The 144,179-nt window shown below is 34.9% G+C and overlaps 5 protein-coding genes and 1 long non-coding RNA gene across 9 annotated transcripts; 4 read left to right on the top strand and 2 right to left on the bottom strand.

The window, feature by feature from the left end:
- The first annotated feature begins 23,187 nt into the window (after positions 1-23,187).
- ctnnbl1 (catenin, beta like 1) lies at positions 23,188-68,670 on the top strand. Its single transcript, XM_052594468.1, has 16 exons — positions 23,188-23,356; positions 24,741-24,911; positions 27,169-27,275; positions 27,353-27,497; positions 28,688-28,780; positions 29,835-29,928; positions 32,399-32,490; positions 33,902-33,974; positions 34,631-34,689; positions 35,544-35,692; positions 42,533-42,714; positions 50,464-50,561; positions 52,980-53,060; positions 61,254-61,391; positions 61,470-61,542; positions 68,303-68,670. The coding sequence occupies exons 1-16, from the start codon at positions 23,327-23,329 to the stop codon at positions 68,389-68,391; spliced, it is 1,674 nt and encodes a 557-aa protein (XP_052450428.1). The 5' UTR covers positions 23,188-23,326; the 3' UTR covers positions 68,392-68,670.
- Positions 68,671-73,001: 4,331 nt separating this feature from the next.
- Positions 73,002-117,811, top strand: LOC128011078 (V-set and transmembrane domain-containing protein 2-like protein). Its single transcript, XM_052593153.1, has 4 exons — positions 73,002-73,346; positions 108,476-108,645; positions 112,738-112,782; positions 115,897-117,811. Exons 1-4 carry the CDS (start codon positions 73,229-73,231, stop codon positions 116,206-116,208), a joined length of 645 nt encoding a protein of 214 aa, XP_052449113.1. The 5' UTR covers positions 73,002-73,228; the 3' UTR covers positions 116,209-117,811.
- LOC128011079 (uncharacterized) lies at positions 79,316-83,532 on the bottom strand. Of its 2 annotated transcripts, none has more exons than XR_008182463.1 (3): positions 83,357-83,532; positions 80,726-80,921; positions 79,316-80,595 (listed from the first exon to the last, which is right to left on the bottom strand). It is a non-coding gene; the product is annotated as an uncharacterized LOC128011079 (long non-coding RNA). The 2 variants fall into 2 exon arrangements; XR_008182462.1 differs by having other exon boundaries at positions 80,738-80,921.
- Positions 117,812-119,264: 1,453 nt separating the features above from the next.
- On the bottom strand, positions 119,265-130,877 carry LOC128011923 (TELO2-interacting protein 1 homolog). Of its 2 annotated transcripts, none has more exons than XM_052594721.1 (8): positions 130,622-130,877; positions 127,550-129,866; positions 126,827-126,985; positions 124,268-124,410; positions 124,022-124,162; positions 122,629-122,833; positions 120,544-120,631; positions 119,265-120,475 (listed from the first exon to the last, which is right to left on the bottom strand). In XM_052594721.1, the coding sequence occupies exons 2-8, from the start codon at positions 129,840-129,842 to the stop codon at positions 120,286-120,288; spliced, it is 3,219 nt and encodes a 1,072-aa protein (XP_052450681.1). In that variant the 5' UTR covers positions 129,843-129,866; positions 130,622-130,877; the 3' UTR covers positions 119,265-120,285. The 2 variants fall into 2 exon arrangements, with proteins under 2 accessions (XP_052450681.1, XP_052450680.1); XM_052594720.1 differs by having other exon boundaries at positions 130,618-130,843.
- A 2-nt stretch (positions 130,878-130,879) lies between these two features.
- On the top strand, positions 130,880-136,570 carry LOC128011926 (regulation of nuclear pre-mRNA domain-containing protein 1B-like). Of its 2 annotated transcripts, none has more exons than XM_052594727.1 (8): positions 130,880-131,128; positions 131,887-132,065; positions 132,972-133,101; positions 133,189-133,328; positions 133,660-133,781; positions 134,283-134,409; positions 134,482-134,657; positions 135,496-136,570. In XM_052594727.1, exons 2-8 carry the CDS (start codon positions 131,915-131,917, stop codon positions 135,643-135,645), a joined length of 996 nt encoding a protein of 331 aa, XP_052450687.1. In that variant the 5' UTR covers positions 130,880-131,128; positions 131,887-131,914; the 3' UTR covers positions 135,646-136,570. The 2 variants fall into 2 exon arrangements, with proteins under 2 accessions (XP_052450687.1, XP_052450688.1); XM_052594728.1 differs by having other exon boundaries at positions 130,923-131,128; positions 133,663-133,781.
- A 1,255-nt stretch (positions 136,571-137,825) lies between these two features.
- On the top strand, positions 137,826-143,251 carry LOC128011930 (uncharacterized). Its single transcript, XM_052594732.1, has 5 exons — positions 137,826-138,180; positions 138,305-138,628; positions 140,480-140,622; positions 140,975-141,047; positions 141,886-143,251. Exons 1-5 carry the CDS (start codon positions 138,132-138,134, stop codon positions 142,062-142,064), a joined length of 768 nt encoding a protein of 255 aa, XP_052450692.1. The 5' UTR covers positions 137,826-138,131; the 3' UTR covers positions 142,065-143,251.
- Positions 143,252-144,179: the final 928 nt, after the last annotated feature.

Here is a 144,179-nt window from a genome sequence, read left to right as displayed (position 1 = left end):
TGAATTAGTGTCATAATTGAAACTTTTATGACAATTTTTGGCTCAAGTTAGTTTTGATTTTATCTAATAATGTCAACTCAACATGTTCTTGACTTAATTATAATTACGAAGAAGTGTGCTATAATTTTGACTTTTTACCTCAATTATGATTTAGCATGTCATAATTTTGATTTAGTTATAATTTGTACATTTAAAACATCAAGTTAATATATTTATATACATATATATATTTCTTTACTTTGTCATAATTTTGATATTACTTTTTATGTCATAATTTTTACTTTTAAACTCATAATTATGCATTTTAATGTACATTTGCTTTGCCATAATCTCAATTTAAACTTTTTAACTCATAATTGTCTTAAGGTTATGAATTAGAGTGCTATAATTCAGTTTATCTTACAATTATGATTTAATATGTTGTAATACATTTTTTATAATCACATCATTTTGACTTTTCATGGCTTTTTTACTTACAACATAATTTGGTGTTTTATCTTTTTAAAAACCTTGTCATAATTGTTGCTTTTTTTTCATAATTACGACTAAATATGACTCACAATTTCCTTTATGACATAATTAACACCTTTTCCATTTATCTAATTCTGATTTGTGTAACTTTGTATTCTTAAAATGATAAAGTATGCCATATTTAGATTTAATGTCTTAATGTTTTTGCCGTTTTATTTCATAACTATCATTAACCAAAACATAATTGTTTTCTTATATGGCAGAAATGGCCTTATAGACATCAGCTAGAAGTGATTTTAGAGGTGAAGCCTCTAAAAAAGAGGTTATTTTGATGAAAGATTACAAACGTGTTGTCTTGTTATATTACTATGCATTGATAATTCCTTCACAATGCAGGAAAAGCATGTGAATTCAGGTTGACTTCTAGTATTAACTGCAGTAGGTTGCAAAAATACCCAAGGACCTGAGTGAGTTGGGTCGGTTCCTCTTTGAGAATGAACAGTGACTCGTGTCTTTTCTTGTGAGGAAAACTACATGTAATGTGATGAGCTGCGACCTCGGATGAGGAACACATTTCTATTAGAGCCAGAACTCTCTGCCTTTAATTTCACGCTGAGTGCGTCTCCGTCAGAGAAAAATAAGGCTTAATTTTCTGCCAAGTTTTCTAAACCGGTGGAAATGGAAAAGAGAGAGAGAATAAATATCAAAGTTGATGTTGAAATGCTCATTTGTTGCTTGGGTTGTTCTCAGGAAAGCCTGCTGTTTGTGGTCCGTTCCTCCAATTATATCTTGCAGCTCAAATAATTAACAGGATACGCAGTGATTTATGAATTGTGAGGTGAAATTATATTTGCTAGTTAAGGCTGTTATTAAACATTTTTGCTCTGATCTTTAACCCAAAAAGATTTGTATTTTTAACAATGCTGTTTTTGTCATCGTTATAAAAACACATTTTCTGTAAAACATGACAGTATCTGAACAACAGAGAAAAGTTCAGTCTGACTGAATCTAACTATACAGCCTGCAGTCATATTTACAGCAATCATTGTCTTTGATTTATTCTTGCTTCATTTCCATATTTCAATGAAAAGAATCAATCGCCTTTCTCATGAGAGTATCATAGTTGAACTTAGTTTGTCATCATTTAAACTTATCTAATTTAGACTTTTTGTTATGATCACGACTTTGTCAATTTTTTTTTAAATTATAATTTTATTTTATAAAAATTAACTATATTTTTTAATATAGACTTTTTCTTAAAAAGTAGATTTTTTTGTCAATTTTTCCAAATGTAATAATTGTTAGTTTTTTTTTATTCTCATTTTGTGACCCTTTTCTCATCATTTTTTACATTTTATTTAATAACTAAGACTTAACATGCCATAATTTTAGACTTTCTATCCAACAATTTTATCTTTTTGGTCATAATCATGACTTCACATGTTGTCATTTTATTTAGTATTTAATTATTAGGACTATTTAGTCTCATAATTTTGTCTTTTTATCATTATTATTATAGTACATTATATATTACATAACATATGTTTTGTCATAAGTGTGACTTTACAATCAGAATTTTCACTTCCTATGTAATAGTTTTACATTTTTAACACTTTTCTCATAGTTTTTACATTTTCTATTGCAACTTTTACATATTTTAGAATTTAGACTTTTCATCTAAAATTTTTTTTGTTTTTGCCATAATTATGATTTTAATCATATTTTAAATTGGGCTTTTATAATAAGTATATAATAACTTGGACTTTTTGATCTCAATCTATCATTTTAAATCTAAATTTTATATTTTTTCTCATAATTTCATAATTAGAATTAATGTCAGTGTTGACTTCCAATGTAATAATTTCAGTATTTTGTCAGAATTCCATCTCAATAATACATTTTTTTTTTCACATAATTTGACATTTTATTTTATGAAATAAATCAACAAGTAATTTACATTTACATTTATTCATTTAGCAGAAGCTTTTATCCAAAGCGACTTACAGATGAAGACAATAGAAGCAATCAAAATCAACTTTTACAGTTATCAGCATTTATTTTGTCAGGTCACTCCGACACCATCTTTCTGTTGATGTGCTTGAATTACTGTCTTTTTCTCTATGCATGTAGGTTTCTGAAGGTTTGATTCATCACTCACGGATGGAGAGAGACGGCGGCTGAAGTCTGATTGATGGAGGAGATGAATAGACGAGCTGGCAGCGAAGCTCAGTATCGTTCTTTCTAATGTGTTTGTCCTGAACGTGAGCATGACTTTGCTGCATTACCCTGCAAAAATCAAAGGGTGAAATAAAAGACAAACACATGAAGTCCTCTTATAGATGTTAGTGAAGGTTTCTTTGTGTAATTCAGTTTTTCATGCCCATCTCTCTGACAATTAAATATTGTTTATGATTCTGTAATGTGGGCGGCCATATGTTAATAAGCTCATGAATATGTAATTGTACAATCATCAGCTATTTTGCAGTTGACTTTTCAGTAGAAGACTACTGAACTCTTATTTCAAAACATCAAGCAAAATCCTGTTTTCTATTATATAAAATACCCCTGAAAATAATCAAATGACCACAGCAGACCAACACACAGCTGATCTCAAAAAATATTCATGCACTGATGCACAGAAACTATAAATGTCTGTATGTTGTGTGGTAATCTGCTGTGTTGTGTCTTAGTCAACCAAAATCCTAGTAATCTGCAAAAACTTGCTCATTGCAATTCCCAAAAGTATGTTTTTGAATTCTGCAGCACATTGAGATAAGTGTGGATGATGATTGAGTCAACATCCTGAAGAATAGTGTAAGTAGCACTAAACAACCACCTAAAAACAGCGGCGCAACTGGTGTTTACTTAGCAAAGGCAACATATGAATATATGAGGACAGGAGCGCCGAGGTTTATGGGGTTCGAAGACATCTCTAGCATTAATTCGTCGAAGAAGTCACACTGCCAGAATTTCGGCGGAGGATAAATTTGATCGCAACTGACATTAATCGGCTGTTGGTGAACATGTCAAACCAGATTTCAGATCAAAAATCATGGCCAAAGTCACACAGTAGCTGTTTCCATCCATTTATTTTTATACACTTTTTGGAGTATCCCATAAACAAAAAGGCTGGATGGAAATGCCAAGATGCACATCAATTCTAAAAATGCGCATTAAAAAAAACTTATGTGCACATCTGAGTTGCATAAACTTTTTTTTAATGAAAAAATCTGCATGAACTACAATGGAAACACATTTATCAAAAAAGTCATGTGACTGCACTTTGGGACAGAATAACTCGACTAACCAGCGGACTTATCTCATTCACAACATCTAAATGTTCTTTTGGTCGCTCAACCAAAAGTAGGCCTATTTCTATATAATTACTGTCTTACATGACTGTGTTCCCAAACACAAAAATCCACCTCTGAAAGCGATGACAGTGTTTATTGTGTTTCGTTTGCTCGCCATGTGATGCAACACATCAAAGTGTATTTTGCAACAAATTAACAACAAAAAAACTAATTTAAACTTTTGTACACTGGAAAAAGCCTTGATTATTATATGTCTACTTAACATTTATTTGTAATTTTTTTTTACCCAAAATATGGTGGATTGGCCATTATTGAGCGCTATAAACACTGCTTGTTTCATTCATACTGGTGGCCAGAGGGCGACCTCGTGCAAAAAAATCAACGTATGCATCAAAGAAGTAACACTGATGTTACGCCACCTTTAGTTGACCCCATTGGAACTCAACTGAGACAATTGAAGCCCATTTTTAGCACTTCCGTTTCTGACGTGCAGACTCAAACGAAGCTTGATGACGTCAGCAACCTGTCTGACAGATGTAAATCTTCTAGTAGCTGTGCGTGCAAACTGCCATCGTTAATCTTGCAGAGACGGCGAGCTTGAGCAGGGAGTTCTTTGGCGTGAGTGAGCAGGAGTAAGTATTCTGATTAATTATTTTGTATAGTATTTTTAAATGTAACGCCAGTACGCCATATTAAGTTAATTTCCTGCGAGCTTCTCCTCCTGTCTGTACGGTAATGCGACAGAGAGCCGAGTGGTTATGATGCAATCGTTAGCCTATTTTTTTTTACAAAAACTGTTTCTACGGGGCCGTAATGTAACATAGAAGGTAATGGAGCCCTTTATACATTGTCTTGTATCTTTAGAAATAAATAATGGACAAACGGAGTCTTTAAACGCCTCAGATGTAAAGTTATTCACTGTAAAAGTGACGCCAAAATGAATGGGAGTCAATGGGAATGCTAACGCAAGTGAAGTTCTGCTAAAAGATGGCAGCCCCCACCCGACTTCAACTTCCGGTCGAGTTCCTTGCCGCCTGTTTGAACGTCACTGAAGTAAATGCTTGTAAAAGGTGCTATAGAAATGTTTTATCTTTTCTTGCGCTGGCCATTCAAGATGTTAACTATCAAACCCATCCTTGTGCATATTTCCCCCGAGGACTGGATTTGAACAGTGGACTTTAAAAGATGCTTACTTTCACATCCACATAGCCACGAATCACAGGCCGTTCTTGAGTGGCATTTTATCAGGAAGTGACAACTTTGTTCATTGCAATGGAAACGGTGTTTATTCCCAAATGTTTTATGCAGTATTCCAGTTTTGCGCATAAGTTAAATGTGCAACTTTCTGAATGGAAACATAGCTAGCGTGAGCTAAGCTTTACGTAGGTGAATTACCAGTGCACTTCTAGGGGCGTGGCCAATATGACCATCAAGTGACGGGACTTCAGTCTTAAAAGTAAGTTCTTGAGTTGTTTGTGTCTCATTCTGGCCTCTAAAATGACCCGCGTGTCTAAACACTGGCTCCGTTCTTCTAGCCTCATTTTTAAAACAAGCGTGTTGTAGTATTTATCGGCCTGTCAGTCCGGGTTCAGGTGGGGAAGGGTGTTATCGCATCGCTGCAGCCGCGCCTCCGGCTGTCCGACCCGCTTTAGTTGTGGGTGTTTAAAATTAGATTTAACATCTATCATTTCTGTTGGCTGAATGGCTCGGTGTCAGGGTTTGGCAGAGGCCATCCGTCACCGACCGTGTGTCTGCCCTGTCCCTCCAGACCATCCGTCACAGAGCCACGGCTGGAGAAGAGAAACATCAATGTGGGTCGAAGACAAACACACACACACACACACACACACACACACACACACACACACACACACACACGTACATTCACAAGAGTGCACAGAAAGGGAGTTTGTTTCCTTTAAACAGTTCCTCATATTACATCCCAAAATGAAAAGGGGGAAACTAAAATTAATTTTGCGCAAGTAATATTAAAATAAGATTTTTTAAATATATATTGGTTATTTCTATATTATGTATGTATTTATTTATGTACTTATTTTTTTCTTTCTCTCTTTTTTTTTTAGTCTCAGTGATAAAAATTATTTTAACAGTATTTTTTTTAAAAAGAAAAAGGAATAATTTTTATTTAACTGAAATAATTATAATTTAAACAATTATACTTAAAAGTATATATATATATATATATATATATATATATATATATATATATATATATATATATATATATATATTATATTATATTATATTTAATTTTATTCTAATAAATAACAGTTTATGATTTAAATGATCAAACGATGAATTTTTATAATAATTTTTTTTACTAATCTAAGTAAAATAAACTATAAACATACTGAAAATAATTTTAACTCAAAATAAGTGTTTGCTTTTAAAATGGAGTATCATTTATAATTATAATGTCTTTTTTTCTTTTTTGCTAAAGTATAACTAAAACGTATGTAATTGTAAAAAAATATTGAAATGATTGTAATTCTATATTATACTATTTACTTTAACATTTGTTATTGTTATCTAATTTTAACATGATTAAAATAATAATAATTCTACATAATTCATGATTTTATAATTGATAATTCAATGTATTTGTAATTTGTTTTTAATTAAGTTTTTGCTAATGTAAGTGTAGTTAAATATAGATCAAATAAATGTTATTTAAATAATTATAATTGAAATTTAGAATGATAATTAATTATAATATAATAATAATATTTTAACTAATATATGCATAGTTCAATATAATTTAAATTAACATTAAAATTATTGTATTAATTATCAATACCCTGACATGTGAATATTTTAATATATTATACTTATATATATATATATATATGAATTTTCTGCATTACAGTGATTTACATTAATTTAATGACCATTACAACAAAAATGTTTTAATTCTAAGTTAAATAAATTGCATTTTTTGTTGCATTTGAGAGTGAATATGACTCCAAAGATTGGAGATTTTCGTGAGATTCGACCTTGTACAGGAACACGAATCTTGAAAAGACAGGTATTCAAAGAAACCTCAGTGTGACCACAAACACACAGTAAACACAGCGGAGAGAAAGCAGGAACATTGCAGATGGTGTTTGCACCAGTGGTGTGTTCGTAATGCTGTCGGTCTGTGTGTGTTTGTCTCTCAGACGGATGAAGTGTGTCTCTGACCTCCTGACCGCACACATATAAAGATCTCAGAGCGTCACGACTCTCGCTTTAAAGCTTTATGGGAGAAATCAGTCATGCTGAAACCCTCCAGACCTCTGAGGAGCAACACAAGAGGATTCAACTCTTTAAGTGCACTGTGCCAAATAAAAAACCAGATTAGTTGATCAGTTCTGCATGACAAAGATATATTATATTATATTATATTATATTATATTATATTATAAATAATGTTTCTAAAAAATAAATTGATAGTTTTTAAAAATACAATTTAATTATAATTAAATGTAAAAGACTATTAACAAATAAATAAAAGAAAATAATATAATTTTATACTACTACTATTATTAATAATTGTTAATATATTTGATAAAATTATTAATTTAATATTAATTTAAAATGTATATATTTCAAGTGGACTTGGGCATATATTTAAAATTTTGCTATTTTATCATTTTAGTCATTAAAATTTAGAATGAATGCATTTAATTATTTTTTATTTTGTTTTAAATTTTAAATGTAAATTAATTTAAATTTATGCATTTAGCAGACGCTTTTATCCAAAGCGACTTACAATGCATTCAGGCTAACAATTTTTACTTATCATGCTTTTTGTTTTGCTCATAAAAAAAAATATAATTTAATATAATTAAAAAAAAATCATTATTGCAATTACAATGCATTTTTTTATCACCTAACACCATGACATATAAATATTTCAATATCTTACTTTTATAATAATATATAATTTTTTTTTTTACTTTTGAAGTCAAATGTGTTTGGCATTCACAGCACATTTAATATTCAATTATTGGCCAGGAGCATGCATTAATGTCAGTTGGGCCAATTGTGATTGCATGTTGACTCAATCATGTGTTTGCATGCATTTGTCATGATGAATAAAGCTCCAGCGCAGTGCTGTGGTTGTTCGGCACACAGCAGCAGTTGATGAAGATGATGATGATGATGAAGAGGAGGAGCTGGGGCTCCAGCATTGATTATCCTGCAGCTCTTGCTGGGTTTGTTGATTGCATCAGTGTGAGGTCGGGAAAATCCTGCCGCATCTCGGTGTGTTTGGAGGGCAAAACATGCGTCCTGAAACTCTGAGTCCAATCAGAGCGTGTTAAAAACACCTCCAACACCTCGTCCTGAAATAGCACCTCAGCCAAGTCTCTTCTGCCCGATGAACACTAGAGAAGCCAGATCTCAGAGCGAGAAGACTGACTGATTGTGATGAGTCCTGTGATACTGTTTCTGTGTAGATCAACAACAGCATGTGTGTGTGTGTGTGTGTGTGTGTGTGTGTGTGTGTGACTCATTCTTCTCTCTGGATTCAGTCACTGTTCATCTCAGGTCTGACTGACTTCCTCCTGGTAAAAGCCAACTGCAGTGCATTGGATGTGATGCATTGTGGAAGAAACTGAATATTTAGCAAAAAATAGCTTTTATTGTGTTTGGGTAGTAATTCAGTCAGCCATTGTAGAGGAAAAAAACCCCAACTAAACAGTAAAATTAATGTTGTATTAATGAAAAAAATTAAAATTATTACAATTCTAAATTTTATTACTATTTCATTCATTATAATTTAAGTTTCAATTACAGTTTTGCTGATATAAGTATAATTAATTGGATATATATTTTTTGAATTATTGTGAGTTCATTTTTATTGCCTAATTTAAGTCTAATTTAAATTTTAATGATTAAGTTATTTAATATTTGGCTTACTTAAGTATAGTTGAAATCAGTCAGGGATTATTAAAAACAAAAATATATGTAATTATTATTATTATAATCAAATGTCTAATAATGTTTTTGTTGATTTAAGTATAAATTAAATTATTATGATTAAAGTTATTTCATTTTTTTTGCTATTGTAAGTATAGTTTAATAATTTATTTCAGGTAGCCATCATTAAAATAATTATAACTGAAAATATTATAATTAAATGTTTAATTCATTTTTGATTAAGTCGTGTGTGATTATTAAAAATATAATTTATTGCATTAATTTAAATATTATAAATGATTATAATTAAACTTTTAATTCTTTTTTTATAATATGCTGTCGGCCAACATTTAAAAAAAATATAATTTCTTATATTAATTTGAATATTTAATACTGACATTATTATAATTAAGTTTAAGTCATTTTTGCTCATTTAAATATAATTGAAATATTTTTTTATGAATCTATTTTCTATTTAAATTTTTTTTGCTTACAGTAAGTATAATTTAATACAATTTAAATTATAATTATTTACTTTTTAATCACCAAATATCATGCATGATTATTTCAATTTCATATGTATGATAATATATAACTTTCTTGCATTACAGTAATGAGAATTAATAAAAAGGTGTTTCTATATTTTCCGACTGTCATCACGTCTCATGTGTCTGCCGTGTTCCTGTGATAGGTGTTTTCTCGCTGTTATTCGTGTCATCAGATGCTTGTGTTTCTGCTGGTGTCGGTGGAATCACCTTTGATTTCCAGATGACATTTCTGCTTCCTATTTTTAGGCAGGCGCTTGATTTGTGCTCAGAAGGCATCACCTGTGATATTACTGTCATCTCACCTCTGATCTCAGTCTTTCTCTGTAGTTCAATATTTTCTACACAAGATATTCACCGTCTCCCTTTGCATATTTAGTTTCTATATTTCGACCGTGCATCTGCTAACTTCTGAGCTCTCACGTTCACTTTCTTGTGTCTTCTTTTCTTAAACCTCATCATTACAGCGACTGCAGATCATTACGTGCTGAAGTCTGTTTTCGGGAACATTTTAACATCCGAAGTGAGAGGCGTAGGTGTGTGGACGGGCAAAAATAGGAACGAGGTGTCCGTCAACCGATTGCATCACAGCACGCCACTGGCACTCTTGTTCATTAAAATGTTTTTTTTTTTTAGGATTTGTTTATATAAATCTCTAAACTTAAACCAATAGATCACCCAAAAATAACAGTTTACTAACAGTTTATTCACCTTCAGGCCATCCGAGATTAGGATGTGTTTGATTCTTCATCAGATTTGGAGACATGTAGCATTGCATCACTTGCTCACTAATGGAAGTGAATGGGTGCCGTCAGAATGAGAGTCCAAACAGCTGCTAAAAACATCACAGTCATCCACAAGTAATCCAGTCCGTCAGTTAACGTCTAGAGAAGACAAACGCAGAATTTTTGTAAGACACAAATCCATCATCAAGATCATGGATTTGTCATCATCTATTTTAGCAAGGAGTGACGATTTGAAGTTAAAAGTGTCTTAATGATCGACTTGCTTCTTACAAACACACAGCTTTTGGCTTCACAAGATGTTAACTGATGGACTGGAGTGATGTGGATTAGTTGTGGATTATTGTGATGTTTTTAATCAGCTCTCATTCTGACGGCACCCATTCACTTCCATTGGTGAGCAAGTGATATAAAGCTGCATTTCTCCAAATCTGATGAAGAAACAAACTGGGTTTCAAAGTGTACATATCTGATGGCCTGAAGTTTTTTTGTTTTGTTTGTCACTTTTGGGTGTACTGTTCCTTTAAATATGAACAATAGTGATGGTTTTGCATCAGAAACGTTAGAAATGTCAGTGAATCTACGTTTTACCCAGTGTGCATTGCTCAAAGTCATGCATAACAACCCATGTCTTTAGTCTCCAGTAATGTCTGAATAATAAATAAATATTTCTGAATAAATGCATAAACAATACATAAATTCACTCCGTCAGTCAGTGTTTTAAGGTCGATCAAACACCGCACACAACACCAAGCAGGCATTTGAGCCCGAGGTTCACTCAGGAGCTGTTTATCCAGAGATCCTCCAGAGAAAAGGAGAGCAGCGGAGTCCTGTGGGTTTGGTGGATGCTGTACAAATTCAGAGCGGTCGATGGCTTATAAATGGATGATCAATGTGTGCAGACTCTCTGAAACGATCTGAGCTGATTCTCCTGAGACGGAGAGAGAGCTGAGATGCATGAGTGTAACGTGGCAGTGCTCTGAAAGCATTACCACCATCAGCAGAGGATAATGTAGAAAGACGAGGCCTGTCTGGAGCAATCTCAAAGCTCTCAGCTCTTTTACACCGAAAGAGACGCTAATAGAGCCGCTCGATGAGAACGAGAGAGATGGAGACTCGAGGGCCACGCTTAAAACACACAGAGAGGGAGAGAAAGAGATGGGATGAAGTGACAAGAAAATGAAGGTTAAATAAGAGAGAGAGAGAGAGAGAGAGAGAGAGAGAGAGAGAGATCAATGGCTGAAAGAAAACGTGAAATAGGATCATATTGAATTTGCAGTGTTTTATATAAAATTATTAAGCAATAAACACCAAAATGGGGTCATTTGATCTCAATTACGCTATTATTATAAACAATAATAGCACACTCACACACATTATGTTACATTCAGTGACTTTCAGTTCCCATATTTGGTCATCTTCCTTTTCTTGTTTGGTTAATTGGTTAATCCCCACCTGTCTCCAGTTCCCTCATTACCTCCTGTGTGTTTAAATACCCTGTCTTTTGAGTTCCTCTGTGATTCCTGTCTGTGATTATTGTTGTATCTTAAATATTGTTAAATATTGTTGTATTAAAGTACCTTTTGTATATAGTCTTCCTCGTGCGCCTTCCTTACACACCAGCATAACTGTAACACATTACTGGTAAATGATATTACAAATATATATTTATATTATTGTAAATTAAAAATTATAAAAATATATTAAATTAGTATTAGAAATCTATATTATTGTCAATTAAATTACAAATATTATTGATTAGTATATTGCTTTCATATTTTGTGTGTGAATATATATATATATATATATATATATATATATATATATATATATATATATATATATATACTGTATATATAACAGTTTTTATATATTTTACATAACTATAAAAAATATATGTGTAGGTGTGTTTAAAGCAATAGTTAATATTTTTAAATGTTTAAAAAACTGATTGCATTTTATTTATTTAAAATGATTCAAAATGATATATTAATTTATTCATCTGCTATATTTTGGTTTATATACTTTATAATATTTAATATTAGATTTATTAAAAAACATATTTCATGTAATAATAATAATAATATATATTATATATATTCAGTATTTATAATATACAAGAACTGGACATTTATTTATATTATTGAAAATTGTATAAAAAAAGAACAATGAATATATATATATAATGTAATTTTTTTACAGATTTTATATATTAGAATAGTAAATTTTATTTTAATATATTGAATATAATTAATAATAGTACAAATTAATAATGTATGTGTATCTAATAAAATGTTCACTTTTTTATATTTTATATATTAAAAAATGTAGAACAATGGAACGATATATTAATGAAGCCTGCGGTCAATGCATCTCAATCCAGCAGAAATACACAGCAATTAAAGAATCAATGCCAAACGCTCTTGAGGTTTGGGAAGAGGTGAAACAAATTCATCAAATAATGTTTGGTAAGTGGTTTCGTTCTGCGGTTGGTCATTTATCATCGTTACTGGGCGAATCAGGAGGGAAGGGAATCGAGGTAATTGGGGTGCGACGCTGACAAGACAAGCCTTTAGAAACACCTCAAACCACAGACTGTGTTATTCCCTCCTGAATGTGAATCCAGAATAAACTCAACCTGCTTCACAAGTAAATGTTAGGGTTGTGCAGGGAAGAACTTCGAAAAGTAAACCTGCTTCTGTGTGTGTAAAATCATAAACGACACCAGATTCATATCTCAGATGTCTCCATCAGCTCAAGGAATAAAGAGCGGATCAGGAACTGTTCACAGAGCAGTGAGTGTATCCCTTCATTAACACTGCATCCCTATTTACACACATACACTCTTCTGAGTACTGAGACAGCACAGAAGAAAATGCAAGCTCGAGCCACATGTTTTCTTCAACAGCATGCAAACAGTAACACAATATTACACATTTTGTGAAAAAAAACATTTATTTATATATTTATATAGTTGTAGAATTATTTGATATGGCGTGTTTGTACAGGTTGGACTTTTAAACTTTAGATATGTGCATAAATTCTTATTTTGTGAGAAAATAAAAACTATGTGATGGGAAGTTTTTATATATATATACATATATATATATATATATATATATTTTTGAAAACAGCGTCATCAGGAAATATTATACCTTTTTTGTAATTCAAAATAGTTTTTTTTATTAAGATGCAGGGCTGTGTAACATAATTATTTTCATTTGCCTTTGATTTGATAATTGCCCGTGTTGTTTTAGTATCACTGAGATACTATAATTGTTTTATTATTATTTTTAACCAGTGTTTGTTTTTAGATTTTCCAAGTTTTCGTGATTTTGTGTTTTGCCATTTGTAATATATTTTGAATATATATTTCTTGTTTATTTCTATATATTTCTGAGTTATTTTAGCACAAGTTAACCTAAAGTCAAATAATACATTTTGCCTTCACATTAAAAGTTTCGTAGGCTGTTTTTTCAGTTATTCTTTTTTCTTGTTGGTTTGTTTCAACTAAAACATTTTTTATGATTTTAGTTTCAGCTTTATTTAACTAATATAACCCTTATAATCACACCAAGCTACATTACAATTGCTGTTTTATTTGGATTAATTGTGCAGCCCTATTTATTTTTTATTCATTCATTTTTATTCAATTCATTCGATTTTGTTGTTTATAAGCAAACCTCCGTTCTCTTTCTAAACAGCTTTTTTATTAATCAAGGATGTGCATATGCATTGCACAGTTCATGGACTGAATGCAAATAAATTGTGAAATTATGTAAAAAAAACAATATTGCATTATGTTTAACAAAAATGAACAAGCAGCAAAAATCATTTTTTGAATGTAGACAAGCTCAAAACGGACACAGCAGCATTAAATGCCATAAAACTCTTGATTAAAGTGATTTACGAGTGATTACGGAGGCTTCCTGATGGTGTTAGACTGATAATCTGAGTTCAGTCTCTAGTGAAAGAAAGAGCAGAACAACAAACCCTTGTTTCCCGCCAGAATCCACTCAGTGACCATGGCAACCTCATTCCCGCCAAACAGCTGACCTGATGTAGAGGTCAAATGGTTCGCCGCGTTACATCAGCGAGGAATTTTCAATCTTCTCCACGACTGACGGATTCCAACATTCCGAAACGGAACAAGGAACTCGTTTTGAAACCTATTCTGGAGATTTGTTTTCCACGGTAATGGAAAAAAAGCTCAGCTAATGGAATAGCTTAATATGTATTGATTTTATAATGTTGTGGAAGGGTTGTTTGCTAATAAGAACAGAATTGGTTTCTCTCTCGCCAGCAGGCAATCAGAAATAGCCACGTGGAGCTGTGGAGAAATGTAGCTTTCTAACGCACACACACAATTCATCTCGGAGCAAATGGAAAAGCACTGAGAGAGAAAATCATTTCATCACGTCGTCCTCAGTGGTTCCTCAGACAAGCAATTCTGCAAATTCATCAGGGGTGAAATATTATCAGAGATTAACAACAGAGGATGAGATGATTCACTGTAACCCAACAACACACTTCAACAACAGATGGACCTGGAACAGAGACAAGGAGATATATACATATATATATATATATATATATATATATGTGTGTGTGTGTGTGTGTGTGTGTGTGTGTGTGTGTTTAAGATTGTGAAACAGATGCCTTATCAATTTTTAAAGTTGTATGTAACTTAAGTAGCGAAATTTCCTTTGTGATATTCACAATTCAGTCAATTATAAGAAAGGGGCGGGGTTTAGGAGTACTACATGGTGCAGGGATTTATGGGAAGTTGAGACAACAATGATTGTGCTAAAAACTTTGCACTTTTGAAATGTTTTGCATACAGACAATATCGTTGTCAGAACGATCTGCATTCACATCCATCTCAAAATGACTCAAAATGTTTGTGTGTCTGGGCAAGACGTTAGTTGTCACTTTGAAACCCATTTTCCAAAAATTTGTATTTTCAACGCATTAATAGTTTTCTGCTTTTAGTTGAAAAATGTGCTCCCTAAATGACTAGAGAAGTTCTGCGTGTGTCACCGTGAAAGAAGTTTCACTAGAAGAATGACTTATGATATTTTACTCAAATTACAAGGTCAAAATTAACATATATATATATATATTCACAATAATAGCATAAACATATAACAAAGAAAAAATGCATAAAAAACATTTTAATATATGAAACAAGAAATTTTTCTAAGTAAAAAATACTTTGTTTCTTCTGTAGAACAGATTAGGAGAAATTTTGCTATTATATAACTTTCTCACCAATGGATGTGAATGGGTGCTGTCAGAATGAGAGTCCAAACAGCTGATAAAAACATCACAATAATCCACACATTACTAGGATTACATTGTTTTTAACCTCAAACTTAAAATATTGTTTTCTCCTGTGGAAAACCATGTCTGAATCTGCACAGATCGAACATTTAGAAGCAAAAACCAAACCAAAACCTTTAAAATCCATCTAAATGATGGCATGCTTCTTACAAACAGAGCTTTTCTCTTCTCCAGATGTGAACTGATGGACTGGAGTGATGTGTGGATTATTGTGATGTTTTAATCAGCTGTTTGGACTCTCATTCTGACGGCACCCATTCACTTCCATTGGTGAGCAAGTGATGCAATGCAGCATTTCTCCAAATCTGATGAAGAAACAAACTCATCCTAATCTTGGATGGCCTGAGGATGAGTAAATCTTTAGCAATTTTTTCATTTTAGGTTGAACTGTTCCTTTAAGTGTAAAGCATCCTTTATTTATGCTCTTTTGCATCTTCATTCCATGTTCAGTTTTGCCACATCTATGTAACTTGTGTTTGTGTGTACGCCACACCTGCTGTAATTAAGAGCAACACGTGTCCGCCGATGAACACCTATGATTTAATGTGTCAGCTCAAACGGGACTCACGCGGCCTTAACGACTTTAAACCAGACTTCACACACTGCTCTCATTTACATATTAATGAGATTTTCATGCTACGTTTCACTTTACGCAGTGTCACTAACCACAGAGAGACAGAGGAAGAGAACAGAAGAAAAGGCCATCGCATAATAACAAGCTGTAAAACAGTGAAGGTGGCTGTGAAAACAAAATCATAAGTGCACGCTGAATTACGAGCCCCCCCCCCCCCCCCGAAGCGCCTGTTGAGCTGTGAATGTACTGCAGATGTAGACCAGCTATAAAACAATAACAGAAGAACAGTGTGCACGCTCACAGATTAAAGACTAGCACGTGGTTTAAATATGAATGAGGGGCTGTTGGCGTGCTTCTGATAACAGTAATCCACAAAACACACTGTTTCCTGCTGTGTGAGAAAGAAACTAAAGCAAGGGAGAAGAAAAAGAAGGGAACAAATAACTCTACAAGTATGTTTTACTTGCATACGTGTATTTTTTTAAGGATATGCTTTTCTTAATTGTACAGTAAACATTTAGATTCTCTCTTTGTCAAAGATAATTTATTCAAATTAGATGAATGAGCCATTTGTGCTATTATTGGCTTCACTTTAATTGAGTACTAAAGTATGTCAAATTTTCCAGTTAAATGGCAGTTAAACAGTTTTTAGTATATTTTTGTAGTATTTATATAATATGCATAACAGTTTGAATTATCTAGAATATTTTATATAACAGTATACTTTAGTTTAAATTGTATTATATGCTCAAAAAATATTTCTGTATAGTTTAAATTATTCATTTTGTATAGTTTTAGTATTAAAATCTGAACATCTCTACAATCTGGTCATTTCTTTCTGTTCGTTTTTTTAATATTAAAAAAATAATATTTTTTATAAAAATATAAATAATTGACTCAATTTTTTAAATACTTTTTTAATGAATTATAGGTGTTCAGAACCTCTCTTTGTCATAGATAACTTATTAAAATTAATATAATATATCAAATTAATAGATAATCTCAGCTCTAAAATCTGACTGAATAGACGGGGCTCATTTGTGGATTTTAAATTAATAATATTTTAATAACATATTTGTTAATAATTGGATTTATTATTTGATTAATATTTAATATCATTCCATTAATAATATTGATTTAACTTTAATTTAATTCTTAATTATATAGTAAGTTGCTTGGTTATTCTATAGAGTTATTAGTGAAAACTTTGAGTGTTTGATGCATGCAGGTCACTGCAGATGTTAATCAGACTCTCTCTCTCTCTCTCTCTCTCTCTCTCTCTCTTCCAATCTCTTCTACCTATTTATCAATACTTAACGGAGGAGAGACGCCGTCATTTCACAGGTCGATTCACTCTAATTATGCCGGGGTTGATTTAATCTGCCTTTAAAAAGCCAGACGGACACTTTAGAAAAATTTCATTAACCTCCCAATTTTCAATCTCTTCTCTTTATTAGACGGGGCATCCTGCTACAGCTGGCACGCTGATGAACAGAAGTGATTTAGATCAGACAGACAGGAGGAAAACAAGAGAGAGAGACCAGGGTATCAGCGCCGGTCAATGCAGATGGCATTTTAAGGCCAAAGCTTTTCCAAAGGTTGAGAAGAATAATGAAGATCCCTTAAAAAATGAAATAAGCAGCATGTTTTCCTCAGAGAATGCCGTGCAACAATGCATTGTTTTTTTAAAAGGATATTGATCTTAATGCACCTATTAAATCTTGTGATTTTTGCTGTTAGGCTCCAAGGGTCATGCAGGTAATCTGATTATTTGTGTAGTGATTTGCTAGTGTTTCTTCTTGATTTGCACATCAGTCTTATTGTCTACTGAAGTCATGTGACAGGTCAGGAGAGCCACAACGCTAACGCTCAAGTTCAGAAAAGTGAGTGATTTTGCATTTGTCTGTGTCAAACCTGATAAGCGGGGCCTGACTCTTCCTCATCGCACCGCTTTTAATTTAAATTCCAGTGGAAGTCATATCAGACGTTCATTTACCTGATTACCTGTGTGACCCTTGGAGCCTGACATCAAAAATTACAAGTCTGTTCACTTTTATAGCTAAGCAATAATGATAACGATTCTTGGTTTATGTTCTTATGTATGAATTTGTATTATACAATTATGTATTTATTTATGCATCATGCAATGTTTAAGAGCTCAGTAGCATGAACTGTTATCTACTCTACAAATGCAATATAGAAATAAGCAAATAAAAATATGAGTAAATGCATATATTAGAGAGGTGCTGGCGTGAGGCTGATGAAGGGTTGTTAACTAAAACTAAACTATAAAAAACATTTTTCATTACTTTAAATAAAATAAATGTTAACTGAAATAAAATAATCAATTAAAAGCCCTGATTTTCATTAAGCTGGCTGCCAAGGCCAAATTTTCATTTAGAACTTGAAGTACTAAAATAAGTCAAAAGTAAGTATTAAAAACACAAACACTGTAACTTAACAAATTTAGTATAACTATAAATATGTATAACTAAATTGTAAAGCGAAGCCTGAAAATATGAAAATAAAATCTAATTCTATTATATAAAATGTTCTTGATAACTTCTTGTGACGTGATATCTATATCTGACCATTTTTATTTTAGTATTATTTATGTACTATTTTAGTATTTATTAATATTTAGAATATTTTCAGCTTTTTTATTACTATTACTTAATAATATATACATTTTTGTACAAGTTATTTTAATTTAAGATTAAGTCATTTTAATCCTTCAAAATAAACCTATTTTATTTTGTTGTTTATTATTGTTAGTTGCCAAGGTAATCTTTGGTGGATTTGAATCTTTGGTGTGTTTTCCTGTTGTGTGGAGGCTGATTGGCTCCGCCCCCTGAGCAGATGTTAACACCACACCCCCTCTGACCTCTCACAGCTGTTTCAATTAGACACCGTCACCTTGTACTCGCGCGCACACACACACACACACACACACACTCACACACTCAGTGATGTAATTCAGAGGTGCTCAGCCATACACTCTTCTAATGACTTGAGATGTCAATTAAAAGAGATATACACACACACACACACACATACAAGTGATGAATTAAAGAAATTTAACAACAAAATACTGCTCTATCACACAAAGCTATAAATAATTTCCAAAAGCAAAGTTTCTTAAAGTGTATGTGAGTTCACATGTGTGTGTTAAGTATTTCTTTTAAAATATATATAAAAACTATGTATATATGCATATATACACAAATACAGTATATTAGTATGTTACATATTTTGCATACAATTTTATGCAACTATGTGTGTGTGTGTGTGTGTGTGTATATACATATTTATATGCAAACTATTATATTTAATAGTTAAAAAAATTACATAATCTATTACTTAAAATACACAAAAAATACAAGACTTAAATATTTATATAAAATATTTTATATAATTTTTTTAAAGAAATATTTTAAACCACACAAACTTTATATTTAAGTTAATATTATTTAAGTTAATATTATTAACTACATATCAAAAAGAAAGGTTGCAAAAAATTTACATGGATCTTATACATATAAAATATATATATAAAAAAAATTTTTATTAATAATGAATGAATGTATAAAGATATACATTTAAAAATAAATGATTGATTGACTCCAGCCTCTCTCTATTGGTCTGAGATGTATTCTGTATTACAGTATTACAGTGTCAAGTCATTTACACTGAGAGCTTCTGCTTGTTTTCTCTTATCTCCGCCGCTTCACCAGAAACATCTGCACACAGTTAAATGTGTACTCATTTCTCGCTGAACTAAAGCGAGAGCACAAAAACTGCCCTTGTAGGCCGAGAGATCAGCATATGGTGATTTGCAAGCTGCTGAACAATGTTATTTCTGCAAAGAATATAATCAAGGACGCAGCTTTCAAGACTCTTTAAGGTTATTTTTCAGGGGTCAAACCTACCACAGGTTCACACAATCACATTTGACAAGGATGATATAGTACCCATTCGTTTAGAATAGACTAAAACAGGAAGTGACATGCAAATATCGCTCTCTGCCTCCCTCGCTTCTCCTTCATCATTCCTCCTCTACAGCTCTCTTTGGTAGATTTATGCTGGAAGTGTGAACCCTGGTGCTGTTTGAGAGCCGTGTGTGATGTAAAGGTCTCTGGCATTATTTTTCACTGCACATGTATTCATTATGCATGATATAATTCACAGATCTTAAATATAGATGGTTTTTATACCCTAAAACAAAGGCATAGTGGATTTCAGTCACATTATTTCATGCAATGTCAGGTTTTTAGGAAGCAATACGTTCTTAGAATATAAAATTTTATTTTCAATTTAAGAATTAAAATAATTATTGAAGAATGTTTTACTATTTCAGTCAAAATTTGCTGTTACTTGCCTTTTTTTGTAATTAATTGTGTAATCCAGTAGCAATTTCTGAGTGAAAACGTATCAAAATCCTACATCAGTGTTTTTATTCCAGTGTTATTGAGATTTATGAAGATTTTCCACCTTCTTTCTAAACTACTCATTAAATAGGCCGCTGTACCTTTAAGACTTGAGCTCTTGGGAATAGATATGTTAATGAGCTCGCGGTTGTGATGTCATCATCACAATGATTTCTGAATGAGTCGTGTTTTTGTTCTTTAAAAGTTTGGCATTGGCATCATTTCCAAAGCTGTTAATATGCATGTCATCAATTACTGTGGAAACAATAACACACAAATCTGCATATTAGACTATTAACTTCACCACGCACCACAGAAAATGAGCGTCATGTGGTTGCAGAGGAAAATTAAATGCGCATGTACAGCTCATATTTGCATAATCATGTGCGCACACATACATATTCATGTCACACATTTAACTTGAAACTTGTCAAGAAAGTTGACAGCTCATATTTCACCCAAAATCAAATAAAAGAAATAAGAAATTATATTTTGCTCACAAAAGAGGAAGCCTGTTTTCAGGACTATAAAGATTTGTTTTCTTCTGTAGGATACTTTCTTAACAAATCTATATATCATATGCATCTTATAGCAATCAATCAAGCGATCAAACAATCAATCAATCAATCAATCAATAATTTGTGTAATATACAGCGTAAAATATATATATACACCGGGTAATTTTAGTTAAGTTAAATTAGTATCATTGTGATAGTAGGCTTTGTTAATTTTTAGATAAATATATTTTCTGGTTTAATTTTAATGTTTAAGTTTTAGTATTTTTGTTATGTTTTTTGTCATTTTTTAAATAAATTATTTCTTTATTATAATTTTGAAAAATATCTCTAAAGTTTTCATTAATTTATTATATTAATATATTATATAAATAAATTAATATAATAATAATAATAAATGTATTAGGGTTCATTTAAAAGGGATATTTTAGTTATTAGCTTATTTTGGGATCTCTGATAGACAACTATAGTTTTTATTAATGTTTTTCAATAGTTTTTATTTTTATCTTTTCTTTTTTATATTTTAATTTTATTTATTTTATTTATTTTTAACCATAGGTATAAATATATTATTGTTTGTATTTAATACATATATAAATATATTAATATTACATTATTTGAAATTCTAAATTATGTGTGTGTGTGTGTGTGTGTGTGTATATATATATATATATATATATATATATATAGTTTCGTTTGTTGTATCTTGTACACATTTACCCATCAACTGTACTTTATGTTCTAGTGTACAATTATGATGCATCAGAATCACAGAAGAATATGATAGACACTGGTAGCAGATTGAAATACGTCTGTGATGCAGCACAAAAGTGTGGAAATGTGTTGAAAGGCAGCTCTGCTCCGTCAGGATTCATGACAGGATCAATATTCCACGCGGGTTGGTTGGTGAGCGAGCGGAAAATCACCTGTTCATGCTGGATTTATGAGTGTTGTCTCGATCGCGCCTCTGTCTTGTCAAGTCTCACAGCAGCCGGTCATCTGTGACACACCAAACAGGCCGGACAGCGAGAGAGATGAGAGACAGATACATAAATGAGGCCTTCCTATCACTGCAGCAGCTCTGCATTATTAAACATCCACTAAATATTAATCTGCCTTTACACCACAGGCCAGAAACATGCAGACTGAACCTGAACACACAAAGACAACACGGCTTTTTGCAACATATGTTTTAAACAATTTGCAACACATTTTTCTTACATAATCAGCATACTTGTGTTGCATTATGATTTGCATAAAATTGGATTAAAGATCATTTTCAGTGGAGTTAGTTATTAAGTTATTTTTACTATTATCACAAAACTATTATTGGTTATATAATATATATCAGGTGATATAATGAAGTAGTTTTTGTTTATATTTTCTGTTTTCATTTTATTTGTAGTTGAAGATTTAGTTATTTTCTATGACTATATAGATTTCATTAATATAAATATATATATACTTATGTATATAATATAGGGTTAAATATTAGTTTATTTTAGTATAACTGAGATATTATTAAAGTTTTATATATATATATATATATATATATATATATATATATATATTATATATGTGTATATATATATAAATATATATATATATATATATATATATATATATATATATATATATATATATATATATATATATATATATATATATATATATATATTTTATTTTATTTTTTTATTTTTTTCAGGTAAAATTTATTTTATTTCAACTAACTAACTAGCTAAATAGTAAACTATAAATTAACTGAATAACACTGAATATGCAAAATAAGGAGGTGATGTGAAGATGTTTAAAACGTTTATTGATGCATAATGCACACTGTTCGATACTGAATGCAGTGAGCTAGTGCTCTTATCTCGTGTGAATAAAGCTGAAGGGAAATGTGTCTGTGTTGTGTGTAATCTCTGACTGTGAATAATTAAAGCTGTCTGCTCACCTGCTTATCTGCTTCAGAAACAGATAAAAACCTGCAGCAAAGTTCGAGTAAGCCAAACAGCACAGAAATACTGCTGTAGATTTGTGCAAGAGTGATAGTGGGTTAAAAAACATAAAGATATCCAAAAGACCTTTTGACACAGTCAACATGAAGATCAAAACTGACTCTTTTTTTTTTTTTTTTTTTTTAGTTTACCTTATTATTAAAACGTGTTTGCGGTCTCATTGTAAACAAGTTATAGTGTTTATAAGTTTAGTGAAACGCAACACTTTCATGATAAAGTCAGTTCTGTCCGTGTTGTCTCTGTAGTTTACAGTTTGGTGTGCACTGTGTAGTGTTCTAGTAGAGTTCTAGGTTTTACTGCGTCTGCGCGGCTGCAGGTGTCGCTGTTGAATGACGTCACTCGTGCGACGCGCGAAGAACAGAACCCAACAAGTTTTATTCGTAAGCGTGTCGTGTACACAGACTTTTACACAAACATCAGTTTTATTAAGGCTTAGACCGCACAGAAATCGTCATGGATGTCGGGGAGCTGCTGAATTATCAGGTACTGACGCGTTTGACGTCTCTCCGTGACTTTGTGTGGATGAAATCGTCATTGGTTGATGTATTCTGCTGCTTGTATTAACGTGTAACGTTATTAACAAACTTGATTCATTAATACAAAAATAAACCAATTTTTCAATCGTTACAAGTGATTAAGTGGTGTTTAAGGTTGTTGTAAGTAGGTAAAAGCCCTGATGAATCTTTTACTGAATTAGCAAAGACGCACGAGGGTTTGTTTCTATGCTAATGCTATGTTAGTGTTTGTTTTTATTATTTTTATTTTTTTAAGATAGGCTTATTTTTGGTAAATTTGCAACTGAACAACATTTCCTCGATTAAGATTTTTCTTGAAACCTATCATCAAAGGTGTTTATTAGGATAAAAGAATACTTTAGTTTAACGTATTTATTACATTTACATTAATTTAGCAAATTTATTTATCCTAAAACATAAAATATAACATCAGATTTTTATGACTTTTAACTAAAGTTTTTTTTTTTACTCAAAATACAGTGTGTAAATCGTTTAATTACAAAAATTGTTATTAATAATTTTTTTTTGTCTGGTGTCGATAATGTAAATCACAACAATAATAATAGTTGTTGTTTTTGTTGTTGTTGTTATTATTATTATTTTATGGCTGAAAACCAGTTTGACTAATTAAATTATTAATGTTTCTTGAAACAACATGCCTAAATTATGTGTTAAATTATGTTTATTGGGATGTTATCTCAAAACTTTTGTTTACATTTTTCTTTCTTTATTACTTAATAAATAAATTGGTTATATGTTATAACCAATAAGATTTAGACAAAACAGTAACAATTTAAAATATTGTATCAGTCTGATTAGGCCAATAAAAAGTGTATTTCTTTAGATTACAAAGATATATTGTTATTTGTGTTTTATTTGAACATTATTTAGTTTTACCTGATTTAATACATTTTTATAATAAGAGTTTAGAAACATACTGTAAAAAATATATTTATTATATATTTATATTAGTAAGCTTATTGGTAATCTGCATTTATTTGTTTTTTTATTTGTACATTATCTAGTTTTAATACAAGATTTAATACATTTTTAGTCTGAGTTTGTAATATGTAATGTAAAAAAACTATATATTTATATTAGTAAGCTTATAGGTAATCTGCATTTAAAATATTGGTTGTTTTTTTCTGCATAGCAGAATTTATTCATCAGTGAAGCTCAACAAGTATGACAGTGTATTTTTGTTCAGAAATGATTAAAAAGGTCTTGTAGTCACAGTGGCAGAAACGTCTTTGATGCAGACGTGTGCGATCGCTCTTGTGTGAATCTGAGAACAGTCTCATGGTTAAACAGAGTGTGTGGATCCGTCATGTGAAGTAATCTTCTCTGTTCAGCCCGACCGAGGTGCCAAGAGACCCAGAGCTGAAGACAGCCGCGAGGAGTCCCGGAGCAAGCAGAGGCCGGCGGGACGAGATGTAGGACGAGGGCCGGACAGCGAGGAGCAGACCGGAGACGGAGAGAAGATCCTGGAGAGACTGATGGATCAGGACGGAGAGGATCCAGAGGTGAGATCATTCTCAACACAGATGTGCTCTGGTGGGGAAGAACATGTTACAGGCAGACTGTTTTATGCCAGTGCAATTTTATTTGATAAACAGTTTATTTAATAATATGTAGTAATAGATAGGGCTGGGCGATATATCGAATATTAGCGATAGTATCGGTATAATTTTGACGACGATGTAAAATTTGAATATATCGGGAATATTGAATATTTCAATTTCAAGCATACTTTCCCAAAAGAACGCGCCGAATGTCCAACAAAGGAACCTGTAACTGCTGACTGCTCTGCGCCCCTCTACTACGAGAGCTTAATGATAGCGGTTGCCAGATAACAAGAGTTTAAATCTCCGAATCAGAGCTCCACTGTTACAAGGATACATTTTCTGCCCGGTGTTTGCTTATTTTAAGCAATCTGGCAAGCATGCGCATGTGCCCACTCCTCATAGCGGAAGAGCCGCCGCCGATAATCTGAAAACACTAACAAGCTGGAATTGAGCGATCTAATGAAAGCATCGTTCAGCCGGTCTGTGTTCTGTCGTGAGATCTCAACTGTATTGTTTGCGTTTGTGATCGCAAAATAAATGCACTTACTCAACCACTGATGTTTGAATAGAGAAACATAGGCTATGGCCATTAGGAATTACTATTGGGGAATTTCACTGATATGTTTACCAGTTTCCATAATATAGACAGAGAGAATGCAAAAGTATTTGGTATTCATTTATATATATTTATATATAAGAAATAGCTATGTGCTTCAGCAACTAGCTCCCCATCTAAGAGGGTTTTTAATGTCAGTAGGAACATAGTTTCATGCCACAGAGCTTCTCTTAAAACCGCAGACAGTTGACAGACTTGTGTTCTTAGCTTAAAAACCTGTTAAAAAATTAAAATAAAATACTTATCCCAGTTGCATAGTTTAAATTGTGAATTGCATGCACTAAAAAGTTGACAGAATGCACTTTCTGTACTTAATTTGCACTGCTTCAGTTACATATAGGCTTACATGTATTCATTTAATAAAAAGCAGTAAGTGATCTCTTGGTGTAGATTTTTTTTAACTGCTTAAATTAGCAGTTTAATCTAAATAGTTTTTTTTTTTTTAATGGGCAAAAGAAAATCATGTTTTTTTATTATTTAAATGCAAATGCAAACATAACGAGATATATATCGAATATCGTAAAAATTTTGACAATATCGAGATATAATTTTTTTGACAATTTTATGTTTGTGCCACTCACTGTTTAATAAATACAATTATGTTAACTTTGACTTAGTTGTGATATCCTCTTTTTTTGCATGAAAGTTTAAAATTTGCATATATTAATGCAGTATGAACAAGAATGTTTTAATGAAGACCTATAAAATCATCATACTGGTGTGATTGTATGCATCAAAGTTTTAATTCAAGGCTAAGGCAAAATATCGAGATATATATCGCGTATCGTGACATGGTCTAAAAATATCGCGGTATTTACAAAAGGCCATATCGCCCAGCCCTAGTAATAGATGTATTTGATGGTTTTCACAAAAACACAGTGTTTCAGAAATATTACAGTAATAATGTCTACTGTTCTAGATTCCTCATTTAACAATGCAATTAAATATAACGTTTTGTGATCGACAGTTATATAATTTCAGGGTATTTTATTTTATTATAAAAATGTTTTTTTACACAAGATTAAAAGTTTTAGAATTTTTTTCCATGTTAAAGTTTTTTTTATGGTATTTTATTTTTATTGTTTATTTACTTTGTGCCATGTAAATAGCTGAAGATTCTGACATGGCATTATAATAAATAAAAATATACTACTACTTTTAACACAAGACAGTTTTTATTCATATTTTATGAGCTACAAACAATTTTATTCCAGATTTATTCTGGTGTCACTACTAAAATATGAATTATTTAAATATGTATTGTTACCATTAATCTGTTATTAAACCAATAACGTTTTTTATTTATTTATGTATTTTTTAATGAATGTGGTTTTATCACCAGTATTAAAAATCTACACTGTTTTGCATTTTTATTTGTTTATTTTTTAATGACGTTCACACTAGATCCCAATCGAGAATTTTTCAGGCTTCAAATAAAATTTGCCATCTACACATTTTAGTGTAAAAGCTGCATAACTGTTGATAGTGATGCACCATTAGCTTTGTAAAATAGTATTTTGAACTATTTTGAAAAAAGCAGGTCTGATGTCATATTCAGAATCATGACCTTTGACCTCCTGGCCTGCTGTGTGTTGACAGGCCGAGCTCGTGGATGAGAGCACCGTGAAGAAGATGATCCTGACCTTTGAGAAGAGATCCTACAAAAACCAGGAGCTGAGGATCAAGTTTCCCGACAACCCTGAGAAGTGAGTTATGAAGAAATCTCATGCGAACAGATGCAAGCAGTGAGATCAGATGTGACCTCACTTCCTGTTGTCGGCAGGTTCATGGAGGCGGAGCTTGACCTGAATGACATCATCCAGGAGATGCACGTCATCGCCACGATTCCAGAGCTGTATCATCTGCTGGTGGAGCTGAACGCTGTTCACTCGCTGCTCGGCCTCCTCAGCCACGACAACACTGATATCCTCAGCATCACAGAGATCACAGAGATATAACAACATACACAGACGGTTAGAGAGACATTCACGACTGAAATCAATCAGACGCGAGGGTTTCAAATCACTCCAAACGACTCCAGAATTCATGATACTAACTCAGCTTATAACACTGACAAAAAGATTCAGAAACAATCATTTGAGGTGATCATGATCACATAAGGCAAACATAAAAAAAAGGAATATATATATATATTTTTCACATGCATTTAAAACATTTTAGAAACTTTATTAACGGTTACAATAATTAAAATAATAATATGATATAATAATAATAATAATAAAAAATTTAATTGACCAAAGTCACCATTTATTTTAAAGAGTAATTAAATATAGCTTTTTTTAACCACTGTTAAAAATAATTAACAAAATAATAATTAGCTATTTATTAGATATGTATATATTTAGAGGCCTAGACACATTATATTTAAGTAATCAATGCAACTTTACTCTGAAATTTAAAGAGGACTTTATTTACATATTTAGGAGTATTAATAAGTTAGAATTTATGTTTATTTTTAATATGTAACATTTTATAGATAATTACATACATGCATAAATATTTATTTATTCATGCATTAATTTCAATAGAATGAAAAAACTGTATAATATACATAAATCTATATATTTAAATGTTATTTTTATAAAAAATGTTATTAGCCACAAAAAGGAAAATATACACTACCTTTCAAAAGTTTGGGCTCGGTTCAATTCAAAACTGTTTATTTGATTGTACATGTAAAATATTTAATGATTGAAATGTTCACCAAATAGTGAAAAAAAGTAAAAACATTGATATTTTGAAATATTATTGCAATTCAAAATAAGTGTTTTCTGTGTGAATACTCTTTGAAACATGATTTTTTTTTGCAGTGATCAAATCAAGAAACATTTCTGATTATTAATAATGTTGAAATCGGTTGTGCTGCTTCATGATGAATTGAAAGTCCAAAAACACAGAATTGATCTGAAACAAATCTAAAAAAAGTCTTAAAAAAACAAACAAACCTACAGATCCCAAACTTTTGATTAGGAGTGTTATTCTATTTCTTACAGCACATAAACATTCAGTATCTGCTGTTGTGTCTGTTCTACATGAGCTGATGTGTTGTGTTGAGCCGTTGGTCAGTGTTGTAAGTCCTTAGCGTGGATCACATATCAGCATCGCGGTGGTGGACCTCCTGCAGGAGCTGACCGACATCGACACGCTTCACGAGAGCGAGGAGGGCGCAGAGGTGCTCATCGACGCTCTGGTAAGGGAAGATACCTGTTCTGATCAGTGGTGTTACAGGAGATCACGGCCTGCTTCAGCAGCGTTAGATGGGAGCATTAGGAGGAAATGACTCGTATTTGGCCTGACGTTTGCAAGAGAAGCAGAGACAGACGATGTTAATATCCAGATGGTTTCGGAGGTTGTGTGATCACGGTTTGTGTCAGATGGAGCAGAGGAAACAGGAAGAGACTGATTGAACCGCATGGGTCTGATTGCTGCTGTTCAGTGTTTGTGTTGTGCAGCAAAGCAAACACCTTCACACATCTAAATAATGCTTAATATGACATCTCAACACACGCGCTGTAAAATAGAGCTTTGTGTATATAATTTTTTTTTTAATTGATACAATGCATTCTGTTTATTTTATTATGCTGATATGAATTTAATATATTATATAAATATTTTATTTAATTATTTTCATTTATTGATTACTACAAGCTACATCTAACCTGGATTTTTCAGGTTCACCATAAAAAAAAAAATATATATATATATATTTTTTGAGATGCATCATCGCAAGTAAACCAGGTCTTTATGAGCACATCTGTATTTTTTTTCCAGAGAAAACATTTCAAATAAATGTTGTTCTTTTGAACTTTTTATTAATCTAAGAATCCTGAAAAATAAAATTTATCACAGTTTCTTGAGCAGTAAATCATCATATTATTCTGATTTCTGAAGATCATGTGACACTGAAGACTGGAGTAATGATGCTGATGCTGAAAATTCAGCTTCATATCAAATAAATAAATTACATTTTACACTGTATTCACATTGAAAAGAGTTATTTTAAATTATAAAATTATATATATTTTTTATAATATATTATTTTTGATCAAGTAAATGCAGCCTAGGTGAGCATCAACCTCAGGATGTGTAAATAGTTTTATTTTACATTTATTTTCTTTGTATATACTTTTTGAATGTTTAAATTTAGTTTCAAATTTGTTACTATTTTTTATTTTTTTTAGCATTAGCCTAAATAAATGTGTACATGTTTGTGTGTTTGTTGAATGGGTGTTATTTCTGTGTAGTTGGAGGGGCAGGTCGTAGCTCTCATGGTGCAGAACATGGAGCGTTTGGACGAGACGGTGAAGGAGGAAGCTGATGGAGTTTACAACACTTTAGGTAAGACACACGCTAACCAGCTAACAACACACATGCGCTAGTCTGATTTTATCAGTTCACCGGGAAAACACGTCATGGTGGGAAGTTTCCACACTAAACGCTGGATTGCCAGGTTTGCCATTGAGCTTCAAAAAAAAAAAAATATATATATATATATATATATAATTTAAGTTATGAAAAAAGCATTACTGCGACTTAAAATATTATTTTAAGAAAATAAATTAGCTGATAAAATAAATACCTTGATTGCATTTTGGATAAACGTCTGCCAAATGCCTAAATATAAATGATGCTAATGATGCTATAAATATCAAGGAATGCTGAGAATAAATGTATCATGGTTTCCACAAAAATATTGTGCAGTACAACGGTTTTCAACATTGATAATAATCAGAAATGCTGGATTTGTCTTTACCCTCAGGTCATAAAAGATGGATATGATGTTGTTTCTTCATCAGATTTGGAGAAATGTAGCATTGCATGACTTGCTCACCTATGGATGTGAATGGGTGCCGTCAGAATGAGAGTCCAAACAGCTGCTAAAATCATCACAGTAATCCACATCACTCCAGTCCAGCAGTTAATCTCTTGAGAAGACAAAAGTTGTGTGTTCGTAAGAAGCAAAACAAAACTTATTGTCATGTTTTTGTGACGGCACCCATTCACTTCAGAGGATTGCTACTTTTCCTCATGTCTCTTTGTTAATGTTTCCTGAGCAGAAAATCTGAATATTATTCTGATTTCTGAAGATCATGTGACACATGTGAAAACACAGCTGCGCATCACAGGAATAAATTACATTTGACAGTATATCCACATTGACAACAGTTAATTGAAATTGTAATAATATTTCACAATAGTACTGTATTTTTGGATCAAATAACCACAGCATTAGAAAGCCTAAGAGCCTTTTTCCCAAAACATTAAAATGTCAATTGTCCCAAAGAGCAAATGTGTTTGTAAGAGGGAGGAAATGCCTGAAGCTCTGTTAAAGCGGTTGGAAACAGTGCGTCTGGTTTGCTTCTGGAGAGATAAAGGGTCTGACTGAACACATTTCCTCCATGTCTTCCTCTGCTGTTCCAGTTCTTGTGTAATCTCTCTCTCTTCCTCATGAGATTTCTCTCTCTCTTCCTCCCACTCATCGCTGTGAGATTTTTCTCCCATCATGCCTCTGATTGAGTTATCGGGTGTCTTCAGAGTCTTTTATAATACAGATGAGTCTTGAACTCCCTTGTGATGTGTCATATAGAGCTGTTCGCTCTGCTCGCTCTTTCCCTCTTTTTGTGTGTCCCCACTCGTCTATGAGGGTTTTTTTGGCTGTTCTGGGCAGTAGTTCAGATTTTTACTCACACTGGTGACATTCCCTGAGGCTAAAGTAAGATTATACTTTTGCTTTTTTAATGGTGTTATACGCAAAACATTTTTTTATTAAAGCAATAGTTCACCCAAATTATTGGTCTTTTTCATTCAAATGCAGGTGCTAGACGGCAAAAAAATTGCATAAAAGCAGTCCGTTTTATGATCGCTTCTAGCGAGAATCTCAAAAATATATATAAACAAATTCAGTATGAATTACTCGGGTGTGTAATAAAACATAGTATTATTATTATTAATTTTATACATGCACCATCAAAAAAGTTGTATTGTAGGCCTACAGACTGTTCAGAGTTCATTAATGCATTCATTTAATTCACTTCCATTAAAGCATTTATTTATGCATCTAAAGAATTATCCATTTTTTTATGTTTAAGTTTCAATTTATGTATTTATGCATTTGAGGATTTATGCAATTAAACATTTATTAAAGGACTTATTTAAGTATTTATGCATGCATTTAAGCATTTGAGTATTATATGGTTTTAATTTATGTATTTATTTTTGCATTGTAGGATTTATGAATTTATTCATTTATTGCGTTTCTACAGAATGTTTAAGCATTTATTTAAGCATTAGTTTATACATTTATATTTGCACTTATGTGCATAAATGTAAAAAATAAATGCTTATGGTGCATAAGTCTTTAAAACATAAAGACTAATTTCTGTTCATTTTGTTTATAAATGTATTTTTTTCATATAACAGAATACATCTAATTATAATTAGTAGACGTTAATTATTACACATTTATGTAATGAAATTCACCTGAGTTGATTCATAGCGTGTTTTTAATTTCTAAATGCTAGTCCAAACCTGACGGTCAGTGGCTCTTTACTGCTTGTGGAAACTGATTTGACCGTTTCATGGGGTCGTCTTTATTTCTAAGCCCTGGTTGCTGTCTGGAGCGAGTGTCAAATAAACGCTGTGTCCTCTGCGTCCATGCATTCTTGTGTCGAGTGAACGTCTTCTGCTCTCACTGCAGTGCTCCATCAGTTTTCTTGTAACTAGGTGAAGCAGACGCTGCAGAAACTAGGTCATAACAGAGAAGCATGGTCTTACACTAACAGCAGATCTCTCTGTCTTTCTGTGGCAGCTGTGATCGAGAACATGGCCGAGTTTCGTCCCGGTCTGTGTACAGAGGCGGCCCAGCAGGGATTGATGCAGTGGCTGCTGAAGAGGATCAAGGTAACATCACTCCATTCACTGATGGGTCTTCATGAATGTAGTCTGCTCATAGATGAAATCTGATAATGGAGTTTGGCTTGATAAACCAACATACTGTTATTGTACAAAACAACCAACATGTGACCAAACTCTGGGAAAGAGTTTAAACTACATGCACTAAACTTGGCAGAGACCTACAGCCAGTCTGAGTGTGGTTTATTTATTTATGCTTTTTATTTGTCATGCATTTCATTTGTACATTCATTTTTGCAAACGTATTTATTTATGCTTTTTATTTTTCATGAATTTTATTTATTTATGCATTTAATTTGTGCATTCATTTTTGCAAACGTATGCATTTATTTAATTTTATTTAGGCATTTATTTATGCTTTTTTGCATTTATTTATTAAGGCATTTATTGAAGCGTTTAAGAATTTATTAACAGGTTTTGTAAATAATATATAAATATCTACAAGTAAATATTGTTAATTTATTTAAATTTATTTATTATTATTATTTGCTCATTTCGCTTAATTGGCTTTGCTTTATTAATTATGGTAACTATGCATGATTTTGTTTTGTGAGCTGCTTTACTATTTGCATTTATGCATTTTATTTAATTATTAATGCATTTATGTATTCTTGCATTGATTTATTTATGCATTTATTTATGTACTTAACATTCATTCAGCATTCAGCATTATTTATACATTTTTTTTTACAGCTTTTGTAAACAATTTAAACCATTATTAATTATTATTGTTTCCAGGTTTTGCTTTGATTATAGTAACTACACATGATTACGTGGTCAGCGAGCTGCTTTACTTTTTGCATTTATGCATTTATTTATTTATTTAATCATGCATTCATGCATTGTTGAGGGATGTTGTAACTGTAATATCTGTGTGCAGAATTGCAATAATAATAATCCATTGGTTGAGTCGGACATAGTTGAGATGGAGCACTCAAACACAGCAGTGATTCAGTATTTTAAAAGTGCATTAATGATTCACTTATTTGACTCTATATTTAACTGTGAGTAGCTTACTTGGAGATGATAGACATCAGAAAAATGACACACTTCACCTTTAAGTTTAAAGTCAAGCACAAGATGTATATTTTTCCTCACAGTGAACAGTGTCAGCTGGTCTGAAGTTGGCTGTGCGTTCTGACGGGTTTAACTCGATCATTTTTTTTTTTTGAGCTGGATTTGAGATTTTCCTAAGAGCTGTAGGCCTGCAGTCTTTTCTCCTCCTCAGATTTACCGCTGGCTGCTGGAATAAGAGCGTCATGCTGTTCGAGTCTTAATGCTCCCTGAAGACTCCAGCACACCAGCAATTACACTGACAATAGAGAAGACGGCACACAGATCCAATGGGACGCTGCTGCCAAAGCCATTGAAACTGTGTGTTTGTTGTGTTCCCAAACAGGCCAAGATGCCTTTCGATGCCAATAAGCTGTACTGCAGTGAAATACTGGCTATCCTGCTGCAAAACAATGACAGTGAGTACAAATAACAGATCTCCTGTGAATTACATTAATGCTACTGAACGATTACAAGCTCAGTGAGAAACTAATTTTTTTTTTTTCGCCCAGAAATGAACATTTGCTGAATTTGTACTCATCCTCAGGCCATACAAGATGTGTATATAATCATGTTTCTTCATCAGATCTGGAGAAATGCAACATTGCATCACTGTCTCAGAAATGGATGCTCTGCAGTGAATGGGTGCCGTCAGAATAAGAGTCCAAACAGCTGATAAAAACATCACAATAATCCACACATGACTCCAGTCCATCAGTTAATGGCTTGAGAGGAGAAAACCAAACTTTTTTTGTGACGGCACCCATTCACTGCAGAGGATGCATCAGTGGAATGCTACCTGGCCCTATGAAATGTTTTAGATTTATCAAATTCATTATCATCAAAAATGGTAGTAATCAAATGAATGTATAAAACCTTTATAATATAAACCTTTATGAGTCGTGTGCATAAAAATCAAACTCGTGCTGTGATGCATGACTTCAGTAATGAAGCTCAATAAGGCTGCTGATTTATTTGTGGTGTTTTTGCTCTTCTGATTTATCACATGCACGTCTCTCTTGACTTTATTAGCACACTGCACTAACGTTCATCATCTTTGCTCTCTTTCTCTCAGAAACGAGGGAGCTGTTGGGAGAAATGGACGGGATTGATGTCCTCCTGCAGCAGCTCTCAGTAAGAGCGTCTCTGTCTGAAACCTTTAGAGATCATCATGAGCCAGAACATACGGCCGCTTCATGATGTTTTCCCTGTGATGATGTTTGCGTGATGCACAACATGACCAGACAATGTTTCATTCATTAGTAGAGAATCATTTAAATACAAATCTGTGGAATGAATTAAAGAGTGTTTTGTTTTGGCCTGAACAAATAAGATTTATTTTTATTTAACACTTAACGCTTAATTTTCATCACAATAAAGCAAAGTGTGCTCTAAACTCTTTATTACTTTATATAACTCTTTTATCTATTTAATTTCCCTTTTTTATTTATTTATCTTTCTTTCTAAAATATCGCAATGGTTCAGTAAAAATTTGTCAGGCAACAAATGTTTTCATTAATATTTTGAATTTGAATATTTTTATATTTTCAGTTTTCATTAGAATTTCAGTTTAACAGTTTTTATATATTTTTAAATAATTTGTTTTATTAAAATTTTTCTAAACTTTGTATTTTTTTATTAACATTATTATAAGGTTATAGCTTTAATTCAATTTTAATGGCAAGTAAAATCTTCATAAATTTAATTATTTATTTATTAATTATTTTTTATACATTAAATTTTTTTACGAGAATATTGTTCATTTTTTTATGACAATTAGGTACATTTTTTTTTATATATTTATAAAAGGTTTAATTATTTCATTTTTTTCCTTATTAAATAATGTATACATTTTTATTTAATATTATTTTTTTTTATTATAATTTTTTTAAAGAGTTTATTGGTAATGCTTGGTATGATGACAAGCACAATGTGCTCATAAGTCTTTATTCATTTATTTCCATTGACGTTTTCTGTTCTCGTCGCAGGTGTTTAAGCGTCACAATCCAGCCACGCCGGAGGAACAGGAAATGATGGAGAATCTGTTTGATGCGCTCTGTTCCTGCCTCATGCTTCCAGCCAATCGGGATCGTTTCCTCCGGGGGGAGGGGCTTCAGCTCATGAACCTCATGCTCAGGTGCGTCTCTGATTGACAGCTACAGTTTGTCCCAAAGTTACTGATTTTCTATCTTTGTGCCTGTTCTCTCTTTCTTCAGCACTCTATTTCTCTCTGCGTCTCCTCACATGTGTAATATTTCCCCGAGGCGTAGATAAACTGTTGTTAGTGACTGGTGGATGAAGGAAGTGCCAGTGTGACGGACAGCTACATTTCCCTCGAGCCGCTTGTGTCTGTACAGACCTCTCTCGAGGAGAGGTTCAGACTCCAGCATAATGTTTAGATCAGTTTCTTGATTTATATACACCTGGAGAATATTCATACAGTATCCTGCTCGACTTTAAGAGCAACCAAATGAAACTGATGTTGCTTTCTCGTTTCTTGAAGTCCAAGGCGTTCGCTCTCAAGTCTAATTTTAGTCAAGGCAGGTTTATTTCTAACACATTTCATAGTTCATTTAGTACATGCTAATTAATTTTTTTTTTTTTCATTTCAGAAACATAATATGGTTTAAAAAAAAAAACTTAATACTTGTTGCAAGTATAGTTTACTTGTTAGGGTTAGACTATTTGTTAAATAATAAATAAAGTATGCATGCATATTATGTAAACAAAATCTTATTTTGAATGCAATTAATGTTTGACAGCACTATATATATATATATATATATATATATATATATATATATATATATATATATATATACACATACACACACAGTACATTTTTCAAGTATCTGTACTTTACTTGAGTAATTTTATTTTGAGTAACTTTTACTTTTACTTCACTACATTCCGAAGCATAAGATCGTACTTTTAACTTCACTACATTTCATAAAACATATCGTTGCTCCCTATAATATATCACGTGCTCCGACACGCAGCAGCGGTGTCTGATTCATCATGAAAGAACTGAGTCTTTTCAAAATAAACCTTTAAATCGGATCGCGAATCGCACCAAATGATTCGTTTAGGAATTAGAATGATCCAATTGCAGCTGTTCTGGAGTCGACCACTCACTGATTTAAATGAACCGTTTAGTGCGAGTCTCCAGAAGTAAGAACCGGCAGATCTTGTGAGCGCGCGTGCGTCTGATGTTGCTAAAAGTAAGTTATTAATGTCGAAATATTGGATTAATTATTGTAACTGAAAATCATATTTAGGTCAAAATTTTCAGTTTTTTGGGAACTAAATCCGTTGTAAAGAGTGATCTATTTAAGCCCACTGAAATGCTCTAGTGCAGACACATCAATTTTAGGTAAAAAAAAAACAAAAACAAACAAAAAAAAACCTTTAAATAACACAGATTAAATACAATAACTCATGCACGTTCAAATTCCCCGCTGCCATAATGTTAACAGTTTTATTAAAATGCCCTATGTGACGTTTGTTTTTATATTGTGTATTAACAGTAACGTTACTAGGGGTGTAACGATACGCGTATTCGTATTGAACCGTTCGGTACGACGCTTTCGGTTCGGTACGCGGTACGCATTATGTATACCGAACGGTTCGTTGGAGTAATTAATTATATTTGAAAAAAAAAAAAAAAAAGAGAGAGAAAGAAATATAATGATATGCGTTCAACAAGGTAGCCCAATAACCCAAACAACGTAACAGGCAACGCCCCTGACACTCCCGAAGAAGAAAAAAACACCATCTTATATGTTTATGTTAGGCTACTCAGCAGGCGCTCGCTCACTCAGTACGCGCTGAAGGCTCGTTGCAAAATAGCCAATGCGTTTAACAGACTAGAAATGAGAAGATCCTCCAATAACCAACAGGTCTGGTGTTTGGGTGCACTTTGGATTCCCTTTAAGCTATAATGGTGATGGCAAGAGAGTGGTGGATAAAAAAACAACGGTATGTCGCATCTGCAACATGACAGGGTACACCAGCGGGAATACAAAAAAAAAAAAAAAAAAAAAAAAAAAAACCAGCGGGAATATCTGGGATATATGCGTCAGTACTATCTGGGAAAAGACGAAAAAAAGGAGAAACATGCACGCAGCAAACTATCCCTGCAGCATTTAGACACTATAGCTTACAGGGAATCCAACCCAAACACCAGACCTGTTGGTTATTTTAGGATCTTATATTTCTGGTCTGTTAAAGGCATTCGACATTTTGCAACGAGCCTTCAGCGCGTGCTGAGTGAGCGAGCGCCTTAGGGGCCGTTCACATATCGCTCCTAAAAACGCGTGGAAAACGCTAAGCGCGTCTTTCTCCTCCTTTCCAAAGCGCTCGGGCAGAAGCGCTCATGAGGCGTCTGTCTTTGCTAAGCAACAATGACGTGCTCTCTCCATGAGACGCGGAAATTTCAGCGAAGGATAAATGGATTTGCAGCTCTAAAATCGCTTGCAGTAGCTCTGCTACTGAATTTATTTCAAAATTGCAATCCATATACAACTATGATCAGCTGTTCCTTCATCTTGGCTGAGCTCTCAACGTTGTTACGGGAAAGGATGAAGCTGATTGGTTGGTTCTTGTCACATGACCCGCGGTGCGCTTGCGGCATTCTGAAAAGTTGAGATGTTTTTACATTTTGCTGTATCTAAAACGTATCGAACCGAACCGAACCGTGACATCAGTGTATCGTATCGAACCGAACCGTGAATTTTGTGAACCGTTACACCCCTAAACGTTACATATGTATATTGTTTGGATTAACTAGAAGAGTAGACAGACATGAATGTTCATTCATAACCGTACTGAAAATAAGTCAATATTGTTAGCTGATGCTAACTGTCTAGCTAACAAGCTTGTTGGTGCTAAGTTGAGGTAACTTTTATAAATAATGTCCAAATATTTTTATTCAACCACCTATATATAGAGAGAGAGAGAGAGAGAGAGAGAGAGAGAGAGAGAGAGAGAGAGAGAGAGAGAGAGAGAGAGAGATTACATCTGGGTAGAAAAGAAAGGATGTGATGTTCAGAACATGGTAACTACAGTAATTATTAAAGTGGGAAGAGATGCACCCCGTTTGGCCAGGGGTGTTTTTAAACCATAGACAAGGTTTGAGAAGGAAAATCATTATATAGTGGTCATTATGAAAATATAATTATATTTTCCTTAATGTTCTTCCTAACTTCAGGCCTTATTATCATGTCATATATAAAGTTACAGTACAGACCAAAAGTTTGGACACACCTTCTCATTCAAAGAGTTTTCTTTATTTTCATGACTAAGAAAATTGTAGATTCACACTGAAGGCATCAAAACTATGAATTAACACATGTGGAATTATATACATAACAAAAAAGTGTGAAACAACTGAAACTATGTCATATTGCAGGTTCTTCAAAGTAGCCACCTTTTGCTTTGATTACTGCTTTGCACACTCTTGGCATTCTCTTGATGAGCTTCAAGAGGTAGTCACCTGAAATGGTCTTCCAACAGTCTTGAAGGAGTTCCCTGAGAGATGCTTAGCACTTGTTGACCCTTTTGCCTTCTGTCTGCGGTCCAGCTCACCCCTAAACCATCTGGATTGGGTTCAGGTCCGGTGACTGTGGAGGCCAGGTCATCTGGCGCAGCACCCCATCACTCTCCTTCTTGCTCAAATAGTCCTTGATGCCTTCAGTTTGACTCTACAATTTTCATAGTCATGAAAATAAAGAAAACTCTTTCAATGAGGAGGTGTGTCCAAACTTTTGGTCTGTACTGTAACTTTGATGTTCTGTAAAACAAACTTTAAATTACTTTGTTCTTACTGGTAAAAATCAGATGGTCATCTCTGTTTCTCTCAGGTACATCACAGTGTAAGCTTCACAGTGAACATCACTCTCATCAGCGTAGTCCATATCAACAACAAAAATATATCTTGACTCCATATAGTGGTTATTATGGAAAAAATCCCAGGTATTTTGAGCAGTAGGATTATAAAAAATATGTGCTAATATAAAATTAAATTAAGTAGCCTATATAAAATTGCAAACATTTATCTTTCAGTACTTTTTTACTTAAGTACATAAAAAATTGAGTACTTTTGTACTTTCACTTGAGTAAGATTGAAAAAGGAGTACTTTTACTTTTACTGGAGTAATATTATACTATACGTATCTGTACTTTTACTCAAGTACTTGATTTGTGTACTTCGTCCACCACTGTAAAAAGTAGTAAACGTCATCTGACGAGGTAGTAAATTTTAGAAGCCCCATCTAACTGGGTCTATATCATGGGTGTCCAAACCGCAGCCCGCAGTCCAGTTTTTATTGGCCTGCAGCCAGGGTCCGAAATTAACAAGCGCCAAGTGCGGTTAGATTTTCCGTTTGGCGACAGTGAAGCGCCAGTTTCGGCGTCTGGTCTATTTTTTGCGCTAGGCGCGAGCGATCCGCGTCAATCCCGGAAGGAACACCAAGAAACACGAGACAATCCGGTCAATTGTCAAAAATATAAGCAATTTTCAAATTAAAATACCGACAAATGTGATCACAGGTTTGAACAGGCAGGCGGCGGACCGCGCGTGATTTTCCGTTCCGCGTCGCTTCGGCGTCTGGTTTGAAACAGGCTTAATCTCAAAAGGCTATCCGCCACACTGGCGGGTGAATGTTCATCATACCAAAATAGTAATAAAAAGATATTACAATTTCCTTTTGTAATGTTATGATGCCTGGAAATTAGTTAAAATCTCCTGCGAATCTAGAGCGCGAGCAAAAGCGCGCATGCAAACTGTAGCAAACGCACGGCAGAGCGGGAGAGACCTTGCGTGTGTGTGTGTGTCTCTCTCTCTCATGCAGTGGTGACGCATAAACGGCACCTAAACATTGTAAAAAAATATGACATTTTAATTGTTTATTAATAAACAAGTGTTTCTGTGTCAGCTGCAAAGATGAGGTTGACACTGACTCGCATTCTGGATTACCAGACATTACAACAACAGCGATGAAAAAAACCTCCACAAATCATTCACTCTTGTTCAATACTTATACTAACACTGTATCAGTGCATTCTCTTAAAGTGACAGTCTTTATATTAATCGAACAGCAACAACCGAGAAATCACTCACTGCTCTTGATTAAAAAGCTTTTTTTACTTGAAGAATAATCTTTAATTTATAGTCCTAAATCCAATGCTGTTTTACATTTGATTACTTTAAATTCTGTACCTAAAAACTAATGCAAGACCTACCTAAAAAAACCTGAAAGTCAGTTTATTTTATTTGTATCTTTACTCTATTGTATTTATTTGTGCTGTTGCTTGTATTTAGAATATTCTTAATAATATGATAATATATATTTTTTGAAAGTATAGTTTTTCCATAAACATAGCATATACAACTATACCGAAACCGTGACTCTTAAAACCGTGAAACAATCCGAACTGTGAAAAAGTTGAACTGTTCCACCCTAATATTTACATAATAATAGAAAAATATGTGCTTTTATGATTTATAAGGTCATCGGTAGTAGGACTGTGATCATTGGGACATACAATTGATGGCTGCATAATTAATATAGATTATTGAAAGTGCTTATTTGATATTGCAGAGAAACTCAGTGTGCAGAGTGAGAGAGAGGGCGATTCAGGGAAAGATGATAGAGACAGTGAATGCCTTGATACTTGATTTGATTATTTTGCCTGTCCACAGTCTAAGGATTTTGATTTATTTTTTAAGTATAACCCAATTCAAACAACTGAAAGAGCCAAAGAGTTTATCAGTCTGGTGGACACATGAATTGGGCGGTGACTGCAGCAACAGAGGAGGCCTGGGGTGGAGTCAGATTCCCTGATTTACTGTCCCAGTCCACCACTGCCTAGCCTACTTTTATTTAGTTTTGATTGGTTCTGTTTAAAAGTAGAAATTTCAACCTTTCTGTAGATAATAGATATAGGATATTTCTAATCTGTTTAGGTCTGTGAGGCGAGTAGCCTGGGCTACCCATACGCTGAGTTTCGGTTCATGTCTGAATGTGTTGTGATTATGCAAAATAATGAAACATGGATTAAAATTAAGATAAAATTAATACAAAACGAAATTCGTGTCAAAGAAAGGCTTTGTGTTTTCTGTTTGATTCTCTCTCTCTCTGTGTTGGACAGTGCTTGGCTTGTGTCCAGTTTTGAAGTTATTTGTTTATTAATGAAATACTGTTATTATAGTGTACAATTGCACTTATTATTACACATTGTGTAGCTGTTCATTCTAAAGGTCCAGTCTGTCTTCTAATTTTTATGTAATTGTTACTCTTTGACATATTGAGTAAATCCTATGGACCAAGGCCTGTTGTGATATCTTGATTAATCAAAGTCCTATGGTAGAGTTCCCTCTTACTCGAATGTAGCTCACTCACTCACCCTAACACACACTCACATACACCTACAGAACTTCTCCTGACTTTCTCTTTCTCGCTCTCTCTGGTTTTCTATCTCTCCCTCCCAGTGTTGAAATTAAGTTATAATTGCCTCATTGAATTGTGATTAAATATGTTATTAATTCATTTTGGAAGGGTATTTCATGTCTTTACTTATCACTTTACTTAACACTTAACACTGCTACAGTTGAAGTTTGAAGCCGTGTTGATAGTAAAAATATTGTGATGGTAGTAAAATAGGTGGTAAAAAGGTAGTAAATTCAATTTAAGAATCTCTGTATAAACCCTGATTATATAAATATATAAATTTAAAATGTTGTATATAATTGTTATATTTATTAAAGTAATTTATTGATTTATTTTCTTTGTAAAGCATAATATTGTTAAAATATTATATAATTTAAGTTTTTTTTTTCTAATTTCTGTGCCGAATAAGTACTGCTCTTATTTCTTAAAATTGCAAACCATGTCCCTTCAGTGGCTCTTAAGTAGTTGGTCCCTGCTTTGTTTGTAGTTGAGTCTGAGTGTTGTGCTAATGATGCATGTGTGTTCAGGGAGAAGAAGATGTCTCGAGTCAGCGCTCTGAAGGTCCTGGACTACGGGGTGATCGGTCCAGAGGGGTCCGATAACTGTCACAAGTTTGTGGACATCCTGGGCCTGCGCACCATATTCCCTCTGTTCATGAAGACGCCCAAGAAGATGAAGAAAGTGGGAGTATCGGACAAGGAGCATGAAGGTTTGTAGAAACCAGAGTCCTGAGATGCCTCTTTCTCAGTTCAGTATTATTTCCCACCAGCTTTATTCTCTTAAAATGGATTTAGTGTGGCGGAGCTGCTCAATTAGCTGCGAGCGCGCACACACACACACACACACACACACACACACACACACAGACAGGGGCGTTTGTAATATGACGGCGAGTTCACAGTAATATCTTTTTCTGGGCTATTATTTACAGTTCAGCCGGCGGTTTATTCCTCGGGGAGTAGAGCTCTGCGGCTGCTGCTCTTATTGTTTTGCTTCTGCGATACAAATAAGCTCCTCACACAGTTTTTAATGCTTATTAGAGACCAAGAGAGAGAGAGAGAGATGGGGGATGCTGTTATTTCAGACACTTACACACTGGAGGAAGATGTGTTTGATGGATCTGCATGTGTAAGATGTGTTTGGATGGTGTGGAAAGAGACATGTCTGAAATCAAGCTTAAAGTGGATCTTATTCAGGGTTTAGTTGGAAAGCAAACAGGAAAGTATTTATGCAGTATTATAAAACTGCATCTTAATTTCCACATCCAGCAGATGACTTTATTCAAAGCGACGTTTTCGAAAAGGAGGATTGAAGACTAATAAGTAAAATTACTGAAACACTTATATTATACATAGTAGACCATAAGTATCATTTTTCTTTAATACTAATAATTTAATAATATTTACTTATTAATTTACTTCTATTACTTTTAGTTTATTTGCAAATGTAATGCAATGCTTCATTGTCACACAAAAACAGTTAAAGGTCCTAACGGGTTTCGTTTACATGCTTACATGCATGTGTGGCTTCAAAACAAAAAAAGTTCTATTTTGGGACTATGCTTTTTCATATTTTTTTATTAACCTATATATTTTTTCATTTCCATTTTAATTTTAGTTTAAATTTTAGTAATTTGGTGTTTTTATTTTTTCCTATTTTTTATTATATATATATATATATATATATATATATATATATATATATATATATATATATATATATATATATATATATATATATATATATATATATATATATATATATATATAATTGTTTTATTTATTTTTTTACCTGTCCTTTTTTTCTGTATATTTAAACAAAATTATTTCATTAAAAAAAAAAAATTATTTTGGTACATCAAATTAAAGTAAATGTAAAGTAAGTGAATTAAAAATGTTGCACTGACAGCTAGCTGAAAAAAGTAAGTATTTTTTTAAGTTTTTTTTTTTTTTGTGGATCATTTCCAGTAGTTATTTTAATACCATTGACATGTAGTTTTATTAATAACTGAAGTTTTTATTTTTGTATTTTCGTTTTAGTTTTTGTTATTAGTTATTTGTTGTGTTTGCAATTTTATATTAGTTTTTTTCTCTCCAAAATGTCTATACGGCTTTTATAAATTTTGGTTTTTATCTGTAGCAACAGCCAAAAATACATTGTATAGGTCAAAATTATCGTTTATTATTTTACTTTTATACGTTTTTATAAGTAAAGATCATGTCCGTGAAGATATTTTGTAAATTTCCAACCATAATTATATCTAAATTTCATTTTTGATTAGTAAAATGCATTGCTAAAAACTTCATTTGGACAACTTTAAAGATGATTTTCTCAGTATTTAGAGTTTTTTTGCATCCTCAGATAGTTGATTTTCCTATAGCTAAATTTGCACACATTTTCTTTTTTTTTTCTTTTAATTGCACATTGTTTTTGAGGAACATGAACCCTGTTTTTAGGACCAGTTAACCATTATTGCATATCAATATTTTTTACTTTAATGTAAACAAAAAAAAATATATATTTTTACATGATATATTCCCCAAACTGCAGTAGCCTATTAATCATGCTAGTATTTGTGTAGATGTTTATTTGTTTATTTATTTAGTACATTGCACTTTGCTTATTTTTAGGATCTGTTATAGTATTTAGGATCCTGAATACATTTATAAAATAGAAATAAATATTTGCATGTGCTGTGACTTAGCTAATTCGTCCTCAACAGTAACTGTTTCTCCTTCATAATAAAACACTTGACACATTTGTAATGGTTTGTTGTGTTGGAGCACACATGGTATTATGCCGTTGTCAGTGTGTTGGGTGTAGATTACTCCGGCATCAATCAGCTGTTAGCTTCTTATTTCTTGACGACAAAAGTTGTTTATGAAGACGCAGCGCTTAATTAATTAGCAGCTTTGACGACTGAGAGTTTGAGTAATTAAACGGCTAAGCTTTTACGGCCGATCGAAAAAGTTCAGACTGATCCCCATAAAACACCCTCTGAAATGTGCTCGGCTCGCATTAGCATTCGTAATTAGCTGATTAGAAAACACTCTTTGTGTTTGCAAACAGACCGGAAGGATTTAGAGAGGAGGAATAATGTCTTCTGCCACTCTGCAGTGTGTGCAAGGCTTTTATTGACGGATGATAGTTTAAAAGAAGTGGGAAGAGCAACAAAAAAGTAAACTTCTGCAGCGTTAATCACCAAACAAATGAACGGCGTCCTGCTTTGTGTAGAAAAGAGAAACAACCGTCGACGGGTAAACAATCCTGACAGACACGAAGAGAAAGAGACGCTTTCACACAACGTTCACAGAACGTTTTTGCTAATGATGTGTTAAGAGTGAAGTAAGTTGAACTCGCCATCAGCCAATTTAAGCTTCCTCCGTTATAAACGTCTTGAATGCAGCTTGGCCGTTTTCTCCAGAGATAGAGAGAGGTGTGTGTGTGTGTGTGTGTGTGTCTGGTTGAGACTCAGGGAAATGCTCTGAAATACCTGGAGGGTTTGGGTTCGTTTTAGCCGCAGGGAAGAGGGTCACATCAGCCTCGGGCCGGTGAAGATGAACATCCTCAGGATACAGCAGAATTAAGATGAGACTAAAAGAGGGACAACTAATTCTGACTAGTGTAATTTTAGTATCTTGTTAATTTTTTTTTATTAACCTATATATGTTTTCATTTCCATTTTAATTTTAGTTTAAATTTGAGTAATTTGGTGTTTTTTTATTTTTTATATATATATATATAAATATATATATATATATATATATATATATATATATAATTATTATTAATTTTATTTTTTTTATTTTTTTTTTACCTGTCATTTTTTCTGTATATTTAAAAAAATGTATTTCATTTTTTTTTTTTTTTTTTTTTTGGAACATCACATTAAAGTAAATTAAAATTAAAATGTTGCATTGACAGCTAGCTGAAAGAAAAGTAAGTTTATTTTTTTAATATTTTAAATCATTTTTAAGTTTTTTTTTTTTGTGGATAATTTCCAGTAGTTATTTTAATATCATTGACATGTAGTTTTGTTAATAGCTGAAGTTTTTAATTTTGTATTTTCATTTTCATTTGTTTTTGTTATTAGTTATTGGTTGTGTTTGCAATTTTATATTAGTTTTTTTTTTTCTCTCTAAAATATCTATATGGCTTTTATAAATTATTTCAGTTTAATCTTCATAATTAGCGCAAATCAAGTTAAACAAAAAAAATTAATAAAAATGAAAATTGAAATTTCATAGAAATGTTGTTCATTTAAAAAAATGCAACTAATTGAAATAATTTGTTTTCAGTTAACATAAAAAAAAGTTTTATTAGTATTTTGAATGAGTTTTTATATTTTAATTTTAGTTAAACAGTTCACAGATGTGTCAATTTTATACGATTATTTCTTTCTTTCTTTGGTTATTTTAGCCCATAGTTAAGCTAAATGAAATTCCTGGCTCTTTCTCGGGGTTTGTGAGCTCTGTTAGACTAAATGAATAATCTTTGGAGAGTTGTAAGACAACGTTTGAGACAAACCCATTAGCTTCGATGTCTCAGCGCGACTCAGAATCGGCCGAACGTGAACCGAACTGATGACGAAGAGGTTGAAGCAGCACTTCATTTATTTCTAATGAATGTCTTTTAACTGCGTTTTAATCTCTACCGGACACGTAATAATCGCGGGAAGTGCTCGAGTCGCTGTGCTATATTAGATCAAGAGCGTGGTGTAATTGCGCTGATCTCCAGAGCTCTGCTAATTCTCCCGTCTCAGATCATTGTTAGGACGTCCTCAGCGCTTTCACTAATGCATTCATTATTGAGAATTAGCAGTTCTTTTGCTGCAGATTCGTACCATGATAATGTGATAATCCGCTTTGTTTCCTGGGATTTTCTTCAACTGTAATAAAAAACCTTTGTCTTGTCTCTCTATGCAGAAGAACACATGCTTATGTAAATCAGTTGCTGAAAAGGCTTTTGGATCAAGTTTTTCTTTATCTGGTATTTCGTAAATAATGCAAATGTAAATACCTGAGGAATATTTTCTGCTGGGCCTTTGAGATAATTTACATTTTTTTAATTCCCAGGCTGTATTTTAATGGCATTGTATGCCCAAAAATGCTTATTGTCATTTATTCATGCTCATGTTGTTGACTTTCTTTTTTCTTTGAGCGAATATTAAGTTTTTCAAGCTCTAAGAAAACAAACACTATTTTAGAGCGCAGTGAAAGCAGTCCTTTTGACTCGTGCCGTATATTTGACATCATCTGAAGGCATACGATAGCTTAATGAAGGAACTTTACACATCAAAATGGATTCATGTCATGGATATGTATTTTTTTAAGCAATTTATGAATGATTTGTATCTGTGTATAATGTATTTTGATTTTAAAAAGTATAAAATTATATTTTCTTAATTTTATATAACATGTCAGCTCTTAAATATATTTTTTATTTATTAACCATATATATATATTTTCAATCATGCATATTTTACAATTTAAAAAAAATATTTTATTATAAACATCTTTATGCATTTTTGCATATGTGTATAATGTGTTTTATTCATTATAATTTATAAATTATGATATAGTAATATTTCCTTGTATTTAATTATATATGTAATTTATTTGTAAACAATTTTTAATTATTTTCTCTTTATTAATCTTATATAATTTGTTTATTATTTACATATAATTTATAAATTACATTTTTGCAATTATTTTATAGTTTTTATATTATTTTTAATTAATACTATTTTGGTATAATTTCTTTAAATTATCTTATGACATGAATTTATTATATATATATATATATATATATATATATATATATATATATAAACATATTTTGTATTGCTATACATTTTAATAATTATAATTTATAAATGAATATTTAAATTTTTCTTTTTAAATTTAATTTTTATTACAAATGATAGAACATTACAGTGTATTTATTTTTAATTCTATAAATGCTAACGACTCAAATGACATATCAGCTAAAAATGGTCAAATTAAGCTTTTCCTCATTCTTTCTATTATCATTTAGCCTTCGGTTATCAAGTGTTCGTCCCATATAGAGTAGCGCCCCCTACTGGACACCCCACCGCATTCACGCCCCGCCAGCCAATGGCCTTCCTCCCTGTTGCCACGGCGACCCGCAGTGATGTAGTCCTGTTTCCTGTGTGTAATGATGACAGAAGCTTTCCTGCAGCAGAGCTGTGAGATAACACACTTATCTCAGACCTCTAGCCTGCACCCCTCTCCTCTCATCCGCTCCCCGTGGCTGTGTTCCTCTCCCCACACACTTTATTCTGCTGCTAATAACGTCCCTCGCTGCTGGTGGCCGTCTGGAGGAGCGTGACATCACGGTGCTGACCCAGCGCTTCCTCTCATGTCTGTGATTAATGTGTGCCCCGCGGCAGTAGGATGCGTAATGTGTTGTGTAAGAGATGCATGCGGATTGATGTTTAAACTCATCTGTATTCAGTGCAGACGAAGACCGAGGCCAAATTAAATAGTTTTATCAAGGCCGTCTGATTACGGGTTGTGCGAGATAGTGTTTACATATTGATTTTTAACCTGATGGAGAACGGCTTTCATGGACGCGCTGTTATAGAAGACGTTAAAAGTTGTTTGGTGCAGTCGACGTAGAAGGGCGTTGGTGTTAAACGAATAGTTAAACCAAAAATGTACATTTCCTAAATTATTATTCACTCTCAGGTCATCCGAGATGTATGTGATGTTGTTTTTTTGTCAGATTTGGAGACGTGTAGCATTGCATTACTTGCTCACCAATGGATGTGAATGGGTGCCGTCAGAATGAAAGCTGGTAAAAACATCACAATAATCCACACAGCACTCCAGTCCATCATTTAACATCTGGAGAAGACTTAAATATGTTGCTTCTCCGTAAAATATCCATTAAATGTACTATTTCTAGTGAAACAAAGAATTTAGTCTGAATCAGGAGAGAAATCTGCACAGATGCAAAAACGGCTCTGAAACTCATATTTTAGACTGAAGCAACCGTTTGAAGTAAAAAAAAAAAAACTTCTTTGATGGATTTGTTTCTTACAAACACACAGCTTTCCTCTTCTCAAGACGTTGACTGATGGACTGGAGTTTAGTGTGATTTTTTTTTTTATCAGCTCTTGTTCTGACGGCACCCATTCACATCCATTGGTGAGCAAGTGATGCAATGCTACATTTCTCCAAATCTGATGAAGAAACAAACTCCTCTACATCTCGTATGGCCTGAGATCGAGCACATTTTAAACCAATTTTAATTTTAGGAAAAGGATGAGCTCTTCCTGTGGCAGTCCCTGAGTCTCATGTGATGGACTCTTTCTTACTGTAGAGTCAAACGAGCCGTCAGATCAGATTTAAAGCGCGTTTGATGTCTTGTTGCACGTCGTTTGGCTCAGCATTAGTGTTTTTATAAGCGACAGCAGTGTGAAGACTTTCATACACTTCACTCCACATCAATTAAAGCTTTTAGTGCAGTCTGGTATTTCCATTTGCAGCAGTTATCACAGACTCCTTTTATGTCTTTACGTTAATTATAACTTTTGGCTCTGTGGGTGCTTTCTATAATTTAAAAAAAAAGTATTTGAAGAATATGAAGCAGCACGACTGTTTCCAACATTGATGATGATCAGAAATATTTCTTGAGCATCAAATCAGCATATTTTCCTGATTTCTGAAGATCATGTGACACTGAAGACTGGAGGAATGATGCTGAAAATACAGCTGTGCATCTCAGAAATAAATTACATTTTAATATCTATTCAAATAGAAAATGGCTATTTTGTGTTGCAATAATATTTCAGAATTTAACTGTATTTTAATCAAATAAATCATGCTTTGGTGAACAGAAGAGACTTTGTTCTAGCGCTCCAAAACAATTAGTCACGATTAATCGATTCAAAATAAAAGTTTATGGATACATACTATATGTGTGTACTGTTTATATTTATTATGCATATATAAATACACATATTTGAGAAAAAAAAGTTAGATTTATATGTAAAATATTTATATTTATATACACAAGTGTTTACATACACATATCTTACACAGTACACACACATATAGTACGTAAACAAACTTTTATTTTGAATCGATTAATCGCAACTAATAGTTTTGCAGCCCTACTGCTTTCAAAAACATGACAAATCATCTTCTTCTGATCAGAAGTTTATAAAACCCACAATCCTTGTGATTCAAGTCCAGATTGAAGTCATCCAGAAAAGAAAAGTCTTCATAACTCATCCCCTCATATAGTTTCTCTAGTCAACTTTACATTGCTTTCACTCTGACAGCTGCAAGAGAAAGTTTGAAACCTACTTATTAAACCTGCAGGAGGACGTCAGCTCCCACTCATCGCTCGCCGCTTTAACTGATGTACTGTGAGTGGAGGACACTAATGTGTTAGATCAGGACACTAAAGCCTTGTTTTGTTCTGGCAGAGCATGTGTGCTCCATCATCGCCTCCATGCTGAGGAACCTCAAAGGGCAGCAGAGAAGTCGTCTCCTCAGCAAGTTCACCGAGAACGACTGCGAGAAGGTAAAAATAAGAGCGCTGACATACGGCTTTATTATCTTCTGCTTCTATAAACGGCGGAGTGACGAAAGAAGAGCGCTTTAGAGGAGAGTTGGCTGGCAGATGGGTTTAATGCTGTGCTGCTGTCTCACCAGTTCAATAGAAGTGTTGTTATAATTGTAACATTTTAGATTCAGAACCGCAATTAAAACTTCTGTCACCATCGTCTTTTCCTTTCGCTTTCTTTTTTGATGCTTTCGTTTTTTGCTTTTTTGCTAGATATGTTGTTTATTTCTGTTTTTTTTTTCTGTTTTATTCATTTATTTATTTTTGTATACTCTTGTTTATTAAAGCTGCTGTAGGTAACTTTTGTAAAAATATATTTTTTACATATTTGTTAAACCTGTCATTATGTCCTGACAGTGGAATATGAGACAGATAATCTGTGTAAAAATCAAGCTCCTCTGGCTCCTCCCAGTGTCCTATTGCCATTTGCAGAAACTCCATCGCTCCCGGTAAAAAACAACCAATCAGAGCTGCGGTCCGTAACTTTGTTTGTGTTCAAAATGTAGAAAAATGTATATAATAAGTGAGTACACCATGAATCCATTTTCCAAACCGTGTTTTTAGCCTGTCCTGAATCACTAGGGTGCACCTATAATAAGTGTTTATATTCGGACTATTTTAGATTGCTTCGGGGGTACCGCGGCGGAGTAACCCAGTACCTTTGTGATTCTTCATAGACATAAACAGAGAGAAGTAGTTCCGGCTACAATGTTCTTCCGCAAGACGCGAGCAGTTCTGTTTATTAACCGCTAGAGCGTCAAAAGTTACCTACCGCAGCTTTAATTCTTTTAGTTTGTTGAGACTTGCATTTGTTCTTCGTTTCATTCATTGGTGGGATTTTTTGTTATTTCGTTATTTTCGGTTGGTTTTTGTTGGTTCTCTTTCTTTTGTTTGTTCATACTGTTATTCATCATATCATCCTATAGTCTATTTTTTTTTTTTTTGTTCTTCCATTTCTCTTTTATTCTTCTCTTGTCTTTCATCGAGTGTTCTTTATTTCCTTCAGTTTTGTTTTGGCTTTATTGTATTTATTAAATTTTTTTTCTTCTATTTTTCTTCGAAATCTTTTAGTTTATCCTTTGTTGGTTTCTTCATACTTTTTTGCTTTTTCATTTGTTCTTTTTTTCATGCGTTTTTTGTTTGGTTATTGTTCTTTTTTGCTTTGTTCATTGTTTTTTCATTATTTTATAAATTCCTTCAATCTATCATTTATTTATTTTTATTTGTTGCTTTTTTCATGTTTTCCTTTTCCTCTTTTGTTTGGTGTTCTTCGTTTCCCTCTGTTTGGTTTGCTTGTTTGTTTGTTTGTTTTTTGTTTTCACTAATTTTTTCAGTTTGTTGCTTTTTTATCCTTTTTTTGTTTTGTTTGGTCTTGTTGGTTTATTTTTGTTCTTCCCTTTTTTTAATTTGTCTCTTTTTTTGTTTATTCTTCCATTTTTTTCATGTGTTGCTCCTGCTGTTTTGAGTATTTTTTAATCAGTTTGGTTTGTTTCCCTTTTTATCATTTATTCTTATGCTTGTTCCTTTTTTTTCCTAGCTATTTTGTTTTGTTTGCTCTCGTCTGTTCTGTTCTTTTCATTTCTTTTTCATTTTGTTCTTTATTTTCTTTGTTTGCTGGTTTAATGTTTTATTCATAAACTTGTTGCCTGTTTTTATTCATCTTTTTATTAATGAATTTAGTTTCAATGCTTTTTTGTTTATTATTTCTTTTGTTCTTCATCTCCTTGGTTTTTGTTCTCTCGTTTTCTTTCCTCTTGCCTGTTTTCTCCCCCCCCTCTCTCTCCCTCCCTCCCCCCCCTCTCTCTCTCTCTCTCCCTCTCTCCCTCTCTCTCTCTCTCTCTCTCTCTCTCTCTCTCTCTCTCTCTCTCCCTCCCACCCCCCCTCCCTCTCTCTCCCCCCCCCCCTCTCTCCCTCATGCCGGTGTTGTTTGGAGGGTCTCGGCGGCGTTCTCTGTGTCCGGTGTTATACGTCTCCTTTAGTCTCTGTGGGGGGTCTCCATACATCACCTGGACGGACACGTGTGCAGTTATCGCTCAGCAGTCACTACTCCTAAAATAACCCTCACAGTCCCGCCGGGGCCTGTTTCATCACTCTGACAGCAGCACTGCATTATTGCTAGTTTCTGGAGCTAAAAGATTTCGGCCACACCGGCACCATGCCTCACTTCTGTTCGTCTTCAGATTGTCACAGGAAATGCTGGGAGGGGGATGACGGATGCTTCTGCTTGTCTTTAAATAACACAGCCGCCATTTGTCTTGTTCGCCGCGGTTGAATATGAAAATCATTCACATAATGCAAATGTGTGTCCTAAAGCACATCTCGGGTGTGTTTGGGTGCATTTGTAACACGCTCGCCCTCGTTCCCTCTCTTCTGCAGGTCGACAGACTCATGGAGCTGCATTTTAAATACCTGGAAGCCGTTCAGCTCGCAGACAAGAGGATCGAAGGAGAGAAGCACGTAAGATTCACACACACACACACACACACACACACACACACGGTTGATTGGCAGTATCTCCTCGGCGGGGTCAGATCTGTGTGTGGAGATAAGAGCAGACCTACCAGACTCAAACGTCACCGTGGGATCTTCGCCTTGAAAACCCAACGCTGTGTAACTTTTACACAGATCTCTGATTCACACACACTTTCTCATCTGGAGTCTGTGCAGTCACAGCTCCTCCAACACACAAACAAAAACCATTGGGTTCGTCTCGCTTCCTAAAACACTGATCCAGATACTCAGAGAGGTCTTGTGGATCCTGGACAACTTACTATTTATTATGAATCTGTTTTCTAATCTTGACATGCTTCAAATGTGAATTCCTTTTTAACTTCACATTTAAGCTAAAGTTTATTCAAAAACACTGGGAAAAAAGTTTTGCAAAATTTGCATTAAATCATCTTGACATTGCATATTACATTTTTAAAGCAAAGCATTATTAGCTTTTATTATTAGCATTGTGAGTGGAAACAATTACCTTTATTCCAAATATGATAATATTGTATGCATTTAAATTAATAATTATAATAATAATAATGATTGATGATGATGGTGTTGCTGCGTATTAATTTTAAAATAATCTATTATCATTTATTAATAACATTGTGAATGTCAACATTTGCAGAATTCCAAAACATTTACAATAATCTATATTATTATTATTATTATTATTATTATTAATACATTAGTATTGCTGTTGTATATTAATTAAACTATTATAATCGTTGAACGTATTGCATTTAATTTTAAAATCTATTATTATTAATAGATTAGTATTGTTTTGCATATTAATTACAAAAAATATTATCATCACTGATAGTATTGTATAAACTAAATACATTTAAATAATCTACTATTATTATTATGGCTGTTATTGTTTTTATTATAAAGGATAATGTTAGTAGTTTTGTGACTTGGTTTATTAATGGAGAATGTAATTGGTGTGCTCTTTTAGATCCGTAACTCTGGTTATGTAAGTTGTGGGGTCTCAGCCAGCGATAATTAACATGGAGATGATTAAAGGCAGATGCTAATGATGATAATCGTCAGGTTGGGCAGTTATTCCACATTGTGTAACTGTATTTCATTAGCCAACATTGTAGGGTAGACTTATGTGTTTTTGTGTGTGTGTGTAACTGATTATGTGTGTATGAGTGTGTGTTTTATAGAGTGTGTGCTCTGAGGTATTGGCGTGTGTATGTTGAGGATGTGATCTGGGCACAGATGTGGACTCCTGCAGCTTGTGTCTTATCCATCCTAGTGTGTGTGTGTGTGTGTGTGTGTGTGTGTGTGTGTGTGTGTGTGTGTGTGTGTGTTCAAGACAGTTTTCAGGGATGGGCTGAGCAAGAACTAATTGTATTTTTGATCCTTCAAATCCTGATCCTTGAAGTTTGGAGACGGTGCAGTGTTTTTTGAATGAAGTCTCGTCTGTTTACCAAAGCTACATTTATTTAATCAAAAATACAGGAAATGTGTCACGGGATCAGAAATCATGAAAATATGATGATTTACTGCTCAAGAAACATTTCTCATTATCATCAATGTTCAAAACAGTTGTGCTGCCAAATATTTTTTGTGGAAACTGTGATACATTTATTACAGATTATTTTCTATATTTAAAAAAAAAGGCAGCATTTGTTTTAAATATAAATCTTTTGAAACATTATAAAAGTCTTTACTGTCACTTTTGGTCAATTTAAGACGCCATTGCTGAGTGAAATGCCTAATAATAAATCATACTTTAATCATGTTTGCATTTTGCAATGTTCCTGCGGCCTTTTGTATTAGCAGCGCTAAAGGTTGTGGGTTCAATTCCCAGGGAACACACATACTGACATACTGATGATAAAAAATAAAAATGTATAGCATAAATGCATTGTAAGTTGCTTTGGATAAAAGTGTCAGCTAAATGCATAAATGTAATCTAAATGCATTGGTAACAAGCCTGAAACAAGCTTTCATTGTTGCGGTTGCCAGATTTAAAGGGCCTAAATCCCCCAGTCACAACTTTTTTTTTTTTTTTTGTGAATCAATACATTTTCTGAACAGTGGTTTACTTAAAGCTGCTGTAGGTAACTTTTGTAAAAAATATATTTTTTTACATATTTGTTAAACCTGTCATTATGTCCTGACAGTAGAATATGAGACAGATAATCTGTGAATAAATCAAGCTCCTCTGGCTCCTCCCAGTGTCCTATTGCCATTTGCAGAAATACATCGCTCCCGGTAAAAAACAACCAATCAGAGCTGCGGTCCGTAACTTTGTTTGTGTTCAAAATGTAGAAAAATGTATATAATAAGCGAGTACACCATGAATCCATTTTCCAAACCGTGTTTTTAGCTTGTCCTGAATCACTAGGGTACACCTATAATAAGTGTTTATATTCAGACTATTTTAGATTGCTTCGGGGGTACTGCGGCGGAGTAACCCAGTACCTTTGTGATTCTTCATAGACATAAACAGAGAGAAGTAGTTCCGGCTACAATGTTCTTCCGCAAGACGCAAGCAGTTCTGTTTATTAACCGCTAGAGCGTCAAAAGTTACCTACCGCAGCTTTAATCTTCCTTATATATGCATATGTTGCCAGAAGTCAGTTGTTTTCCCATGGATTTGGGCTACTTAACACTATTGCCTCATCTTGTTTTTAATGTCTGTGGGTTTAAGCAACCCCACGATTGGGCTTGTTTTAGGCTAGTTTTGAGAAACAATTGGGCAGGGTTTGTTGTGTGGCAACCCTGCTTTGCAGAGATGTTTTAATGGCGTGAACAGTTCAAACTTGAATCAATTAAATGATTCAGAGATTCACTCGCATCATCACTCAAACAGAGTCGTTTGTTGCTTAATTTTACATGTCCAGCAAAACCACGGAGCAGTTAGTGGATGTTCAGTATGCCGCTCAGCTTTTGTTTCAGGTCTTTGTGCAGGTGTGTCGATTTAAAAACGTGTGTGTGTGTGTGTTTCCCATCCAGCTCATCTGACTCTGTGCTCTAGGCCTGTAAATCGTGTCTCAGAAGCGGTGACAGGAATATGACTGTGGAAATGTCTGCTCTTGTTTCTCGCCCGTCGACTGAACTCCAGCACTCCCCGCAGATGAAACCGTGTTCGAGGCTTTCTCCGAGCGCTATAAAAGTATATCACCCATAGCAGAGCCCTTGTTTAAAAACGCCTCGGAGTGCTGTCAGCGCCGCGCTCATGTGAACCCGTCTCGCCTCCTTTTACTGCTTAATGACAGCTACAAATTCTCTCCGAATTGCATTTCCTAAACACAGACCCCCATAAACCCCCTCTGCACTCGGTCGGCTCGTCTCCTGCTCTTCTCGTTTTGCCGCACACGCACAAGGCTCTTTGGGAAATCTGGAAAGGATCCACGGAGGAGATGCTGGCAGGGTGTGCTCAGATTAATTTAGTCTGTGTGTCCCGTGAGACTCGATCACAGGTCCCGGCGTCGCTTTGTTCTGCCTGTCATATTAACACCTGTGCCAGCCTGCAGTTCTCCAACAGGAAGTGTCTAAAAATCACTCTTTCCCTGAGGTGAAGCCGCTTGTTATTTGCACTCGTGTAATTGACTTGCCGAAGGCTGTGCCTCTGTAACGAGACTTGAATAACGCCTGCGAAAGATCGAAGCTCTCTGTTCTCACAGCGTGATGATGTACTTATTATATTTTTGCACGCTCTTTAAATCAGTCCTTAAGTATGAACTGGAATTCCTTAAATTACAACAAAGTATTTACTTTCTTAATGCATTACATGTACTATTTTGCATAATTCAACAGTGCACAGCATTAATGTATGTATGTATGTACTTAATATATACATATTCATACACATTTAATTTATAGCTAATTTTAATATTTTTATAAAAAATATTGAAATTATATATGTGTGTGTGTGAGTTTATGAACATAAATATATATTAACGCATATTTAATATGAATATATATACTATTTACAATAACATTTATTGTAAATATTAAATAATGTTTGTGTGTATGTGTATATATATATATATATATATATATATATATATATATATTAGGGGTGTAACGATACGCGTATTCGTATTGAACCGTTCGGTACGACGCTTTCGGTTCGGTACGCGGTACGCATTATGTATACCGAACGGTTCGTTGGAGTAATTAATTATATTTAAAAAAAAAAAAAAAGAGAGAGAGAGAAATATAATGATATGCGTTCAACAAGGTAGCCCAATAACCCAAACAACGTAACAGGCAACGCCCCTGACACTCCCGAAGAAGAAAAAAACACCATCTTATATGTTTATGTTAGGCTACTCAGCAGGCGCTCGCTCACTCAGTACGCGCTGAAGGCTCGTTGCAAAATAGCCAATGCGTTTAACAGACTAGAAATGAGAAGATCCTCCAATAACCAACAGGTCTGGTGTTTGGGTGCACTTTGGATTCCCTTTAAGCTATAATGGTGATGGCAAGAGAGTGGTGGATAAAAAAACAACGGTATGTCGCATCTGCAACATGACAGGGTACCAGCGGGAATAAAAAAAAAAAAAAAAATAGCGGGAATATCTGGGATATATGCGTCAGTACTATCTGGGAAAAGACGAAAAAAAGGAGAAACATGCACGCAGCAAACTATCCCTGCAGCATTTAGAAACTATAGCTTACAGGGAATCCAACCCAAACACCAGACCTGTTGGTTATTTTAGGATCTTATATTTCTGGTCTGTTAAAGGCATTCGACATTTTGCAACGAGCCTTCAGCGCGTGCTGAGTGAGCGAGCGCCTTAGGGGCCGTTCACATATCGTGCCTAAAAACGCATGGAAAACGCTAAGCGCGTCTTTCTCATGAGGCGTCTGTCTTTGCTAAGCAACAATGACGTGCTCTCTCCATGAGACGCGGAAATTTCAGCGAAGGATAAATGGATTTGCAGCTCTAAAAATCGCTTGCAGTAGCTCTGCTACTAAATTTATTTAAAAATTGCAATCCATATACAACTATGATCAGCTGTTCCTTCATCTTGGCTGAGCTCTCAACGTTGTTACGGGAAAGGATGAAGCTGATTGGTTAGTTCTTGTCACATGACCCGCGGTGCGCTTGCGGCATTCTGAAAAGTTGAGATGTTTTTACATTTTGCTGTATCTAAAACGTATCGAACCGAACCGAACCGAACCGTGACATCAGTGTATCGTATCGAACCGAACCGTGAATTTTGTGAACCGTTACACCCCTAATATATATATATATTTACAGGGGTGCACATAAGTGGTCCGCATGCGCGACCAAAATAAAAAAAATGTGTAATATAAATATGTTCTGACAGAGCATGTGCGTACTGACATGGTTGACAGCTGTTAATGCACAATTACCATTTTAGATCACAAACTGTACTGTGTAAGTTTTATTTTCAGCATAAATCTAGGCTATGCCATGACGTTTCAAAGCACAATACAAAACTGTGACATTTATCCACTGGCGCTCTTTAATAAGCAGCGCTAAATCTGGAAGCCTGTATATTTACTTGACGGCAACCTGCCAAAATAAAAGCGTGATTTTAAGTTTGAATATAATGAAAATGCTTTTGTTTTTTTTTGTTTTTAGACGCTGTTTTCCAAAACGACTTAAAATTGGGGAATACATAAAGCGATTCTTCTTAAAGAGGCAAACAAACAAATTAGTAGTAAATATTAGGATTTTATTTTTAAAGGTCCCATTTTTCATGCTTTTTTTCCAAACGGGTCGTTTTTTGTAGGCGAATTGTGTTAAATAAAATATCTCGCTTGGCATTGAACTTTGAGCTTTATAATTTTACAGATATTATTTATACTCTTACAACAACATTACACACTAACTAAAGTTTGAAACATGGGATCACGAAGAACGGGACCTTTAACATATTTCTGGTCTTAATTTTCTTGATTCATCGGTCCGCATTCTTTTAAATAAAAGAAAGTCTGTCTTTTTAATCTTTTATCAAAATGTAATTAACTTGGGCGGCCACTGAAACAACTTTTCTTTTCAGCTAGCATCAGCAAGGTCGCACAAGCTATTCAATCATTGTTTTTGGCTGCTGTTATAGGGAATTTTATGAAACCTTCATGAGACACAATATGGTTCATTAAATACAGTTTTACATTTACACATTTGGCAGATTCTTTATCCAAATGCGACTTGTATTGCATTCAATGCAAACATTTTAAAAGCTCATGCAACCCTGAGAAGCGAACCCATGACCCACAATGTTACTAGCCACATGCTCTACATTTTGAGCTACAGGAATGAATGAAAGCCACTTTAGAGAAACTTGACCTTCATCCTTCTCAGATATCCCACTTTTTCCAATGCAAATCATTTTTAATGGATAAAATCACATGCTGTCCACAGGAGATGCATTGAATGTGATTCGACCTGTCCTGGTTTTTTGGAAAACATCTGAATGGTTTTGGCACGATCTAAGCGTGGTTCTCTCAGAAAGCCTCTCGCCGCGATCAGAGCCATGTTCTGTGTGTCTTCAGCAGCCCGTGACGGCCAGCTCTCGCCTGCCTGCTGTTCCTGCAGCGTTCCCTTTGTGTTCACAAGCCTTTCTGCTCATGCACACTCACACACGCGTGAGCTTGCCAGCGCTTTATGCTCAAAAAGATTGAAATCCCCTGGAGAGAGGCCAATGTCAATCGCTGCAATTATGGCACTCAACAAATGCCAAACGTCTTTGTCCATTTAGATTCGTCTGCAGGTGCTGAAAAGCTGAAGAGTGTGAAAAATAACCTTTTTGAAGTGATCTGAGATAATTATCCAGAGCCTTTTAAACATGCATGTGGTTTTCTTGCTAATCAGCATTCATGTATTAGGTTGGCTTGAGAAAGACAACCTACTGATCGACTATTTAAGCTGCTGCTTCCGAGTCGAAATTTATAAGCCATAAATTACTCACCCTGAAGTCATCCCAGGTGTATATGACTTTCTTCTTTCATGTTAACAACGTCCTACTAATGTTAACCACACACTAATTGTTGTTAACATTGTAATCATGCTAGAAAAACACTAGCAGCATGCTTATCATGATGAGAATATGCTAACATCATGCTAATCATAACAACATAATAACTGTTAGAAACATGCTTGAAACATAAGCATGATAAAAACATGTTAACAGCATACTAATCATGCTAACAACATGGTAATTGTGCAATTTGTTTTTAACTTATGTTAAAACATGTTATCAACATGCTAATCTTGTTAAAACACTAGCAGCCTGCTTATCGAGAAAGGAAAATGCTAACAATGTGCTAATCATAACAACATAGTATTTGCGTTAGAAATGTGGTAATTTTGTTAAAAACATGCTAGAAACGTAAGCATGATATAAAGATGCTAACAGCATTCTAATCATGCTAGCAACTTGTTAATTGTGCTAGAAACTTAATTATCATGTTAAAAACATGCTAACAACATGCTAATCATGCTAGAAACATGCTAACAACATGCTAATCATGCTAGAAACATGTTAACAACATGCTAATCATGCTAGAAAAATGTTAACATGCTAATCATGCTAGAAAAATGTTAACAACATGCTAATCATGCTAGAAACATGTTAACAACATGCTAATCATGCTAGAAAAATGTTAACATGCTAATCATGCTAGAAAAATGTTAACAACATGCTAATCATGCTAGAAAAATGTTAACAACATGCTAATCATGCTAGAAACATGTTAACAACATGTTAATCATGCTAGAAACATGTTAACATGCTAATCATGCTAGAAACATTTTAACAACATGCTAATCGTGCTAGAAACATGTTAACAACATGCTAATCATTATAAATAAAAAAGTACCAACAACAATAATTGTGTTAGAAATATACTAGCAACATGTTATGCTAAAACATCTTAACAACATGCTAATCATAAAATAAAAATGCAAAGTGTTAATAATACTAACAACACTGTAATTGTGCTAGAAACAAGTTAGCATCATGCTAATCATGCTAGGAACATGCTAATCATGTTAACGCAGTGCTCTCATAATCTGTGTAAATTTTCAAACTTCAAGCTTTTAAAGCTGCTTTGGACTTTGAGGCTAGGCCTTTTCAAGCCAATCTTAAAGTTTGTTAACAAATGTTACTAATCTAGTTTATAAGTAAGTGTCTAATCGTCAGTTCTCCATTTCAGGATATGGTTCGTCGTGGAGAGATAATCGACGATGCGATGGACGATGAGTTTTATCTGCGGCGGTTGGACGCCGGACTCTTCGTTCTTCAGCTCGTCTGTTACATTATGGTGGAGATCTGTAACGCCGGCGTCCCTCAGGTATGTTACCATCCTTTTATGCGTGGGTAAAGCTGATTGTTTTTAATTCTGCATGCTGAAATGTGTTTTCTCTTCCAGTTACAGCAGAGAGTCCATCAGATCCTCAATCTCAGGGGAGGATCCGTCAAAATAGTCCGTCATATAATGAGAGGTAAGATTACAAATGATTTCTGAAGCTCATGTCAACATATAAAGACAAAATATACTTCGCATACATAAAATCAAGCCTATTTTTATCACCCTTAGGATTTATGTGCACAGTGACTTTATTTAATATCAGTTAAATGTATATTCCACCCAAATTTGTTACTGTAATGCATCATCTTATTTTATTTTAGTGTTTTTCATTATTTTCACTGGTTATTCTCATTAAATTCTGATTACTGTACCAATACTTTACGGTAAAAGTATCGTAATAAATTTCTTAAGATTTAATTTTTTACATAAATATAATGTGGTATGAGATATTGTGGGGTAATTGTTTAATTATCTGTTTTAAATATATATATATATATATATATATATATATAAAATATAGTGTCATGACATAAAAATAATATATTTAAATATTTAAATATAAATATCTAAAATTGAATCAAACTAGTTTTATTTACACTGATGTAAGTATGGGTTTTACTATTTTAATCAGGTTTTGTTTCTCTATTGTTTTCTCATATTTTTTGTATTATTTATTATTAAAAAAAATTATATTTATTATTCTACTTATTTATTATAATATAAAACTTTTATGTTATTTTTTTCTTTTATTTGTCACTTATTTTAGTACATTAAATGAAATAAAACGAGAAATGTTACCTTGGCATCTAGCGGAAATAAAAAGATTTTTGTATTTTATTTTTTATTTTGGTTAACATTTGTATTATCTCGAGAAATATTTATAATGGTCTTAATTTTAGTTTCAGTTTTAGTTAACTGTACTAATGCGGTTAATCTCAAAATGGCTGATTTAGTAAATCAATAAGTGTTATATTGATCTTAACCTTCAGCACTTAAATCTTCATGTCTGTAGATGTTGATGAGTTCACGTTGTTAAAGGTTTGCTGTGCTCTGCAGCATATTTTTTCTTTATTTCCTCCTCTCCATCCTTTCTCTCTCTCTCTCTCTCTCTCTCTCTCTCTCTCTCTCGTGATATGAGGTGTTCGGCTTCGCCCACTCTTCAGCCCAAAGCACCTTGATTAAGTCTTGACAGCTTTCTGTTTCTCTCTCTCTCTTTCGCGCTGACTTTCCTTCTTTTTCTCCACTTCTACTCTTCCATACTTCACCCAGTATTTCTCTTGGGAAGAACCAGAGTCTCTTGATTTAATTTCATGAAAGTTTAGTGAACAATATTCTGTCTGGAGGGACTCTCCAGCTGTCCTGTCCCGTATCTTCATGACAAATATTGGCAATAACTTTGTGAGGATTTTGTTTGTTATATAATGGAGTATTACAGTGCATTGCTATTCAGCCGTTAAGTTTCCTGATGTTTTGTTGTCTTGCATCTTGTAATTTAGGCTAATAATAACAATTTTTGATTGGTTGTTGTCTTGTATTCAAGTTAGCCTTCTTTCCCGTATCACTTAATGGAAAGCACAACCCTTTTCTTTCTGTTCTCATTAAATCCTGCACTTCCTCATTAATGATTCATCGGGGGGAGGAGGTTCCCACTGAACGGTGATGTAGATGAAAACAGCGGCTGTAATGGTTCAGACAGCGCTCTCGCTGCTCATTTAGAGAGGCGGCCGAGGGTGTTCAAAGACGCAAGCATTGCTCTTAAGAAGGTGCTATTAATGTGAGCTAATGGTGTCAGGGATACAAGTGCTACATGTGAGCCATTTCATTTATTTTTAGCCCTTTCAGCCTGTCCGTTCACCGCAGACTCTAGAAAATGTTCGCATTTTACATGCAACTTATTTAAATTCATTAGAATTGGAAATGCATATTTGTTTATATTTGTCATATTTAGGCCTGATTGGATTAAATAAATTAGTTCACCAAAAAAATGTAAATTAGGCTGTGTTTTACTCACCCCCGTGGCATCTTAGGTGTATAGGAAAAACGGTCTTTGATCTTTCGAGCTGTTTAATGGCACTCAGCGGGTGCTGCATGCATCAGTCCAAAAGAAGCTTAATAAAAAGCGCCCATCCATTAAAAAAAAAAAAGTCTCACACGGCTCCGGGGGGTGAACAAAGGCCTAGCAAATCAATGCATTTTTGTAAGAAAAATACCCATATTCAAAACGCATTAATCACTTTAATGTAACAGAGTTATAATAAGAATTGTCTTTGATCTTTCAAACTGTTTAATGGCACTCAGCCGGGTTCTGCATGCATCAGTCCAAAAGAAGCACAATACTCGAATTATTTGTAAATTATATTATACCTAACTATATTATAAATAATTTATAATATTTTTATAAGATGTATTATAAATAACTGTCATAGCATTGAAGTGAATCATACAGGTCTACATACAGCTTTTCTATTATTATATTACAATTCCAAGTAAAAATTACTTAAAAACTAAATTAAATCATCATTTGCAATTATTTGCATGATTATTGTCAGCAAAAAATTAATGATCAATATATTTATTTATATAAAAAATAGTTACATAAATATTATACACCTTGTAACACTATCAAAACAAAATAAAATTAATCAATTATTTGTGTGACAATTGTCTGCATAAAATTCATGATCGTAACAAATGTATTAAAATATATGATAAATAACTATATAAATTGTATTCATTTTCCCAGCATTAAAGCAATTTTTCTGAAAAATTAATCGTCAGAACAAAATCCATGATATTATAATATTACAATATAATATTTAATAAATAGTAACATATGAAGTTTCACAGGATTAAAGCAAATAAGTCTATTTTTAGTATTGTATAATGTATAATATATGATTGAAAGTAAAAAAAAATGCATTTAAGCTTACACTAAGTAACATGAACAAAACAGAATTGTTAATCGCAATTATCTGTATGACAATTAAACGTTAGCACTAAACTCATGATCTATTTCTTTTGCTTATATTTAGCTATTTTAAATATTCTGTCTGATTCGGAAGCTGTGCACGTTTTCATAAATACTATGTAGTTTACTGCTGCACATTCAAATGTTTTGATGATGTAGTTTTTCTTCAGAACCTGGTGAAAGTCTTGGTTGTGGTTTGGCAGCTTTCACTGCGTCCCTCACACTAAAGACAGTGTGGAGGAGTGTGAAAGTGTCTCTGGGCAGCTGGTGTGGGCCGGATCTGTGCCCCCCCCCACCGGGCCGCTGCGACTGGGTGAGAAATTGAAATTTTCACCTGGACTCTGTAGCAGCTGCGGTCGTGTCAGACGGCGAGCGTGTGCCAGGCCTCTGCAAATGTGCTTGCGTGGTATTAAACACAATCACGGGAGAAATTCAAACAAATCTAACAGGAGGAATTAGACGGCTTGTGTTTGCTCTGCGGTTTAACTGTCATCGCAGTTTGTTTGCTGGTTTGGCTGATGGAAATGTTTCAGTACACAGTAGGAAAACACTGTTGTTTTGGGTTGGGCAGATGCCTAAAACGTGTTCATGTATTTCTATCTCTCTGTCGTTCTCGCTGTCTGTCGTTCTGTCTCTATATCAGTTTTGTCTGTTAATATCTGTGTCTCTTGTTCTGTCAGTCTTTATCATTCTATTTGTCTGCCATTCTGTCTTCTTCTATCCATCATTCTATAATTTTATCATTATATATATATATATATCATTATATTGTTTGTTCTACCTCATTCACTTGATATTTCTGTTCTGTGTACTTAATCCTATTGTTTTATCATTATATCTGCAACGTCTCTATTAAATAAGATTGACTAATAAAAGGCATTAATTTCTTAATGGAGAGAATAATCTGAATTTTAATTTACAGAAAGCAGCTGTTGTGCATCCTGTATTTTTGATGAAATGAACAAATCAACTCATTAGTAAAAGCACTGCCTTGTTTTGTTGCATGCATATTAGCTAAAAGCATTTCTTGCATTATTTTTTTTCTAAACGCCTTTTGGTGTAAGCAACATCTATAACATCATTGTCAGGGTTTATTGGTAATTATTTGAAGTTTAACCTAATGCCTGTTACCTAGATAAAAAAAAAAAATCAAGAAATGACTGGCGGAAACAGGTTTCATGTGCTGAGTTCGGTGGCCACTGTGTTTTACTGCATAAATTGGGAAATGAAACGCCTACAGAAGCCTCGACGCGCTCCAAGGCCGCATTTGAGTCATACAGAGTGTGTCATACTCTTAGATGCGTGACCTTGAGCTGTGTGTACTGGTGTCAGTGGGAAGCGCCTCTGCTTCTGCTGAAGTTTCCAGCATCTCGGAGCTCATAATGGATAATCCCCCTCAAATCATCCAGCATGCAGACTCCCCCAATCCTCCCTCTGTGTTATTCCAGCCGCTTTCTCCAGCCCTCAGGCTTGTGTTTCAATGTGCTACTTTGCTTTTTTCCCTTCTTAAAAAACCCCATCGTATTGATTTATTTGTTTATTTTTCACTGGGTTTGATCCTCTGTCCCAGGGCTTGAGCAGGGCTTAGAAACTAATCCGAGAGCATGTCTACCTTTACACGCTTGCTGCTTGCTGTGTACACTTCCAAAAAACACTGTTAAAGTCGGCATGAAATCAAAACGGACCCTGTTTTCTTTTTTAATGCACATTCCTGGTCTTATTGTGAACGATTTTTCAATGCTTGTTTTCATTTTAAAGATAGTTTTTCTATAGCTCAAACTGTAGAGTATGTCGCAAGCAACACCAAGGTTATGGGTTCAATCCCTAGGGAATGCAGGAATTGACAGCACACTGTACCTTCAGTGCAATGTTTTATCACTTTTGATAAAAGCATCTGGCAAATGCATATTGGTTATTAATATGAAACCACCTTAAAAATAATCTTTAAAGGAATAGTTCACCAATGATTGACAGTTAACACATTTTGTTTTATTCAACCTCATTTAGTTGCAAACTAGTGTTATTTTAGTATTATTTCTGAACTATCACATATTGATAGAAGTATTGAACACGTCAATTTTTTTTCCTTTAAATATATTTCTGAAGGTGCTGTCGACAGGAAATTCTCACCAGATGTTGGTAATAACCCAAGAAATCCATACATACAAAGAAAACAAAACAAAAAAGTTCAGAAATTAAGTTGTGTGAATTAAACTGGAATGACACAGGTAACACAGTATTGAACTACTGAAATGAATTAAATACTTTAGTCCAAAAGTCTTTGTTGGTAATGACAGCATCAAGACATATTTCTGTATGGAGAAACCATTGGCATGCATTGCTCAGGTGTGATTTTGGCCAATTCTTCCACAGAGTCTTCAAATCTTGAAGGTTGTGGGCCTCTTCTATGAACTTTGATCTTTAGATTTATTTTCTATGGGATTCAAGTCAGTTGATTGGCTGGGCCATTCTAGCTGCTTGCTTTCTTTCTCTGAAATCAATCGAAACTTTCTTTGATTGTGTATGTCTTGCTGAAATGTCCACTTTTGTTCTTCAGATCTTCATTATCCTGGTACTGTAGGTTCTGAGACTGAACCAGCTAATATTGGATTAATATTGGCTTAATAGGATTGCTTTCTAATTACTGATATATATCTGCTTGTGTCCTGGCTTTCCATGCCATTTTACACCTCCCTTTCTTCATGTGTTCAGTACTTCTTCACTGTGTCATTCATTTTTATTACTCATAGCTTAATTTCTGAACGTGTTTGTTTTTTTCTCTTGTATGTACGGGTTACTTGGGTTTTTACCAAATTCTGGTGAAAATTTAAAATCAATGGCACCTTTAGAAATATATTTACTGAGAAAAATGGTGATGTTCAATACTTATTTTTACTAGCTGCATATAGTACTGTATTTTGAATATCACTATTGGGTTAACTTTTTTTATTTTATATATAACCCCATTGCAAAACTGTATGCTGTTATTTTTTGCATTGAGCCAATGCTGTTTTTTTTTTTCTTTTTTACTTTTTATTTTATGAAGCTCTTTTCCTTTTTGTGTGAGAAACTGAAATTAGATCTTGGATGATCTTGTTCTCCACTGCAGCGCTCAAATCTAATTCTCCATTCAGCATATTCAGACGGTCACAACATGTGCCGAGAACCAATGTTATTTGCTGTCAATGACGTCAAACCTGGCTCAACGTGTTCACATGCTTTTCCTGGAGTCATAATGCAGATGCTAATGCCATATCAGAGCTTTAGTGGAAGAGAAGATTTCCAGGTAAATCAATAAGACCTCAAGCTCATTCAGTGTAAAGTTGAGGAGTCTTGTAAGTGTCCTTCCTGCAGTCCGATCACATTGGTGAGTGGTCATAAGAGTGTCATTCTAAGCATATGTTGCTTTCATCGTAGCGTCTGTAGCCCTTTGAGTTCTCGGGCACCGTTCCAGCTCGCTGCAGGTTACGAGAAACTAGAGTGTCTTGAAATAGCCAGACCTCAATCAAACCAGCAGATATGATCTGAGGGACACGCTCTCAAAGGCACACATCAAGATGCCATGGATCTTAAAGCTATTTGCCCGTTTAAGGATGGCACTTCTTAAATCCCCTTACCTCAAACCCTGAACTCCAGACTTGGCTTTTTCTAAAGCCTAGCTTTTTCCATCCATTCCTCCATATATGAAGAAGAGGGTCTGGAAATAAACTCTGGTGGGCAGTCAAAGGGATGTGTGACAAATGTTTTAAAATACTTTCAGGGATACAAATTCTCCCTTTTGATTTTTTTTTTTTTTCTCGGATTAAAATTGCTGCCTCTCCTTTGAGACAGCATTAGGAAGGCTTTCTTGGCAGGGCTTGGTGGCATACATGAAATTCATCCAAATGACTAAACATCTTGTTTCTTTTTCCCTCTCGTTTTTCAGAATATGCAGAAAATATTGGCGATGGCAAGAGCGAGGAGTTTAAGGAAAGTGAGCAGAAGAGGATTATGGAACTACTTGAGAACTTCTAAAAATCCAGTTGGAGCTCGTGTCGGTTTTTTTTTTTTTTTTCTCTGCGTTACGGTGAAGCTGCATGGATTTTGACCAATCCTCATCCTGTCCTGACTGGACCACAAAAATCTGAAGTTTAAACGTTCATGTGTCTGATTTTATCCCAACAGATTAAATCTGGATATAGAATTTTTTGATGTCCAACACATTGTTCATGTTTATAGTTATTGTTTTCTAGGCCAGATATTTTGTCAAAACAACTTCAGTTTTCATGTAATTAAAGTTTGTGCTTTTCTGTACCTGGTGCCGTTTTCTTCATTATATTTTGTAGATCACCTTCCAGTAGACTTAGGGCCCTATTTTAACGATCTAAATCCAAAGTGTAAAGCGCACGGTGCAGGTGCACTCAGAGCGTGTCCAAATCCACTTTTGCTATTTTAATGACGGAAAAAGTCAGTGCACCGGGGAGCATTTTTTGAATGGGTTATCCATATTCTATTAATGAGCAATGCAAAAAAAAATGCAAATGCGCCGTTCTGAAACTAGCAGACACACTTGCACTGCGCCTTGCGTCGCATTGCGCCGGGTGTATGATAGGGCCCTTAATGTCTCATTAGACCAATTCAGGCAGCGAAACAACTCTTGTGCTGAAACATAATTTAGGAAAATGTTGTGGTTATGTCTCTTCTCCTCTCCAGCGTTCCTACAGATGGCTGGTTTAGTGAAGGATTGTGGCTTTCCTCTCTTTTAGCCTTTGCTTGTCATCTCATCATTCAGGTCCCTTTGCATGGATCCAGGGTCCAAAATTAACTTTATAAACCTGCTAATGGCTGGTGGATTTTACTGTGTTGCTTTTTTTTCTTTTTCTTGCTGCTCCCTGTAATATGTGTCACACATCGAACACCATTTTGGCACTAGCAGCATTATACGTTTGCTGTTCTCTGAGTGATTCGGCAAACTCTAATTGTATTTCTCTTGTTTTTAGTTTCAGTGGGAAATGTGTCAACACATGGAGTTCTGACAGTAAAATAGTTGGCTTCTTAATCAGCCAAGCCGGACTTCTGAACGTGAATTTCAGGGTTCCCACATTTGACCAATTAAGATAAAAATTTGTGATTACTGGACAGAGTTTTAAAAGGATAGTTCGGCCAAAAGTGGAAATTATCATCATTTACACACCCTCAATTTGTTACAAACCTGTATGAGTTTATTTCTTCTGTGGAACAAAGAACGATGTACTTTGGCAACCAAACAGATGAAGGTCCCTATTGACTTCCATACTATGTATAGAATACCTGCATTATTTAAATCCCTTTAATCGAAGGTGAATTAATGATGAAAAATGAATTTACATTTTTTTGGTGAACTATCCGTACAAGTTTCAATTATGACCAAATTGCTTTTCCTGGTTTGATTTTCATCGTGGAACGCTTGTGAAATATTTTTATCTAATATATTAATGTGTACACACATTTTGTTTGCAGTAGTAAAGTGTTAATTTCTCACTCTAGATTTGATCTTTCTTTTAGAGAATATGGCTGCTGTGATTCTAATGGCCATTAATTAGATGTTTGTCCAGTGGCGATGAGCCAGAGAATCCCAATCCCTTGCTAATAGCAAGCCTGCTGAGCTAGCGCAAAAATGCTACAGCTCTCTCTCGTTCTCTGTCCTCTCTTTACATCCCTGCTTCCTCCTCTACAGAGGGATTAGCGTATGTATCGCCATGGCCAGGGAACGTTCTGCCGTATAGAGACAGTTTGCTTACTAGGCTCTTCTTTGCTATGGACAGAGTCTTTACCTGAAGGTTGAGAATAATTGTTAAAGCTCTAGAGCCAAATTGAATCAATCCAGCGGAGTTCTTCGACAGGGTGAACGGGGGGCCATTACGCTGGATTTATACTCACTGGAGGCCCAGCGCTTTAGAACAGACATTATGTCGGGAAATTATTATTGTAGTAACAAAAACATCTCTGAGTGGCTCCAGGCCTTGATGAATCGTCTTCGTTTGATGAGTAGAGAAAGGCAGCGCCATGTTTCTCCAGCTAATTAAGTACCGCAGTCTCATTACAGCTTGCACTTTATCAGACATTGACAGGACTCGGTGGTCACCGTTCTCTGTAGATCTGCCCTGAACCACTCGAATGCACCTCGAGAGGCCTGGCGCATCTCCTTGTTTCCCGCCCCGTCGTAGAGCGATAACTTCCTGTCCTTTAGCTTTGGGACAAGTGCACGAGAGTCATTATCTCGCGGACTCTTTCCCCGCACGTTCTCTTTTGTTTATCCATCGGCCTCGTCCTCAGAGGAGCTCCACTTTCCCGCTCCCGGCTGATGCTCCTGGCATATTAAATATTCTCTGGCTGTCCTTTCCGTGCTTCCGCTGGTGTAGCACGGCTTTATTTGTGAGATCTCTGTATTTCCCTGCATCTCAGGAGGTCAGTAATTGCCAGTAGTTCTCGTCGTTACCAGGGAGATGGTTTGTAGAGAGAGGGAGGTGTAAATACTGTAGAGGAATGCTTACAATTGGAGGAGGTGATGTGTGACAGTTACCCATCTGTTGAATTGTACATTATGATGAATTGCGAGTGCCTAGAACATTATTGATGACCCTCTGCCAACGCATCAAACTTGAAATGCAAATGAGCAGAACGGGGTGAGCGCCCGGCGCTTCAAGGACACGCTCATTACCGTAGCAATGCTTGTCGGTAGCGATTGCCAATCACTCTTGTCTCCGGTTTGCCGTGGCGGCTCACACAGAGCAACATCTGCTTCTACCCTTCCTCCAAAATCACCCGGATAAAACTTAGGATCGTTATTTGCATTTTGAATTGACGGGAAGGGCAGGTATCCCAGCACGCATCTCTTATCAGTGATTATGACACTAGCGTGCTAACGGTGATTCAACAGCAATTTCACAGCCCAGAGAGCTCGGAATAATTGTCTTTTTCCGAGTGATTGAGTTGAGCTCTGATTTCAACCTCCTCGCGTTGGCTAAACTGATGCGAACCTGTGGTGGGAGCGTTCTTTTATACCCACTTATAATCCCAGTATTGTGTTGCTCACAGGTAAAGGTTGAAACTGGGTTGTTAATTCTGTTAATAGCATTTCCTGAGCATTTAACTCCCCAAAAAAAACATGTACAATTATTTTTATCCTTACAAAAATCACTGTGCTTTTATAGCTATTTCATGGTGATTGTAATTTTATGGCACTTCAAAGAATGCAGTGGTTTTATTTTTTTGTATTACCATCATGGTAATATCCAGGGTATATTTAAAGATAATGTCATGCATTGCAAAAGGCATTAAAACCAGCGGCATTTTAGCCACATTGTACTGTCAAACTACTAAATGTCATGAGTGCATTTAGTTTTTGTCACAACACATAAAGAGAAAAAGGAATTAAATTGAGTTTTTACTTGAATCAAATTTAGCTACAACTAAATATTATGTAAGCACAGGCTTGAAGTAGTTATGCCTAAAAACAGCCTTTGCATCATCAAATACTCAAAGGATTTTTTCAGTACCGTGTATCATTTATTATGTGTATGTTTTGTTTGGTATACACACAAAATTCTCTGCTGAATAATATATCCCATAATGCAATGTGCTTAACCTTCCATTCCGAGCATGGTGAAGGGCTCTGAGCTAATATTTCCCCCAACAAGATTCATTACTCGTTCAATCAGTATATGAGCTAAACTTGAATTTAATGTGCAGCATAATTAGTGGATATAACAGTGTATATAAAATATAAATGCAAAATTTAAATGCAAAATGTAAATGAACCCTAGAATGGCCTCTTAAAGCATAGTTAACTAAAATTAACTCATTCATTGTCATTTTAAATGTCTGAATGTTTTGAATTTCTGTAGTCAAGGAAAAAATGTCTTTGCAGCATCAGGTAAGTAAATGTAAAAAAAAAAAAATGTTTAGGCAAATCATCTCTTTAAATTGAATAATAATTTGTATTAATCAGCACAGATTTTGTCTCAGTATCTAAAGATAAATCTTTCTATATGTTTGTCAGCCTACCACTTGTGTAAGATTTTTATCATTCCATATTAGATATTATTTAACAATATTGGGCACCTTTATATCAATTTAACCTAAAATGTTAATCAAGACTTGATCAAGATGCTGTAACATTCCTTCTACACACTATTTTCATTTTACTGTAAAGCTGCTTTCACACAATCTGTATTGTAAAAAAACGATACATAATAAGTTAATCCCACACATGAAATTTCTTTAAAGTACATATAGGCCAATATGTTTGCCATTAAATTTTCATCAAATCAACAAACGTAATGTCAAGTTTTTGACGTCAATTTGATTAGCATATTTTACCTTTTTTATTACATCAATTAGATGTAGTTTCAATATCCTTTGCTCACTATTTATAGTAATAGGCACCAGTTGTTCACAATCAAAAATGCGAGAGAAGAAAAGCTATTGATGTTTTATACTTGTTGATTAATATAACCGTCTGCATTCAAAGTCATAAGTTAAATTTACCTCAGAAACATGTTAAATGCAATTTTACCTCAACCCACGACGACCGTTGAACGGCTCTCTTCAGAATATTATTCCGCCTAATTCAAAATTCCCTAATGATAGCCGCCGCACTTCCTCCTCGCGCTGTTCCCTCCGCTCCATCGGTTAGATCCGGGGAGTTTCTCTCCGCGGAGACCCAAATCGCATCACTGGGCGACTGCAAACACACGCATTCTCCTCTCATTTGCTCCAGTCGCTGTCATCAGGGGCAAAAACCACCAGCAAACACTAACCACACCTGGATCTATCTCTTAAAGCCGTGTATTTCCACCTGATGTGAGAGAGTGTTTTGCAGGGAGCAGTGATGGGCGCGTTTGGAGTGATTCTGAGGAGTTTACATTGTATGGGACTCTACATCCAACTTGGTGCCTGTCTCAGACAAGCTGGAAGCGACGACGTGGAGAACCATATATCCAACAACGGTAAGATGTGGGGACCCGATCCGGTTCTGTACTTGTGGACGGGTTTGAGGTTCGTTAACGGCTGTCATTTGAAGCCGAAATGCGCGCGAACGGCGCAAGGATGGAGATGCGCAGAGCGGTTTTTCACCAACACCACTGCACTGGGGCTATTGACAGGTGCTACCATGGTATATGATGGTGATATTTTGGTACAAAGCTACTATTACAACAATACCGTGGTGTTTCTGTTATTGGCTTCGGTATACGTTGGTATTATTTGTTTGACCTGTTCATATGCACTTCAAACAATACCTTGGTATATTGGTACTATCCAAAACACAGCATTACTTTAACTTTGGTTTAAAACGAATGGTGTTGCCATTGTATGGCTTTTTAACCTCTTAAAAAGTCATGAGGCTGAATCATGAATCACTGGTGGTGTTAAATGTTGATTTATTTTTCGTGGTACTGAATGGGTTTGTCAAAGAACCCCATGGTATAATCTTTATGGTTGTGCTCAGAAATATAATTCTGTGGCTTTTTAACGTCATGAAAAAAATGTTATGGGTCAGCGATTATCTTTTTAAGGCACTTTAATGATTACTCTGGTAATACTTTATTGATATTGTCCTAGAGCGTGACATTGCAGTGCTTTAAATTTTCATTTATAATTTAGCGAAATACAGTGTCTTTACTATTGATATAACCTATACAGGTTTTTTCTGTTTTTCCAATGTTTTTAAAAGAAAACATGGATGAAATTTGATCTATTCCATGACTTTTGTTACCTTGATGGTATCAGATAGTAAAACCATAGTGTGAAATGGTTAAAAATAAAACTTAATATTAGTATTTCACCTATATTTTTGTTATGGATTATACCATTGTATACCATGGCAGCAGTGCTTTGTATAATTTAAGTTCAAACGTAACCTCCCTCCAGATTATCCAAAGATGCTTGAGATTCTGGGTTTACAGAATTCCCTACATTGGTCTATTTGTTGTTTTCATTACTGGAAGAGCGAGGAAAAATCTATACACGCATTTAAAGATTCTAGTCATACTATAATCAGCCATAATTGAAGTGCCTGGATATTGAACATATTCTTCAAACTATATGCAGAGACGCTCTGGGAAATGGAAAGGATTGTGTAAAATATGCTTATTCTGTATTCATTTAAGAAGCTTTGGCAATTCTGTGAACTATAGATGACTAATGCAATGAATAAATCAGTGCTGATGAACCCAGGCATGCATCATGCTGATGAAAGTGTTCGCACGCCGGATTGTGGGTCGCTCACCATTAAATTAAAGGGCAGAATGTGATCAGAGCCCATATTCATGAGGAATATTAAGAGGACTGATACAGTATCAGGAAAGCCATCTCAACATGCACTGACGTTCTGGACTACTTTACATGCAGATGATGCATTTCTAGGGAATGGTTAGCAAGATTTAGACTCCAGTGGATTTCAACCAAGACTGTTTCCTTTAAACCGCTTTGACAGGTTATGAAAAGATTAGGAGAATCTTGGTTTCGTTAATATGAATTTAGACCCACTGAACACTAATGGTCTTAGATGAAGTCTTAATAAGATGAAATAATGTTATAATCCAAAAAACTGTATATAATTGTTTTGTCTTTCCTCACGACTGGTCATGTTTTGGTAAAATTCACCAAATTAAGTCAAGCAGAGTGTTTTTTAATTGTGTAATTATTCATTTTTTAGTGAAGCATCTAAAAGCGAACTGCTTTCTGCATCTCTAGAGTGATGGACAGCTTAGCTTGCTTGTATTCAATACCTTTGCGTACATTTTTCAGCCGCAGGGAATACCATGGCCTGCGGTAACGAGGCTTAATTAATGTCAACAACAGCTTAAAAGCTCTGTTTTCTTCTGACCTCACAGTAATGAAACAAAGAGCGCAGACCCGGTGGGCCGCTCGCCCCAGCACACGTCAGATGAATAGCAATGGCGTGAAGAGGAATCTCATTTTAATCACACACATTCTGTTCTAAACATCTTGTTTTTTTCGACCCTAAAAAATGTATTTGAGTCAGGCCCCCTCTCTCTCATTGGGCCCATGGGATCATCCTACACCCCCCATTATGGTGCCCCTGACTTTTAATAGCATTGAACTTTGATTTTGAACATTGACTGGAAGATCTTCAAAAACAAATTAGAAAAGTCATTCATTCATTCATTTACTTGTAATATACAATCTATTCTTTGTTTTGTTTTTGTGATTCTCAAAACTTTAAGCGTTGATATTAAAAGATACTGAATTGTGAATTCAAAGATTCTAAAATATATTTTTATTAATAATAAAAATATATATATATTCTCCAGCATTGATCTTTCAAAGGTTAACTGGTGATTATTTTTAAAAATGTTTAAAAATAAATGTTTATTAATTAATTTATTTCTTTTAGCTTTTTTTTATTATGTAAATGTATTTTTCTGGTTCTGTAGACTTTAAGATTCTGATTCTAAGACTTTCAAAAACAAATTATTTATTTAAATTTTTATATTTATTTATTTATTTTTACTTTTCACCAGAAACTATTTATTTATTTTATAAACAAACAAATAACCAAACATTTGATTATTCTAAAGAACTGGTTTGTTTTTGAGGAAGATTTGGACAATCAATCTGCAAATCTTCAGTTTTTCATCCTTTAGAAGTGTTATTGTATGTAATTGTAATATTATTAAGTATTAAGTGTATGTGTGATACTGTAACTTGCTGTGTTTCAGATTTTTAGCTTGTCTTTTTAAAGCTGGAAATGGGCAACCGATGGAAACTAGCCAGTAGGGCTGACTCGGACTCATGTGCAATCTCTCTGGACCGTGGCAGTTCTTCAGCACTAGGTTGTTGTAGTCTGATCAGGGAACAGTGTTTGGTCTCACAGTGACCTGTCGTGTTCATCTCTCCTCCTCTAATTCTCCACGCAGCGATGTGTTTTTCCTCTCGGTGTGTGTCCGGGGTCAATCTGTTGATCATGAGATGCTACTGAAGATCAAGGAGCAGCGAGGATGGAGGAAGTCATTTCAGTAAAAGCTGTGGGACCTTTGGAGATGCTCTTTTCACAGACGCTTAGATTAAGATTTGGAAAGTTGCTATCACAAGATTGTTATTATTCTGTTAGTGATGACATATAACTGAAATATGAAGGTAAATTCCAAACACAAATGTGCATTTTTACACTTGTGCACCACAAATCTGCCGTGTGTGTGTGTGTGTGTGTGTGTGTGTGTGTTTAACCCGCAGCACGTCCATTGGCGTTTTTTAATAAGTTGGTTACTGGTTTGTTTACTCGAAAGAAACAGCTGCAGTCAGTGAACACTAATAGGCATCAGCAGTGACACACACACACACACACACACACACACACACACACTTCCAGCCATCACTCAAACCAGTGACCGATGACATCACCTGCGGCTGCGGCTCATTTCTCTTCATTGCTCTTGTGAACTGTGATTGGATGCTCGTTCAGTGGTTTCTGCTTGTTTTTCGGCTGTGTTTCAACACGACTGAAGCTTGATGACGTGGATTTTACAGCTGACTTAGAAAATACACACCTTTTATATCTCACCTGTAAGATATGTGTGTATGAAGAATGCTGTGCACGTAAACAATTAAGCTTAAATATTTTATTGCATTATAGTGTCATCATGACGTTTATCTCTTTTGCTTATAGCTTCCAGCAGCGTTTTATGTGCTCTCCTTTGAAACTGCAGTGTTTAATACGACAGGAAACCTCTTTGTGGATCTATGCGGAGTCACGAGACTCTTTTTCATGATTTTATTGTTGTTTTGCATTTATTTGTGTGGTTTTTCAGACATTAAGCGTTCATATTTCATAGAGCTTGATTGCTGCATCTTAACATCCTCAAAAACCAATTAGTTCTTCATCAAATATTTATTTATTTTAAACACGTCAATGTTTCTTATACGTCAATAGTCACATTATGCACATTTTATGTGGCGAACATTTGAGTGCACTAGAGGGATTGAGATGCATACTAGTGAGCCGCCTACACATGCAGCATCCTAACTGACGTGAATCTGGATTGAAAGCTCAGACGTGAGTGATTGAATCGTTGGTTATAGGCAGCGTCTCATTAGCGCGCTCTCTTGAGAAGCACACTAGAGCCCTCACTAGTGCTTCTCATTGATTACAGCAGAGGTTGAAGCTGGATAATGACACGCTGCTCTAATAAGCACAAAAACAGCCAGCACACAAATATTGGCGCCATTTTGGCTGCTCTTTTAATTAGCTTTTTTTATTTATTTTACTTTATTTTTGGTTTGTTTTGTAAACTTTTTGGTGTTAAATGGTTTACTTGCAATATGGTGGGTCTTTTTTAATTGTGCACGCTGCAGTGCATTCTGGGATTTCCTTTTCTAGAGCGCATACATGCATTTTATTGGTAATGCAACTTCTATGCATCAGTGTTAAGTGTATTATACTTATAGTTTTTATAAAGATTTTGAATCTTAAAAATATCTTTTTAATTCTTTGATGATTTTTTTGTGTTTTATTATTTAAAAAATAAATTTTTTAGCCTACTTGTCTATATAGTTTTCACAATATACATAGTAATAAATACTATATTCTATACATTTTATTTAATTTTTTAGTTTTACTTGAACTTAGAAATTAAAAGAAAAAAATTCAGTTAACAAATATTTAAAAAAAAATTTTTAAAGGTTGTATTTTTATGTTCAGTTTTAGTTAACTATATTAATGCATAAAGTACTTTCTAGATTGTGCATTAAACTGCAGCATTTCAATTGACAGGAAGCATTATAGAGTTCACCCTATCAGAGCGGCTCTCTGAGTCACATGATCAGTTTAATGACGGTCTACTCTAGCCGTGAAATGAAGCATCTTTGTGGTGTTCATTGTGAGTCAGACTGTGCTTTAGATGAGTCGAAGAGGTTTTTTTCTCACTTTCAGCTCTCCTTCACTTCAGAAATGAATGGCTTTCCTCAAAGACTCGGGTTTTGGAGACGGTAGAGAGGCTTTTGAGAAGCAACACGAGCACTTCCTGTGAGTCAGGATGTTGATGCATTAGTCCAAGAGTTGTGGAGGATTGTGAAGTCTTTGCGTTTTGTTTAAAGCTCAGACAGTCTGAAGAGAGATGCTCGTTTATATCACTTAAAGAGAATCAATCCGTTAACATCGTGACAGACCGCCACACTCTCTTTCCTCTAAAATCTCTAAATGTCTTTCTCTGTCTGTGTCGCCCGTCTCTTCCGGTCCGTTTCAGGTGTTTGTCAGACGTCTAACTGTGCGTTTACATCTGGACCTGTCATTTCTACAGCATTGGCTCTTCTCTGGTGTGAAGCGAAATCATTCCCCGGCGACATTCAGCAGATGTTTTGTGATGTTTGTGATGGAGAATCATCTCTACAGATGATTGTATTGGGATTTAATCAAGATCAAAGAAACGTTTGAGACTGGTTTGTAGTGGATGTTTACATGAGATGCACAATAGAAGATCTAGATCTCTTAAATCTAAGTACACGTACGACTGTGTTCTATATTTAACTTAACACAAACCCCTAAATTATTTAATCATAAAAGTTACAATTAAATACAAATTTATATAAAAATGTAATTACTTAATTTATAAAATTAATAAAATGTTATTAAAAATACATATACATATATATATATATATATATATACAACATAAAATATGTATAATTCTATAATAATATACATATAAATATTAAATATAATAAAATGTAATAAATTATATACATATTGTTATATAATCAATTATATTAAAATAAGCGTTTTTTTTTTTTTTGTACTTAACATGCTATATATATATCAGAGCCATATAGAGAGAGAGTTGCGACAACGGAAGTTCGAAATGTTTAGTTGTCACGTGATTCGTGTAGACTTCAAATAGTTCCAGGAAGTGCGTTGGCGGCCATTCAAACTGATAAGAGTAGAGTGACAGAACTGCGATTTCTGGTAATAAGGAGTCAATAAATGCATTTATTTTATATGTTTATACAACACACTGACATATGTATGTAGCATGAGTATGTAGTTACAGCGATGTTGCTTTTAAAATATCAAATCGGGTAATATTTGAGGATTAGTGTTCAATTACCGTTATTTTAAAAACGTATTTCAGGCTAACGTTAAGTTTTATAAACACGGGTTACTGTTGCCTTTTTACGTTACATATTGTCCATTTTTTCACTGATCTAATGTTAACTCATGTCATATTGATGACTTTCAGGTAGTACAGAGACAGGCTGGTGACAGGTGATTTTCAGCTGGGACCGCACTATGGGTCAATTAACTGTTACCAGCAGTAATTAGCATGTTAAATAAATGTAAAATGAAGCTTACTGTTTATAATTCTTACAATTACATATAGTAATATAATTATGTATTATAAATAATATACCTATTATATCTAGTATAATTATTACAATACTTATTCATGTATACAATATATTCAGGTTTAAAACAACTTAAGCATACTCGTATATAAACATGTACACTGCCATTCAAAAGTAATGATGCTGAAAATTCAGGTTGGCATCACAGGAGTATATTCCATTTTAAAACAGAAAACAGTTATTTTAAGTTGTAATTATACAATTAACTATTTACAGCAATTCATGAATACATTTCTAATAAATTTAATAGCATGACAAGCATTTTGTATGTGTCCTTTCTTTAATGTTGTCCTTGCATAGTCTCCACCATGGTTTACTGTGCTGCATGGGGATGCTCCACTCAGTCAGAGAAAGGTGTGCGAATGTATGGCTTCCCCGCTGACATAGAGAGGAGAAAATAATGGTTGGCTCAAGTCAGCAGGAGCAATCTAAATACAAATAAAAATTACAACAACAAAAAATTGTTAGGTAATTATACTTACATTTATTTGCACTTTTTTACATTGACAATGTTTTACTAGAAATAAGGAACAAGCAAAGCCTTGCAAAACCCAGGGAGCTGAGACTCATGGTGAGACATTGCAGGGAGTCATCAGTGTTACCTATAACTGTGCATTTAACCACCATGTGATATGTACTGTATGTGGGTAGACAAAAAAAAAGGTGTGTGTGGAAACTAAACTGAAGTCAGTATGCAGACAAATTGTGGCAAAGCAATTTGTCATGACCAAAAAATTCAAGAGTAGGCTGAGACCAGATGCTATTCCCACAATCTTTGTACATCGTCCTGTGGTCAAAAAGAGGAGGGCCCTGCTCCACGATGCACCCCTAGACCTGTGAACATACAAGAAATGGCTACTGATTACAGCTATGTTATTTCAGGTGATTCATATATAATAAGTACAAACTCGTACTAGTTGAAGTAAAGTGATGTGATATTTTCAATATTTAACATTAGCAAAACCATGTATTCTACCTCTATCAGTTTCAAAGGTTGAGGAAAAAAGAACGAGGACACTCAGAGAAGGGAAAGTGAGAGTGAAGAAAAAGGACATGGCTAGAGAGGAGAGACAGGGACAGGTGACACTGCCCAGTCAACCAGCAGCAAGTCAGTCAGCAGCAGTCAGCATTCCAGTGAACCGTCAGCCAGTTACCTGGGTCTATTAAAAAAATTTAAGAGACAAGAAAAAAAAAAATAAAGATCAAGCAATGCAAAGGCAGCACTAAGAAAAATAATGAAAATTCAGCTATCAAAAAAAAAAAGGTCCCCTCAGCTCTCCTGACCTGCATCTTCACTGATGCTATATCCCAGAACAGTTCAGTGGCACCACTAATCCTCCACCCACCAGAACCCACAGAATGTTACAGTATGTTACTTTTATACACTAACAAGTTTAAGTATATAATACAGTATTATTATATAATATAGACAGGTAATAGTAAATGAATCACAATGACTAAAAACACTCCACCCATGTTTTTGCAAACTCAATTCACTCTAAATGTATATCAATAGGGTGCATTTTATTATTAAGTGATTTAATACGTGTAATACAGGGCTTGAATTTCGGTGCGGGAATGCGGGGATTGCACATAATTTAAACCATTCCCGCAAGGTTAGCTTTTATAGTGCGAGAAATTCCCGCACAAATATATTTGCTTCATCTCAGAGCAAATGATTAAAAAATAAATTCACAGATGCGTCTAGTCAAATTGTCTTTTATTTTCGAATTTAATTCCTCAATCAGCGCTGGACCGGCATTTTCTGTCTCAGCGCTGAGCTCATAGACAGTAAACGGCGGAGCCCTGGCTGCTGTAGACAGATCATGTTTCACGCTGTCAATGCAGCGGTCTGCGTTGCGCTGATCTTATTCACACTATCAAGTGTAGGTGCAGCATTCTAACATTTTGAGTCAAAATGAGCTGTTTGTGAAGAAATTATCCGCTTCCAAATTGTCGTTGTAATAACTAAACTGAAACATTAAAAAACATTTTGCTCTTTATGGTGTGCGAGTGATAGAGCGCGGCAGCAACGAACCAACTGATCAGCTTACAGCGTCACAACATTGAATGCTCGGTCGAACAGCTGATCATAGCTGTACAAGGGCGCCTTTATTATTTTTCATCTCCATAAATATATCTATAAATATATCTAGTAATAAAGTTAAGGCAAGGGCTAGAAATCAATTAATATTTTGCTGATCCTTCTTGTCATCATGGAGAGCGCAGTTGGTTGCATGGCAACGACAGACGCCACGAGAGTGCAAGCGCTTGTGGAAATGAGACTGCGGCGCGCGCGCCCGAGCTTTCCACTTGTTTGAGCATGTGACTGCGCGTTTCCCCTTGTTTTCTATTCATTATGCGCAGCATATTTCCCGCGCGCACAAACACGGCCACAGACAATTAATTGTTTGGTTAGCGTAGTAGTTTAAATATGGACCGTTGGCTGAAGCGAAAGACAAGTTCGGATGATGCAGATCACGATCCAAAGAAAAAAGTTTTCACTGAAATGGAGAAACTCATTCAGACAGCCATGGTCATACCAGTAGCGAGTGTGTCGTGTGAACGTGGATTCAGCACACAAAACAGGATCAAAACTAAATTCAGAAATTCACTGAATAATACAAGTCTCACAAATCTAATGATCATTTCAGAGCTTGGACCTTCCCTTGAGCAGTTTGACTTCAACAGAGCCATCATCAAATGGACAGAAATGAAGATGAGGAGACAGTTGAGAAACTTAGAATAAGTCACATGAAAAAAGGAAATGGAAAAAAAAAGACTGAAATAGAACTGAAATGTATGAAAGACATAAATACTTATAGTTTAAACTGAGTTCTTAATATCAATTTACGATATCAATATCAAAAGTAAAAAAAAAAAAAGCAAAGAATTGAACTGAACTGAAACACATGAACTGAAATAGACATTAATATATAGCATAGGCCTAGTTTAAACAGAGGTCTTAATGTCAATTTGAAGAGCATGATGTATTTTGTATAAAGGTTTTTTTTTTTTTTTTTTTTTTTTTTTTTTACTGATTTGAGAACTGGAAATGCACTTCATGCATACAAATCTGTAGATATTAATAAATGAACATGATTAAATTAGACCGATGCATCAAAAGTTATTCTCCCCCCCATAATCTTTAGATCCCCCCCATGTGACCCAAGTAAGGGGGGAATTCCCCCCCAGTTTAAAAAACGAAATTCAGGCCCTGTAATAAGGAACAAACTTTATAACCTCATTTTTACCACTTCCACTCACCGCTGTCACACGTTATATTGAACTAACGTAATAGGCTATGTAACGTTAGCTAACTTTCCCCACCCTGCAAAAAAATGTTTATACTGCTTTTTTTCTAATTGCAAACACGATGGATGAAACTGAATTATGAGAACAGATTTTACAATTATTAGGGTGTTCGTTACTAACTTTATTCAGCTCCAGTCCTAGCCTAATCTGTTAGTTATCTGATAACAAACCTTAAATCTACTCATTTAATGAGTGATTATCTGCTAGAAGGTTTTAATTTGCAATTTATTGTTATTAAGATGTACTGATAATATTCAATCTTATTATTTAAACGTCTTACCTGTTAAAAGTGCGTCGCAAACGGTTTGTTCTGCTGCATCTCTATGGCGCGGCATAGGTTTGCTGCTACTTCCGGGAACTATTGAGAGGCTCCACGAGCCGCCATTGCTGTAAAAAAAGCGTTCCATTGGAGTCAATGGAGTTGTCGCAACTCTCACTCTATATGGCTCTGATATATATATACGGCATGAATTTTAGGATTACAATATTGCTTGGAGCTGTTACTTTCTATGACCTTATCTATGTAAAATTAAAATATGTAATGTAATAATTAGGGGTGTGCCTGAAGCCAAATACCTTATTCGGAATGGCTCGGATAATGGCTTCAGAAATGAATAACAGACAAATAAATTCAGAATAATTCTGCTTGAATACTCAGCTGAAGCTGACAGTCTGGTGTTTGCCAGATAAGTTGAGTCAGGGGATCAGCGCAATATTATACACAGACCTCTAAAGTCATGAGTGTGAAGTGAATCGATGTAAACTTTATGAATGAAAAGAGCGCAAATCAAACATAGCATTGCTGTTGTCTCTCCGTGCATCTCTCAGAAATCAGAGCTTTGCAAGAGTAATATCACCTATAATAATACATCATACACGTTTACACACATTTGTATATGTTTAAAAGGCAATGATTTAAACTTTAGGCTCCGATATGATACGAATGAATAGATTAAGCACAGCGTGCTCACCAAACAGCAGCGCTGGGCGTCAGTCTCTCAAAAATCAGTTTTCTACTTGGCCTACAGGTTTGCATCTTTATCTTTTGCTGGTTTGTGCGGCACACACACATCTGTTAAGTGAAGTTCACTAAACATTATAGACTCGCTTAAAGAGTTCTGCGTAATGAAAATGTGCGCATTCAATTGATTAAGTCGTGTTCAGATGATCACTAAACGTTATCTCTCTGCTTGCATGATAAATATTATTTTAGAATTTAATAATTATTAGTTTAACACAACATGCTTGTTCAGTGATAACTATGAAAAAAAAATAAAACAAAACTATTTAATGTCTTTTCATTTTCAGTAGCATGAACCACGAGTAGTCGAGTAACTCGAATATTTTTTTTATTAAAAAATCGTCCAATAGAAATCAGTAGTTGTGCAACCCCTAATATATATATATATATATATATATATATATATATATAAGAATTAACTAATAATTTTACTTTATATTCTTACTTATAAATAGCAAAATAAATGATATGGTAAATTTATAATTAGATATGAAATAATTATGTATAATAAAATATATGTGATCATATAGGAAAATAATAAATGTTTTGCCTTTTGTTATCCTTCTTAAAATATATAAAAAAATAAACAGTTTCTCTCTTTCTTTCTTTCTTTCTTTCTTTCTTTCTTTCTTTCTTTCTTTCTTTCTTTCTTTCTTTCTTTCTTTCTCTCTGTCTCTCTCATCTCTCTCTCTCTTTTTCTTTCTGTCTCTCTGTCTTAGTCTCTCTCTCTCATCTCTCTCTCTCTTTCTTTCTCTCTTCTTTATCTCTTTCTTTCTTTCAATTCAATTCAATTCAATTAAAAATTGCTTTATTGCCATGAATGTAAATTATAATATTGCCAAAGCTTAGTGTATATATATAGAAAAAATAAAATAAATTATAACAAAAAAATGAACATCACAGTAATGTAACTGATTATAATAACATATTTTCTCTCTCTCTCACTCTCTCTCTCTCTGTTCTCAAGCAGCTTGTGTTTCACTCTTTCTTCTCTTTCTTCTCTCCATCTTCCCCTCGTGTGTGTTGATGTGAAGAGTAAAGACCGAGGCGCTGGAGTTATCTCACATTAGACACGTCTCCCCGTCCTCTCGTCTTCCTCCTCGCCGACGCTCTTTTGTTTGCCTTCGAGTGCTGAATCCACAGGAAGCAGCGCGAGGATGAAGACCGTCTGCTGGCATTTGGACGGCGGGGTTAATTGAGGCGCGTGTTGGGACCCGATGGAGACAGAACGGGACAAATGAAGACGCAAAATGTTAAATAACCCTGTTTAATTAGCTGTGTTTACAACCCAAGATTCACTCGCTGAGCTCAGTTACCTGAACTCTGTCCAAACACCCACGCCGGCTCCTGCTAACACACTTTTACTAGGGACGCTCCCATCAGGATGATTACAGCCGATACTGAGGACGGATCACTTGTCTTTTATATTGCTATGTAATCTCAAAACGTATTCCTTATACAGTGAACATTTTAATATGCCTTTAAAGAGGGGTTTATATGTATATCAGGATACTTAATATAAGACAAAAATAGTCCAATGCAACTCGCAAGGTTTCTTTAAACATGATCCAGCAGTAAACTGTGGAGGACAAAATAAACATTTAATCTCCAAAAATTGAGAAGTCTGAGGAACTTAAACATTGTCCATTCAATACAGATCTTAGCAGGACAAAATTAATAATAAAAAACAAAAAGTAAACTCCTAAAAGAACTAATTGGAGTAGTTTGATGCGGCTCGTTAGGTTTACTTTTGAACATTAATTGGAGCATCCTAAAGTTTACTACAGCTTTCAGTCTCACACGGCCAACACTAGATGCACTTACATGGACACTTTTCTAATTCATTCTGATTGATGAATCCGAATGTAGTGTTTACATGAACACTAAATAAAGTGATCGGGTTGATATATGCGTTTATATGTCACAAGCTTCTGATCAGATTTACTCTTTTGTCATGTGCACACTGCATGAAAATATAGTTTCACGCTGCATGCTGTTTAAAAAAGCACACGTGATATTTATCTACTTTGGGTTTACTAATTAGGCGACGACTAGCACATGAACTGTTGTGCGGTGCTTCTTACTTAAAACTAAGTAGTAAAAGTGCCCCTTTATGCACCTTAAACCACTCGTTTGTTGATGAGAGTCTTAAACAAGGACTCTGGTGGGACATTGTCCTGCTCCACTTAACAAACGCTGAGTGAAAGGGACGTTTTATAACGACAGGACACTTATTTATGACACTTTATTCACCAGGAAGAAAAGCTCGTTCTGCGCGCCATACGTCATTACGCTATTTCTACGTCACTGTGCATGCGCAGTACTTTCCAGTTTCTTTTTTCAATCCGAACAAGCGTTTACATGTCTTCTTGCTCGGATTACAAAAGGAATAAACCACCTCTTTTCAAAACGTATATGTTCAAAATGAGTTGAAAAATATTATCGGCAATATCGGATATCGGCAAAAATCTAATATCTTGCATCACTCATATATTCTATTATATATATATATATATATATATATATATATATATATATTAGGGATGCATATATATATATATATATATATATATATATATATATATATATATATATATATATATATATATATATATATATATATATAATATAATATAATATAATATAATATAATATATGGGATGCATACGACGTTGTTTTTTAACTCCTTTTGGGCGATGCCGATATATTTCCTTTTGTTTGGAAGCAACACCAAGCCTCTCCTTGATGGAAATTATAAGCATTTGGTTAGATTTTAACAAGAACATATTTTTTTTTATTAAATGAACAATAATGAACTTCTTTTATAGTGAGAGTACATTGAAAGCTTTGAAAATAATTATAAATCAAAATGATAATATAATGAAATTATAATTTTATTTTGTACATATATATTAATTATGTAATTAGCATGCTAATGGTGAATGGTAACGGTTAAACCTCCTCCTAGAGGAAGGCATATTTACATTTGTCCTCTTCAAAGCACCGCTGCTAAAGCCAAACACATTCAGATGGACTTACTGAGCAACTGCATAATGTTTGGTGCTGTCCTGCCACAGGCCTTGCATTTTATGATGCTATGTGGGATTGTGTTTAGCCTTATCTCTCCGTATTTCTTGTGATAGATTTATTGACTTGATGATTTTGAACTGAACTGCTCTGTATACTGTACCTATGTTCAGCAGAAAAACTAGGTTGTGATTTATGTAAGTGTAGAGGACAAGAAGCTAGCAGGAGTCTGTCATTAGAACGGATGTGTTGTTATTCAGTAGCTTATGTAAACATTTCTGCAGAATAATAATATAAATAGGCAGTGTCCTAAAAGAAATGACAGTAGCTGAACTGAAAAGCTCTACACAGGTGAAAACTTCACGTCACAGCAACACTTAAGTTTGAAGTTTTATATATTTACATTATGAACTATTTATTTGATTTTTCAGCACTGAATCAGGTAGAACTGGAGTTTCCCTGGACTCTGTCAACCATCTTCTGAAATGTTTTTTTTTTTTTTATACAGTGCTTGTTGCAGTGCATTCTGGGATTGGCTTATCTGTGATGGACACATGTGATGCTGTCAAAAGAAGGTTTCTTAGAAGGCAGCATAGCTTTTGAAGGCAGACTACATTTGGTTTACAGGTTGTTATATATATATATGGGTGTGTGTGTGTAGTATGTAATTGTTTGTGTATCTGTTTATACACACATTTTTTAATGTGTGTATATATATACATATATTCAGTATATATATATATATATATGGACAGTCATGGAATTTGTCAAAGTTAGCAGAAATTAATCAAATCAAATCTCCATGTGGACCAGTATCTGTAAATGTTGAAATCTGAATCCTGCATGTTCTGCACGTCTCTGTGTGAATGAATGAATGGTTTGTTTACTACATGGACTGAAGTGCGTGACGCTTGCAGTAATTTCAGCATCTGTCGACTCAATAAGGACATAAAGACATAAACTACATCACCAGAACCAAGTTACTTCGCAAGCATTTTACCCTTACATTTGAGTAAAACCAGTGTCAATGTAAAGGTATTCACGGCAACTCGTCAAAATAAAAGTTAATTTTTACATAAAGGCATTGTGCTAGAAATATTACTATTATTTAGTATAATTTATGTAATACTGCTTACTGTTGAAAAAAATTTATAAAATTTTATTTTTTAAAGAATTCACACAATATTTCTTCCATGTTTAAAGTTTAATAGCAAACCCCTTTATTTACCAAAAAATAAAATGTTTAAATTTCATTAATTAAAAGACAAATAAAATTTGGGTGAAACTTGTTTACTGTTTTTCATAATTATATTTCTAATAAGTATAAAGAATGGCATTGATTTTATTTTTAGTGATAATTGTTTTATTATTATAATTTTTTTTATTAGCATATTTTTTGTGTTTCTCTTTGTTACCGAAATTGGTACCGAAAAAATTATTATATTTATTTAAAATTTAAAATGTATATATATATATAAAAAAAAAAAAATATATATATATATATATATATATATATATATATATATATTTTAACATAAGAATACCAAAGTTTTATTAATAATAATTATAATGTATAATAAATATAATATCAAAAACATTATAAGTGTAATAATATTTGATTATTATTAATATATATAAATGTAAAAATAGTACATACGTGCTTTATCATAATGGATCTCTTAATTAAAAGTGTTGTTTCAGGAGGCTGCTCACACTTTTCGAACAGCTTTGGTAACGTATAAATAAGCCTGTAAACATTAAATGATAGAAAGTGCTCAGTGACGAGTAGCCCTGTCGCGATAGTCGATAAATCAATTAATTGCACGATAAAAAAAAATGAGCTTGATATTTTTTTCGCCCGCAATAATTTCTTTTTTCAATTTTTATTGAAAAAATGTAACATGTCATGATGTGGGGTTAGTCTGTAGAAAACACCCTCTCTGATGGCACAGATGTCCTGGGAATAAAGCATTTACGGCATTTGAAATAACGAACATGAGTGCCCAAAACTGAGTGCCCAATATGTGAACGGCCCCTTCATCGGTCAAAATGTTTACTCTCGGTTAAACGGTCAATATGAGCGCCCTAACTGGCATATAAACATACAAAATTAATTCATTTAAGCCACACAGAGTCGACATGTTGGCATTTCTTGCTCGGAATCTACCATAAAATAAAAGTTTATTGACCTTTGAAAAGGTGTATCTGCGTTATTATGCCATTATCATTATATTAGTTGAAACTGGTCTTAGAACGACGATATTATCGTTTATCGCGATAATTTTTTTTGGACAATATATCGTCCAGCAAGATTAGTTATCGTGACAGGCCTAGTGATGAGTCGTGATGCTCTCCTCATGTGATGAGCAGCAGATGTGGTGTGTGTGTGTGTGTGTGTGTGTGAGTCTGTGCTGGTTTGAGAGTGTGTGAATGCAGCAGGAAGATGTTTGTTGTCAGGCGTGGGTGTAGTGGAGGTGCTAGCTGTCTCTCGCTTCATCTGTTTGTTTATTCATTTGGTTGCCGTTGCATTAAATAATTCATCTCTCCTCTCCTCTCAGTTTAATGATTCGCCAGCGCTCTGGTGTCTCCATCATATGCGTGCATGTAGAATGCATCAAGCTGCACACACACACACACAGAGCTGAAGATGTGTGTGTGACCCGCGGGCGATGGGCAGCACACCCGTCTCTGTTATATCACACATGCTGGAGTGTCTCTGTGGGCCTGATTAATGTAGGACAGCCGTTTGTCGTCCTGAACACTTGTGTGTCAAACACACACACGCTTCATCTCTCACGTCTCACTGAACTGAAGTGATGAAGCCATGGCATTTCCATCCTCATCATCCTCATCGGTTAAAAGACAGACAGTATTTTAAGAAATTTCTGTAGCACTTCTATACGAAGCCTGTGCTTGATGGCTTACGTTTCAGTGCTTCATATTTTATCGTAATGATACAAACTAATAAAAATCTTGTCCTGTTGATGGTTCCACCATTAAAATGAAATGAATGCATGACTCCTGACGCTGGATTGTTTGTAGTACACCATCTAAAAAAAAAAAAAACACTGCTCATTTTCTGCCAGGACTTCTGCCCTATTTATATAAAAAAAAAAATTGCAAGTAAATATTCGTATATATTTTCAGATTTTACACTTTTGTTAAGCGGTTGTTATTTTAGCTTTTATTTTTATTTTTGCCTTGGTAGTTTTAGGACTTTAAGTTAAGTTGATTTATTTCTAACTGTGTTTTCCCTTCTAATATGTATTTATTTTATTTTATTGAGTTTTAGCAGTTTTATAATTAGTGCCTTACAATAAATAGGCAAATAATTTAAGATTTTGTCATTTTTATTAAAGTTTTATATATATATATATATATATATATATATATATATATATATATATATATATATATATATATATATATATATATATATATATATATATATATAATGTAGTTGTGTTTTCATTTTAGCTTTAGTTTTATTTAAGCTTTAGTAATTTTACTTTAAAATCAAATATCTGTTTAACTTTTTTTTGTACTTTTAAGTTTTCCTATAATATGACTATGATATATGATAATATGTTTTACTTTAATTTGGCTTTATTTTTCTTTATGAAAATACATTTGAATAGATTTGGATTTACTATAACTAAAACGTAGATTATAGTAAATATAAATGAATCATAATTTTCTTATGTTTATATGTAGCTGTGTTTTTTTCAGTTTTAGTAATGTTTTTAAAAATATATTTTTATTTTTGCTTCATTTTTTAACTGTAGTTCAAGTATTATTTACTTTGAGTTAAATTTAACAGCATTTCAGATTTTTTATTTCAGCTTTATATAAATTCATGAAAATATTTTTTTATTTTAGTTAACAATAATAACAGATTATTTATAAGAGGATTAATTATAATTATATAAATATATACATTATTTAAATTAGGTGTTACTTTAAAAAAAAAAAACATAAATTCAGGAGGAAGATCTGCAGTATGTTCTGTGTTTTAAAAGCCACCAAATGTTAAAATAAAATGTGTTTTATTATTCATTCTGTCTGCTGTATGTACCAAAAGAGTCTAATATATTATCACTCTAGTGCTTTCTGATCCATCACAGCATTTTTGCTGGTAATTTATCATTTATATGCACGAAAAAGCATTAATATATGCTCAAAACAGTTCTGTAGCGGTGGAAATGGCAGAAAAGTGCGATCATAAACTCATTTGCAGGAAAAGTCTCTAAAAGCGTGTAATGAAAGGTGTTTTATTTCATCTTTGGTTCATTATCCCGTCTGCTGTTCGTGCCGCGGGGCAGGAGACGTGCTTGTTTCTGCGGCTGGTCTTTGTCCCGTCACATTATGCTATAGATTGTGGTTTATGAGGCGTTTCTGGAGAGAAATGTGAGCTGATTTGAGGCGCCGAGGGCTGAAGCAGCGGCTCGTGAAGAGATCACTGGTCACTGACAGATCTGTGAGGATGAGAGCCATGCTTTACTACAAGTCATGTTTACAATGTGAGAGGACGTGAACCTGAGAAATGATTCAAGCACCATTCACTGTCATTTAAAGCTGCAGGAGACACTTTGACTATTCAGCAAGATGCTTGTGTAAAACCAACCTAGTCCAAGAAATAGTTAGGAATCAATTTGTGAGAGGAAAAATGCTCTGAAATTATGTTTAGATGATTGATTGATTAGTATTTGAGTTGATAAAATGATAAATTCAACAGTTTTTGGGGTTAATTCAGTTCATGACAAGATCAACAGAGCACAAAAATTATATTTTTTATCATTTTGATGTAAATGAGAGAGAAAAAAGTAGATTATTCCGCCAAAATATTCATGCTGTCTTGTTAATTATGATTTTTATATTGGATATATTTTTTACTATATTGCATATATTCTATATTTTATTTTATTAAGAGCTTAAATATATATATATATATATATATACATATATTTTTTTTTTTTTTTTTTTTTTTAACACATTAATACTTTTATTCAGCGAGGATGCATTCAATTTGTGGAGTGTCAGTGTCAGTAAAGATATTTATAATGTTAAGAAAAATTTCGGTTTGAAAGAAATGCTGTTCTTTTGAACTTTAAATTCAGCACAGAATTCTGAAATCAAAATATATCACAGTTTCCACAAAAATATGAAGCAGCACAACTGTTTTCAACATGGATATTAATCAGAAATGTTTCATATTATTCCGATTTCTGAAGATCATGTGACACTGAAGACTGGAGGAATGATGCGGAAAATACAGCAATATTTCACTGGAATAAATTACTTTTTATATATATTATAATATCAAAAAGGTTGCTTTAAATTGTAAAAATATTTCACAATTTTACAGTTTTTTATTAAATAAATGCAGCCCCTTTGAGCATAAAAACATAATCTTACCAACCCCAAACGTCTGAACAGTGGTCATTAGACTGGAATTAGCTTTTAATATGAATACGACTTTAATTTTAGATGTTGTTTGCTTTGCATTACTCATTTTTTAACTTTTATTTCATATCTTTTCAGTATTTTCAGACAGAATAATGCCATTCATTCAATCCAGATTCTGTGAGTTTCTTCATTTGCGAGCTGTCACTCGAGCAATCTGTCAAGAAGCCGGTTTATTTTGTTGGGTTCATTAGTGAAGTCCGTTCTAATGAAGCTCTGCTGTGTTTGTGTGTGGCTGAATACTGAAAGTGACACGCTTTCCTTTGCTCTTATTCTTCAATTCATTCTCCTCTCTCAGCTTTTGTCTTTCTGCAGCACATTCATGTTCTTTGTGTCACTCGCACGCTGCGAAGGTTTGAAATAATTACGTCTAATTTCCACAGCACTACTGAGGGATGAGCTCGGTTTGTTAAGTCTTTCTCAAAAGATTTATCTGAAAACACTGATGTTCATCTGGACGTTCATGTATTTGAGGTTTTGCAAAAATGAAATATTTTTAAAGGGACAGTGCACTCAAAAATTCAGATGCTGTTCTTTTCCATGTAATGTTTTAGCATTTGATGAATGCTGTGTGTGAGTTTGTATATACAGAAAAGAATAAAAGCATTGAATAAAAAGATTCAAAAAGCCAGTTGCACGGTATTTCACAATTCAGATTTGTTTCTTGCAATTCTGAGAAAAAATGGCTGGATGTTAACTTGCAAATCACTGAATAAAAAATAGAAATAAAAATGTGATTGCGACTTTTTTCACAACTTATTTGCAAGAGAGAAAAAGAAAACGTAGAAACAAACACAATTCAGATTTTTTTTCATCACAATTCTGGAGAAAAAGCTAATTGCTAAATTATTAATTTGCAGTTGGAAAAAACTCCCAATTCTGAGAAGAAAAGTCTTATACTTGCTATTGCAAGAAAAAGAGACACAAATATGTTTAATGTTTAAAACTTGGAGAAACTCAGTTTGCATGAAGAATTGTGTTTTAATTTATATCTCACTATTCTTGTTTTATTTTTTTTCAGAAATGTGAAAAAAGTCAAGAATTGTTAGATAAAAAGATTTATATTTTTATTCGTTACCAGAAATACAGCAAGCGTGCAGCGCTAGAGATCCTTTATTTTTTGCTTTTTTTATTTGCTTTTTTTTCTTCTGTGGAATGAATATTTAGATAAATGCTGCTATTTATCATGGTTTTTATGTTTCCAACAGTTTTATTCAAATTTGTTACAGTCCAGTAATCTAAAAATGCTTTGTGAATCAGTTCAAATGAATCACTGAAAAGATCCAATGAATCATGTTGTGTAAATGATCATTTTTGGAATTTCTTTCTTTTTTCTTTTTTTTTTCTTTCCTTTCTTTCTTTCATGTTTTTTTCATGCTTTCTTTTTTCTTTCTTTCAGTTTTTTTTCATGTGTTCTGTGTTTCTTTCGTTCTCTCTCTCTCTCTGGCATGGTTATCGTTGTGGCAGCTGCATCTGTCTGGTTTGCTTGTGTTCATGGGAAGGTTGCACATGTCCGCGTCGTTCGTCAGTGTCACGCTGAATGTGGCGAGAGCAGGAACAGACACTCGCTCCGCTCTGTTCAGCTCTGGACAGTGTGTTCTCTCTCTCTGTGCTGATCCTCAGTTGGTGGAGCAGGAAGACGGTGGTCAGCTGATCCTCCTGATCTCAGACCAGCTGCAGCGCTGCTACTGGAAACTCAGCTGTCTCTGAGCCAAACCACCAATTCTTCCACACATTTGATTTGAGCTCAAGGGATTTATTTACCCTGTGGAGGAAAAATGTCCATTTAGGATTTCATGAATGCTGTGTGTGTGTGTGTGTGTGTGCTCTTGTTTTTAACTCTGTATAATGACATGGGTATGACACAGGTATTACAAGGAGAGGGTGACTTATGTGTAGAGATGTTCCGATACCCTTTTTCTCTTCCCGATACCGATTCCGATACCTGGGCTCAGGGTATCGGGCGATACCGAGTACTGATCCGATACCAGAACTTGTTGTGATATCGGTGATATTTCCGATACTAGTATCGGAATCAGAATACCTCTACTTATGAGGACATAACCCATGTACCCATTTTTCAAAACGCTTATAAATCATACAGAATGAGTTTTTTTGAGAAAGTAAAAATGCACAAAGTTTCCTGTGAGGGTTAGGGTTAGGGGTAGGGTTGGTGTAGGACCATAGAATATACAGTTTGTACAGAATAAAACCCTTTACACCTATGGGATGAACACACTTTACACAAAAAAAAAACGTGCGTGTGTGTGTGTGTGTGTGAGAGAGAGAGTGAGTGTCGGGGTGTGTGTGTATGTGAGACAAAGAGTGTCTGTCAGCTGAAAAGACTGATTAATCACCAGTTTAGCAATAGCAAGCATGACTAGATTTTTACCAAGGCTGCATTTTAGCATTAATTCTAATGACTTGAATGACTCTCAAGCTTGCGATTTGATTCGATTTCTGATTCGATTCAATATCGATTATGTTGGACATCTATCAGGTAAAGCACATGCATGTTTTTCTCAAAAAAAAAAAAAAAACTCAACTAATGTTGTAAAATATACATGAGAGTCAGTTGGTACCACATTACTATAATACTGAAGGTTAAAATTAATGGATTTATATACAAATGCACAAATTACATTCTTAACCTTCAAAATCTAAGTATGAGCGATAGTAATAGTGCTAATGGACTTGAGTAATGCAGTGCTCATGAACGAACATGCAACATCTAAAGCATTGCATTGTGTTATGATGAATCCAGTTTGAGTTTGTCAGTTGTATGTATGTGTCGGGTCTTCGTGCTCTGATAAATAGATTTGATAAAAGGCTAATAAGACTAAATATGAAGATGCTACCTTTTGGTTTTTTGCAGTTTCAAAAATAAAACATTTAATTGAAACGTTTTTTTCAGTAGTTTTGCACTATAAAGTATTTTCTCTGACACTCTGATTCCAGTATCAGTATCTGACCTTTTATTGTTGCACTTTATTATAATATGTAAGGTCATGTCAATCTGAGTCTTACGAAACAGCAAATGCACACAGACTCCAGCGCTTGTCTGTTGTTTAATTCCCTCTGCTTCATGTCTCACACCACTGTCCTCCGTCAGCACACAGATGTTCCTCAGATGGAGATGACTCTCGGGTGTTTTTGGGTTGATGGTGAATAATTGTCGTCTGTGCTTTTCTCAGGTTTGCTGTTGTCATGGATACATCAGCGAGTGCACTGAAGAAATAAAAGGCATGATGAATTGTGAAGTTTCTCGAATACTGTCCGTGTTTCACTAAAGATTTCTCTTTCTCGGGTCGTGAGTGTCTGCAGTCCTCATAAAGCACACGGTGGCTCTGCAGGGAAACTGACGTTTTAACGGCACACTTTAAAACCGTCTGAGGTTAACGATTACAGTGTCAGTACAGACGCTTTTATAGTGTCAGAAACATCCAGACTAAACCTTGCCACTACAAAACCTCTCTTGAAGACTATTAACGTCGAATCAGAAAATTGTAGACAAGACACAAAATTGTTTTTCATGCACTAGTCAGTTTTTACACTAAAAAGAAAACATCTGTAAATGTCAATACATTTTAAAGTTTCCTTCTCCCCTTCAGAAGTATGTACATACACCAAACTTAACAGGTTTGCTCCTATCTTTTATTCTGGAGGTTTTTATTGAGGGGTTTGTTTAGTCAATAATTTGTCTGATTTTATTATTGCTCTTTATCTATTTGCATCTGTAGATTTCAATTACAACACACATCTTTAAAAGTTTTCTTCTCCACTTCAGCAGCACTTGCAAAAACCAAACTTGGAATTTTTATTCCTCTATATATTATTACATTTTTTTACTGAGGGATTTGTTTATATTTCATTCGGACTGATTTTTTATTGCACTGTATTTTTTTTGCATCTGTAGATTGCATTTACCATATATATCTTTAAAGGCAGTTTAATAAAAAAATAAGTTTTCTCCATTTCAGCAGCACACCAAGTTTTTACATTTTATTCAAATTTATATACTGTACATTTTTATAGAGGGATTTGTTTATATATCATGCGCCTGGTTTTTATTTCTAAAAATGTATTGAAAACTACTACAAAACTAAAGGCATTTATTAAATAAGTACTTAAACCATAGTCTAGAGTGTAAAGAGATGAGTTTTCAGCTGTCACTGTTAAATTGTCAGGGAATCAGAATTTGGGATAGAAATGGGAAGATCACTCCACCAGCTAGGAACAGTGAAGGGAAATGTTCTGGAAAGTGGTTTAGTGGCTCTCTGTGATGACGCTCATTAGTAGAAGTTGTGCAGCGTGCTCTGTTAGAAAGGGCCTGGTCTTTCAGATGTTGTGAAATGAAAACCTGCAAGATAGAATAGTTTTTGCAATGTGTTCTTTGAACGTCAGCTGGTCATCAAAGATTACACCAAGATTTCACGAAGTTGAAGTTGAGGTAGCTTGAGTGGCCGAAAAGACAAGGAGCTCAGTCTTTCTCTGGTTGAGCTGCAGGTGTTACTTACAGGTTTACTAAATATAGATTTATAATATTGTATATAGAACTATGTCTGTATTTATTTTTATTTAACATATTAACATAAAAAAGTTCAGCCAGTTTTATTGTGCCATCTTTTTTTAGCGAAATGAAAATGGGTAAAGTTCCCTTGCGAACTTCCTGACGTAAAATACTTTTTTTTTTTTTTTTTGGATAACTTTTTTATGTTTTTCGTTAAATATAATAACCTTGATTTCAACAGAAGCAAAACACTGAAATACTGAAAAATTTAAAAATTTACAGTTTTCTGTTCCAGAGACTGTCCAGAATATAGTGCATGTTTTAGCAGGTTATTAGGGCAAAAGCATATTCACACTAGAGGTGCACATTTGACTTTTATGTCTTTCAGTTCATCACTATATTTGCTATTAACCCTTTGTCAACAAGCTATTTCAGTAGTTATTGCATTGTTGAGATGAACACTGAGGCACTGGCCTACTGTATATGTGCACTTGTGGCATTCATTTACAGTTAATGAGTTAGTGTGTGTGTGTGTGTGTGTGTGTGTGAAGTGTCAGGGGATAATTATAGCTTACCTCCTACTTACACCAGCAAACAAAACCATAATTTGCTTCTGTTCTGTCTCTCATCTGTGCAATGATTCCTGCTGGATTGGTTTGTTGAAAATACAGACGTGTGTGTGGGAGTGTTTCTGAACACACATATGTCTTGAAACTCGCTGTCTAACATACAGGCAACATCCTGACTGACACTGAAGCTCATAAATAAGTGATCTGAAACTAAAGTGTGACACAAAAGCAGCACACAGGACACTTGACTCACACTTTACTCATGAAAAGTTTTTATTCAACATTTTTCTCTACTGTGTGACATTTATGCAGAATTGAGATTTATGTATTTATAAATCACCTGACATCTTGGATGAACAGACTTTATTTTTATGCTTATTGTAGCAAAAATTAGTTTATTTGTACTATAATGATAAAAATACAAACACTATTATGGAATGTATTATTTTTTTATTACATTGTATCATTTAATTTGTACATTTGATAGTTATTTATATTTTTAATTAAATTAATTTAGCAATACGTTTCAGTAGTAATTCATATTTTAACTGTACCAAAATAAAACTGTAAAATAATAAAAATACATATCATGCAAAGATGTGTAATTCTATTATTTGATTATTTATTATATTATTTATTAGTACATTAGATATAAGTATATGTAATGGATTTAATTATCACTAAATTAATTTAACATTTAATAATTTCCGGTATAATAATCAGTGTTTTGGCCATCTTGGATGAATTTATATATCTTTATTTTGTTCATTTTACTATAAGGATAAAAATGCACAAAACACACAATAATGTAATTTAATTTTAAAAGTATATATTTTATTATTACCTCATCATTTAATTTTGTTATTTAATATTTAATTATATTTTATTTTTAATAAATCTAACAATAATTTCAGTATTATAATCAGTATTTTGACTGCCGCTATCATGAAATGTAATACTTTAAATTTTATATTTACATCAATAAATGCTAAGTAATGCTTGCTTATACTGTATTTTTTTTAATGCTTATTATAGTAAAAATATTGCAAATTTTTACTAAAAGAATAAAAAGCACACACTATTATGTAATTAATTAGGGCTAAATTAAAGCAATAATTTTCAGTGACAAAATCAACAATTTGAGACTGTCTGATTTGTTGTGGGCGGAGCTTTAAAAGAAAGTGGGCGTGTCTAATTGGCCTATTGTGGCAGAAGTTCAGTAAGAGTTGACATCACCTACAGCACTTTTAAGTGTATGTGTGTGTGTGTGTGTGTGTGTGTGTGTGTGTGTGTGTGTGTTTCTGTCTTTTGTGGCTCACTAGGATTTCTCTCCTCTTGCTCTTCATCTCTTATTTCTCTTCAGTCTTGCCGGCTGCAGGACTTCTGGTCCACCTCCTCTCTTCTCTATTTGACGTCTTTGTCACTTCCTCCTCTCTTCCTCTGCTCTCCCGTTCTCTCTTTTCATCCTGGGTTTTATTATTGTCAGTCGACGGCGTTGTTGTGTATCCTCACGAGAATGAATCCATGCGGCTCTGGAGTGACGGCAGACACCGCTGTGATTCATATCAGCAGATTCAGAGCTGATATAATAACCGAGGATAATGCGTGGCACATTCATCATTCGGAGGGCCCTGTGTGTCCTCCTGTCCTCCCACTGACGCTCTCTTCATAACACAGACCCACCGGCGAGCGATGGAGACAGACGTGATGACCGGCGTGTGTGTGATGATGCAACCGCTGTGAAAACTGCTGAGCTGTGAAACCCCTGAACACTGCACACTGTGAACTGAGCTCTACAGTATACACTGGGACGCCTGCTGTTTTTAGGGAAATATTATGCTTGAGACTGCTTTGTACTTTTTTTCACCTACAGAACAGTATGTTGCATGTAAAATGGCGAAATGTGCAGAATACTAAAAATACTTTTTTTGTTTGGTTTAACTTTATTGTTATTGCCTGAATGCACTGTAAGTGGCTTTGGATAAAAGCGTCTGCTAAATGCATGAATTTAAATTAGTCATTTAATTTAATTGTAGTAAAGACTGACTGAATGAATGTGTTCAGTGCTTGTCGTGGCTGAATGTGTAACGCGTGACAGTGAGATGTCATGATACACATGAGCAGAGGCAGCGAGCTCAGATTTGACAGCTGCTCTCAGTTGATGTATGAGAAAGTCTCCTGGCATCCTGCTTACCTTAAATCATTTCTCTAGGAACTGATGTAGATAGTGTACACTAGATATTGAACAGACAGCTCAGAATCCATCTCGTAAAGATCCTGACCTGGCCAATAGTTATTATAATTAAGTTGTTCATATTGGATGATTGTCAGTCTCATTGATGCCATGAACTCTCCTCAGACATTATTTTAAGTACGGAGACCTGCAAAAATTAGTCTTATTTGACATGTTTGACTTTAAAGGGGGGGTGAAATGCTCATTTTCACTCAATCTCCTGTTAATCTTGAGTACCTATAGAGTAGTACTGCATCCTTCATAACTCCAAAAAGTCTTTAGTTTTATTATATTCATAAGAGAGAGATAGTCTGTACCGATTTTTCCCGGAAAAACACGACCGACTGGAGGCGTGACGTGTGGGCGGAGCTAAAGAATCACGAGCTCCAGTAGGCTTTTGCGTTGAGAGCATGTGGAAGCTGTGACATTACCGTGAGGAAAAAACCATCATCCAAAACAAACCATGGCTAACAGTCAGATTCAGCCGTTTATTTATGATCCAGAATCAGATCCCGAGACTGAAACTGAACGAGAGCAGCAGCAGCAACGACTCGCTCCGAGCGGGGCTCGAACCCAGGTCTCCGGCATGTGAGGGGACGCACTAACAAGGAGGCAGAGATATTTGAAGCAGTTTTACTCACCGCCTGCGGTTCCAACACACGACCGTGACCCTTTTTCCTTGGGATTGCATCATCCTTAAGAAATAAACGATTTGCAAATCCGTCGTCAAACTGGGCCTTGTTTGTAAAACAAGCATCTTCGAAATGCAGGGAACAAACACAAACACTTGCACAACTCCGTTGATGCTCTGTAAAAATAAACTCCATCCACTGGTCCCTTAATGCTGTTTCTCTTTTGGTAATCTGTGCAGGGTTGTCTTGCCCTGGCAACCAAAAACACACTCCTTTTGTGACTTTTCGCGACGCTCTCGCTCTGATCAGTGAAGTCTGTTGTGCTCTCTCTGCTCTGCTATATGGGAGCGCGCACTCTTCCGGGAGAAGTGCCTCAGGACCCATATAAGGAAATTCCGCTCCATCTAACGTCACACAGAGCCATACTCGAAAAAAACTTTCCGAAATTTGTGACAAACCGAAAGGAGTATTTTTGGAACAGAAATACTCCTTCAAACGTACAACTTAATTTTTGAAACTTTGTCCATGTTTAGCACGGGAATCCAACTCTTTAACAGTGTAAAAAACTCAGTATGCATGAAATAGCATTTCACCCCCCCTTTAAAAATACATAAATTTTTTTTTTTTTCTTCCAAGAATTAACGCTGTATAAGACTTGTTTTTATACATTTTCTTTAAAAACTGTCAGATTTAATGTTTTTTAAATACTTTAAAACAAGTGAAACAATATGTGCAGAAAGAGAAAAAAATACAATATATAATACACTTTTTCTATAATACACTTATATAAAAGATGCATTACTGAATTTTTTTATTTATATCTCTACTAGTCAAAAAATGTAATAATTAAGATTAATATTTGAAGAAGTTTACTTAAAAAAAAATGTTTTGTTTGTTTCTGAAATAAATCTTTACTGCTGACCATGCAAGGCTGTATTATTTAATACAAAATGCATTTATATTGTGAAATATTATTACAAAAAAAAGTTAATTTGATTAAAGTTATTGTAAAATGGACTTTATTCCTGTGATAAAAGGTGCAAATATATTATTTTAATATAAAAATAATACTAATATTTAAAAAATATTAAATGCAGCCTTGATGAGCAAAGGAGTTAAAACAACAAAAACACTTTATTTGATTAATTCATTATTAAAAACCTTTGAGGATTATACACACACAATTCTTAATATTAATTAACTGTTAACTACTACTTTTGATTTAGTAAACTCCTAATTTGAAGCTTATTAATAGTTAGTAAGGTAGGTAAGTTATGCAGACATTAATATGTGACTATGGATCACAAATACAATCATAAGTAGCACGGGTTTATTTGTAATAAATAGCTTATGGGTCAAAATTATACTTTTATGCCAAAATTCATTAGGATATTAAGTAAAGATCATGTTCAATGAAGATACTTTGTACATTTTGTACCATAAATATAACAAAACATAATTTGTGACTAGTAATATGCATTGCTAAGAACTTCATTTGGACAACTTTAAAGCTGATTTTCTCAGTATTTGATTTTTTTGCATTCTCAGATTCCAGATTTTCAAATAGTTGCATCTCGGCCAAATATTGACCCTTATGACTGGTTTTGTGGTCCAGGGTCACATATGTGTGCCTGTACACTAGTAATACACATGCTAGTTATAGAGAGAATTGGTCCTTTTTTAAAAGTATTACTTTATGTATTATTCTGGTTAATATTAAATTACTAAAATTAAATGTGAAAATGTCCCATATTTGTGATGAGTGATGACGAGCAGGAAAAGATCATGCAATGCATCTTGTATTGTATTAGTTCATAATCCATCATGTGAAAGAATGTGCTTGTGCATGTAAACATGTGAGTCGATGGGATTTCGTGATAGCTGTGCGTGTGTTAGATTTCTCTATTGTGTTTCAGAGCATCTGAGAGCGTACGGCGCTTTGATCTAAACTCAATCAACCAGAGATTCAGATTTCAAAGAGACCTGCCGCATGCTTCTTCAGATGAGTGTCTCCCTGACACGACCCTGACCCCCCTCCACCGAGATCTTTAGGGCTTTCCCTCTCGTCTGCTCGAGAGCGGCTGGGTCTCATTACAGAGTTAGCTGGGCTGATGGACTGGGTCGACCGCTGAAGGCGTCCTCTCTGCCTCTGATAGAGAGACGCTGATTATGCGCCTGTCGCTCTTGTATCTGATCTGCCTTTTTCTGTTCCCTGTGAAATAACGAGGCCCCAGGACCCCAATTATAATATGCAGATCGGCTAGCAGTAATTACAGAGAGCGTCATCTTCATCCCAGAGAGACTGCGGCTCGCATCACAACAGCTTTTGTGCAGAGAAAAATCTATCTATCTATCTATCTATCTATCTATCTATCTATCTATCTATCTATCTATCTATCTATCTGTCTATTTCTATCTGTCTGTCTGTCTATCTATCCATCCATCCATCCATCTATCTATCATCTATCCATCCATCTATCTATCATCTATCCATCCATCTATCCATTCATCTATCCATTCATCTATCCATCCATCCATCTATCCATCAATCAATCCATCCATTTATCTATCCATCCATCTATCCATCCATCCATTCATCTATCTATCCATCCATCCATCCATTCATCTATCCATCCATCCATCATCCATTCATCTATCCATCCATCCATCTGTCATCCATCCATCTATCCATCCATCTTTCCATCCATCTGTCTTTCCATCCGTCCTTCCATCTGTCCATCTATCCATCCATTCATCTATCTATCCATCCATCCATCCATCCATTCATCTATCCATCCATCCATCCATCTATCTATCATCTATCCATTCATCTATCCATTCATCTATCCATCCATCCATCTATCCATCAATCAATCCATCCATTTATCCATCCATCCATCCATCCATCCATCCATCTATCCATCCATCCATTCATCTATCTATCCATCCATCCATCCATCATCCATTCATCTATCCATCCATCCATCTGTCATCCATCCATCTTTCCATCCATCTGTCTTTCCATCCGTCCTTCCATCTGTCCATCTATCCATCCATCCATTCATCGATCTATCCATCCATCCATCCATTCATCTATCCATCCATCCATTCATCTATCCATCCATCCATTCATCTATCTATCCATCCATCCATTCATCTATCCATCCATCCATCATCCATTTATCCATCCATTCATCTATCCATCATCCATCTGTCCATCCATCTATCCATCCATCTGTCTTTCCATTCGTCCTTCCATCTGTCCATCTATCCATCCATCCATCCATCCATTCATCTATCTATCTATCCATCCATCCATCATACATCTATCCATTCATCTATCCATCCATTCATCATACATCTATCCATTCATCCATCCATTCATCTCTCCATCCATCTATCCATCCATCCATCCATCTATCCATCCATCCATCCATCTATCCATCAATCAATCCATCCATCCATCCATTCATTATACATACATCCATCTATCCATCCATCCATCCATCTATCCATCAATCAATCCATCCATCCATCATCCATCCATTCATTATACATACATCCATCTATCCATCCATCCATCCATCCATTCATCTATCTATCTATCCATCCATCCATCTATCAATCCATCTATCCATCTGTCCATTCATCCATCAATCTATCATTGCATTTGTGCAAGTGAAAAATACACTGGACTGCTAGATTTTTATCCTGAAGAAAAGCTGATTGAAGTAAAGAAGCTGCAGCCGTGCACTTGCTAGAGATAGTTCTAGATGGTTTCTTACTGGTCTGAAAGTGAAAAGAGTTCAGTCTCAAGTCTCTGTGATATTCTGGTCTTTAGATTTGAAACCCTCATTGGTTTAATGATAACAGAGTGTAAATCTTTGCCTATTGAGATGTGTTTTTTAAAGCTCAAGTGGTGGAATCTTAAACATTACTAATTTTCTTTTTAAAGCAGCAATATCAAACCATTAAAAAATTGTCTGAAAATTGGTTTAAGAAATTGCTGTGTGGATTTTAAGGTTTTATTTTTGCTTTCATTAGTTTTTATGTGAACGAAAGCATTAGCTATCACTCGGTCATCATATATTTGTTCGTTACGCTTCATGATATCAACTGATTTTACAAATTATGAACAAATATCTTATCTCCAGGCTGTGATTGGAGCATGGACAGATTTCCCAGCATGCCTTTTGTTTGGACGGAAGTCCTGGGTACCCCCTCGTGGGTTTGACAGCGGCCCCCACTGCGTCAGCAGCCGTTTGAATGGGATTATGGGTAAATGAAGAGGCGCTCTAGAGGAAGCGTTTAAGAGGATTTGGGTGTGTTATTAGCCATATGTGGAGGGATTCTGCTCATCACGTCTTCATCTCACACAGAGCTGGTTTGAGCAGCACGTTACCACACATCACGTGTGTTCAGAACAAAACTGGACCGAACTCTTTCTCATACCGTGTTTTTAATGCATTCACACTACTGTCCAAAAGACTGGGGTCGGTTAGATATTTTAAAGTTTTTGAAAGAAGACTCTTCTGCTCACCAAAGCTGCAATTATTGATAAAAAATACAGTAAAAATTTTACAATTCTTAATTATTATTACAATTTCAAATTCTGTTACATATCCTGCGATATGAAAGATAAACCTTTGAGTGATAGTTTTATTTTATACTTAAAAACTTGCATGAAAGGTTTTGTTGTATTTTGTTACATTATTTATTAAAACACCAAAGTTTGGTGTAGAAAATTGCATGTGAAGCTAACAAATAATTTAAAATAATGTCGAGTAACACATTAAATGTGAAATTTTGGAAGTTTAGAAAGATTGAAGTATTTATAGTGTTTAATATTTTATATTATTTTAGTATAATACTATAATAAAAAAAGTATTTTCTTGTGAAACATTAATAATATTTGTTTTATTTACTTGCAACAAAATTTCATGTGAAATTTTGAAGAAGAAAAACTATATTATCAAATAGTATTTTATTGTAAAACATACTCTGAGAATTCTGCCATGCAAAGGCAAAAGACCATAACTTCGATTTTGATCGAAAATTAGTTATTTATATTTTTTGGGACATTCAAGACATCCTTTATCGTGCAAAAGTATGCTGAGTCAATTTTCTGTTAGTTTCCCAAAAAATAATGGGTTGTCTTAACCGTTACTTCAAAAAGTCTTGGAGAAACCAAGGCAAGTTCTGCCGTTGTTTAGAGGCTCGTCAATATGAAGTTTCGGTGCTCATAAATGTTCTGCCTTTGTTTTACTGTCCATTAAAGTCTACTGCATTTTTGTGTTACTTGTATATTTTCATGCATCTGATCTGTCACTGAACCACTTTATTAGACAAACAAATTAGATCAGATGTGGACTCAAACTGTATTATGTAGTGTGATCAATCATAAGATCATTTCTAACAGTTTGTAATTAAATCCATATTCTACCTTTTCTTGTAACCTGATAAAAATCAATCCACGGCGATAAACGTCATCGGAGTTGTTTAATCCACAAGCATTCTGAGCATTATTCCTGCTTGCTGGCTGGCGTTCACATCAATCCACAAGTCATTCTTTTAGGTTAAGCTATTTCCTTCAAGTCAATATAAAAAGTAATCATGCCATGTCTAGTATTCTTTTGTTACTGAGCATAGCATATAAATTGTTTGGGAAGCAGTATCCACTCACACGTTTCAAATTTAGTCTGTTTGTTACAGTACAAAAAACAATACAGTCTCATTTAGTATATGCGATAGCGTATGAGACAGCCCATGATCAATAGATTTTATAAAGGTGTTGAAAATAAATGGTTATCAGCAACCAAATAGTGATAATGTGGAAGTTACTGCCTTTTGCCTTTGTAGGGATAAAATCTATTTTGAGCTCACAATTTTTTATTTAGATAATCTTCATTACTAAAACTAAAATTATCTAATTGCAAATTTCCACTGTCCTACCTATAATTAATTTGGCTGGACAAACAGTTTCACACACAAGTTAAGGTCGTTTACTTTTGTAGGGCAGAAATTGTTTTATCTACAACTTTGAAAATCATTTTGTACAGTGAATGTCAGGTTTGTGTTGTTCAAAGCCTGGATTAGCTGTGTATATATGAAATATCTTCCAGGGTTTCATCACTTTCTTGGCCGAGGACGGTCAGGTGTGAGCGAACGCCAAGCGCTTTCTCTTTGAAGTGTGCGCATCACTTCCTGCAGGGCTTGATAAGAGAGAGTCCCGCTGCTGGAGAAATGATGCCTCCACACTGATTTGCTCTCATTCTGACGCGTCTCTTCTGTGGTTCGGCTGGTGGACGGAGTCATATCTTTTGAGCTTTGACGGGAAGGATAATTGAATTGTGTTTGTCTGAAGCGGCGGATGAGCTTGTTTCACTCACCGGTTCAGTCGTGGGAAACGCTGCACTTGAGAGTTTCGCTCGTTCACTTCTGAGAACAACTCTATCCGGTGGCCAGATGCTTGTTTACTTGTGATAACTCTCTGAACGCTGGCTGATAACTCCAGATCTGATGTTGGCCGTTCAGGTCGATGGCGTTGGGCGTTTTCCAAAATGTTATCTGAGATGATAACAGCATCTTGAAAAGGAGAGAAGATTGAGTTGTTGGCTTTTCTGTTGCAATCTAGATTGGTCTAAACACAAATATGAGGTGTCTTGAGTTGTTAAAGAGGTTCCACTTTTATAATAGTACAGAGAAGATGTTTAGATGTTAAAGGGATTGTTCTACCAAAAAATAAAGTTCTGTTCCTCGTTTACTCCACCTCATTCTTCAGTGAAACTCAAAAGGAGATGTTTTGCAGAATGTTCACGCTGTTCTTCATAAACTAAATTAGAACTGAAACCCTAAAAATGACACTAAAGCACAACTAATGAAGTCTTGTGCATTATATTTCAGGTCTTTTAAATAAAATAAAATAAAAGATTGCTGAGTGCAGTGAACGGACTTCAGTGTGAATTCTATTTGTCAAATTCTATTTATAGTTGTTCTTATTTTGTTTTTTTCTGGCTTGATGCAAGGTCAATATAGTTAACTAAAAACATCAAGACAAAGGAATAAAAAAATGAAATAAGATTTTTACTAGATCATGTAAACTGGAAAGACTGGCTATCGTAATATCAGCGTCAGGTGAGATTACTCACGTTAATTTCTGAACTAAACTACATAATGTTTTAATTACATATGTACTTTTATTAAAATGAAAAATGGGTTTACTACAAATAAATAAAAAAAGAAACCACGGATTAACATGGTTTTGCTACTAGCTTTTCCAATGCTATTTTTGTAGTAAAACTGATTATGCTAATGGTAATCAATCTGAATAACTATAGCCTGCGCAATGCACGCATACAGAGCGCGTGATCTCTGAAACGCTCTAATGTCCAAAACAGACCCTCCCACCTCTGAGATGTTAGTCCCATCCAAATTGGTACATGAAAATCGCAGATATCAGGTGATAAGAATCGAAACTCAAACGTAGTTTAGAAAACTAATCCCGTCCGAACAGGAGTTTTGTCAACACAAAAGCACATTCTGTGTGATATGAGTGCTTCACATGTGAACGGTTAATTGCGTGCATCGACATGCGTTTGGATCATTCTTTTCTCTTTCCTGTTATCATTGGCATATTGTCAAAGCGTCCAATTCTAACATTCGCTAAGCTTTCTTTTCAAAATCGCGATTCCTTGATTTCTAAAAAAATACAATCGTGGCAAAACATTAAATTCGAACTAATCGATAAAATCTGAAACATCGGGTAAATAATACTATTAATGGAAAGTCTAAAGACTAAGAGTTTAAACTTTGGTTTCTTTGTCTTGAGCAACCCAACATGTCATGGACTGGTGTTAGGAGCTCGTTTAAAACAATCACTGTTGGGATTTTCATTGGCGCCGCTGAACGCTTCACCGTAACTAATCGGTGTTTGTTGTCCTGCAGCGGTGTTCACTGAGGTCCCTCATGACATCACGGCGCGGAGCGGGCAGGACGTGGAGATGGCCTGCTCCTTCAGAGGCGCCGGATCGCCCTCTTACTCGCTGGAGATCCAGTGGTGGTACATCAGGAACCACAGAGAATGGACCGACAAGCAGACGTGGAGCACTAATCAGGTACAGTTAGTGATTACCTGTTCGGAGTGATTGATGAAGTCGTGTGTGTCGTTGAGAATAGGAGCGATGCTTTACTCAATGATCAGAGGAAGCGTTTGCACTTGCTGGAGCAGAAAACAGGTGAACAAGTCCCAGTCGCACACTGAACCCCAGCCACAGTTAGAGATGAAGGGATGTACCGTTTACACCAGACAGAAAGACACCACCCAGAACACTAGAAACTACTGAAAACCTGAGCAACTGCGTAAAAACCCAAACACTCAAACCCCTAGCACCACCCACAACACCAATACATATCAATATGTTTGCATTTGCATTGAAATAATAAAAAACATGATTTCCTTTTGCCCATTAAAACAACAACAACAACAAAAACAATTTAGATTAAACAGCTAATTTAAGCAATACAAAAAAAAAAATCAAGTGATCACTTAATTGCTTTTTATTAAAGGAACACATGTAGGCCTGTATGTAACTGACTTAGTCCAAAACAAGTACAGATAGTGCGTTCTGTCAACTTTTTAGTGAATGCAATTCACAATTTAAACTATGCAACTGAGATAAGTATTTAATTTAAATTTTTTAGTCTGTCAACTGTCTGCGGTTTTAGTGTCCCACTAAAAACCCTCTAGGATGGGGAGCTAGGTGCTAAAGCACATAGCTATTTCTTATATATTAATATATATTCAAGATTTGTATTCAGGATATATAAAGCTGGTAAATATAACAGTGAAATTCCCTAATAGTAATTCCAAACGGCCATTGTCTATGTCTCTCTATTCAAAACATCAGCGGTCGAGTAAGTGCATTTATTCAGCCATCACAAGATCTGTATCGCTAACAATACAGACGAGATCTCCGCTCAGTGTCAGTGTTTGGGGATTAGATCTGATCCAGAAAACATAATGTTATTAAGATCATAATCCCAGCGTTCTGTCAGCCCTTAACCTGCCTGCAATTACTATTACTAACAATACACACAACAACATGATGGGCAGCGGCCCACTGTCACACGCCTGCAATTATACGGCCATTTCCTCTTCCTGTCTGCACTCGTGCCAGTCAAACACGGCGGCCTATTTTAGGAGACTGAGAGAGAGAGGGTTCAGCACACACACACACACACACACGTTAATAACCAGCTGTCAATCAAAGGCTTCAGCTGCACAGCATCACCTGCATGAACACAGTCGATCACAGACAGCATGAGAAATTCAATACATTTCTATCGATGAAATACAGTCAGTGTGGACACTTAAAACATCTGAAGGGCTGCCTCATGTATCAAAATACCACAGCAGCTGTCATTTATTGTAAAGATAGATACACAATTAGACATTACAAGCTAAATATTCGACAGAAGGACACTGGTTGGGGTAGAAATGATCAAACAATAGATCTAGTGTTGACAATGAAGACTAAAAATCACTAGAACTAGAGTCATAGAGATACTGAGATGTTTTAAGTGTTCAGTTGGTGCTGCTTTGTTATTAGTGGGTACATCAGTATTATATTAGGATTTATCAGGGTGTTTCTTCAACTGTGGGGTGTGTTTGATCCTGTGGACTTTTAGAACATTTAAATAGTCTTAAATTATTTAAATCGTCAAGAGTGGACATGCATAATTATTCAAAATGAAATGCAATGTGGCTTTGTGCATATAACATATTGTAGACTATTTTAATTGAATACATATAAAAAATATTAATACAATTATGAAAAAAATTAATATTACAAAACATATTACAATTGGTAATTTTTCTTATTTAATATTTTATTTGATTATTGTTGTTATTATTATATTAATAAATGATCACAACATTTGTGGCAGATTTGTGCACCCTTGTAAACAAAGCACAGCAAACCTGCTGATTTTTTTTTTTTTTTTTTTATCTTTTGTGAATTGCATTTTAAATCCCAATCAGTTTTTCCCCCTAAATCTTGCAGCTGTAAACATACATAACATACTTTTTTTTTGTATGAAAGTTGAATTTATGATTCCACAAATGTCATTACCACATCTGAAAACTTTAACATTCTTATTGATTAACTTTTTTATTTCTATAAAATAACCATTTCAATCTAATTCTATAGTTTACATTGTATATCCTAAATTAAATATTTTTATAATTTTTTTTTGCATCATTTGATCAGATTACATCTTCATTAGAAATAATGCATAATAAATGTTGTCCTTGATACCTCTTATATATATATATATATATATATAGTTTATGCCCGAAAGTCTGGATCTAGGACCAATAAATAAATAAATAAATAAAAGTCTAAACATGCGAGATATTTAAAAAGTAGTGCGAATAAATGATGAAGAGCTTTCCATTGTGGTTTGAATAAAACCACAGGGACGAACGAGTGGCCAGAGCTGAAGAAACAGAAACATGAGGTGAGCGGAGGAGAGGATCCAGCCGTAACAGTCCACACAACATTAATCACAGCCGGGAGAAAGAGCTGCAGGTTCCCCAGAGAGAGAGAGAGAGAGAGAGAGAGAGAGAGAGAGGAGAGAGAGAGAGAGAGGGAGAGAGAGAGAGAGAGAGAGAGAGAGAGAAGAGAGGGAGAGAGAGAGAGAGAGGGAGAGAGAGAGAGTGAGAGAGGGAGAGAGAGAGAGAGAGAAAGAGAGAGATGGCACGGCTTCCTGCTGCGAACTCAAGATGCTTTTAATTGGACGGAGGGATGAAAAAGAAACTCTTGCTCACCTTTGCGTCATGCATTATTCATGAAGGACCCTTGAGGATCCGCCGCGGCCGGTTAAGATCACATGCCACAGAACCAACATCTCACTCCAGAACACTGTGTGTGTGTGTGTGTGTGTGTGTGTATATAATGACATGGGTATGACACAGGTATTACAAGGAGAGGGTGACTTATGAGGACTAACCCATGTCCCCATTTTTTCAAAATGCTTATAAATCATACGGAATGAGTTTTTTTGAGAAAGTAAAAATGCAGAAAGTTTCCTGTGAGGGTTAGGGTTAGGTGTAGGGTTGGTGAAGGGCCATAGAATATACAGTTTCTACAGTATAAAAACCATTACGCCTATGGGATGAACACACTTTTCACAAAAACAAACGTGTGTGTGTGTGTGTGCTCGAATGTCCTGCTGGTGTCTGTTTCACTCATAGTAACTGCATTGGACACATGAATATTCTCTGTAGAATGACCAACGTTTAATGAATAATTCAACTAAAAATGTACATTATTTTTAATGTTGTGCCATATTTGACTGTGTATGGTTTAGGAACTTGACGGTGAGTAAATAATAAAAATGATTTTAATTTGGGGTTGAACTGTAACTTTAACACCTACAAATACAGTAAAAAGCAAATGTTTAGCTGAGAAATAAGAAGAAGAACTCTGTTTTATATGACATTTTTGGCATCTACTAAAGAAACATCAGGGACTAAAGCAACTTGCATGTCTTCAAATGTTTTACTTTGTCTCTTGGGAAGCTGCTGAATCTGAAATATGAGAAAATGTCCAAATAACAGTGATACATTTTTTATTTTTTATATGTGAAATAACCACTTTGCCACAGGAAAAAAATGATGTAACTGCAAATTAAAATACCATTTAATGTTCATATTTTAGTTTGTTGTAATAATGAATTTGTCATAATATATTTAATTTGGTTTATTGTTTGCTTGTATCACTTTAGCGTGATAAAATAAATATCACAAGTAATTTTATCAGAGTTCAGAATATTTAAGATCAGAAAAATGTATACTTAAAATAAGTAATTCAGAAATGAAAATGATGAAAATAAATATATTTTTAGTTATAAATATGAATATATAGTTATAAATGAGAATGCATATGTAGATGCAAATCTAAATATGTTGATTTGATGCATAATTGAGTGCTATTTTAGCACCACTTATATGCTTTTATAGGTATTTTATTTTTAGTTTATATAGTTTTAGTTATTTTGGGATGTGAAGTTAAACTAGACAGTATGAGAAATGTTGCTTTTGCAACTAGCTGAAAGAAAATACAATTTCATTGATTATTTTTGTAGTTAATTATAGTAACTCTAATATGACGAGAAGTGTTGTTTTGTTGTTTTTTTCATTGCAGGTGGTGCCGCAGAATGAGATGGCAAAGGACGCCACCAAAATCAGTGTAAGTGTGTGACGTGTGTCGTCTCTCGTGTTCGTTCACTGCTCAGCGAGAGAACGTGAAAATGAGTGTTTGTCAGGGTGAATAACTGGAGCGTGCAAACACAACATCACACTCGCTTGGGCTAAAGGGGATTTGTTAGGTGACTTGTTGAGCCGCTGCAGGCTGTGTGTGTGTGTGTGTGTGTGTGTGTGTGATTGTGCTGCAGGTGATCATAACTGTGCTCATATTCAGATCAGCTGCATGGATATCAGTGTGATAGTGTGTAAAGCAGCAGTTAAAGCTCATGAACATTAAATTCATGAACATTTGTGCTCAACTAAAGGGAAATATTCCCAGAATAAACCAGAACAGGATCATTCACTTCTTTGTAACAATTCACACAAGTAATATTTTACAGCTTGGAATAATTTGAGGAAAAAACTGAGTTGTATTTCCCCCCCGTGTATTTGTTTTAATTTGAATACATTTTAATTCATTTAATGATTCTTTTTATATTTTTAAGCTTTAGTCTTTGCTGTTTTTGTTATTATGAGTAGTATTACTAATATTAAATTTAATGGAAAAAATATATTTTTAAACAGTATATATGTAAAATTACAATTCTCATATCTTTTATTTTTACGTTAAACCATCAAGCTTTTTTTTCCAAATCATTGTTTTGTCAGCATCATTGAGATTATATCAGTTTTTTAAATTGGTCTTACATTTTTTTAAAGTTTTAGTATTTTTGTCCTTTTTTATCCTTATTAGTAATTAGTTTTTCTTAATATCAAAATATATTTTTAAATTAATTGATTTATGTTTTAGTTATTTTAGTACATAAGATTAAACGACATGAAAATGATTAATTTTGCTTAACTTTTTTTTTTTAATCAGTTTATTTTATGTTCAGTTGTTAAATAGTTTTATGGTTTTAGTTAATTATAAAATCCTGATTTGAAACCATGTCCCAGTGTTTTTGTGCCACACGGTTTCAGAATTTCTCATGACATTAAAAGGTTACAATATTTTTTTTATTTTTTTTTATTAAGCATCTGTAAGTCACACACTTATTGTCTTTTGGCATCTAAATAGCTTTTCTAAGTGTGTGTAAGTGTATAGTGCATTGATTAGTAAGATTTGAGAATATGGAGTTTGCAGGCTCTTTCTCTCAGTAGGATGTTGAAGGTGAGTGTTACCTGTGTGTGTGTGTGTGTGTGTGTGTGTGTGTGTGTGTTGATAAATCAAAGCATCTCTCTCTGCTGCTTCATGAAATATTCACAAGGACATTTTCTCCCAGTGTGAAAGCAGAGCTCTGGATCTGAAGCATGGCACTGGTTTACACTCGTTCGTCTAGCTGTGCTGTTATTTCTGATTGTAGAGAAGCTGATAGAGCGTGTTTGTTAACACACTGTGGAAGCGGTGCCAGCGAGTGAAGTGAGTTCATGTTAGCGTGTGTGTTTGTGTGTGCGTGCGGGTTTGTGAATGTATGTTTATTTATCCACCTGATCCACACTCAATCTGCTTCACTGGCAGACGGCTTTATTGAGCGCCTGGAGTCCTCAGGGAACGCTGACCGCTTTAGAGAGAGATTGTCCTATTGTCTGAGCTTCAGAGGAAGAGAGGAAGAGATAGAGCTGTTGTGTCTCGTGTGTCTCTGTCGTTCCACAGCTCATCTCATCACTGCTCACATGCAGACTGATGCATTTCACTCTTTCACTGCTATTCACTGCATTTGATTGCCTCTGCTATTGCATTTCAGTCTCTCACTGCAATGCCTCAACCATTGTATTTCACGCACTCACTGTGTTTCACTGCATTTCACTCCCTCACTGCATTTTTCTGTATTGCATTGCCTCCATTGATGCATTTCACTATCTACTAGTGTATTTCACTTTCTCACTGCATTTCACTACACATTGCATTGCCTTATTTGTTTTGTTTTACTCACTCGCTCCATTTCACTGCAGTTCATTGCCTGCCCTATTACATTTCACAGTGTCACTGTATTTGACTGCATTGCTTCCACTGATGCATTTCACTGCATTGCATTGCCTCAACTGTTGTATTTCACTCACTTGCTGCATTTTACTGCATTTCACTGCCTCACTGCATGCGACTGCATTGCATTGCCTCATTTATTGCATTTGACTGCCCCCACAAATCCCTTCCTCTCTTTCACAACATTTCATTGCATATCAACGCCTCCGTTGATGCATTCCTCTCTCTCTCCACATCTACTGCTGCATCACATTGCCCCTTTCACTAAACTCACAAGTTTACTCAATGAGAATTTAATTCATGTAAAAAAATTTAAATAATTCTGAAAACAGCTAAAGAGATTTACTTATCAATTACTATTAATTTGCTAAACAAAATAAATAAATAGAACATAATTGTCACTCCCCAGATAATTGCAGCAAAATATATTTGATATAATAAATTACAAATAAAAAAAAACATTTTTGATGCATTTTTTTATATTAATCCAAATAAATAAATAAATGCAAATATATGATATTATATATTATTTTTCATACTTTATTTTTAAACGCTGTAAACACTGAGTTAAAGCATTACATTAAAGCATAACCATATTATCACCAGTTGATTAAATACATTAAAACAATGGTTTTGCATTAGAAGTTTAAATATTATATTTAAATGTGGAAATAATGCATTCTGAAATTAAATATGCATAAATTTTCAGAACATATATTTGAACAGTGGATTAAGCCAGATACTTTCATTTTGTTGACATGTTAGAGTTAAATGATTTATAAATGAGATGATGGGTATTTTTTTTTTATCACTCCTTGAATCAGTAAATAATGTCCACTGCCAAAATATGGACTTTAATTTAAAATCTAGATGCAAAAGTGTCATAAAATGAACTCTGTGGATGTTTTCTTTACACTAGTCTGAAAAGAAGAAATTTTATGGAAGCAAAATAGCACAAAATTGATTAGTGCATGAGTTTTTCCTGTTATCGTCTTGATTAATTGTTCTCAAAAGGCTGTTCTAGATCTGATTTTCTAAAACACACTGCATATACTTCATCCCAAATCAGTCGAAGTCGGCATGTTCGAGGCCGATTCATGGTTTATTACACATCTCCTGTCCGTTTCTCTGCAGGTAGTGAAGGTTGCTGGAAGCAACATCTCCCACAAGCTCCGTCTGTCCAGCGTGAAGCCGGCGGACGAGGGAACGTACGAATGCCGTGTCATTGACTTCAGCGACAGTAAGCTGCGGCACCATCGTGTGCGGGCGTACCTGCAGGTGGAGCGACCCGAGGGGAACGCAGCTCCTCCGCTCCATCAGGGGGCGACGTCACAAGAGGAGGCTCTGCAGTCTGACCACCACAAGCACCACAAACCCAGTCGTGAGCTCCGGAAGAGGTCTGCTGATGACCGCACCACTGACTGCACTGAGAGCTGCGCGCTTTAGGTTCCTCCTCCTTCAGTTACTGCCCCACCACATCACACCAAATACCCAGAATTCCTTACGCCTACCCCCAAACTAGGGATAGCTCACCTGAAAATGAACAATCTGTCATTTACACACTCTCATGTTGTTCTAAACCCATATGACTTACGTTCTTATTCCAAAAAAAATAATACTTTTTTTTCTTTCTTTTTTTGCCTTTTTATTTTTTAGCCCCAGTCACTCTCCTTTTTTTGTCCTTTTGATGCTTTATTTCATAGTTATTTTCTGCTTTAAAATTATGCAATATAAATACCTTTGTGTTTTATGCAAAAAGAAAAAAGTGAGTTTAAGAGGTCTTGCCATTTTTTTTTTTTTTGTTGCTCTATTTTTGAAGCTTTAGTTTATTCTTATTTATTTATTTTGAAGCTTTATTTTATTTGATTGTAGCTTCGTCCTTTTTGAAGCTTTATTTTATTATTTGACTTGATATTTTATTTTATTTTTTTAGGCTTTTTATTTTACCTAATTGTATTTGTTTAGCCCCGGGTCACTGTCTGTTTCCAAAGAGCAGCTTAAATATTCTGCTAAATATTATTTTGTCTTTTATGGAAGAAAGTTAATCTATTTATTTTATTTTCTCTTTTTGAAGCTTTATTATATTATATTTTATTTTATTTTATTATATTCTGCTAAATAAATTATTTCGAGTTTTATGGAAGAAAGTTAATCTATTAATCTAAATTTATTTATTTTATCAATTAAAATAAATAAATTATTAATAAATTATTTATTAATTTTATTATTATTATAACTTTTATTAATAGCTGGATCTAGTTCCAAAGAGCAGCTGAGACATTCTGCAAAATAAATCATTTTGTGTTTTATGGAAGAAAGTGAGTCATACAGGTTTAAAGCACCATTGAGAGGATATATAATGACAAAAGTTTCATTTCTGAGTGAACTATCGCTCTAACAAAAGATGTATATTTCTGTATAAAAGCGAAGGTAGATGTCTGTTCAGAAGCGAGTGCATGTGACAAACATTTCTAATCATATGTGCCAGTGAGCAAGAAACCAAATTAGACAGTGGAGTTCAAATCTTAGGTCATTCTTAGTTTGATCAGATCGATGGTTTTGATACGATGCATAGACGACGGCTAGAAGCTGCAGAACAGAGTAAATGTTTGAAATATTCTTCATCAGGTCTAAACGATGACATTTACATGCTGTAATATTCCTATCATTGTTTACATGTCTAATATTACAGGCACCAGAGGGTTTTATTCTGGACTGGCATCAAAGTGTGATTTGATAGGTGCCAGCTTTTGCAAATCTGTTTCATGAAGCTTTTGTCTCAATGGAAGGACGGTGCGCATACAATATTACGCCGTTTTGTGGTTTTATGCAGCTTTAAAAAGATCCTGAAAACACTCACAGTATGTTTAATGCTATTAACAACTATGGTTTCTTTGATTTCTACAGTTGGATTCAATAGTTATTTTTGTTTCTGGAAGTAATACATGTACAGATTGTGTATATGAAGTAATCCTACAAAAGACTGGTATCACTTTCAATGTATGCCTTTATCAAATAAAAACACATTGTACATTGATCTTATGTCATATCTTATGTCATTGTGTATTATTAATAGGCTACATGATTTGCTTGCTTTTTTAGTGGGAAATACTATGCATATAAATAAGGAAGTCAAGTTTAATCAGTTAAAGCCTCTTGATGGCCCTTTATTGCCATTTTTCTTTCTTTATTTTTTCTTTTACTTCAAAAGGTCTTCTTTCACGTGCTTACAATTATATTTAGTCTTGTGTGCGCGCACAAACGGCTCAAAGGCATTTTAATTGAAAAAGATTTGTTTTTTATTTTGTATTTGCAAATTTAAGATGTAGCTATGTAGAGGCAGTTTTCAAAATGGTTTGGTGAATATTGGTGTCTTTAATCATCGTACATTTACAAGTGATCGTTTACACACCGCATATTGATAGTGGATGCGTGAAAATTATGTAGGCTACTATTTTAAGATGTTTGCAGGTGCGGTTGTTTTTATGTAAATAAAATAATAAACAAAATATAAAAATAGTGTGATATATATAAAAATTCTCAAATTATAAAATAAATCATTCTATTTATAAAACGTGTTAAATAAAAATGTAATTATTTTATAATACACTTTGCTAATATTTTTTTTTTTAATTCTAATATGCTAATTTTAGGCGTTTGCAGACGAAATTTTGCACTTTAAAAAATAAATACGACCTCACGTTGTGCCAATCACAATTGGATTTTGACAGGAAATGATGACGAATAAAAAAAAGCATATATTTCTGTGTGCAAAGACCTTGAGTCAGAAAATGTCATATGTGTTTTTTCGTATTCGTCATCCTTTAGCAAAATGCTTGCTACAGATGCGAAAAAAAAATCTAACTCCATCTAAATTTATGATGGACGAAAGTTTCAGAGGCAGTGTTATTAAAATAAACTAAATGTGCTTAAAATGTGAAGTTGTGTATATGTTTTAACGTGCAAAAATTATTTGACAAGAATTTTGGATTCAGTGTCCTTTCCTTTCGTTGATCTAAAACGGTAAGTGTTCGCTAACAGCACGTCTGTATGCAAATGAGCGGTCTGAATTTGCATTTTTGGTTGCCCATGCGCAACACTTTATATGCATCACTGATTATTACAAAAATATTATAATAACTTACTAAAATGACCAAAAAACGTTACATTAGTACTTTTCAATCTAACAAAATAGCTTCGCCACCTATTTAACCTCAAAAATCACCTCAATTCTTCATTATTTCATTGCTTCAGCTTGCTCTGTCTTTACCGGCGGTGAATTCCTCAAACAAAACGCATGTCAAGCGGTTTGACTCTTTAATGATGTTTCTGCACTTATCAGAAGCGGTCGAGAGGAAATTACATTATCCCCGTATGCCGTGTGTTAGCGGCTCGCCCCGGCGCCGGGGCCGGTGAATAATAGCGCCTCTGTCAGCTCTGGCAGCAGGATAAATAGCAAAGTACACTGCAGATAACACAGCAGCAGGCTCACACAAAGCATATGAGGCAGCTTTAATGCGGCTCTCACAGGCAGAACATTTATTAGACTGTCACAGAAGAAACAAGAGCAGAAGATCCCGACCAACAGCACACAACTAAACCAGAACCTGTGCTGAGGACCATTAGTCACTTCATTAATAACTAATTGGACAATAAAAGCAAAATTACTGTTTTTGTTTACAAAGTACTTTACGATTTATGTACGATACGATACTTTTATTTTAATGGACAATGAAATTATTAATAAATAAGAAATTAAAAAATGTTAAAAAAATAATATGTGTCATTTAAAAAAATAATAATTCATAAAAATTTATTTCAAAATTTAATGGAGGATTCAGCAACATGAATACAATTACGTTTTTCAGAATGGTTGAACAAAAACTTCTGGAATATATTTAGAAATGCAATTGAATACCAGAATATCACATAATTACCCTAAAACTAATTTGATAGCCACAAATGCCACCCAAAGATGAAAGGTAAAATAAAAATAAAAAAAATATTAATGATTCTAAAGGAACCCATAATAATGTACTATTTTGGAGAAGTAACAATAACTATAATAATTATGGTATTTCCAGAATACCATATAATAACTACAGTAAAACTAGCAATTTGATACTAGCCCCAAATATCATACAAAGAAAAAAGGGAACAAACAACCCCCTTTAAAAAAAAAGATCATTCTTAAAGATCCCATTTTAATTTATTATTATTTTAGAGAAGTAAGAATATAACAATTATGGCATTTTGGCTGAAAACATCACTTTTTTTTATTATAATAATTATTTTACCATGGTATTTTGGCTGAAAACATCATTTACATGGTCATTTGTACATTTCCTTTAAAGAACAAACTTTTTTCCCCCTCGATCTGTTATATTACTATATTAATATAACTATCTGCATCATATTGAAAAGTTAGACTTCCAGCTTCCTCCAAAAGTTCTTCCAGTCAAACGTACAGCCGAGGAAGATCACGGTCATCTTAAACCTAGCGTTCAGATGTATGAAGCGCTGTTATGTGGCGTCAGACTCCTGCAGTAATGTGAGGACGTTGTCAGTGAACTGGTTCCTGGGCTTGTGTGACCCGCTCAGCGTCACAGGGAGCAGATGAGGGTGAGGGGGCTCGTACGGGACGGGACAGCACAGCTCATTCAGACTGAACCAGACCAGATCCGAGTCCAGATCCATCAGCGAGCGGAACACACTACAGACAACACAACCATCACCATACACTCATACAAATACTCGGTTTCTCTGTGGGTGGGGCTTTACCTGAGACACGCCTCCTGGAGTCTGATTGGCTGTCGGCAGCTCAGGTACAGAAGACAGGCGTCAATCACCCGATCCAGATCCGCCTCCACTGCAAACACACATTACCACACAGCCTCAGCTGGGAATATTAAACACAGAAAAAGCTAATATTACACTATTACAGATCTGTCCTAATTCTCCATTCCCACGAACCATAATGCAATCTCCAGTGAAATGCAAACAGTGCACGTCTGCGTCATAACGGCCACAGATGCTCTAATATATTCTAATAGTCTCCATGGCAGCATTATCCTAATTAATTAATTAAGCAGCCTGATGTAGAGCCTCATTACTCTAGAAAAATGGAGGTGAATGCAGAGGGACGGCGAGATCGGAGACCCAGAGGAATGAAGGATGGATGGAGAATAATAAAGTGTGATAGAGAGAGAGAGAGAGCGCACTAGAGCCAGCTGGGAAATAAACAGCATGACCTCTCGTGTCTGTCGGTCTCTCATAACCATGGAAACTCTATCAGTATTCAGTGTTTTCCTCTGGATGAATCTTCAACACCTGGCGCTCAATCACAAACCACTGGCTTCGAATCTCTCGTGGTTTGGTTAGTAACACGGTCCCCAGACGTCACTCGACTTGAGGCTAATACGGAGTGATAAGCATATTTTACCGGTCAATGTTGAATCATATTTACATGCATTAAGCTTGAATGCATGAGCCAAACTGCAGCATGTGAGGTTTTTCCATCTCACTCCTTTCAAAGTGTCTAGTTTACATCAGAAAACCCGCAGAGGGTGAGGAAAGACACACACGACCTCCTCCAGAGGATTGAACAGAGCAGCTGAGGATGCAGTGTGTGTGTGTGTGTGTGTGTTTAGATGGAGCGGTGATGAAGAGACATCAACAGGAGCACGTCTTCTGCAGCTGTGAGGACAGACTGCCATCTACAGGTGCTCACATATTGTTGTGCACGGGTTATCGGCATCTTATTCCAAAGGGGAATTTTTTTAATCTTTGATCTTTTATAAAAATGTGTTTTCTCAATGAAAAAAAAAATAATATGATTGAGGAATATTAAAAATGTCTATTTCAGTGGTTTTGCATTCAAAAAACTTTTGCATTCCCACAAGAAACAAGAAAACTAATTTAGTTTTCTCTCAAAAAGCACTGAAACAGTTTCTTGTATTATTTCCATCCCTAGTTCGGCGTTCACTTTGCAAGCAAAGCATTGAAATAAAATGTTCTCCTCCTGTTCAGGGTTATTGAAACTAAATGAAATGAAATAAAATTAAAAATTTTACTTATTTCAGCTAGCTGTCAAAGTAATATTTCTAAGAATTTAAATAATATTTTAGGGGGGAAAATACCATTTACATTTTTAAATAGAAATGAAATAAACTAAAATCAATCAATAAGCAACTTAATAAAAACTATATAGAAATATAAAATTAAAACGGCTATAAAAATTTAAAACCACAGCAAAAATTATTAAACCTTTAACTAGTATAACAGAATCTAAAAATAAATCAAAATATTAACAAAACGTATAATTGTATATCAAGGACTAAAAAGATATAAACAGTTTCCATCTAATTTTTTTTTTCCGTTTCCTTGTCCCTTAAGCTTATGCAGTCAATGAAAAATTATATAAAAATAAACCCAATTTCACAAGCAAAAATGGTTCAAATCCTAAAAGCATGTCGTGTCCTACATTAATCTAGTTGAATATTATATTTAGCTCATTTAGCACATTATTGAAAGTAGATGCATTTTTGTTTTTCTTAATAATTTAGGCAAAACATACAACGGGAATATCAGGATTTAGATTTGCATTTAAAACTATAATAACGTATAGTATTTTATTTTTCTGTTTGCAAGATTATGTTATAATGCTGACTTAAATTAATCATAAGGAGGGACAATGGAACAATAAACTCTACCTTATCTTTTAAACTAATGTTATGTTTTTTAAGTTTAGCATGTTTTCATTTCTTTACACAATATAATAAATGATATCTGACATCATATGACAATCTCCTGCAACAGCTGATTATTAAACACTATTCAGTATCATCATGTTTGTGACAGACTCACTCAGGTCCAGTTTCACACACAGCGGTCCGAGACCCTGCAGCACGGCGAGCTGGAGTTTGTAAGCCAGTGTGTGTGTGTAGACGGGTCCGGAGCGAGCGCTGACCTCCGCCTGCTTCATCAGAGACGAGGTGAGACGGGGCAGGACCTCCTTAGACACGCGCTTCCTCAGGAAGTCTCCACACGACTCGCCCAGGACACACAACACCTGGAGACCCACGGAGAAAACAGAGCACCTGAAGATCTGCTGCATCTATTAGTGTGCCAGCTAATACACAATTACATTCAAATGGGATGATGGAGCACAAAATCTGTCTTAAGTGTCAGGTTTTTGCAATTGAGATGTATACATTGAATAATAAGATGAATACTGAATAAATAAGCTTTCCTTTGGTGCATGGTTTATTAGGATCGGACAATATTTGGTCGAGGTTTGAAAATCTGAGGGTGCAAAAAAATATATATATATATTGAGAAAATCACCTTTAAAGTTGTCCAAATGAATTCTTAGCGATGCATATCACTAATCAAAAATGTAGTTTTGATATATTATATATTATGATAGGAAATTTACTAAATATCTTCATGCAACATGATCTTTACTTAATATCCTAACGATTTTTGGCATAGAAGAAAAATCGATAATTTTGACCCATGCAATGTTTTTTTGGCTATTGCTATAAATATACTTAAGACTGGTTTTGCGCTCCAGGGTCACATATGTTGGAGGTTGGTATATTTTTGAAAAGAGTCTCTTCTGCTCACCAAGACTGCACTTATTTGGTCAAAATACAGTAAAATATTTTTACAATTTAAAATAACTAATTTCTGTGTGAACTCTGTTAAAATATAATTTATTCCTGTGATCAAAGCTGTATTTTCAGCATCATTCCTCCAGTCTTCAGTGTCACATGATCTTCAGAAATCATGCGTATATTCTGATTTACTGCATAAGAAACATTTCTAATTATGTTGAAAACAGTTGTACTGCTTCATATTTTTGTGGAAACTTTTTTTATGCATAGAAAGTTCAAAACAGCATTTATTAAGAAATAGAAATGACACATTCAGACACATTCAATCATGAATACTTCAGACGAATTGAACTAATGACCGATTCTCTTACAGCTTTACTAAAGGTCAGCATCTAATTAATCAAATATGAATTCAATGATTTTCTAATGCAAATCATTAAACTTCATTATTGAGTTTATGCTATAGAAATGTCCATGTCGTCTAATGCAAGGCTCTATTCTAGGTCCTCTTCTGTTTGCATTATATATGCTTCATATTATTCGGAAACACAATTTATCATACCACTTTTATCCCGATGACACTGTTGGTTTTGCATCTGGTTGCTAGGGTGTTGTGGATGGTTGCTAGGACATGATCTCACCTTGAATGCTCGTGGTACAGCGAGAGGGTCATCGTTGGTGAGACGGTGCAGGAGAGCAGGCCAGCACCGGTGCACCATGGGAAGCAGCTCATCCTCTCGCTCACATAAAACACACACACACAACTCCAAGATGTCCAGCACCTGTAAATGCACATGCACCTTTGACTTTAGACCCTCTGTTTCCAAAAGAAGCACACCTACAGCAATGCCAAAGCTATTATACATCACGAGAAGAGGTTTTACAACCTTGAGTCGGATTCTCAGGTTGGAGTCGGAGAGCAGGTGGATGCATCGCTCCATCACGTCTTTCACAATCTGGATATGAAGAGGAAGCTCCTTTTTCTCTGCAGGACCATCTGTGTCCTCATCAGAAGTTGGTGGAGGAACTTCTGTGGACAGGAGAATTTAAAAGCCTAGTTGGTTTGTCATTCCTGTGCATTCGACTGCATGCTCAAAAGTCTGTCTCTGGGTCTATCATCATCTTGTAAATCAGCTACAAACCTTCAGCATGATAGAAGGAACGTCATAATAATGGATCGCTCAGGGAATTCGGCTCTGTGTGTGTTGGTTTAATGATCAGAAATCTGAGCCCTGAGTTGAAACCTCAGCATGTAGAGGATTGAAGATGAGCAAAAAACAGAGCTTGTGCAATCATAATTTGGCTCTATTACATCTGTACCCTTGTGTAAAGCACTTACTAAAGCGCTTGTTCAAGGGGAACAGAGTGCCCCAATTACAGGTCTGCTGTTATGATGAAACCTACAGCACGATTACGGTAACAGTTCCAGCACTTTTTACTTTTATGCTGCGACAACTCACTGGATCATTACTGTCATCTGCTGTGCAAGAATTAAATTACAGGCAGGAACTGTAAAGCACAACCATTTTCTATTTACTGAACTGCAAGGGCAACACAGATCCTGAGAAATGTGGGTCCAAAAAGTTTAAGTAAGTATAAAAGTAAATACAAATTTCTCTAAGACGCTCTCAATCCAGGTCTGAACGTGTGCACAATTCTGCTAAATTTGGATGAAGAGCCTTGGAATTTTTATCATCCATGCACCATGCAAAAATCTTGGGTCAGATCACTTAGAAAGTAAGAGCATTTCCATTAAAGTTTTCCAGAAGAAATTAAAAATCACTTCCATAATGTACTTAAAGTGCTCCATTTTAATGCACTAACACTACAAAAAATTATTCTTTAGTACTTCTTAAGATAATCTAAAGCATATAATAAAGTGCACTCAAATGTGCTATTTCAGGACACCATGAATAAGAACTAAAACAAACTTTATCTGCATTAAAAATAATTATTTAGTAGTGCTGTCAAACTATTAATTGCAATTAAATCGCATCCTAAATAAATGTTTTGTTTACATAACATATTTATGTTTTCTGTGTATATATTATGTATATACAAATACATGTGTATATATATATATATATATATATATATATATATATATATATATATATATATATATATATATATATATTTAAGATTTTTAAAAAAATATATTAAATATATTTATTTATAAAATAAATTTTATGAATATAAAGACATGTAAATATTTTCAAAATATATACTCTATGGGTCTCATTCATGAAACATGTGTAAATATACGAGTAAATATCTGAGTGATTTGCGCGTAAAGAGAACTTCCCGAAAACTCTTCTCCTGATTCACAAAAACTTTGTAAATGTCAGATGTGATGTGTGATGTGTGTGAAATGTGTGTGTGTGTTAATGAATTCCAATCAGTCGTAAATGGGACGCGCGTGCACGCTCACTCTCAATTACCATAAATCCCGCCCATTAAATCCGACTGACAACTATATATGAGCATCATATTATGACACCAAACTAAGGATTTCAACGTGTCTTCTCAAAAGCGACTGAAAAAGAAACAATTCTCATTTGAAGAAATTGAAGTTTTATTATCAGAAGTTCATTCAAAACGCCACATTTTATTTTCAAGCGTACTAGTGGCGTATCAGGTCCTAAAAAAGGAAGTTTGGCAGCATATTACAGATCCTATTAGCTACTGGCTCTCATAATAAAAGTTAAAAGAAAAACCGTATGTAATTAATATATATAAATTTTTTTTCAAAATGCAGTGTAAATATGTACCCGATTAAGGTGAATTAAAATGTAGCCGTATTAATGAGCAAAACGTTCAGATGTTAAACGCACTATTTACGCGTGGCTGGGAGCAGGTGTAGATTTCTTTCGTACCAACTAACATTTGGAAAATACGAACGTTTTAATGAATCCGAAAATTGATGCCAAAACCACTTTACACGCGATTTACACAAAAATTCGTTCTGCTCGTGTTTCATGAATGAGACCCCATGTGTGTGTATTTATATAGATACAATAAATATACACAGAACACACACATATATTAATCAAACAAAAACTTTTACGTTGCATGTGATTAATCGTGATTAATTATTTGACAGCATTAGTATTTAGTTACCACTTGTAGTAAACTTGAACCCATCTTACATACAGCAGTGGGTTACTACAAATGTACTGCAAAAAGTATCTAAATACATTTTTTCTATACAAAAAGTATAATAAAATAACATTTTATTTGATATTCATGGTGTTCCAAAATAGCACATTTGAGTACATGTATATGTTTGTAAGATTATCTTAAAAAGTACTAAACAATATTTTTTTGTAAGCCTATATTAAATACAAAAGTAGTGTGTGAAAATAGAGCAACTTAAGTACTTTTTCCCTCCTCCTGGGTTAATACTAAATTAATTAATTAACCAAACGTGAATGTAAATTACAAACCTAAATCATTAGGATCTTCCTCCTCTAGTCCAATGCCTTCTGCAAGCTCCTTATGCTTCTTATAGTCCAGGAGAAACTGCCTCAAGTTCACACACTCCTTATCCTGGGTCTCTTTGCTGGGCGTCTTCTGGCGTCCAACAGTTTCGGGAAACCATCTCACTGTGGAAAAACATGTCAATTTTTTAACCATAACACACTTAGAAACTAATAATTAATAGAAACATTACTCAATATCCTCATGTTGTTCCAAACCTGTAAGACCTAGGTTTATCTTCGGACTACAAATTAAGACATTTTTGTGAAATCCGAGAGCTTTCTGAACCTCATTAGACAGCAATGGCACTGAAATGTTCCCAGGCCCAGAAATGCAGTTAAGATATTGCTTTCATGAGCACCAAAACACAACAATATCAAGAGGTATCAATACACCGGAAAAGAATGTTTGAATAAAGTTTTGTTTTCTTTGCATATAGAAAGTATTCTCGTAGCTTCATAAAATTAAAGTTGGACCACTGATATCACATGGAATAGTTTAATGATCTAGAAACAGTTCGGTACCCATTGCGGTCTAATGAGGGTCAGAAAGCTCTATGATTTCATCAAAAATAGCTTCATTTGTGTTCTGAAGATGAACGAAGGTTTTACGTGTGGGTAATCAATGACAGAATTTCCATTTTTGGATGAACTAACCCTTTAAGTAAGCTAAGGTAAAGTAACACTCACCGAGTGCTTTCATGAGTGAGTGTAGCACACTACAGAACTGTGGCGCTCTCAGGTCATAGCTGAGATCAAGTGCTGTTAACACGTCCTGCACCACATCGGCCACTAGAGGCAGCAGACTGGCATCCGAGTGAGTGAACATGACCGCAAGAACTCGCGCGGCATGAGGGTGAATGCTGGGTCTGGCTAGGTTTAGAGAAACATCATTGAGAAGGTAGTCTGAGTTCTTGATGACCAGCTCCATGGGTGAACTGTAATCGCAAGCCTTGCAGAGGTTGCACATTGCGCTAAAAGCCGCTTGGCTGACAAGAAGTGACTCGTCCCCGTTCTTCTCCAGCACAGGGTATAGCGTAATCATCAGAAGCAGACGGAAATCGGTGCCTAATGCCAAGGCGAAGCCACCGATGCCCTCCAACTGGATACAGATTTGCCAGATGTTGCTGTTGAGTTGGTGAAGCGTTGGAGATTTGGATGCTGGAAGCAACTGCAGACAGTTTCGTTCTGGACTCTTGGACAACAAGGAGGTTGTAGACTCAAGTTTCCCTTCCAAGGCTTCTGAGACTGTAGGGAGATGCCAGTTACTCAAACTGATGTACTCCTCGATGATGGACATGATTGACGATTTCAAGTCTTCTTGATTTGTTCTAGACCGCTTTGCTCCTGAACTGTCAATCCTAGAAGTGTCCATTTCTACACCAATGCCTGCGGCACCAACAATGACCTCGTTGAGGACCAAAGCAGCTTGCTTTCTGTAAACCGAAGACTCCTTGTACAGTTCCATGAAGCGGTCAACAAGAAGATAGAGGTTTCCGTAGTATCCCAACATGCGGCAGATCTTCCTGAGTGCCGAGAATATCTTGTCGTCTGTGAAGTAGAGGAAGTATTTCCTCTGGGATGGGATTTGGTGCAGGTCAGGTCTCAAGTCTGTCGAAGACGTTAGAGTTCTTTCCTCGACGATCTTCACATCCGTTACGTCCAGCTCCATCACTTGCATCAATGCTTTGGAGATGCGTTCCAGATGTACTGCTGAAGTAAGTACCGCATCCACTTTAGGCCCAAGAATCTTGAGGTACCCAAGGAACACGTTAAGAACAAAGAGCTTGCGTTGGTCGTCAGATGTTCTCATGAGTCTAGGTAAGGATGACGCCAAGCTGTGAAGGTTTTCGGATATAATATCAGTAAAGTCTTGTTTGTTATTGGTTTGACCCATTTGTGCCACCTCGTCCAATGCTGCATTGCACCTGTGCTTAACCTCAGGCTCCTCATCGTTGATGGCACCAACCAATGCTTCCAGTAGAGGACCGACACATTCACCAACAGACTGTCTGCACTGAGAAAGTAGAAAATGGGACAGACTGACCAACTCAAGTCTTACTCTCCAGTGCGGGTGGGCAGATGTGCAAGAAATGATCTTCTGTAAGACCAAAGCAAGGCGCTGGGAAGTGGTTTTGCACCAGGATGGAGTCCTCTTCACAACAAGCTCCCCAACCCTTCCTAGATCTCCAGCTGCCACACCATTGTCTGTTTTCTGAAGCTGCTCATCGGCCATTACCAGACCTACTGCTTTGTACCAAACCTTCATGGCCTTCACTGTAACCGCATGGCCTTGTCTTACATCTCCACTTATTACGAGACTCAGGGCTCGAGAAATCCCAGGTAGGAAAGTGGCCAAGGTGCATCCGAGCTTAAACCTCTCATCCCGTCCGAGCTCAATGTGTTCTTCTTCGCAGTCGCACTGCTGGAACAAAGAAAGGAGACATTTAAGAGAAGCCGTTTGGACTCCTCTAGCCTTTTCGTGCTCTGCTAATGCCAGAAGAAGTGAAACGGCGGCTCCAAGTCCAGGCAACATGCTTGGCTCGTAGAGTTTAAAAACAATGTCACCGTAGGCAGAGTGTATAAGGGTGTCTAGGCATCTAAGGACAGCCATTTTTAGTTCCTCAGAGGTTGTGGCGGGTTTACCCGGGTCCTTTGGGGAACAAATACAAAGGCAAAGCTCAGAGAAAAGATCTCGCAGGGAATCCCAACTTTGAACACAAGTGTTCTCCAGGACATACGTAATAGCTTCGATCACCGCCTGGATAAGTCCCTCCCGCTTTGAGCCAGGGGTTTTGAGGACAAATCTGAGGGGGAACAGAATATAGTCCTGGAGCTGTTGGAGAGCTCCATCGCTAACACTGCGGAGATGACCGCTAAGAGCTTCGACGTTAGCAACTGTAGGTTCTTTGGTCAGGAGGACACAGGATGGGCGGAGATATGCAAATGCAATCTTTGGGTCTTCGATCTGATGTTGAGCCATTCTTCATGTATAGAGCTACAGGATCTGTGAAGGATGTTAAGAAAAAAGTGGTATGTCATCTTGAGAAAGACAAACATGAGAAATGCTAATTTTAAAATGCATGACCAAGAGAAACTTTTGGCGACTAAACAAGTATCACTCAGCATCTGACTGATTTCTTGACATTTGGATTATTTAGTCAAGTAAATGCATTTCATAATGGATGCAGATCATTTTCCAATTCCTTAAATGATATTGCTGATAATTGTTTTCACTAGCATACATAAAGCATGTTATCTTAAAACAAACAAGCATGGAAAAAAAGAGTCTGACAATCACCATCTATGAACTGCTTATCACACTAAAATATTTCGGCCCTGATTCACAAACAGGACTTAGTTTAAACCAGGATTAGGCCATAGTTCAATAATAATGTTTATGTACATGCCTGGTGTACATCTTGAGACGAAACAAAGGGACTGATATATTTTAAGATCAGTCTGTGCAAGTTTCTTTCAGTTAAAACAACTCAGACTTACACTTTAGTCTAGGACTAGGCTTAAGCCTTGTCTGTGAAACCGGGGTTTAATGTCCCATGATGTGTGCATCGCTCGTGTAACTGTGTATTATTACTAACATGGTGCCCAGTAAACTAATTTAAAAGTGGTAAAGTCACAATACAAAACAATTGGTTTTTCGTCTATTTTTTTATGGCCATGCTTTAGTTCAACATATGAACGAGGATACCTAATATGTACTTACAGCCCCTCCCCTTAAGATTTTTAATAGTACTTACTCACTCAGTGGTTCAGTGTCAGCAGCAGAAGCACACATGCAGCTCCAAGCTCAAAATCATGTCTATTAGCTCCTGTATCATCATATTTAGCATACGACTTTCGGTCCAGCAAGAGATCCTCTATGCCTGCTAGCACAAAGGCTGGGTTTTCTAGACGACAAACAAATAAACATCACTTGAAAATGACTGGCGTTGTTACTTAAAACGACACATGTAAAGATTACAGTGCTTAAAAAAACCCACACACATTGCGTCGCATCGGTATGACGTCACGCGCGCGACGCTCGTTTGTTTATCACCAACTTGGAACGGAATATCACCGTGTTCAAACATTCGGCAAAAGTTTCGAGGAATATACTTAGGGATTGTATTTTATTAATTAAATGTATTAATATCTCCACTCAAACCACCCTTTGGATCCGCGGTAGTTCGTATTTAGTGTTTCCCGCGCGCGTTGTGCCACATTGAAGTTAAATCCATATTAGGCTTACGTAACAAAAACTGCTGACAGGTGAGGATTTATTTACACTACCTTCATTTTTTAGTTTGTTTGCTTGATTTGTTTCTTTAACCTGCTTAATTAACGTTTACTGTCTTGAATATGTTGAATGCCTGTCAGAAATGTTGCATTAAAACTAATCACCTTCTCTGCTAATCAATAACTCCGACTCTGTTTGGAGTTTAAGTTCAAACTCTAATCTTATATCTCCTTTGTTAATCACATAAACTATGTATTTATGCAACCAAACTACTATTATAAGTACTTTGTGTGTATATATATATTTCACGTATATACATATCATGAATCCTAATATGCATAACAATTATTTAAGAAATGAGCAAAATGCATTTGAAAGTGATTTAATAATGTGTATGTGGTTGGTTGACAAATAAAATTTATTATTGTAGCATTTCTATTTAATATCAAGCTTCCAGACATTTTATATGACGTGTATCATTTTAGCACTATTTTAAAAAGCCTTTTTATTTGGTGTTTATTTTTAAATGTCTTTGGATTGTGAAAAGTAAAATAAAACTATGCCATATAAACAAATATTGCATGTCGAAGCTATACTATAATAAGAACTATAGTAAAAAAATGTTTTGGAAAAATGCAGAATAACACATCACACAGTCAAAAGTCAACTACTCTTATGTTTATACTGTATATATTATATTAGAAATATTAGGGACCCTGTGAGCCCCTTAGTTTGAAAGCACTTTAAATGCCTTAAGTGATGTTGTTTATCAGCTGTTGTGTCTTGTCAGGGAGGTTTGGTGAGAGACCGCAGTCAGCATGTCATCTTTCTCCGAGTCTGCGCTGGAGAAGAAGCTGTCTGAACTGAGTAACTCGCAGCAGAGCGTTCAGACGCTGTCTCTGTGGATCATTCATCACCGCAAGCATGCGTCCTTCATCGTGCGCGTGTGGCACAGAGAACTGAAGAAAGGTAAGGGAGCGTTTCTCCGCTGTGGACATCTACAGCTTTAGGTTTACAATGGGAGTTGAAGGAACAGTTGACTCAAAAATAAAACAAATGTCTGAAAATGTCATCAATCTCAGGCCATGCAATTTGTTTCTTCGTCAGATTTTGAGAAATGTAGCATTGCATCACTTGCTCGCCAATGGATGCTGTGCAGTGAATGGGTGCCGTCAGAACAAGAGCTGATAAAAACACCACAATAATCCACACATCATGTGAAGCCAAAACCTGTGTTTTAAAGAAACAAATCCATCATTTTTTGAAATTTTTAACCATTGCTTACAGTTAAAATGTTTCCATACTCCCCCCAAAAAAACACTTCCAGTAAAAAAGCAATCTGGTCTGAATCAGGAGAGAAATCTGTAAAACGGTTCTAAACAAATATGTTAAGACAAAAGGGAAATGTACGTTTTCACTGGAGGAAGTGTTATTATGGATTATGGATTTATTTGAACAGAAGCAACAGTTTGAAGTTAAAACACCTTAATGATGGATTTGTTTCTTACAGACATGCAACTGTTCTCTTCACATGACGTTAACTGATGGACTGGAGCTATGTGTGGATTATTGTGATGTTTTTATCAGCTTTCATTCTGACGGCACCCATTCACCGTAGAGCATCCATTTCTGAGCAAGTGATGCAATGCAACATTTCTCCAAATCTGGTGAAGAAACAAACTAATCTACAACTTGGATGACCCGAGGGTGAGAACAATAAATGTTGTTTTTTAGCTGAACTGTTGCTTTAAAAGGTTGCTTTAGTTCAGTTTGCACAAGGCATGTTGGTTGTGTAAACAAGGTTAACCTTCAAAAATGGCTAAAACACTGAAACACAAGTTCTAAAGTAAGTAATGATTAAATGTTGATGCTCAGCTAAAAGAAGCAGGAAGTTGACGTTCCTGTATCTGGCTAATGACGTGATCCAGAACAGTAAGAAAAAGGGTCCCGAGTTCGCCAAAAACTTTGAGGGCGTCCTGGTTGATGCCTGCTCACACGTGGCCAGGTAAACACAGCTTCACAGATGCATTATGTGTTCAGTAGCATGACTCTGTCCTGCCTCACATATATATTCTGGGTGTTTCTCTGGCAGAGATGGAGATGAAGGCTGTAAGAAGCACATGGAAAGATTGCTGAACATCTGGCAGGAGCGAAACCTGTACCGTGCAGACTTCATCCAGCAGCTCAAACTGGCCATCGAGGACTCGGATAGTCCCAAACAGAAGCCCGCAGGTCAGTGCAATACATGCATACGGTGTAGACATGTTTAATAACATCCCAAATGCACCTGATGAAGTTAGCTGATGAGTGTTCAGAGCAATCAGAGCGGCTATCTAGATAAAGAAGAAGCTCAAATATCAGAAAGAGTCATGCTTTAATTTGTGTTATTTCAGTTTCCATAACCACTATAGCTTGAAAATCCTGTTGTAATATCATGCAACCTTTTCATCAGGCACTGTTTTTCACCAAAATACATGTTTGTGAACCTGTCCTGCAGAATGCATGAACTGAACTGTCTCGTTTTGAAAGTAAGGTGAAGTAACGGATGCATGCTGTTTTGTAGTAGATGATAGAAAACACTTGAAGAGGAGCTACCAGAAGGTCCAGGAGGAAGAGGAGGAGGAAGATGATGATTACAGAGGACACTATTCTCCCCAGGAGACGGACGCAGCTGCTCCACAACTCGTAATTCATTTTATTTTATTGTTCACTTTGCAGGACCATTTAAAATGCACTAGTCAAGGAAATAATGTTTTAAAATAACATTTTAAATCTAAAAACTTGATATTGAGTAAAATTGCTATAATAACAATCAAAGCTAGGAAGCACACTTCTTTAAATAATAAATGGCATTTAAGGGACTCATAGTAGAAAAGTATATTAACATTTATAATGAATATAATTAAATGTTTGTAATATAGTGTTTATGTAAAAAGCATGGGGAGTTGATTTGACGTCACACTGATAAAACTGCCTGATGTTTCAAAGAAAATACCAGGATGTTTATACGTTTTATATACTACACGTTATATTAGATATTCAGGTGCACATTTTCTATTGAGCCTCTTAGTTTGGGGAAACATTTATGTGCTGTACTCAAATAAAAGTGATTCTAACCCTTGATTTTCATATCAGTTCTGGTAAAAATTATGTCAGATATTAGAAAGTAATCTGTGTGACCCTCAGACGGAGGATCTGGTGAAAGCGCTGCAGGATCTGGAGAACGCTGCGTCCGGTGACGCTGCTGTGAGACAGAAGATCGCATCACTTCCTCAGGAAGTGCAGGACGTCTCTCTTCTGGAGAAGATCACAGGTGAGTCTCGCAGGAGGAACGTACCCCTGTCCAACAGGAAGTGTGTTTTTGCTAAACCTCGATCCTCTGCAGATAAACAGGCGGCAGACAAGCTGTCGAAGACGGTGGACGAGGCCTGTCTGCTGCTGGCGGAGTATAACGGACGCCTGGCCGCTGAGCTAGAGGACCGCAGACAGCTGGCACGCATGCTGACCGAATACATCCAGAGCCAGAGAGAAGCGCTCAGCGAGAGAGAGAAGAAGCTGGAGGTACTGTACCTTAAAGACGAGTCTACCGTCCTGCCATCATCATCATCTGCTCCTCGTGTCCTCCATGGGAGCATTTCTGAAGAATATCACAGATGATGTTTTCAATATAATGAAAGTGGATCTGATTTTTACCTTTAAGCAACAAAATAGAATTTTAAAAGTAGTCCATATTACTTACAAACAATACAGACAAAGATACCAAAAATGAAATCAATATTCACTGAGAAATCATGATTTTGTTTCGACTTAAGTTGGGTTAATTTAGACTTTAAATATCATATGGTAAACTTTTGGGATAGTTTTCATACTTTTATGGTACTTTTCATAAAAAAAAACCACTTCTTTCCTTTTGTGTTTCATGGAAGAGAGTAAATTAAACTTAATGTTTCTGAAAGAAGTGCAATTATTTGATTAGAAATTCAGTAAAAACAGTAGCATTGTGAAATATTATTACAGTTTTAAATTACTGATTTCTATTTGAATATATATTAAAATGTAATTTATTCCTGAGATGCACAGCTGTATTTTCAGCATCATTCCTCCAGTCTTCAGTGTCACATGATCTTCAGAAATCAGGAAAATATACTGATTTGCTGCTCAAGAAACATGTCTGATTATTATCAATGATAAAAACAGTTTAATATGGTTTTGGAAGTTGTGATGCATTTTATTGTTCATGGTTCTTTAATAAATAGAAAGAGAAGGCATGAATTTGTCAATCAAAAGAACAATTATTTTTAATGCATCTCTACTGAAAACATCTGAACGACCCCAAACTTCTGACCATTTGTGACTGATTGATTGATTGATTGATTGATTGATTGTGTTGTTCTCGCAGGAGTACAAGCAGAAACTGGCTCGCGTCACACAGGTGAGGAAGGAGCTCAAGTCTCACATCCAGAGTCTTCCAGATCTGTCTCTTCTCCCGAGCGTCACCGGTGGTCTCGCTCCTCTCCCGTCTGCTGGAGATCTGTTCTCCACCGACTGAACCTCTCTCAGACTGAACATCAGATGAAGATCTGTCACCAGCTCAGCTCTCACAGCTTTGTGTTGCTTTAGTTCTCATGTCTCAGCTAAACCTCACCGATCCGTCAGTAAACCAGACTCAGAGTCTGGAGATTGTGTTGATGTGACTTTGCTGTGGAAAGCAACTCCCTTTGCTTTGTCTTATTTCTGTAGATTATTAGTTTTATTGCAGAGTTTAATTTTGGTTTTTGGAGGAAACTAAACATGAGGATTGAGTTTTAAACACCTCACTGTTAATGAGTTGATGATATCAAGAGAAATGAATGAGTAACTCATGCCCATCATCAGATTCGGTGATATATTTTGGTTACAAACCTGACCTGTTTTTCTTCAAATTATTATTTTGCTGATAAATACAACAGATGTGGTACATAATATGGTCACTGTATGATTAGTGTCTCTCATTAAATATGATTGAACACATTTCAACAAAATATATATATTTTTTAATATAAGTAAATCTTTGGGGTTTGATTTGAACGGATTGCTGTATTATCAGAGGGACATGTAAATGAGATTGTGTGAAGCATCTGTGAAATATAAAGTGGCCAAACTCTGTCCAAAACACTTCTTATGTTTAATTCACAGATGAGTGGATCATTTTATGCTGTTGATCAACACCAAAACAGAGAATACTGAAGGTTTTCTAGGTTTCTTATAAGTCATTGTTGTTTACAGATTCAGAATCAGTGACACTATTGAGCTGAAAAGCCGTATTGTGCTCTGTAGCCATTATGTTTATATTAATAACTCATAACTACATCAAATTTGGAAGATATCCTACTATTTTCTTTACTTTCTGGACCCAGTTTAGTTTAATGGCTCAGGTACATAAGGTACTATTCATCTTTTGAACCATAAACAATAAACTCATTCTCTTGATAATATATTTTTTGCAGATCTTTATTGAAATGAACAAGGTCAATAGGTGAGATGTCTATTTATGCAAGTGTGGGGAAAAAGCATTATACAGTCAACCTGCACAAGAGAGTAATGAGTCTGCTCTGTTTGGCCGACAGGAAGTACAGCAGAGCTAAAGGAAGCTTGGGGAACATGTTAACTTGTGTGTTCAGATATGTGCCTTTAGTGACGTTGACATCCACCATCACATTAAAGCGCACACTGAATACAAAATATTCATTAGAAAACTTAAGTTACTTATAGCAGGGCTCTCAAGTTTTGAAGACAGGCAAGAGTGACAACCCCCCCCCCCCCCCCCTCAAGTTTTTCTATCAGTGAGACAGAAGACATAGAGAAAGCTAGTCAAATACAGGCTTCTTATAGGATATATCTCTGGGTTATACAAGTTTCAAGTTTTTGAAACTTGTCATATAGTACACATAAATAACATTTATCAGTCATGAAATTTGTTGTGCTCAAAGTAATCTCAACTTTACAGAATTTTTTAAAAAAAATAGAAAGTAGATAAATAGAAGAGGTAAAAAAAAGGATTAATTTAGGTTGAATGATTAATTCTAAAAAGTGACAAGTGTACCATTTAGGAGAGTGAAGATGGTTGAGTAAAGTTCAGCATTCTGATGGCTTGAGGATAGAAGCTGTCTCTGAATCTACTAGAGCTGTTTTTGATGCTCTTATATTTTCTACCAAATGGCAGAGGGGTGAATATGTTTATATTGGGATACCATACTTTTAAAAATTTTGTATCCATATTCCATCATCAGAAAGACCACTAAATCCATAGAAAAGGTGTATTTGTTGTTAATAAGCATACAGGTTAATCTCCCTATGTGACTTCAAAGCATTACCAGGCAGTTGGTGCAGTGAGTCCTGTTGGCTAAGTAACAGACACTCATGAAAAACTGATGCTAATTATCTGGGAAACATTCTCTAACAGCAGTCAAGTTGTCATTGTTTGTGTCAAACAAGTTGTGAATTTGTTGTAACAGGAGATCATTACTTTGTGCTCAAAATGATGCTGGGAGCTCAGTGGTTTCCTCTATGGGTGAACGAGGAAGATGGTGAACAATTCCAGGATGCTTTTTTTTTTCCATTGGTTGTTGCTTTAAATCTTACCCAGATACATTAGTGCTATTTTCTGATTGGCTTTTGTGTAGCCTATTTCTTTTTTTTGATTGGCTGATAAGTGACCGGCTCGATTAAGAACTCCAGGGGAGACGCGCTTGATTCCTGACGGTTTCCAAAGTGAGAGCGGCGCGACCAGATAACTTTTATTAACTATATATTATAAATAGTTTTTCTGCGTGAGAAATACAATGTGTGGCGGGAGTGCGTGACAAAAGAACGAAATGAGTGACTGTCACGCTCAATGCGTGACACTTGAGAGCCCTGCTTGTAATTCGGAACGCGCTTGAATCCACGCTGATGTAGAGGGGCAGGGGCGTGGATAAAGTAAGAGTAACATCTTGCCGGTTTTAGTGAAGGCTTGTTACATCAAGTGACAGACCGAACTGGACACCGCTTCTCAGGATGTATATCTTCTTCACTTTCATAACCTGGATTATTGTCATCATCTCCGGTAAGTAAAGCATTTTGACGTTAGATAATTCTCAAAGTGATGTCTGTTTCTCAAACATACCGGGTGTTTAAAACAAGCGTGGAGAAACTTTACCCAGCACTTAACTAAATCTTAATTTCTTCAGGTGCTGTGAGTGATAATGTGATAGTAAAGGCGAGAAGAGGAGAAAACTGCTCCCTCTCCGTGAGATCATCTGAGCTGAATATTGTGAGTCGTTTAACAGTGAGAAGAAACGGGACTCAAGAGATCTTTCGCTTCTGTTCCTCTGAAGAGCGAAATCATGGCTGCAAACCAATCAACTCTTCAAGAATATCTCTCCGGATTGATAAAGAGATTGTGTCTGTAACTGTTCTTGATGTCAACACCAGCGACGAAGGAGTTTATGATGTTGAAGTTATCAATGACACAAACAACAGGATCCGTCAGGAGTTTACAGTTTCATTGACCGGTTAGTATTTTACTATCTTACTCTAGAAAATACTGGGTGAAGATATAAACATATTTACATTTAGCAGACTCTTATAAAACCGTCTTAGTTAGATCTGAGGAACTGAGTAGGCTATTCTGGACAGACAGGGAAGAGTTAACTGTGTATGAATCCCTGATAGATGACGTTATTTAAAACAACGGGATAGTATCGATGAATGGACGTGATATTCTGTTGTAGAGAACCAGAAGAGTCCGTGTTCTGTTTAATTGCTCGCATGTTCTGTCTGTGTGTATCTGTGTCCTTCTTTGGGACAGCGACTCTGTTTTTTGGAAATCTCTGCTGGGGTTTCCGGTGTTCAGCAAGTGTATGAGCATCATCATGTTAGTAAAACTCTCTGTGTCTCTCTAACCACCAGTCTAAATAGTCTAACCAGTGGTAAGTAATCAAGTACAAATCATTAAGTACAGAAGACTAAAGTAGCTTTTTTCACGTTTCACTTATTTGCAACATTTACTACACACACTACACTTTAACACACACACTAACACACGCACACAGCGCGCGCACACACTCTCAAAGAGCGTCAGCGCGCGAGTTCGCTGTTAGTTATGGCTTTTGGTTCTGTGCTTGGCTTGACTTCCTGTGCAGCTTAACAGAGACGTACAGCTAGGTCATTTGAGGACAGGGGCAATGTAAAAAAAAAATATAGGTCAAAAGTCAAGAAGTCACGTATGATATAATGTTATACATTTTATGCAATGTTGAGTTATTATCAATGTAGGAAACCTGTGATCCTTTTTTCAGGATTCTATTATAGATAAAAAAATAAATAAAAAAGAACTTTTAAAAAACATATAACTTTTGTATCAATATACACTACCGTTCAAAAGCTTGAGGTCAGCTTTTTTTTAAGAAATTAGATTTTATTTAGCAAGGATTTGTTAAATTGGTAGAAACCGTAATAAGAACATACTGATTTTGTAAGAACACGAAGGATTCCGCTTGGTCTTAAAGCCTTCTTTGATGTAAACAATGCTTTGGGAAATATATTTATTTATTTGTTTGTTCTAGGTGTTCATACAGTGTATGCCTAAAAATACGGGTCAAACTGATGATATGAATATGTTATTATCCATATTATACAGAGTAGTTGGCAACTCTATATAATACTAAACCGCATTGATTCGGGGGCTCCCTAGCAACAAAAAATTACTTGTTCTTTTGATTCGTAGGCTCATGTGACCCGAGACTGACCGCATCAGATCAGTTTGGTGGCAGTACCTGTTGGTCAAAAGTGATAACAATTTTGCTTAAAATGAACAGATGTCTTGAAATGTGTTCAGCTCCATGTCATGCTGCTCCTCATTTTACCTCAATTGTTGCTTGTAGATATATTTAATATTATTATTTTACAATTGTGAAATTGCATGCACAGCACGTGTCTGTCTCTTTTTACTTGTTTGTCCAATGTGCGTCTATGTACATACATCCCACAATTTTTTTGGATAAGTTTCATATTTGAAAATCAGGGTTTTGTGGCTCATATAATATAATATAATATAATAAAAAAAAGGCTTGTAATATAAATCAATGAGATCTTTAATGCATGCAGATACTTGCATGCAGCATATAATGCATATAAATATCAATTTTCACACTACATTGCCAATTATGTACTAGTAAGATGATATTTAAATGCTTTTATGTTTTATGTGAAACAAGGTTCATGTAAATGCCTACATTTTAAGATTCAAAGTTTGTCTTGAAGACCTTTATATCTCCGGTGGTTTTGGTTCTGTACAGATCAACTGCTCAGTTCTTTTAGCCCAGCATCTCCATCCATTCATTTGTCATATCTGCTCTTTCTAGAGTCACCGGAGACTGCTGAAGACATTCCTACAGAGACACCCTGGACTATCAGCCTAAAAATATTAAACATAACTGCAGGGGTCATTGCAGCGATAGGGTTAGGGTTGGTTCTTCTACTGATTATTTACAGCATTTACAGAAAGGCAAGTATTATTAGGCAATTTAAATTCTTTATGATTACATAAAACATTTCTGTTCTTTATTTATATTGTAACATTTATTCACAGCATTATTAATTCAGTTTTCAGTTATGGCTACGTTTTTTTCAATGCAGTGTTTTGTTTTTGGGGAATTTGTACAAGTATCTGTGAAACACTTATAGGTTTCCTTGAGATATTAGGACATAATTTAAAGTCCTAGTAGATCACTAATGTTTCAGTAATTGACAAACAGTATATGTATGTATTCTGGTTTAGTGTTATTTTGATATGAAATCATTATTGTGCAGTGTTTGTTGACTGTGATCTAAATCTGAAGGTTGTCTTCTCTCTTCAGAAGAATCACAATGCTGCTGATGCTGACGGTGCCGAGGATCCAGAGATCATTCCTCTCAGCTCAAACACAGCAGGTCAGTCCAGGTCATGAACAAATATTACTGCATTTCCTTTTGACATTTTATAACCTGGACTAATCTTGATTTGTCAAATGATCAGGTATTTTAAAGAAACTTTGATGCACTTTTCTTCCAGGGTCTGTGCTTTGAGAAAACCAAAGAAATTTTCTTTAAAGAAATAATAATATAAAGTTTGACTTAACATAATACCAAAACACTTTTCTCAATTTTATTTTGACAGCCAGATTATTTTATTGCTCAATCTCAGGATGGTTACTCCAATCTGACATTTTCAATGACTAAACTACAAATAATTGCTTGAATTAAATAAAATACTCTTCTTTATAGTAAAAGTTAATTCAAGCCATTGTCTGTATGCATTGCATTTTAATATATTTTTTATAATTAAGAATTAAAATCATTTAATAACAAAACATACTGATTATAGAAATTAATAAATTATACAACACCAATATTTGCTGAGAAATATTTTACATAATTATTACTGTCATGCTGTAGATGACTAGAGGGTTAGTTCACCCCAAAATGAAAATTAATCTGTTATTAATTAATCATCCTCATGTCGTTTAAAACCTGTAAGACTGGTAAAACAGTGGCATCAGTGGCGCAACTGCAATTTTTCGAAGCTTTCCACACAGTTTTTTTGTTTTACCAGTCTTTCAGGTTTTAAGCGATATGAGGATGAGTAATTAATAACAGACTTCTCATTTTGGGGTGAACTACCCTTTTAATTAAAGATATTACAAAAAGTGGTTATATAAATATATTGTTTTATATTCATAAATTTGAACTTAATAGATCTGAAAAAACTCCCTTTTCTCTCTACAATCAGCAAGAGAAGCCACAGGTGGATCCTTAGAGATGGTGGACGAGACAAAGTGTCCCGTGGACAACAACAACCAGCGAGAGGAAGAAAGAAAAGACCTGAACCGTGAGGAAAGAGAAAGAGTGACAGACAAAACTGGAAGAACACGACATTGTGTGGACTCACAAAACAACCACAAGGGATGAGACTGTCATCTGAAGGCTGAAACGATTATTAACGCTGTAGAGATTGACTGTAATTCAGGCCCCTCTCCTGATGCTTCAGAGCGTCTCAGTGTTCATACTATCCATCCTAAATAGTATGTGAGATTAGATTAATTGTGTCCCAAAGTATAGTGTGCTGAAAAGATTATGCCAAAAGTCCCCGGATGGTCTACTATTTCAGGTCGATTTTTGAAGTGTGGATCCATGTACACTCTTAACGGCTAAAACTGCCCACAATGCATTGCGGTTTGGAGAAGGATTAGATCCAGAACTACAAACACGTAGTTTATGTAATAGATAGCCTTAAATCAAGCAGCTTTACAGTATTACACATGAAAAACCAGAGTCAGTGTCCCTTTCGGTCAGAATTACAGCCTGATTTTCTGTTATAAAGCAGCTCTGCAGTGTGGAGCTCACTAATGATAAAATCCTTCTGTTAATGAGGAGAAAATAAAGATCTTTAAAGTGAGTTTGGTTTGCAGAGATCAAAAAAGCTTGATCTAGCTCAGGACTTTTCTGATTATTATTACACTGTAAGGCAATTTAAGAGAGATAATGTTGTGAATAAAATAGTTTATCCAAAAATAAAATGTCTTATCAGTATCACTAACCTTTACTTTATTTCCATATGACTTACAAAAGGAGATGTTACTTTTCCATATTGCTAATTCAGTTGTGAATGAGAGTTTCTCTGTCATCTCATTTTGTGTGTAAAATATATGTTTTGCTTTAAATGAATTGTATAATAATTGTAATTACAAAACGTAATGGCCCTGCTTTTCTCCCTCTCTCTTTATTTATTAAATAGAATATGTATAAGTCAATTTTGTAACTAATTGCAAAAACTGAATAATAAAAGTCTAATCAGTGAAATAATAGAAGATAATTCAATTAATCATTCTAATAATAGATTATTCGATTATCAAAAAATAATAATAATAATATGTTGCAGCCCTATATTATTTGAAGGCCATTGATTGAGACAACTCATGCAAGTCATCACACAGAAGCAGCTCTTCTCTGAGATGAGCTGAACCTCAGATGTTCAACCAGAAATACATCAGTGATTCCCAGCAGACCAGACAGAGACACCACAGTGATCCTGACAAACTGAAAGAGAAGAGAGTTATTCATGAACGTGATTGAATGTGTTTCTCTGTGAAGACACAGCACACAAGTTATTGTGACAGGAAGATAGTTTTGTGTTAAATGTAGTTTCTGTACCTTCCTGTCGAGGACAGATCTCAGCCTTCAGCATTTCTCCTCCTTTATACCACGAGATGAAGACACCTCGATCATTTCTTACACAGCAAAACTCCTCATCTTCTGTGACTTTGATGAACCTGGTGGACATCTGCTGTTTCAGTTTAATTCTGAACATTCTGAGAGAACCTTTGTGTGTGTGTTCACTTGTGTGTGTTAAGATGTTTGCAAAACTGTGCTATTTATTGCTGTTGTTGTGGATGTGTCATATGTTCTGAAGGAGCTGTTAGCTGCCACATCAAATCTGTATCCTAAAAAAAAAAAAGACGAAGTGACATCCACCACCACACTAAAGTTATACTTTACAAAGACAACTGTAAATTTATCAAGTTGGACAGATATAAACTTGAAAGTTTTAATATCTTTAAAGTTTGTTTACACAGGAATTCGTATGTAAATTGTAAACTAAACAGCTCCGATCATATTGATCTATATCCAAATATTGTCGATATTAAATTTACCTGTGTGCAGTTTTTAATGTTTTATCATTATTATATATATATAGCCTATAAATATATATATAATACACCATCCTTTAACCCAAGCTGAATGATTAAAAGAAGTTTAAATAGGTAAAACTTCTATGCATATTATTGTTTATTCATTTTCTTTTCTGACATCCTGTTTAACGCTCGAGCTCTGGAGCTGAATTCGCGCCGTTCGCCCGAACTGTTCAAACCTAACCGGTCTAAATCGTAAACGCGGATACTAACTTCAGCTGTGACGTCGTAGAGGAACGTGGTTTATATTCCGGCCACAGTGACAGTTTCATCCGGGGAATGTGAGCCGAGTAAAGTGTTGTTACATCAAGTGACAGCTTCTCAAGATGTATCT

This window comes from Carassius gibelio, chromosome B23 (assembly GCF_023724105.1).
Source record: "Carassius gibelio isolate Cgi1373 ecotype wild population from Czech Republic chromosome B23, carGib1.2-hapl.c, whole genome shotgun sequence".
NCBI classification, from domain to species: Eukaryota; Metazoa; Chordata; class Actinopteri; order Cypriniformes; family Cyprinidae; genus Carassius; species Carassius gibelio.
The sequence above is the reverse complement of the archived record's forward strand: the minus strand, read 5'-3'. Positions and strand labels throughout refer to the sequence as shown.

Coding starts and splice junctions, on each gene's coding strand:
- LOC128011930 (XM_052594732.1), top strand. CDS start 138,132: ATGTATATCTTCTTCACTTTCATAACCTGGATTATTGTCATCATCTCC. Junction 138,181..138,304: donor GATTATTGTCATCATCTCCG/GTAAGTAAAGCA, acceptor TAATTTCTTCAG/GTGCTGTGAGTGATAATGTG. Junction 140,623..140,974: donor TTTACAGCATTTACAGAAAG/GCAAGTATTATT, acceptor TTCTCTCTTCAG/AAGAATCACAATGCTGCTGA.
- LOC128011078 (XM_052593153.1), top strand. CDS start 73,229: ATGGGCGCGTTTGGAGTGATTCTGAGGAGTTTACATTGTATGGGACTC. Junction 73,347..108,475: donor GAACCATATATCCAACAACG/GTAAGATGTGGG, acceptor GTTGTCCTGCAG/CGGTGTTCACTGAGGTCCCT. Junction 108,646..112,737: donor AGACGTGGAGCACTAATCAG/GTACAGTTAGTG, acceptor TTTTCATTGCAG/GTGGTGCCGCAGAATGAGAT.
- LOC128011923 (XM_052594721.1), bottom strand. CDS start 129,842: ATGGCTCAACATCAGATCGAAGACCCAAAGATTGCATTTGCATATCTC. Junction 124,411..126,826: donor GGAAGATCCTAATGATTTAG/GTTTGTAATTTA, acceptor TCCTGTCCACAG/AAGTTCCTCCACCAACTTCT. Junction 120,632..122,628: donor GTGTGTGAAACTGGACCTGA/GTGAGTCTGTCA, acceptor GTGTGTTTGCAG/TGGAGGCGGATCTGGATCGG.
- LOC128011926 (XM_052594727.1), top strand. CDS start 131,915: ATGTCATCTTTCTCCGAGTCTGCGCTGGAGAAGAAGCTGTCTGAACTG. Junction 133,329..133,659: donor TCCCAAACAGAAGCCCGCAG/GTCAGTGCAATA, acceptor GCTGTTTTGTAG/TAGATGATAGAAAACACTTG. Junction 134,658..135,495: donor AGAGAGAGAAGAAGCTGGAG/GTACTGTACCTT, acceptor TTGTTCTCGCAG/GAGTACAAGCAGAAACTGGC.
- ctnnbl1 (XM_052594468.1), top strand. CDS start 23,327: ATGGATGTCGGGGAGCTGCTGAATTATCAG. Junction 24,912..27,168: donor AGGACGGAGAGGATCCAGAG/GTGAGATCATTC, acceptor GTGTGTTGACAG/GCCGAGCTCGTGGATGAGAG. Junction 33,975..34,630: donor CCTGCTGCAAAACAATGACA/GTGAGTACAAAT, acceptor TCTTTCTCTCAG/AAACGAGGGAGCTGTTGGGA.